General features: G+C 46.9%; 1 protein-coding gene and 1 non-coding gene across 2 annotated transcripts; one reads left to right on the forward strand and one right to left on the reverse strand.

The window, feature by feature from the left end:
* The first annotated feature begins 4,973 nt into the window (after positions 1–4,973).
* MAU2 (MAU2 sister chromatid cohesion factor) lies at positions 4,974–63,894 on the forward strand. Its single transcript, XM_060232694.1, has 19 exons — positions 4,974–5,480; positions 10,220–10,237; positions 10,801–10,866; positions 12,403–12,498; positions 13,662–13,756; positions 21,680–21,707; positions 23,411–23,566; positions 26,945–27,091; positions 34,000–34,090; positions 34,883–34,986; positions 36,347–36,424; positions 38,638–38,703; positions 38,896–38,979; positions 40,137–40,186; positions 44,594–44,671; positions 54,704–54,815; positions 55,779–55,869; positions 60,214–60,341; positions 60,916–63,894. The coding sequence occupies exons 1-19, from the start codon at positions 4,974–4,976 to the stop codon at positions 60,988–60,990; spliced, it is 2,070 nt and encodes a 689-aa protein (XP_060088677.1). The 3' UTR covers positions 60,991–63,894.
* TRNAP-GGG (transfer RNA proline (anticodon GGG)) lies at positions 44,030–44,101 on the reverse strand. The gene has a single exon. It is a non-coding gene; the product is annotated as a tRNA-Pro (tRNA).
* Positions 63,895–112,066: the final 48,172 nt, after the last annotated feature.

The raw sequence follows: 112,066 nt of genomic DNA on the forward strand, positions 1-112,066 counted from the left end.
CCATGGACATGATATATGACTGGATGGATTGCTTGGGGGGATCCAAGGCAAAAATCATGTGGATCCATGAGGATCCGTGGTCCAAAAGCAAGTTTTTGGTCCCTGGCGCTGCCACGAAGCCGTGGATCCATGATTTCTGTGGTGTAAGCTGTGCCCATGGACATGATACATGACTGGATGGACGGCTTGGGGGGATCCAAGGCAAAAATCATGTGGATCCATGAGGATCCGTGGTCCAAAAGCAAGTTTTTGGTCCCTGGCGCTGCCACGAAGCCGTGGATCCATGATTTCTGTGGTGTAAACTGTGCCCATGGACATGATATATGACTGGATGGACGGCTTGGGGGGATCCAAGGCAAAAATCATGTGGATCCATGAGGATCCGTGGTCCAAAAGCAAGTTTTTGGCCCCTGGCGCTGCCATGAAGCCGTGGATCCATGATTTCTGTGGTGTAAGCTGTGCCCATGGACATAATATATGACTGGATGGACGGCTTGGGTGGATCCAAGGCAAAAATCATGTGGATCCATGAGGATCCGTGGTCCAAAAGCAAGTTTTTGGTCCCTGGCGCTGTCACGAAGCCGTGGATCCATGATTTCTGTGGTGTAAGCTGTGCCCATGGACATGATATATGACTGGATGGATGGCTTGGGGGGATCCAAGGCAAAAATCATGTGGATCCATGAGGATCCGTGGTCCAAAAGCAAGTTTTTGGTCCCTGGCCCTGCCACGAAGCCGTGGATCCATGATTTCTGTGGTGTAAGCTGTGCCCATGGACATGATATATGACTGGATGGACGGCTTGGGGGGATCCAAGGCAAAAATCATGTGGATCCATGAGGATCCGTGGTCCAAAAGCAAGTTTTTGGTCCCTGGCGCTGCCACGAACACGTGGATCCACGATTTCTGTGGTGCAACATCTGCCCATGGACATGATATGTGATTGGCTGGTTATCTTGGGGTGGCCCAAAGCAAAAATCATGAGGATCCATGAGGATCCGTGGTTTGGAAACATGTTTTTTCAGTGCTGTGGCACCACAAATTCGTGGAGGCATGATTTTTCTGGTGCTGCCTATAGTCTAAGACAGGATCTACAACATAATGGTGGTTTGATTTCATTTTTCCATAAAAATCATATGAATTCATGAGGATCCGTGCTTTGGAAGCCAGTTTTTGCATTGCTGAGGCGCCACGAATTCGTGGAGGCATGGTTTTTGTGGTCCTGCCTATAGTCTAAGACAGGATCTATAGGATTAAAGTGGTTTGATTTCATTTCAATGTAAAAATCATATGAATTCATGAAGATCCGTGTAGATCCGACTTTTACCTTTTTCCGGGAAGGGTTGCATCAATCCTTAGTTCTTGTTGTGGCCCTTTCTTACATGCTCAGGAAAATGCTGATTGACACTTTGGGGTCAGTCAGCAATTGTTCTCCAAGGGATCCTGGAGGTTTTCACCATCTTCTGGGCATGGAACAGGGATCACTGGGGATGTGTGTGTAGGGTAACCGGGGAGGTATTTGTGAATTCCCTGCATTGTGCAGGAGGGGTTGGACTAGATGACCCTGGAAGTTCCTTCCAACTCTATGATTCTAAAGTTTTATTCAAGGTATAAGCTGTCATGTGCAAGCACAATTCTTCAGATACAGACTACTCTTTATAATGTGTTATGGCATTGAAAAAGGTTACTGTATTTTGAAAAGCAAAAAAGAGGACATACTTCCAGATTGACTACTTAAAACAAGTGATCCTATGACAAATTTAATTTTAACATCCTCAGCTGTGATAACTGCTACTCGCTAACATTCCAACCCTAAAAGAGGGCATTTCCAACAGTTTCTCTAAAAGGGCTCCACGGAGGACAGACAACAACAGCCAAAAAAGAGAGGGCATGTCCTCTAAAAAGAGAACATCTGGTAACCCAAGCATAAAGATGCATTTATTTACTTCATTTATACTTCTGTTTTCTCCCCAGTGAGGACCCAGAACAGCTTCCATATCTCCCTTCTCCACTTATCACGACAACCCATTGAAATAGGTTATGTGTGTTTAAGTGTTTCGGGCCCAAGGTAACCCAGCATGCTTCCACTATGGTGGAGACTCAGACCAGAGTCTCACAGGGGTGATCAAACTGTGGCTTGGGAGCCACACGTGGCACTTTCACACATCTTGTGTGGCTCTTGAAGCCACCACTGTCCCGTTGGCCAACTTGTGGAAGGCACTTGTCTCTTTAAAAAACTTCTCCAAGCCAAGCCAAGCCAGCTGGCAGCTTGGAGAATGCATTTAAAGTTACTTTCTTTCCATCTCTCACTCCCTCCTCCATGTATTTGCCTGCCTACCTTCCAGCTCTCAAACATCTGATGCTCATGTCCTGCAGCTCTCAAGCATCTGATGTTTATTCTATATGGCTCTTATGTTAATGACCCCTGATGCAGCCAATCCTCCAAGAGCTTACAAGGCTCTTTTTTGTAAGCTCTTGTGGTCAAATATCCTGCTAGAATTCCACCCCTGTTGGAGACCATCATAAGAAGGAGAACTGAGCAAGACTGAGCAAAAAAAAAAAATTAGCAACAAAGTTGGCAGGACCCCTCTTCTAGGATAACACTTTAACCACTACACTTTTCTGGTTATTAAGATGATTATTTTGCATGTCTACTACTTACAATTCCTTTTGTTAGAATTAATAATTTCTGATCTTACAGCATAAAATTATTAAATATAAAAATATAATTATAGCAATAAATCTTAATACCACATCATTATTAATCAACTATGCTTTAAGGCATACCCATTGCCCACCATATAGGGGGAAGTTTAAAAAATGAATTATTTTTATTAATAATATTTACTTTCCTTATTCTAAGTTATTCAAGTAATAATAATAATAAATTTTATTTATACCCCACCCTCCCCGCCAAGGCAGGCTCAGGGCGGCTTACAGAACATAGCATAAGCCATGTTATAACAATAAAAACAGGATAGTACAATTAAATACAATTCACAATTAACATTAAATAATCTAAAAACAGTCTAAAACAATATAATTTAGTGGTGCTACTCAGTTGTGTTAAAGATGGCATGATGCTTATGCCAGGTTCCATCTTAGAAGGCTAGTTGGAAGAGGGCGGTTTTGCACGCCCTACGGAATTGATTAAAATCCCGTAGGGCCCGCACCTCTTCCGGCAGCTGGTTCCACCATTGGGGAGCCTTTATAGTAATTGCCTATGCTATTCCTACAGGTGTGATTTGAAATAATGTGACGGGCTATTGGGACCACAGAGGCACTAGTACAAGCCCCACAGAAACCTCTCTCCATGCAAAAATTCAAAAGCAACTAGACCAATGTATATCAACACTCTACATTCAATATAAATTCAAAATTCAATATAGTGTGTTCATACAAATAGTGAGAAATCATGCAAAAACATCATCATCCATGACAAGCCACTTTCATTCCTACAGACTCTTTATGGTGAACGTCCACAATCGTCGATGATCTTAGCTGAAGTCCGATGCTCATAAAAACCGGTCCTTACATCGTTTCGAGACTTAAAGTTCTTCTTCCAGGGACCATCTGATGTCAGTGTACTGTACAGTAGGTAAGTGGTGTCAAGGTACACGTTTCAATATCCTGTATGTCTCAATTCATTTTGCCTTTTCCCTTCATTCATAATGCATTATGCTGAAATATCTCTGCTAATTTCATTCACATCTGTTCTCCGGAGAACAGATGTGAATGAAATTAGCAGAGATATTTCAGCATAATGCATTATGAATGAAGGAAAAAGGCAAAATGAATTGAGACATACAGAATATTGGAAGGTGTACCTTATAATAATAATAATAATAATAATTTTTATTTCTATCCCGCCCTCCCCGCCGGAGCGGGCTCAGGGCGGCTCACAACACAAAATAAACACTACCTTGACACCACTTACCTACTGTACAGTACACTGACAATAGACGGTCCCTGGAAGAAGAACTTTGAGTTTTGAAACGACTTAAGGACTCAATGCACAGCAGCCAAGAAGGTCTGAGCGCCTGCTCCGGCTGCAACGGCACTGAGGATGTTCTCCGCAGCTGAGAACGAAACGTCTGGAAGGAAAACTTTCTCCAGTAGAACACGGCACTTGATCCCAAAAGATTCTACAAACCCTAATGTTACCAGCCGTGAAAACCTGAAATCTTTGACGACTTAAGGACCAGTTTTTGTGAGCATCGGACTTCAGCTATGATCAACTATTGTGGACGTTGTTCACCAGAAAGAGTCAGTAGGAATGAAAGTGGCTTGTCATGGATGATGATGTTTTTGTATGATTTCTCATTATTTGTATGGACACACTATTTATATTGAATTTTGAATTTATACTGAAGATAGAATGTTGATATACAATGGTCTAGTTGCTTTTGAATTTTTGCACGGAGAGAGGTTTCTACGTGCTTGTGATTTGGAATAATGCTGTCAATGACTATTTGTAATTCAGTTTATTCAAATTAGTCATTCTAAAGGATGGCTCCGATCATATTTTCCTATTATGATGTCTCCAATCCTCCTGGGACTAAACCCATACAGACTGAGATTTGCTTCTAAGTAGACCTGCGAGGATCGCTCCCTAGGTATTCTATTTTTCTTATTCCAGAAGGGTCACCGTTTTACTTTGCAATGCCCTACGGCATCTTAACAACTACCACCTTTACTGCGGCAGAACCTTTTGGGAGCCCAGCTGGGAGGGTTTCGTCAATAGGAATCAAACGTCCTCTGTCGCGAGAAGACTACAGGTCCCGAGAAGCTTTGCGGGATGGGACGACGGCCCGCCCGCCTTCGCGCCCGGCTTTGATCCCAGGCGGCTTAACGCGTCGTCACATCCGAGACTCCATTTCCCAAGACACGTTGCGCAGACAGCAGGGATGTGCGCCTGCGCAGTGCTCCCTCTTTCTCCTTAGGCTTGCCTGAAGTAAAAAAAAAAACCTAAGATGGCGGCCGTGGGAGCTTCGGGGGGCTCGACGGGGGCGGGAAGCGGCGGCGGCGGCGCTGGGTCGGCCCCGTCCTCCTCCTCCTCCTCAGTGGCGGCAGCAGCAGCGGCTCCGTCGCAGCCGCCGCCGTCGCAGCCGGCGGGGGCGAGCGGGGCGGAGGCCAGCACGGCCGCGGCGACGACGACCACCACGACGAGCGCGACCACCAGCGCCACGGGCGGCGGCGGCGGCTCCTCGGCGTCGTCGTCGTCTTCCTCGGCGGCGTCTGGCGTGGGCGGCTCATCGTCGGGGACGTCGGAGTCGTGGTACGTGGCGCTGCTGGGCCTGGCCGAGCACTTCCGCACGTCCAGCCCGCCCAAGGTGCGCCTGTGCGTCCACTGCCTCCAGGCCGTGCTGCCCCGCAAGCCCCCCGCCCGCGTCGAGGCCCGCACCCACCTCCAGCTCGGCTCCGTCCTCTACCATCACACGCGCAACGGGGAGCAGGCCCGCGGGCACCTCGAGAAAGCGGTGCGTCGCCCGGGGAGCGGGGGGCGGGGAGGGGTTTGGGGGCGGGTGGCTCTTCGACGGGGAGCGCGGTAGGAGCCCGGGAGCACCTTTGAGACCAACTACATTTTATTCAGAATGTAAGCTTTCGTGTGCATGCGCAGTTCGCCAGACAATGGAACGGGCTACAGTGAGCAGAGGGACATATATAGCTGGTGAGCAGTGGTTCAGAATGCAAAAGGGTACAAAGTTAAAATCCCATGGTCTCTCTCGGCTTGACTTCGCGAACGAAGATTTAAGAAGGGTGCAGTAGTCCACGTCTGCTGCAGGCTCGCTGGTGGCTGACAAGACCAACGCGGGACAGGCAGATCCGGCCACAGTGGCTGCAGGGAAAAGTCTGATTTGGGGTTGGTGCTGTAGCAGTGCGATTCTTCCTCCATCTCCTTTTGTCCTCAAGACCAGCTATGTGTGCGTTCTCAAAGGACGAGACAGCCTGGTGGATGGTGTGCCTCCATGCTTTGCGATCTGAGGCTAGGTCAGACCACTGGTGATGGTTAATGCAACAGATACCAAGGGATTTCTTCAAGGAATCCTTGTACCTCTTCTTTGGTGCCCCTCTATTTCGATGGCCGTTGGAAAGTTCGCCATACAGGGCAATCTTGGGAAGGCGGTGGTTTTCCATCCTGGAGATAGAATAGTAAAATTAACAAATTAAGAATAATAATAATAAAATTTTATTTATATCCCACCCTCCCCGCCGAGGCAGGCTCAGGGCGGCTAACAACATGTCCATAAAGTAATTTATACAAGGCTTTAAAAATCAACATTAGTCTTAAAACCATTCTAATTTACAGTTAACATAAATTGGCGATAACAATAGGCATTTCTGGTGCTAAAACCTTTGCTCTGGATAGCATTAGCGTGATCTACCCAAATCAAAGATTTTCTTAATTTGTTAACTTTACTATTCTGTCATCGGATTTTTTTTTTTAACATAGGATAAATTTATTTTAAAAATTCCAGGATATACAGAACATTGTTGGATGAAGTAGTATCAAGCAGATTAGTTCCATATATAACAAAATTTTACCATGCATAGCGTATTATGATATATATAACATTGTAGGACATCTTATTTGGCATTTAAGATAACGTCCAGTTCACCAATCAAAAAATCAATCCGTAGATAAATAAATATCTTATTAAGCATAAATGAACTGATAACTGGGCTAGAATTTTTTGACTCTTAAGCTAAGAATAATGCTTGCTCCATCCCAAGCCAAACAAAAAGGAATATTTAAAAAGAGAAAGAGGGGATAGCATAAGTTGGAAAGAATTTAACTTTGTACTACGTTGCATTCTAAACCACTGCCCACCAGCTCTATGTAGCTCTGCTCACTGTATCCCATTCCTCGTCTGATGAAGTGTGCATGCACACAAAAACTTACATTCTGAATAAAATGTTGCTCTTAAAGGTGCTACTTGACTCCCTACTTTGTTCTCTTGCTTCAGACCAACATGGCTGCCCACCTGGATCTATCATTTTGGGGGGCGGGGGTTAACTTGGAAATTTGCTCCATTGAAATGTTTATTCACAACCTTTTTAGACTCGTTTTTCTCCAGCGAGAGCTGCAGGAGGATTGCATTGTGCATAGTAACGAGTAAAAACAAAGCTGGACGAAGCCTGGTAATAATCAAGGTAGTATCACTGTCGTCGTGTAGCAGCAAAAGAAAAATAATTCAGGCTACATCTAGGATCTGTACAACGCTTGGTTAGCAAGCCTCAAGTTATTTGACTGTCTTTGCAACGTCAGATGTTTCGGGTTATAATTTGACATATAAAATGGTCCTAAGGATGGCCCATTCTGTTGATTGTCCTGACTTCTGCCTTTTGTTTTGGTGAGAAAGGCAAGCTCTAAATAATGTCACAGGGCTTTTTTGTAGGCAAAGCTCAGCAGGAACTCATTAGTATATTAGGCCACATCCCCTGATGTCACCATTGTTTTGCACAGGGCTTTTTGGAAGAAAAAGCTCAGCAGGGGCTCATTTGCATATTAAGACACACCCTCTGATGCCAAGCGAGCCGAAACTGTGTTCCTGTGCATTCCTGCTAAAAAAACCCCCTGATGTTAAATATAATACTTAAAAAAAACTGGCATATTCATGAAATTTAAAAGTATGGAGAATTACCAGTATATTGAAGAACCAAAGAGGAAGAGTTGCAAATTGCTTCACCTTGTGTGATACTTACGCACACCTTTCTTAGTTTTCTATGTTTGAAAGATGTGCAGAGTGAAAATAAAAATGTGAAAAATAGAAAATATATTTTGTGGTTTTAAAAGCCAGTCTCTTTTGGAAAGAAAGAATTTAATAAGTCATACTGTGGTTACTGCTTGATTGGGAAATCAAATGAATATAAAATATTGAATTTTTGTAGCATATTGCGGGTTAATTGTCTAAAATGAGTTGTGTTTAAACAATAAATGTTTGCTTGAAAATATGGTGTAGATGTCTACAGTATACACAGGAGGAATCATTTTTAGTACTATAGATAGCCTTACATAAAAACCTCCATACTTCACATTCTGAGTGACTAAAATCTTACATTGAAGAGCATTTTGTTCATTTGAATGATATTTTTAAAAATGATCAATATGTTTTGGGGAAGAGTGTGGGGAAAGTTATGGGGTTTTTCTCCCCCATCATTTAACATCGATGAGATTGTGTAAATGGGGGAAGGGGCCCCATTTGGATTATGAGAGGGGTGTTATATACATAGAGGGCATGATTATCCAGGACAAGGAATGTTAAAGTAGAGCTCAACAAATCCTGGGCCTCAGATTGTCATAATGCTTAGAAATTTTATCATGCTGCCTAATACATTTGGTGGTTATTTTAGGTGGTTATTTTACTGCAGCGTGAATCTGTGATCCTCAGAGGAAACACATTGGCCACTGTGCATCAATATATGTTCTGTTGTATGGCACAAATGTGATGAGGTTCTTGTCATATTTGTTTATGCTGTAGAGAATCTGCACAGTACTGATAATAGGTGAATTTGTTTGTATTGAATATTCACTTCATCAGTATATGCAGTAAAGGAAACTTTTTTTAAAAAAGCAATAATGAAATAAAAGATTGCAAAGAAGTGATTGGGTTGGTGTTAGCTTTTGCCTGTGGTGACAAGTAGAGATTACCCCTCTTTTTCCTCTAGATGCTTTTGCTATAGCATTAATAAAAATAACCAAACCATGAATAGAAATTAGGATTAGATTTTGTGTTAGTGATAATTAAGAAATGTCTTTAAAATATGTAACCCTGAAAACTGACAAATTAGTTCGGTTCTTCGATTCAGTGAACTGAATTTACAGTCAAGATCTGTAATAAAGGGCCCAATAATGACTGCTGGAAAGAGGAGGGGCTGCACGGAACTACTTGGGCTACAAGGAAGAGTGGCAGGGGGTGTTGAGAAAGAGCAATGGGAAAATCTTGACATCGCAGTTTTAAAGATAATTTAAAATATGGTAGATACATAAAAAGTAAAATGTGTGGAAATGTCAAAGCTATGGAACAAACATCTTTTTGGAAAACTGTGGAAATTTGGGGAAAGGGATTAAAAACACACAAAGCTTTCCTATAGACACTAAGCTTACTTGATTGCTGCAGCAACATAAAATACAGTATTTGTCTTCGCTTACTACAAGAAAATTACAGATATATCAAGCATTATTGGGAGAACTAGAAGCTGCTGCACCTCAGCGCATGCATCTTAATTTTTGCTCTCTTGAGAGTTGAGGGGGGCATTTAAAAGAGAAAACACCAGATTTGTAGTAATTGAAATAATGAAAACCATGAACTCTTAAATCGTGTATTATAATCATACATGCTATAGCATTTTAATTATGGATCGCGTTAGACACATGTAGTAGATCTTTGAAAATATTGCGGTACAGACATGACTTGTTCTTTAATACCGTAACTTGTCTCGTGTAAAAATCTTCATATTTCTTGTGTGTGATGCCTTGTTTTAAAAAGACTTCCACACATATTGCATAAGAGTTTGTGTTAATGTTCCACAAATTCTGCAGTTATTCCATTAGAAAAATTGAGGGAAAGGTGGGGGTTCCCAAATTTCTCCCTCCCTCCAGCCATCACATCTCTGTTGATGCATTTATCCGCAGTCTAAGCCCCACACCAAAAACGGAAAAGGGAAAAGGAAGGAGAAAAGAAAAACACAGTAGTTCAGGTACCAGCCTTAGGTTGAAAAGAAAACATTCTAACAATGAAAATGGGAGTTTTATACTAATACATTTATAATTTATAGAATTTATGACAAATGTTTCATACACGGTGTGTTTGAATGGATGGGGAGAGGGAGACGTGGAGGGGGGGACTGTGTTATCTGCTTCATCCATTAGCACAAGAGGGAAATGGAGGAAGAGCCCAGGCTGTGCAGAGTAAACATATGAAAGGTTGGAGCTTCAAGAGGGTAGTAAGAGGGAGAAAGCCGCCCTGAGCCTGCCTTGGTGGGGAGGGCGGGATATAAATCAAATAAATAAATAAAGCAACTGCTAAAGGGGTCTCTGTTCTTCCTGGATTTGCTCTCCCTCTCCCTTCAGTTTTGTGTAGTAGGGGAAGTTCAAGGGGAAAAGTAACTTGGTTGTGTTTTGGAGGAGGAGCTGAAACATAGTTCCTTTGAATTTCTCTGTATGCCATTCTGTCAGTTTCAGAAATCCCTAATTTTTTCTTTATTTCCTTTACAGTGGTTGATATCCCAGCAAGTATCCTTTTCAATCTTTTGAAAATTGAAATTGTACTTGAAAAGTTGCCACAGATTGCCTGGGTTTTAAATACCACAATGCCTTGAGCAAACCAAAAGCTTTCAGGATCCCTAGTGTGCGTATCATGACTTTGTAAATTTAAGTTTAGATCTCTTACAGTATGAAGAATTATTTAAAACTTTTAGTGCCAAAGTCTGTTGGTTTGCACAAAGATGAAATTATTACATATTTATCCCATACATATATTTTCTTTCCCTTACCTACCCTACAATGACCCTGTAAAGATTAAGATTGTGGTGAATGTCAAGGCTATTTAGGCATTTGAGCCTAGGTCTCTCCAGTAATTTGTGAGACTGTTAACTATGACACGACCACCTTTCTAATTATTAGCTGAGTACCATTTTCTGGAGGACAGGTACTGGGGAGAGGTATTGTTTGCTCCTGTACTTCTCATTAGCATTTCTTTGGCCACAGGGGATTGTGCTATATTTACATGGACCAATTGGTATGATCTTGTCGGGCTCCTCTTGGTGTTCTTACATTCTTAACTAAGATACTGCCAGATCCCTCAGTTTGAGGATGTCAAGTTTGAAGCAGCCAGCCTCCTCTCCGAGCTATACTGTCAAGAGGTAAGTAGAGAAAAGAGTAGACTTTGCTCATTGCCTCTTTGAATTCAGATCTTCTGGGGGCTAGGCTAGTAGCCAGAGAGGGAATTTTTTTTTGGTTAAAGTTGTTGATTTAATTACAGTATCACAGTGCTCGGGTACAGTTTTATCTAGGACTATGACTTTTAACTATCTTATTTGTTTTTTATAAGGTACTTGTTTTCAATATTCCCTCTGATTTCCCCTAGTTTACATCCTGAGCAGAATATAACTGCTGTCATCTTAAACTGGCAATGGGCAGTGCAAGACCCTGCGTGGCTCCAGGTTGCTGCTGAGTGGGGGTTCCTATGTTAATGAGCAGTCGCTCACATGCACAGCTTAGAGAGAACATTGATTGTTTTCTATAAAAACAAACCCAAAAAAATCAGTAATTAGATTTTGTTCTGTTCATCTGGCTTTTAGTCTATCAGAATGATTTCCTAATGAAACTGAAATGCATTTATAGTCATGTGTTCCTGGGAAACAGCTAGCATTGAGGACCCTGAAGGGAGAAAGTTCAGTTCTGTTGGTGAATGTCGGGTTGAAAGCAACCGTCATATTTGTGTGCCACCTTTCTTTCAAGGGGCTTCAAGTGATGTTATTTTCCTCTGTTTAATCTTGTGAAATATGTTGGTCTCAGAGTGAATGGCCCAAGATCACTTCATGGCAGAGTGGGGAATCTGAACTTGGGTGAAGTCTTCCCAGTCCTAATCTGACAGTAGCCACTACTCTGTATTGGCTCCGAAGAACTTTGCCTGAAAGCTTAGTGGAACCTCCATGCAAAGTTAAGGTTCCCTTTGAACCCTGGATTATAAAGACAAGCTACAGGCCTCTGTGCCTTGTTTCTGAGTTTTAAGAAGTTTTGGCTATGCTCATTGGAGGCTCTATGACACTGCTGGACTCTCAGACAGTTGGTCTACCACTTTGACTAGCAGTCCTTTCCTTATTCCTAGCCCTGTTCTTTGAGTTCCTTTAAGTGGAAATACCATGGTTTGGATGTGGGATCTTCTGCACGGAAACATGCCATACCTCTGAGCTTTGGCCTTCCACTGAACACGTGAGGCTACCTTATACAGGTTCCTCCACCTCAGTATTGTCTGTGTTAGCCAGCAGTGGTTCTTAGGCAGAAAAGGGTCTTTTCCTAGAACCTGCTGCCCGGAGATCCTTTAAACCAGAGGTGTCTGGTGCTGACCCTGGGACCTTTTGCATGCAAATCAGGCACTCTACCTCTGAGCTGGGGCATGGTTTTGGTTCACCTGATTCAGTAAAATAGTTATTTTCCTCTAGGATGAAAAAAAAATTCCATAGTCATTTACAAGCAGGTGCCTTAAATTAGAAGTTTGCACACACAAAAGGACGGGGAGCTTGTAGGGCCTGGAACGTGCTCATTTTGTCCAAAATATTTATGTTACAGTTAACTGCATTTCTTTTAAAGTCTTGCTTTCCTCCTGCTGGTTTTGTGTCCTTTCTTGAATACCTCCCCGACAATGCTCAAATTGATTTTTGTCTCTGGCTTTTCAGAACTCAGTTGATGCAGCGAAGCCGTTGCTGCGTAAGGCCATCCAGATTTCACAGCAAACTCCGTACTGGCACTGCCGCCTCCTCTTCCAGCTTGCAGTAAGTTTGTTTTGAACGCTGTCTTTAAAGTGGGTTAAAATATAGCAGAATCATTTTATCGGGTGGATAGAGTCAGTTGTGGTGTTTTCACAAGGTGGAAGGAAGTATGTGGAAGGGTTCACAGTGCAATTTTGTCTAGAGCTATGCTGAAGAAGCTTGGTCAGAGGAGCAAACCCCAGCACAGGGAGGAAGACACAACAGAGCCATGAAAAGGTAGCCCTTGAGGAGTAAGGAGGCTCACTACTTGAGGTATTAGCCCACTTCCTATCTTGTTCGCTTACCTTTCGCACACACATTTGACGCTAAGTGCTTCATGACCAAAAGGGGCAATGTTTGTCTTTCCTAATTGCTTAGGGGCAGTTTTCTTTTCTGCAGGTAGCAGCCTTGGTTGGAAGTATGGGTAGATGATGGAATTCCTTGGTTTGGCTGCCATCTTGAAATGGCAGAGCTTAATGTGATATTGGTGGGATTCACCCCCTGAAAATTAGCAGCCCTCTCTCATGAAGCTGTGCTCTGTTGACAGCAACTCTTATTTACAAGGGATGGATGATGCGGCAATCTAATGCAGTGTAGCTGAAGCGACGTACAGGCTGGAGTATAGTCACTAATGAGACACATTGTATCCCTCCCTGCACTGTGAATTTTTCAGTGATTTGCAAGCAAAGGGGAGCAGTGAGCAGAATTTAAGAACCTTGTCCTAGATCTGGAAGAGCGAAGAAACCTCACCAGGTTCTTAAGACAAGGTTTTGTATGATCTCAAACATGAGAACTGGCACAGAGCCTTAATTAAATGTTGATTTGAAAGGCTCTGTTTGTTTATCTATCAATGCAGTCTTTACATAGAGCTACTCTGAATCATCTACTTAACGGGGCTTACTTTCAGGAAGGTGTTCTAAGGATTGCATTGTATTGCTGTATTGTATTCAGGAAAGTGTTCTAAGGATTGCACCAGGCCTTTTGCTGGTGGTTGTCACTTTTTAAAAAATGTGTATTGCTAACTATCCCACTGTGGCATTAAACCCTTGAACTGCCGAAGTAAAAAAATGTTAACTAGTCAGTTGTCTGCTTTGTAATGACGCAGTTAACTTGTATGTTCAGACAGTCAGCATTCTGATATGTGAGCAGACGTGTGAATATTATGTTTTCTCTTTCTCTTGGTTTAGCAACTGCACACGCTTGAAAAAGATTTAGTGTCAGCTTGTGATCTTTTGGGAGTTGGAGCAGAATATGCCCGGGTGGTTGGGTCAGAATACACAAGGTAGGTCCCTTCCCGTCTGTTCAGGATTCTCAAGGATGACATAGAGCTGTGCAACAAGGTTTGCAGAGCCATCGTATTCGTGCTGGATTGTGACATTAACCATGAAGCTTCCTAGAAGTCCATATTGTTTCAGTACTGCTTAGCATTGCTTGCTCTGACTAGCTGTTGCTCCATACAAGTCTCATGGAGAGAGGAGGGTCTTTCCTAGCACCTGATTGGAGATGTGAAGGCCTGTGGGAAACCCCCCCCCCCCCCCATCTAGGGAGAAACTACTTTTTCTGACTATTTTTTCATTGGAAGACATGAGAAATTTGGGGGAATGCTGAACAAAACCACTCCTATTGCATACTTTTTAAAAAATGAGTGAGACTTTTTTTAAAAGAAAGTTGTACCAACTCAAAATATGTATCATGAAAATATGTGAGACAAGTGGTAATATTGCTAGTTTGGATTTGTGCTTTAAACATATAAGTGAATTGGGGGACCTGCAAGCAATGCTCCCTCTAAGTTGTGGAGTCTTATGTGCAGAAATTCCACTTCATGAGCTACTGACATGAAAGTTGTGAGCTGCCACATAAATTAGTTTACTCTGGGGCCATTGTTCCTGAGCTGACAACAATGTGCGAGCCAGAAGCTAAAAAAAACCTGAGCTAGCTCACACTAACTCAGCTTAGAAGGAACACTGCCTGCGAGGTTTGCAGAAAAATCCTAAAAGTTACATAAAATGGAACAGGGTTACCCCCCAAAAAGAGAAACATTGCCTGCACTTTCTGCAAGTACTAATCATTCTGTTTTCCATTTCTGAACCAAATCAAAAGCTCTTGTGTTAACTCTGACACAGCTCCTAATGGCACCTCTGCTGGGGGTGCCCCAGCAGCAGCCTTGATGAAGGGCCCAAGGCGGGCCTTCTTCTTCATCACACTCTGGCCAGAGGTTGGAGTGCTGGAAGGAGGCTGTGGAGTGGCCTACGCACAGGTGGGGGGGGAATCTGGGTCCTCCCGCTCCCCTCCACTTCTCTAGTCTTCTCCTTGGCCTTGCCCCCAGGGCCGCTCTTCTGCTGCCTGTCACTCATGTCACCCTTGACCAGTCTCACATAACCTGAACTGAGAGTGGAGCTTTTTACAAACCTAACTCACTTCACTGTACCCTGAACTAACTGATGCCCTGACTTCTTTTTGAAAACCCTACCACCAAAACTTTTTTGTTTTTTTGGTTCCTAACCTGTCCTTCTTTGGGTTGGGGTAGTAGTAGTCTGGTAAAGTTTAGGAGACTAGGTGATCCTGCCTCTACCTGGCTACAGTTTTTAAAAGGCTACCTTGAGATGAAGGCAATCCTTGTTATGTCCTCCTCGTTAAACTTCTCCTAACTAGATCCTGGGACAAACCAGATTTCCTTGCAAACTAGAAATTAGGTGTCCCCTATAACTTGAGAGAAGCTGTGGTTTACCCTATGCAAATCTGATGCACCAGCTTTCAGTGGCTGAAAGCAAGATGTACGGCAACTCTAGTCTCTTTAAAAGGGAGCTTGATGTGCCCTAGTAGTCACGCTGCCTTTTATGAGAAACCTAAAATCTTTTTAAACCACCCCTGTCTGGCCTAGTTGAATTTTGAAAGAAGATAAAGCCATGAACTGGATTAATTTGTTTTTAAATTTCAAAAAACACAATCCCTAAAAACACCCTTATTAGTGGGGCAGCCTATTTAGTGGCCCTAGCCAAACCGAAAGCACCCTCAGACTCCAAAAATAACTCTATAAAAACATGAAAGTGACCCACCCCACACACCAACCCCCACACCAACCAGAGGTAATTAAAAAAAAAAAAACCAAAACGTGACAGAAAGAAATTAACTTTTAACCCCCCCCCCCCCCCAAAAAAAAAACCAACCCAGAACCAGGAAAAGCGACAACAGGACAGGATGCAAAACCCGCAACAACAGAGAATAGATTCAAACAGATCACTGAGAAAAGGCCAACAAACTCAACTGTTAAAAAAGTGACCTTTTCAACAATAAAATTTAGGCCAAACAGCCCTCCAAGAACCAGAAGAGAAAGGAACAACAGCAGCACAACACAGCAGCAACAAATCAAACACAGAATCCTTTCAAAACAGTAAAAAACTTGACTTTTAACAATACAGGAACTTTACCAACCCCTCCCCCTCAAAAAACCTTCACCCTACGTAACCCCAAGAAATCCAAGCCACCCAATTCAGGAAAAGTAAAAGGACACTGCACTTTTAAAAGTCCTCTCACTAAAGTAAGATATGGGCAAATTGGCAAACCCCACCCCCACCCCTAGCAGAACCCTCTAACCCTAACCCCAAATAAGCTACCCAGTACTCACCCACCCAAATCTGGATAAGTAAAGGGACTCTGAGTCTTAAAAAGTCCTTTTACTAACTAAAATAAAAACAAGAACCCCAAGACTGTCTTACCTTAGATGTCTTCTCTTCTCCAGGCAGGTCAGGCAAGGCTAAGAGAGAGCAGCAGCAGCTGAGGCCAAGGGCCAGCACAGCACAATCTCTCTCTCACACCAACACCAACACAGCAGCAATGGAATGGAGAGGTTCTCTGGCCCTACACAGAGCAGTTTCAAAAAATACCATTGCTCTGTGATTGGCAGACAACACTGTTTACTTGGATACCCAAGGAAACAAGAGAGCAATGGCTTGGCTTTGGATTGGCTGCTGGGGCTCCTCTCCCCCTCCCTTCCTGATCCTAGGGAGGTTATGGGACAAGCGGGAAAAGGCTTCCAAAGGCGGGAAAGAAGGCAAGCAGCTCTCTTGAGGCTGCAGAAGCTCCTTTCCCGCCTTTTCCATGGAGTTCCATATACTTCCAAATATCGATTCGGAAGTATATGGGGAGCCGTATACGGTTCCCGTATAATGGCTGCAGATTGGATTCGGAAGTATACGGCGCCGTATACTTCCAAATCAGGGGTGATTCGGTGGTTTCTTCGGTTCGGCTGAACCGAATGCACATCGCTATTCAGTAGCTCTGCTGTGCGATTGAGAGCCTGGAAAAACAAGCTTTGCCTTTCCGCCTTCCTCCCCAAGGGAGGAGGCTCAGCCAGTGGAGAAAATAGAGCAGGGATGGCCATACTGTGGCTCTTTCACACATATTGTGTGGCTTTGAAAGCTACCACCACCCTGTTGGCAAGCTTGGAGAAGGCATTTATCTATTTAAATCACTTCTCCAAGCCAGCCAATGGCTTGGGAAAGGCATTTAAATTTAAACTTTCTTTCTTTCCACCTTTCTCTCCCTCCTCAATCTATTTGTTCTCCTCCCTCCCTCCCTTCCCTCCCTGCCGTCTTGTGGCTCTCAAACTTCTGGCATTGATGTCTTGTGGCTCTCAGACATCTGATGTTTATTCCATGTGGCTCTTACACTAAGCAAGTTTGGCCACCCCTGACAGAGGTTTTGTTCAGTAGCTCCTGTGCATTTGATGTAGTGGTTAAGTGTGCAGACTTTTATCTGGGAGAACAGAGTTTGATTTCCCACTCCTCCACTTACAGCTGCTGGAATGGCCTTGGGTTAGCCATAGCTATGCCCTTGAAAGGGCAGCTGCTGTGAGAGCCCTCTCAGCCCGATCCACCTTAAAGGGTGTCTGTTGTGCGGGGAGAAGATATAGAAGATTGTAAGCCGCTCTGAGTCTTTGATTCAGAGAGAAGGGCGGGGTATAAATCTGCAGTCGTCATATTCTTCAGTTGAGCAAGCCTGGCAAAGCAAGCTGTGATGCAGAAGGAAGCAGATGACAGACAGTTGCTCAGGGGGGGCTAATAGGAACCCTCTGGGGGCCTGATTCGGCCCCTGAGCCGCATGTTTGACTCCCCTGGCTTATAGAGTTTATATTTTTCTTGGCTTTCCTTGGCATCTTCCCTGCCATCAGCCCCTGCACTTTGCACATGTTGGCTTAGTGTGACTCTCCAGGAAGTTGTTCTCCTTTGAGATCTTTCACATAAGCTTTGCACGAGAACCAAAGCTGATGGTTGTGAAAATCAAAGCTCACAGATTCTGCTCTGTTTGTGCCATTTTGAATTTTGTCTATATTAAAACTACCACCCTTCCAACTCTTTGCTTTAGTGGAGAGTTGAGTTTGGTGCTTTTTGTCGGTGCGGGAGTTAGCAGAGTGAGCTTGGTGACCTGCCCGACACAGGGCTTCAGGAAAGAAATCAGCCAGACACCTGCAACTAGTGCCAAAATAGTGTATTTACAGATACATACAATAAGTGCTCACTAGTGCAGTCCAATATCTTACTCCAACAGACAAAATGCTCCGCCTACACACCAACTCTCAGAGAGAGACCTGTGTGGTCCACACACAGTCTTCTTATAGTCCTACTAGCCAATCAAGGCTGTGCACTGTCATGCTGACTCAGCAGGTTTCTTCTCTTGGCTTCTGCCGGCTCAAACCAGCCTGCTGATAAGGTCATTGTGACCTAGCATGCCTGCTAGATCACCAGCTGTCAAAACATAGCTGTCAGACTGGGTGCAGATAGATTCATTACACCAACACACCTCCTAATCTATTGAACCCAGTACACCCAACCACTGTACATAGTTTTCATGTTCACAAGCAGACAGTAATATACATTTTCATATTTACACATTCATCATTACCATTCCAGGAACTCGTCTGGGTGATAGAAAATATCATCACTGTCCTGGTCAGCCAGCTCCTTCTGGCGTTTGGCTTCAGCCTCCCTGTTCTTTGCCTCGCACTCTGCCACCCAGGCCTTCCACTTCTTAGCCTTTTCCTTCAGCATATCTTCAAACCCAGGTGGGTCTGGTTTAACTGTCAGAGTGACATAGGGTACCTTATACCTGGCAGGAGGTTTGCCTTTTGTGGTTCTAGCAGACACCCGTGGCTCTGTGCTAGGACCGGCCTTATCTTCTTCAGGCTGATCTGTTCCCACCTCCTGGGCTGGTTGTTCCGCCCCTGTGATTTGAGGTTGCACCTCATGACTTTCACGCTCTGCCTCCTGACTTTGCATCTGAGGCTCTGTGCCAGCTTTGGGCTCACCTTTTTCTGCCCCTCGGCTTGCCAACCCCCGGTCGGGAGAATGTTCCTGCTTAATTACCCTGGGCAGGACTCCAGCATCATTATCAGTAATTGGCAGGAGTACAAACTCTCTCTTATCAGAGTGTAAGTGAGGCCAGCTGGACTGCTCGTTAAACTGGGCAGTTTGACTGAGGATTATTTTCTTTCTCTTATCGCAGAAGCGATAACACCTGGCTTCTGGCTTGTAGCTCAGAAAAGTCAGGCTCTCTGCCCGGACATCCCCCTCTCTGCTGCTCTCGGAGGGGATGCCAACCCGAGCCTGTGTCCCAAAGACTCTCAAAAATCTCAAATCTGGGTACCTGTTATACAGCAACCTATAGGGCAAATTATTTACAGGTTCACACCAAACACGATTATGAATAAACACAGCACAGTACATGGCTTCTGCCCAATAACAAATTGGCAACCTTGCATCTTCAAGCATGCTGTACATTATCGTTTGCAACACAGCTCCTGTGCGCTCTGCTAGCCCATTTTCTTTCCCATTTTCCTGGGGCGTGGCTGGGTCCACTAAACGGTGGGCAATGCCCTTGTTCTCCAGCCAACATTTCAATTCATTTGAGAAGAATTCCCCCCCTCTGTCGGTCTGAATAGCCTGGAGGTTTACACCTAATTGTCTCTCAACTGCTTTGACCCATTTTCTGAACGTCTTGTACACTTCAGATTTATGCACCATAGCAAAGACCCAAGAGTACCTTGTGTGGTCGTCGGTGGCCACTAAGCAGTACCTCCTCCCCGACAGACTTTTTGGCAATGGGCCAATCACGTCCAAATGGACGAGCTCTAGGGCACTCTCACTTTCTCTTGTGCTTTCCTTAGACACAGCACATGCCCTGCTTTTGGTCTTCTTGCAGACCTGACAATTCAAGTAACATTTACAAGGTTTCACTTTTAGACTTGGCACCAATTCCAGGGTTTTTTTCAACGCTCTAAACCCGCAGTGCCCCAGTCTCCGGTGCAGTAAATGTATACACTTATTGTGCACAGGCTCATTTGACACCTGTGCCACCTGGGCACATTCATTCTGGACCACATATATTTTGCCTTCTCTTTTTCCAGTTACAAGCACCTTTCCCCCACCTCCCAGGATTTTACAGCAGGTCCTTTCAAACCTCACCTGGTATCCCTGGTCAATTAGCGTGCTAACACTTAGCAGGTTTGACTGTAGTGTGGGTACACATAACACATTTTGCAAAGTGCAATTTAACACAGGAAACTTCACATTGCCTGCGCAAGTAGCATTGGCAATGGTCCCATTTGCTAATCTAACATGCCTGTGTTCAGGAATGTCAACATTGTTCAACAACTCCTTCTTGCAGCAGAGATGGCTCGTTGCCCCAGAGTCTAAAATCCAAGCAGACCCTGTGCTCTCTACTGCAGACGTGACCAGCCGGGCTCCTTCCTCACACGGGCTGGTGGTCCTCCACTCTCGCTGCCTCCATCCACGCCGCTTCTTCCCCCTCTCTGGGCAAGCTCGAAGCAGGTGCTCTGGCGACCCACAGCCATAGCAGCGTCGGACTGCCATTGCAGTCGGCTCCTCTTTCTCAACCTTTGGCCGTCTGCCAGCAGCAAAAGCTGGCTCTCTCTTGGCTGTCTTCCCAGACGAGCCGATAGCCGCACGCTCCTCAACCCCCGGACAGCTCACTGCCGCAATCCTCTCTTGGAAATCAAGCAGGTGGGCACAGACGTACCCCATTGTCAGGGTCGCTACGTCCACTGTCTCCAGGGAAGTTATCAGGGGAGTAAACTCAGGCGGCAACGATGACAGTAAAATGTACACTCTGTCATCTGGAGCTACAGTCTTGCCTCTGGCCTCAAGCTCAACGAAACAGTCCGTTAGCTTCTTGATGTGGTCTTTCACACACCCTCCAGCTGGCATAACAGTGCGAAACATCTTCCTAGTCAAGGCCATAAGGGAGCCAGCAGTGGTACTAACATGAACCCCACTGAGCGCGTCCCAGGCAGCCTTGGGAGTGTCCTTCCCTCGCACATATACTACCTGGTCATCTCCTATAGCCAGCACGATGTTTGCCAGTGCCTTATCGGCTAACACAGTCTCGGCAGGAGATAACGCTGCAGGGGGATTTCTCACAAACAGCCATTGCCCTTCACGCTTGAGGTAGTGTTCCATTCTCAGGCTCCACACCGCGTAGTTGGCTGAGTTGAGCTTCTCAACGGCCACTGCGAGCTGCTGCTGAGCCATGATGCCGACTCCTCCACACAGCTGGCTGCCGTCGTCCCTCTGGCTCTCAAAACGAGATAGCTGGTGCTGCTTTGTCTTTCAACCGGCGTTCCTCGCCTCCGGCTCTTTCCAAACTCTCGGCCAGCTCAACTCTCACGGTGCTCCTCCGCGCAGCGGAACCGCCCTGGGCCCATAACCCTGTCGGTGCGGGAGTTAGCAGAGTGAGTTTGGTGACCTGCCCGACACAGGGCTTCAGGAAAGAAATCAGCCAGACACCTGCAACTAGTGCCAAAATAGTGTATTTACAGATACATACAATAAGTGCTCACTAGTGCAGTCCAATATCTTACTCCAACAGACAAAATGCTCCGCCTACACACCAACTCTCAGAGAGAGACCTGTGTGGTCCACACACAGTCTTCTTATAGTCCTACTAGCCAATCAAGGCTGTGCACTGTCATGCTGACTCAGCAGGTTTCTTCTCTTGGCTTCTGCCGGCTCAAACCGGCCTGCTGATAAGGTCATTGTGACCTAGCATGCCTGCTAGATCACCAGCTGTCAAAACATAGCTGTCAGACTGGGTGCAGATAGATTCATTACACCAACACTTTTTGCTATGCAACACTGGTTGTTTTAGTTAGAATTCTGAAGCATTATTTCTTTTTTTTTTTCCCCTCTAGAGCATTGTTTCTACTCAGTAAAGGCATGGTAAGTAGAGGTTTGGGGCTTTTCTGGACAGGGGTCTGTTAATGGAATATAATTTTCCCCCTGATTAGAAGACTACGGCTCCTGCTGCTCAACTATTACTGAGCAGCAGGAGCACACAGAATGTGGTCTTCTGGCAGACTGCTGGCCATTGTTCAGTTCCCTCCTCACCGCCCCCCCCCAAGTGAAGCAGTTCACATCCTGATCAGAATATACCTGCTGTAATCTCGAAATGGGCAAAAGGCAGTGCAAGACCCTGTATAGCTCCTGAGTGAGGCTTGTTGTGTTAATGAGCTTAGAGGGAACACTGCAGCAGGCCATCCTGTTAAGACAGCAGAATGAGGAGAAGAGCATAATGTATCTGGCCAAATAATGTGCTAGGTTTGAGTCCAGTAGCACCTTGGAGACCAACAAGAATTTCAAGGTATGAGCTTTTGAGAGTCAAACCTCCCTTCATCAAATAAAGTAGGAATGGAGATACCTAAGAACATAAGAGAAGCCATGTTGGATCAGGCCAATGGCCCATCCAGTCCAACACTCTGTGTCACATAAGAGAAGCCCTGTTGGATCAGGCCAGTGGCCTCTCCAGTCCAACACCTTCCCTATGAAGAAAGGTTGAAACGCTTAGGGCTCTTTAGCTTGGAGAAACGTTGACTGCGGGGTGACATGATAGAGGTTTACAAGATAATGCATGGGATGGAGAAAGTAGAGAAAGAAGTACTTTTCTCCCTTTCTCACAATACAAGAACTCGTGGGCATTCGATGAAATTGCTGAGCAGACAGGTTAAAACGGATAAAAGGAAGTACTTCTTCACCCAAAGGGTGATTAACATGTGGAATTCACTGCCACAGGAAGTGGTGGCGTCCACAAGCATAGCCACCTTCAAGAAGGGGTTAGATAAAAATATGGAGCAGAGGTCCATCAGTGGCTATTAGCCACAGTGTGTGTGTGTGTGTGTGTGTGTGTGTGTGTGTGTGTATATATATATATATATATATATATATATATATATATATATATATATATATATATATATATATATATATATATATATATTTGGCCGCTGTGTGACACTGAATGTTGGACTGGATGGGCCATTGGCCTGATCTAACATGGCTTCTCTTATGTTTTTATGTTCTAACACTCTGTGTCACATAAGAACATAAGAGAAGCCCTGCTGGATCAGGCCAGTGGCCCCTCCCGTCCAACACTCTGTGTCACACAGTGGCCAAAAAAATAAATAAATAATACACACACACACACACACACACACACACTGATGGACCTCTGCTCCATATTTTTATCTAACCCCCTCTTGAAGCTGGCTATGCTTGTATCCGCCACCACCTACTGTGGCAGTGAATTCCACATGTTAATCACCCTTTGGGTGAAGAAGTACTTCCTTTTATCTGTTTTAACCTGACTGCTCAGCAATTTCATCGAATGCCCACGAGTTCTTGTATTGTGAGAAAGGGAGAAAAGTACCTGAGTCCTTATATCCATTCCTGCTTGAATCTGTTAAAGGGAGCTTTGGCTCTACAGTGCTCCTGTACTCAAATCTAGCTGTTCTGCTGTAGACCAATCCGGCCACCCTCTGAAGCATGCTCTTCCACTTTTATGAAGTTATTGAGTGTCAAGCAAAGATGCTCCACGTCCCTGAGAATGCAAGTGAATCCTTTTAAGTTTTCTGTTCTTCCTTTTGTAGCTGCTTCTCATGGAGAGGAAACTGCAGGAGGTCCACCCGCTGCTGACTCTCTGTGGGCAGATTGTGGAGAACTGGCAGGGAAACCCCATTCAGAAGGAGTCGCTGCGGGTGTTCTTCTTGGTGCTGCAGGTGACGCACTACCTGGATGCCGGTCAGGTAAGCTGATGCGCTGAGGCTGGAGTTTTTCCTGTCTGCTGCAGTTCAGAAGATGGCCTTTGAAGCAGAGGAGGCCAGTTAACAGTTTGGAGGCTGCATCTACCCTATCCCCCCCCCCCCAGGGCAGCTTTTTGTTGCCCTGCCTTTTTAAACAAATCTGGTGAAGTTTTGCACACGAAGTAGAAGAACAGATGTTTTCAAGCTGTAAGAACTTGATTTGACATAGGCCTACTTTTTCTGTTTTGCATTTAACCGTTGTGTGTGCTTTATCATGCAGCTGGACATTGCTGGGTGGGGGGATGTCCATTTGTTTGGCAAAGTACACACTGGACTCAAAAGACACCCACCACCCCCTGGTAAAGATCCTTTCCCTGGAAATGACAGACTTTGGCATTCTCTGCTTTCAAGCAGCCTGTCTCTCTTGTGCTGCAGAACAGACTAGACCTAGTGAGGAAGGGCTGTGACTCATACCGATTTCTCACTAGCGTTGAGAAATCTGACCCAAGGCTTCCGTTTTCCACTGTGTAAGTGATCGATTTCTCACCAGTTGCTCTGCGGGCTGTATTTTGATGTGCAGTTCCCTCCAGTTCCCCTCGCGGCTTTGTGATGCTGTCTTTTAAAGATTAAGAAACTGAGGGGAACTGGAGAAAGCTGCGCATCAAAATTAGAAGATGATGATGATGATGATGATGATGATGATGATGATGATGATGATGATGATGATGATATTGGATTTATATCCCGCCCTCCACTCCGAAGAGTCTCAGAGCGGCTCACAATCTCCTTTACCTTCCTCCCCCACAACAGACACCCTGTGAGGTGGGTGGGGCTGAGAGGGCTCTCCCAGCAGCTGCCCTTTCAAGGACAACCTCTGCCAGAGCTATGGCTGACCCAAGGCCATGCTAGCAGGTGCAAGTGGAGGAGTGGGGAATCAAACCCGGTTCTCCCAGATAAGAGTCCGCACACTTAACCACTACACCAAACTGGCTCTCCGATGTGCCTGCAGAGATACTGATTGATCACCTGTGCCGGGGGGGCGGACAGTAGCCTGGGGGTGGAGCAATGCTAGTGAGAAATCAGTATCAATGGTAGAGCATCTACATGGCTTGATGAAGGTCTCACGTTCGACCCTTACTGTCTCAAAAGGATCAGGTAAATGGGGATATGAAGGACCACTACCCGAGACCCCAGAGAGTGGTTGTCTGTCTCTCAAGGATGTCAAAATTGCAGCCTGGGGGCCAAATGAGGCCCCAGAGCAACTGGCTTGTTTGCTTCCTTCTTCCTCTCTCTTGCTTCCTTCTGCATCTCACAGCATCAGGTTAGGGCTGGCAAAACCATGATGAAAGTCCTCTCTCAACTATGAAGCTGCCTGAGCCGCTCTAACCCACCTCACAAAATTATTGCGAGGAAGAAAGGAAAACACCATAGACTTTTCTCCAGGGCTAGTGCTGTGTGAAGTGTTTCGTGGTGTTGCGACGAGTGGGGTATGTTTCTTTGATAAAGGTGTATATGGAAACAGTAACATAGGCGATATTTACTGTCAGAGGCTGTTGGCTGCCCACTTCTAAAAAGCTTTCATAAACAGTGAAGCTTCTCGTCTGGCAACTTTGAAAAAAGAACTGAAGAAATGCCAATGAAAAATAAGAACTGATTGCACGCAGAATTCTTGTAGCACTGGCACTTTGATTTACCTGTGGATGCAGGCGAATGGTTTACAAGCAGTTGAAGTTGGAAACTGACATGATGAATGGAAAAATAACATTGTAACTTTTATTCTTCTCACTTTGGACTTTTGAATCTTGAGACATTTTTGTATATTGCTAAGTGATACTATTTTTGTAAAAGGTGATTTAGAGTAATTAGTTTACTTGTATAAATATATTTTATACTTATTTGTTAATTTTCCAGTTTTTTTGGCGTTTATATAATCTGTCATTCACTGTGGTACTCTAGGTCTGATTGTTTCTTCTGCATCTCAGCTTGCTTTGCAAGTCTTGCTCAGTCACACAGGAGCTGCAGAGCAAAACCTTGATTTTCTCCATTGATTGAGGCTGCTTCCGCTCCTGGTCCCCTGGGGAGGGAGGGAAAGAGCCAGAGCTTCCTTTGCCCAGTTCCCTGGATCCCATGGGAGAAATACAAAGAAAGCAGCTTTAAGACCAACAAGTGCTAATGTTTTAAGCATGTTTTATTTTAAGTTTTTTTTTAAAAAAAATCCTAAGTCGTGTTTGTCTGTGTCCTTTAAAACAGTTGTCCCCAACCTTTTTGGCCCCGGGGACTGGCCCAAGGGCTGGCCTGCCAACCACAGCCCAAGGGGTGGCGGGGGGGGGCACCCAATTCGGCTCCCCTACAGCATTTCTTCCTCCCACCTTTGGCCCCCCGTGCAGCCTTACCGCCTCCTCCCGTTTTCCTCCTCCCTCCTTCGCCCCCCCCCACGCATAGCCTCCTCCCCCATTTTTCTCCCATTTCCTCGTTCATTGCTGCTGTCAACGCAGCCACGCCACCTCCTTCCTCCGCCGTCCGTGCAGCCTTGCCGCCTCTCTGCTACCTAATCTTAAATAGAGGTGCACACATGGCCTGGCCCCAGCTCTACAAGGTCTCATTTATGTCAGATCTGACCCTCATAAATGAGTTCTACACCCCAGCATTAGATGGCACTGACTTTGATGGACCAATAATCTGGTTCGATGTAAGGCAAGCTACATGTATTCAATGGGTAGGCATTTGGACTTTGACCTGGGATTCCGAGACTCTGGGGCAGGGCGCGGGGAAAGGGGAATAATATTTGTGAGTCAGTATGGTTCCACTAAGGTATGAAGCTTGCTGGGCCAGACTGTCTTTGTCTCGTTGTTGTGGGACTGTGAACATGACAGGTTGAGGGAAATCTTGTACATTGTCCTGAGAGCCTTAGCAGAAGCAGCTGTCTGTGTGAAAAATATGTTATAAAATACTGATAATGCTTGTATCCCACTCTTCCATCAAGGAGTTCTAAGTAGTGTATATGGTGTTTTCCTTTCTTCCTCTCAATAATTTTGTGAGGTGGGTTAGAGCAGCTCACCTAGTTTCCTAGTTGAGAGAGGACTTTCATCATGGTTTTGCCAGCCCTAATCTGATGCTGCGATCACAGCTGGCTATCTAAGCAAGCTGAAATAAACACATTGAATGCAGGGACCTTTACGTTATTCATCTGATTTTGATGTGTTCCGCACATTTTTAAACCCCACGCTTGAGAGTTTGCGTTCCCCAGCGCCAGTACACACATTCAAGCACCTTTGTAGCTCTGGATTTGGTGTATACTGCCAGGTGTGGTTTTGCTTCTCACCTCTGGGCATTTTTAACCAGCTAGCAGCAATTCTTTTCTGAGGTAGTTCCTCCCCACAGGTGAAGAGCGTCAAGCCATGCCTGAAGCAACTTCAGCAGTGCATCCAGACCATTTCAACGCTCCACGATGATGAGATCCTGCCCAGCAACCCTGCAGATCTCTTCCACTGGCTGCCCAAGGAGCACATGTGTGTGCTGGTCTATTTGGTGAGCTGCCTTCCTTTGTGGTGTTTAACTTTGGGTGGGGCAGTCCCATCTCCTGACTAGCTGCTGCAGGAGTGCTGTAGAGTGTGTGTGAGGAGGTGCCCGTTTGTGTATGTTTGCTAGTAGGAGAACCTGAACATTCATTCTTTGTGGGACTGGGATAATTTTTTTCTCCCATTTCGGGATGCCAGTTTCCAAATAATGGCCTCATGGAAATGGAAACCGCCACTAGTGAACACGTCTTGTCTTTTTGCAAAGCTTGCCCATCGATATGATGGGAGGTGGAGTAGTGGTGGAGCTCCCATGCTCAGTCTCCAGTTCAAGGACCTTGACTAGCAGGTGCTGTGCGGGGCCTTTCTGGGCTTGACCCCCAAGAAAGCCACTGCTGGTCAGAGGAGACACTGCTGAGCTTGATGGACCATTCATCTGACTTGGGATAAGGCAGCTTCCTATGTCCACCTATCCCATCAAAATATAGTTTAGCAGCAGCTGTCACAGAAATCCTAACTAAATATATATCAATGGGGTCCGAACTGGTGGAGATTGACCAGGAGAGAGAGATCCTGGAGTTGTGGTAGAGAATTAACTGAAATTGTCGACTCAGTGGGACAGCAATAAAAAGGGCAAATGCTGTCTTGGGGATTATCAGGAAGGGAATCAAAAGCAAATCAGCTAGTATCATAATGCCTCTATATCAGTGTGGCCAAACTTGCTTGATGTAAGAGCTACCTAGAATAAACAGCAGATGTTTGAGAGCCACAAGACATAAATGTCAGATGTTTGTGAGCCGGAAGGAAGGAAAATAGATTGGGGAGGGAGAGGTGGAAAGAAAGCAACTTTAACTTTAAGTTTAAAACAATTTTGTTGGTAACATATGGTAATAAATCTATATCTTACATCTTTTTTTTAAAAAAGCTTATTTTATCTACCCCATATATTACTTTCTACCCACCCCTTCCCCCGTTACTTGACCCCCGCCAGTGTTATTTACTTAAAATGCAAATATTTAAAGGTATTCTTAACTATTAAAACAAAAATTTATATTCTTTTTAAAACTTAATCATTATCAAAGATTGTCCAATGTCTTTTTATTTTCCACTCTTTTTCTACATATCTTCTAAACTTTTTCCATTCCTTCTTAAAAACTTCTAAATCATAGTCTCTTAATATTCTTGTTAATTTGTCTATTTCACTCCATGTCATAACTTTTATAATCCAATCCCATTTCTCTGGTATTTTTTCTTGCTTCCACAACTGCACATACAATGTCCTAGCGGCTGAGAGCAAGTACCAGATTAAAGTTCTATCTTCTTTTGGAAATTTTTCCATTTGTAGTCCCAACAGAAAAGTCTCTGCAACTTTGTTAAATTCATATCCCAAAATCTTAGAAATCTCTTGCTGACTCTGCCAAAACATTTTAGCTCTTTCACCAGTCCACCATATATGGTAGAAAGAACCTTTATGCTTTTTACATTTCCAACATCTGTCTGGCATCTTATTATTCATCTTTGCCAATTTTTTAGGAGTTACATACCATCTATACATCATCTTAAAACAGTTTTCTTTAATACTTTGACATGTTGAAAGTTTCATCGAGTTCTTCCACAAATATTCCCAAGTTTCCATCTGTATTCCTTTATTTACATTAATTGCCCGTTTAATCATTTGCGATTTCACTACTTCATCTTCTGTAGACCATTGTAGAAGTAATTTATATACTTTTGAAATTAATTTATCATTGTCTCCAAGCAGAACTTTTTCCAATTCTGTTTGCTCTTTCCTTATTCCTTCAGTTTTAATATTCTCCACCAAGCTCTTTATTTGTTGCATTTGAAACCAATCATATTTATGATTCAACTCTTCAGCAGTTTTCAGTTCTATTTTGCCACTTTGTATTTTTAATAATTGATTATATGACAACCACTTTTCTCAGCTGTTATTTTTATTACTTCAGCTGGCACTATCCATAACGGTCGTCTCTCATCTCCATATTTCTTGTATTTAATCCATATATTTAGCAAATTATTTCTTATATAATGGTGAGAGGAAAAACCGTCCATCTTCTTTTTTCCATAATACAAATACGCGTGCCAGCCAAATTTATTTCCGTGACCTTCCAACACTAAAAGTTTTTTGTTTAACAACGTTATCCATTCTTTCATCCACACTAAACAAACTGCTTCCTGATAAAATTTTAAATTCGGCAGTTGAAACCCACCTCTTTCTTTTGCATCTGTCAAAATTTTCATTTTAATCCTTGGTTTCTTCCCAGCCTACACAAATTCTGAGATTTTCCTTCGCCATTTATCAAATTGTTTCCATCCTTCACAATAGGAATAGTTTGAAACAAATACATTATTCTTGGTAAGATATTCGTTTTGATTGCAGCCATTCTACCCAGCAATGACAAATTAAGCTTATTCCATTTTAACATGACTTCATCCATTTTACGCAATAACTTCTCATAATTATTTTTAAACAGATCAATATTCTTCATTGTTATCTCCACCCCTAGGTATTTTACATTAGAGGTGACTTCACAACCCGTTAGTCTCTGTAATTCTTGTTGCTTGTTCATCCGCATATTTTTATACAGAATTTTTGATTTTTCTCTATTAATACAAAGTCCCGCCACCTCCCCATACTCTTGTATTTTAGCTAGCAGCAAAGGTGTAACTTGTATGGGGTTTTCATTTATAAACATTATATCATCAGCAAAAGCTCTATATTTGTAAGTAAATCCTTTTATTCTTATTCCTTCTATTTCTTTTTCTTCTTGGATTTGCATCAATAATATTTCAAGTCATTATAAACAACAGTGGTGAAAGCGGACAGCCTTGTCTAGTACCTTTGCTAATTTTCATATCTTCTGTAAGATCTGTGTTTATACACAACCTTGCACTTTGTTCAGAATATGTTGATTTTATCATTCTTATAAAGTTTTCACCCAGCTCCATTTTTTCCATTACTGCAAACATAAAGTCCCAATTTAAATTATCAAATGCTTTCTCTGCATCTGCAAAAAATAATGCTACTTCTTTTTCTGGATGTCTTTCATAATATTCTATAATATTTACAACAGTTCTAATATTGTCTCTTATTTGTCTTTTGGGAAGAAACCCTGCTTGATCTTCCTTTATGAAGTTTATCAAATGTTGTTTAAGCCGTTCTGTGGAATATGCTGGTTGTTCTGTGACTTTCTGCAATTTATAGTCTGTAGGGTGTTTTGCAGAGCTGGGTACCAAGATTGGTGGATGAAAATGCCTTCTTCCTTTCTGTTAAAATTTTGTTAAATGCCTTCTTCCTTTCTGTTAAAATTTTAACAGAAAGGAAGAAGGCATTTTCATCCACCAATCTTGGTACCCAGCTCTGCAAAACACCCTACAGACTATAAATTGCAGAAAGTCACAGAACAACCAGCATATTCCACAGAACAATCAGCACAGTCAACAACCATCTTCCTTATCTTCACACCCCCTCCAACCCTCCCAGCAATTAACACAGAACAATGGTCACATTCAACAGCCAGTTTCCTTATCACTAACCTTCCAGGAAGCCCCACCAAACAATGGGCACATCCACAAACCAATTGCCCTTTCACCACACCCCCTCCAGCCTAGAAATAGCAGCTCTCCAGCAGCCCTGGCCCCGCTCAACGCACAGCAGCCAAGAAGGTCAGAGCGCCTGCTCTGGCTGCAACGCCACTGAAGATGTTCTCCGCAGCTGAGAACGAAACGTCTGGAAGAAAAACTTTCTCCAGTAGAACACGGCACTTGAGCCCGAAAGATTCTACAAACCCTAATGATGTTACCAGCCGTGAAAACCTGAAATCTTTGATCCTTTGCACTATTAGGCGCATAGAGTCCTAATAACAACGGGGGAGGAAAATGTCGAGCTGAGCTACCATTGAGAAACATCGGCGGCCATTGCTGGGAGGTCAAAATAAAAACAATGTTTTTAAAGAATTCGAGACATTAAAAATTATTGGAGTTAACTGAGAAGAGGGTAAGAGGTTAAATACTATTGGTCATATTATTTATGTGGCCCTCGGATGTTTTTAAAAGGGGGAAAATTGTAAGGAGCAGTAAAAAGTTGCGACAGCCATTTTGGAAGTTTTAAAAACTAAAAATAAATACCTTGACTGTGGGAGCTCCGAGGACAGCAAAATTGGGCTTATTATAAAGCGCAGGTCCTACTCTTTTGAATATGATAGTCGAATTGGAAATTGATGCAGTCCAAATTTTTGTTGTTTTTTAAATGTCTGAACACAAGCAGCACCGTACAAGGGCTACTTCATTGGGAAAAATGCAGGACCAATTGGAGGCAATGGAGGCCAGAATGATGAAAGGGGTGAGAGAGATGATAAATGAATCGGGGGGAAAATTATTGCAGAGATAAAAAAGATACGGAAGATCTCAGAAAGGAAACTGAGGAAACATCTAAGAAAGTGCAGGAGGTAGAAGGCAGAATGAAAGTATATGATTCCACCTTGTTGAAAATGCACAAAAAAGTGACAATCCATGACTGCAAATTGATGGAGACTCGGATACGTCTGAGAGGAGTACCTGAGAAGGAGGATGGTGTTTTAAAAGAATATATAATAAAAATAATTTTTAGAGGAAGACCCTGAAGAGTCTAAAAACATGTATGACTATATGTATAGAGTGAACTCACTTTATGCCAAGAAAAATAACTTACCAAGAGATGTTGTCGTAAGATATATGACAAAGGAAATGGTGGGAAGGATCATGAGTAAAAACTTTGAAAAGACATTGATAGTGGGAGGCAGTAGAGTGAGAATCATGAAGGAGCTGCCAAGGCAAGTGATAAATGATAGAAGAACATATAAAAAGTTGACAGAAAAATTGAGAGACAATGGAATGAGGTTCAGATGGATAATACCCGAAGGCTTGAGCTTTGAGCTCCAGGGGGAAAGAATTACGATTACAAATGCACGGGATATGTGTAGATTTTTTGAAGAAAATAAAGAATTTGCACCATGATGGATTACAAATTATTGTCTTGGAATGTAAATGGACTAAATTCACCACAAAAAAGAAGGGCAACATTTCATTGGATTAAGAAACAAAACTGTAATATAATTTGTTTGCAAGAAGTGCATATTAAACAAAAGGATTAGAAATTTTTATGGAACAAACAATTGGAGTGGAATTTTTTTCATTGGCTGAACAGAAGAAAAGGGGAGTGGTTTTTTATATTAAACAAGAATTGGAGCCAAAATTAGTATTTAAAGATAAAGATGGAAGATTTGTAGCAGTAGAGACAATATTAGATGGAGAAAGCCACTTTAACTTTAAATACATTCTCCAAGCTGCTGACTGGCTTGTCTTCGAGAAGTTATTTAAAGAGAGAATTTTTTCTTCCCAAGCTGGCCAATGGAGTGTTGGAGCTTCAAGAGCTGCACAATATACCGTATTTTTCGCACCATAAGACGCACTTCCCCCCCCCCAAAAAAAGTGGGGGGGAAAGTGTGTGCGTCTTACGGAGCGAAGGTACCATACGTACCTTCCTGGGGGGGGGGGAATCCGCTGCCTCAGTCCGGCGCTTCCCGCGCCTGCCTGCCTGGCTCCAGCTCTGACGCTACAGCAAGCGCCAGGATCGCTCCCTCCGCCCTCCGATCCCAGCGCTTGCTTTAAGCACCAGAGCTGAAGCCATGCAAACAGGCAGGGAGAAAGCACGCCGCCCGCTCCACAGCCAGTGCTTGCGAAGTGCTGGGTATGCGGAGGGGGCGGGTGCTTCCTCTCTTCCTGACTGCCTGGCTTCAGCTGCTGCTGATAGCAAGGGCTGGGATCGGAGCCTCCGATCCCAGCCCTTGCTATCAGCAGAAGCTGAAGCCAAGCACAGAGGAATCACCCCCCCCCCCGCAAACCCAGCGCTTCGCAAGCAGCAGCTGATGCCAGGACAGAGGAATCACCCCCCCCCCCCCCTGCAACTCAGCGCTTCCCGAAGTGCTGCGTTTGCGGAGGGGGGGCGGCTTTCTCTGTTCCTATCTGCGTGGCTTCAGCTGCTGCTTATAGCAGGGGCTGGGATCCCAGCCCCTGCTATAAGCAGCAGCTGAAGCCAGGACAGAGGAATCACCCCCCCCCCCCCCCGCAAACCCAGCGCTTCCCGAAGCGCTGCGTTTGCGGACGGGGGGGGGGGCTTTCTCTGTTCCTATCTGCGTGGCTTCAGCTGCTGCTTATAGCAGGGGCTGGGTTCCCAGCCCCTGCTATAAGCAGCAGCTGAAGCCAGGACAGAGGAATCACACACCCCCTCCGCAAACCCCTCCGCGTTTGTGGAGGTGGGGGGGGGGCTTCCTCTGTTCCTATCTGCGTGGCTTCAGCTGCTGCTTATACATTATTATACATTGGATAGAGAAGATAAACTATTCTCCCTTTGTCATGATACAAAAACTTGTGACCATTCGATGACATTAATGAGCAGTTGGTTTAGAACAGATAAAAGGAAGTACTGCTTCATCCAATGAGTAATCAATATGTGGAATTCACTGCCACTGGAAGTGGTGGTGGCTACAAGCAGGGGATTTGGAGCAGAGGTCCATCAGTGGCTCTTAGTCACAAGGCATAGATGGAACACACTGTCTGGGGCAGTGATGCTCTGTATTCTTGGTGCTTGGGGGGCAATAGTTGGTGGACTTCTGGAGTTCTGCCCCCACTGGTGGACTCCTGATAGCGCATGCCACTGTGTGACACACAAAGTGTTGGATTGGATGGGCCATTGGCCTGATCCAACATGGCTTCCGTTATGTTTATAACGGAGGTGTGCAAATTCTTGTCATGTGGGTGATGCTGGAAGTTGTGCCTGCATACAAGTCATGTTTCACTTGCTGTGGGGGAGGGCATAAGGCCTCTTACCACCTGACAGTGATGTGTTCTGGTATTCCCTGCCAGGTGACAGTGATGCACTCAATGCAAGCCGGCTACTTGGAGAAGGCTCAAAAGTACACTGACAAAGCGCTTATGCAGTTGGAGAAACTCAAAAGTGAGCAATGTTTTTAAAAAAAAAAATGGGGAGGGTCACTGAGTGCTGTTGGGTGTGATTGGGTACCTTTTTGTCATGGTTCTGTGCTTAAAATGCATGTTAATTTGTTCTTTTGAGGGGGAGGTTGTATAGACACCCCCTATATTACTGCTCTTCGGGAGCCATACTTCACTTTCCCAAACCCCGTAATAGCTCCCATTTAGAAGGTAACGAATCATTACTTTTCCAAAGCTTACTCTCTCTTGTGCCGTTGAAGAGTATTCCTTGGCATATGTGGATTGAAGCCAATTCTTTTTGGCTCATGTAGAGCAAGGCATTCTGTGCCTCCCTGCTAGCGGTGGGCAGTGTTCCCTCGAAGGTGGGTTAGTGTGAGCTGGCTCAGTTTTTAAGCCTCTGGCTCACACATTTGTTGTCTTAGCTCAGGAAAAATGATCCCAGAGCAAGATAATTCATGCAGTAGCTCACAACTTTCATGCCAGCAGCTCACAAAGTAGAATGTTTGCTCACAAGACTCCATAGCTTAGAGGGAATTTTGGTGGTGGGTATCTTTCAGTCTCGTTTTCCCACAGAGGACAGAGACTGGCAGGGATTTTATGTGTGTGCGTGTGTCTTGGCTTTAGCCATCCAAAGGGCCCTAGAGGGAGATGGCACCCCTCCAGAATTGCCAAGCAGTTGCTTTCCAGCACTCAAGTAGGCTCTTTACGTTGGGGGAGCCAGCTGCCCCTCTGGATGCAGGGCTGCTGTGTTTTTCATTATCCCTCCCCTCCATCCAGCTTTCTTTCTTCCTTCCAGTGCTGGACTGCAGCCCGATCTTATCATCCTTCCAAGTGATTTTGCTAGAGCATATCATCATGTGCCGGCTTGTCACAGGGCACAAAGCTACAGCATTGCAAGAGGTAAAGGCCATTGCTTGAATCTGGAGAGGGGGGGAGGTGTCATATCAGAAAGGGGAGCAGGAATCCTAAATTGAAAAATCTGGCGTGGCCCCAGCTGAATTTATTTCATTTTGAAGAGCTGTCCTGGATCATTCCGAGGTGGGTTCATCTGTTCCAGCATCTCTTCTCCCCCAGTGGCCAGCTGGATGCTCTCACAAATCCTGTAGGCAGGGACACGGAAGCTTTGGTCAGTTTGGTGTAGTGGTTAAGTGCACAAGCTCTTAGCTGGGAGAGCCAGGTTTGATTCCCCACTTCTCCACATACACCTGCTGATGTGACTTCATGTCAGCCACAAGTTCTCTCAGGGCTGTTCTGCTCAAGAGCACTTCTGGGAGAGCTCTGTCATCCCCACCTACCTCACAAGGTGTTTGATGTGGGGAAGGGAAAGGAGATTGTAAGCCTCCCTGAGACTCCTTTGGTTAGTGGAGGGTGGGGTATAAATCCAATCTTTTCTCCTTCTTGAGCCCCTCTCACTGTTCTTGCCCCCAGGCAAATTGCATCTGGAGGTAGCCTGCAACTGAGTGTGGAGGCTCCATTTAGTTGCCCCAGCTGGCAGCCCTGTAACAGGTTTCTCCTGTGAATTTTGTCTCAATTACTTTTTGAAAGCCCTCAGAGTAGTAGCCATTCTGTGACAGCACGTCGTATAAGTTAATTACAAGTTTATTTGCATAATTTTTAGCTAGAAATTACAAGGCAGCTTCTAACCACTGGCCCATACAGTTATAAATAATGAATACCGTGTAAAGTGGCGACAGACTTCCTTACAGTGGTTTACAACAAAAATTCCTGAGGCTGCCAGAAGGGAAAGGATGTGAGGGAGATCCCACCTTTGGTGACAAACTCAGAGGCCTTAGTGGAAAGAGAAGTTTCTGTTTGAGCAGCTAGATGGGAAGAGCCCCTTAAATGAGGCCTTGCAGCAGGGAGGTCAGAGCCCAAAAACAGGGGCTTCAACTAGCCATTTAAAACTTTCAACCTGCACTTTGTACAGTGCAGGGGAGCAAACAAGCCAGCTGGTAGAGCTCTTTCAGTACCATCAGATGATGCTCTCAGATCACTAGTGCTGAGAGGAACCGTATTTGCTCAGGATGGGGCTGTATCTGGAAGCCCCACGTAGGTCAGTGGCCGCTAGCTTCAGCCGATTCCTCCTGGGCCTTAAGGGTGGAGATTGAGCTCCCCTTACCTGGGCCTTGAGATTTTTATTTTCTCAGCTTGTTCAGAAGCAGACCTGTACAACTGTGGGGGGGGCAGTTTGTATTGCTGCGGGAGAGGATCCCCAGTGTGAAATAAAATGCTCTGTCCTTTCCTGTCTTTCTGCTGAAAGATCTCTCAGGTTTGCCAGCTCTGCCAGCAGTCTCCCAGGCTCTTTTCTAACCATGCGGCTCAGCTGCACACTCTTCTGGTGAGTATGACGCCCCTCGTGCATGACTCCTTCCACCTTCACATAGTCAGGCTTGGAAATCAGTGTAAAACGTTTTCAGAGGAAAAGCGAGCAGCATCTCCCACTGTCAAGTCAGAGCATGTGTTTGTGTGTGTGTGTCTTAAATTAATAGCTCTTAACATTTGGCGGTATTTCAGTATGAGGAAAACCCCACCCGTGCAATTCATAGTCTGCTGTGCAGACCCTCGCAACTCTGTAAAGGGAAGGGCTTTCTCTTGATGAGATTGAGAAGATGAAGCTCTTGTGGCCCGCCCTCGAGAAATGCTGATTTGATGCTTTGGGGTCCGTCAGCTGTTTTTCTCCAGACCAGTTTGTCAAGGGATCCTGGAGCCTTTTGCCATCTTCTGGGCATGGAGCAGGGGCCACTGGGGATTATGTGTGTGAAGGGGAGGTATTTGTGATTTTTCCTGCATTCTGCAGGGGGTTGGACTAGACGAACCTGGAGGTACCTTCCAGTTCTGTGATTCTAAGTTTTGAGGGGGTGCGTGGGAAGCAGACACCTGTGTATCAGTTGCACCCTAGTTGAAAGATGGAGTCCCCGTGAACAAAGGTAATTTATTCGTTTGCAATTCATGGCAAGTGGGGGGCACATGACTCAGCGGAGGAGCCTTTGCTTTGTGTGCAGAAGTTCCCAGGTTCTGTCACCAGCATCTCCAGGACAAGGCGATGTGAAAGACTTCTGCCTGAATCACTGGACAAGCCGCTTCCAGCCTGAATAGACAAGGCTGACTTTGATGGAGCAATGGGCTGATTTAGAATAAGGCAGCTTCATGTGTTTGAGGGTTTTTTTCGTTGCTGCTTGCCCAGAGGGGTCTCGTGCCAACTTACAATACTGACAACAACCTTATAAATTACAGGGCCTTTTTGGGTTTTTTTTTTTTGAGCAGGAAAGCACAGGAACACAGTTCCGGCTAGGTATCGGGGTGTGTGGCCTAATATGCAAATGAATTCCTGCTGGGCTTTTTCTACAAAAAAAGCCCTGATAAGTTGTAAACTGACTAACACGAGATAATCCATATAAAATATTAAGATACATGACTCAGTGCCGTACTACTATCAAACCAGCTAGAACATATGGTTAAATCTCCAAAGGTCTGCCTGCACAGTTCGGTCTCACATGGCCTGTGGAAGCTAAGCTAGTCCCGCGGGGCATGGGTCTCATCCAAGAGCATGTTCAACAAGGCAAGGGACATAATTAAGAAAGCCCTTTCCTTGGTAATGGCTAACCAAACCATCCTGCAGCTTGGCACTTGCAAGAGACCCCCGAGAGGATGACCAGCGCTTTTTTTTAATAGCAGGAACTCCTTTGCATATTAGGCCACACACCCCTAATGTAGCCAATCCTCCTGGAGCTGACAGTAGCCCTGTGCGAAGAGCCCCGTAAGCTCTTGGAGGGTTGGCTACATCGGGGTTTGGCCTAATATGCAAAGGAGTTCCTGCTACGCAAAAAAAGCCCTGCGGATGACCAAAGGAGGCACAGGGAGTTACAGTGGCAGAGGCAGTCCCGAAGAGAAGAGGGTCCCGGATCATAAAGGGTTTGAAAAGTTAACACCAGCACCTTGAACCAGATCCGCAAACGGATTGGTAGCCAGTGCAGCTGCGGCGAAACTGGGGTAATGTCAGTTGACTGTGATGTTCTGGCAGCCGCATTGTAATTTTCAAGGGTAGCTCTATATAAAGTGAGTTGCAGTAGTCCAGTTGCATAGATAAACGTGGCAAGGTCTGACCCAGACAAATAAGGCCAACGTTGCCTCAATGTGGGGAATGAGAGCAGTATCAGAAGTGGACCACTGTGAGTCCGAATATACCTGTGGGTCCCTGAAGAAATATGCTTCAGTATTGTAGAAAAACTGGGTAAATAAAAGGCCTGTTCCACTGACACCTCCCCAGACCTCAGCATTTGGTAATACATGGAATGAGCGTAGCATTCTTAACCTAACACAGCCCCCCCTCCACTTTGGGTGTGGGGACATCAAATGTGCCACTGAATTCCCCTTCCCCATGCTGTTACGGGGGTGGGGGGGGGGGTTGACCTAGCTTCTCCTGTTTACCTCAGGATGCAGCAGGCATTTTAGAGACCCACACCCTCTACCTTTTTTCTTGTTCCTTGTTTTTCTAGAAGCCAGAGTCCCAATTTTGAAGCCTGAAATGTGATTTCTATTTTTCTCTTGAAGGGGCTGTACTGCATTTCTGTCAACTGCATGGACAACGCGGAAGCGCAGTTCACCACAGCACTGCGGGTAAGGCCAGATTTCAAACTGAGATTCAGGGGGTGGCTTCGAACCTGCCTTGTTTTACATAGGGATTATTTGAGAGGGTTGTCTCTTTAAAAAGAAAAGAAAACTTCGAAGGCTTGGATGCAGTGAGGCCAGCTGTGAGTCGCAGAAGCCCTACCCTGCTTAACCTGGCCTTTCTTGTTTTCCCTGCGGCAGCTGACCACCCATCAGGAGTTGTGGGCGTTCATCGTGACAAACTTGGCCAGTGTCTACATCAGGGAAGGCAACCGGCATCAGGAGGTAGGAGCCATGGTTGCAGTTTTCGGGGTGGTTATGAGGAGTGGCTTGTCGAAGTGTACCATGTTTATCTCACGCTCAGACATTTGGGAATGCCCGTTATAATTCAGCATGCTTGCCAAGATGCAGTGTAACTTCCTGTTGTGAAGACACTTGGGGAAAAAACTTGGCTTCCCTGCTATGTTCTCTCTCCCTCCCCCTCACAGCTTTCAAGGGGCTGGTCAAACCAATATTGCTTCAGAGAGCACTTGATTTAAGCCAAAGAAAACAAGAGATGGTGCTGTATTGTTGGCAGTTTGCTTTTGTGACTCTGCTAAATTTGCTGAGTTGCCGTTCTGTGACTGCTGACTCTTTGGTTGCTGGCCTCTGATTTATCAGCTGATGGTGCTTGTTATATTTCAGATACCATACTTTGTATTACAAGCTGCCTTTAAAAGCCAATATCCAAAGGGAAAAAATAACTTTAAAGTATCTACTTGTCTAGAGTCTCCCCCCCCCAGCTACTTAGAGTAAGATGTTCAAGACTTGGTGAGTGGGAATGTTAACCACCCTAAGTCAATTTGTGGAGAGGGTGGGATATAAGTTTAAAGTAAATAAATAATTCAGGAAGCAGCGTTATTGCACAGAATTTATTATTTGACAGTGTGAACTCGGTAGCACTGTTAAGCTGAGTTGTGCCACCTACGTGTGTTTCATAATGTTGTGTGTAATTTTTCCATCTAACTTTGGTTTTGGTAGTCATGGAGATGGCAGAGAAGCTATGTAGAGCCTTGAAGCACTGGCCTATCAGGCAACTCTGTGGCCATCTAAGACTCCTCCAAGCGTTGCCCACACAGTGTTGAGCACCTTTTTCTAATGATAAGAGCCAGAAACTTCTGTTGTTTTCTGAATGAAAGCGGAGAGTATTAGGGAATGCAGGGGTTCCTATGGTACATCCATCATTGCAGCCCCCAAGAGTCAGGTCTGTGTTTAATGCTGCCTTTGTAACAGGTACTGTGTTGATACGGGCAGTTCTGCAAGAGCTTGGAAAGGCTTCAGTGCCCCCGTTCTGCATGGGTCGCCTTTGCACCATCTCCCAGGTTCCCTTTTTTCTACTTCCTAGACGGTAAAAGAGCAAACGCTTCAGCTCCCTTCTTTGTTTTCTCCTTCTCTGACTCTAGCTTTACAGTTTGTTGGAAAGGATAAATCCAGACCACAACTTCCCTGTCAGGTATGTAAGAGTTATTGCAGGCCACCAATGTCTTTGTGAGTTGGGAGTGGTTTCCTAATAAGGATCGTGCAGCATCACTGGCCTTGGGTGAGCACTCCGCAAAACCATTGCATAGATGAGCTGGCGCTGCAGGTTGGTTGCCTAAGCTGGTGAGTGGTTGCCCCTGGCAACCAGCTGAAAACAATGAGGTATGTTGGGCAGGGCCTTGGACGTTACTCTTTTTTTACTTTAAAGGCTACTGATCCATTAAGGCTGAACAAACAGTTGAGGGGGCAGCCAAGCACAATGGTTGCATAGTGATTAGCCCAGTTTTTTTCTTATTGTACTCACAGCTCTCCCCTCCCCCCGCCATTCAAAAGGGAAGTGGTGACGTTGACTAGTCCATGTCTGCTTTATTGCTGCTGATACAACACACATGCGCATTCCGGAAAAAGAGACTATTAGCATAGTTCCCTGCAGCTTCTTCCCTTGGATATGAATAGCAACAATGAGCCAGTTTCAGAGTGAGCAGGCCATAAATGGAATAAAATAAATAAAAATAGATAAATGAATGACAGGCAAGGGAGAAGAGAAGTAGGGCGAATGAAAGTGAATGGCAGACTTGAAATATCGTTAAAGCTGGTGGGATGAACAGTGGAGATGTTTCCTGTGCTCATCTGCCTTTAACCTTCACCTCAAGCTTTGAGAGCCTTCTGTGGCCAACCTCTTACCCTTACAAAGGCTGCTAATAAGCAGTTTCTTGTAGGGTAGCTTTCAGGGGGTTCAAGCCTGAACTCTGGGGGCTCTTAGGGCAGTTGCACACAAGCAACCAACCAGTCAATTTATTTAAAAATATTTATAAAGTTTATTTTAGTTTCTGATAAACAATTTATTTCAATACCAGTGTCGCTCTAAAGCCATGCAGCAAGAAAATGAAAAAGCATGCTCAACTGTCCGATACTTCCAGGGCTTTGAGTCCAGTGGAACCTTTAAGACCAACAAAGGTGATGCCACTGGACTCAAACTTGGTTCTACTGCTTCAGACCAACATGGCTACCCAAGTGGATCTACTTTCAGGGCTCGCATTAGACGGCACAAACCTTCAATTCCAAAGACGAAGGCCACAGCTCAGGCGTTGTCTACGTTGCTAGCAATTGAGGTTCAAGCAGGACATGGTTTAGGCCTCAATCAGAATCGCAGCTAGCATAACTTCTCCTAGGCCTGTAGTTTATTGCCCAGCCATCTCAGGTGAGAATGACACCCAGTCAAACACATTCTCTAGGGTGTTGGCGAATTCTTTGTATGCACAGGTCACCAACTTTGGTGGGGGGTTTCTTTTGTACCCCCAACAGCACAAAGCCAAAACCGAAAGCTGCAGTTCCCAAAACAGCCTGCAGTTATTAGAAGGCTAATACATAAGAGCCCCGTGGCACAGAGTGGTAAAGCTGCAGTACTGCAGTCAGAGCCATCTGCTCACGACCTGAGTTCAATTCCAGCAGAAGCTGGTTCAGGTAGCCAGCTCGAGGTTGACTCAGCCTTCCATCCTTCCGAGGTCGGTAAAATGAGTCCCCAGCTTGCTGGGGGGGAAGTGTAGATGACTGGGGAAGGCAATGGCAAACCACCCTGTACAAAGTCTGCCGTGAAAACGATGTCACCCCAGAATCGAAAACGACTGGTGCTTGCGCAGGGGACTACCTTTACCTTTTTAATACATACTCACTAATAAGTTTAAAGACCTCCTAGATAAACTTTTTTAGACTCCATGTTTAGAAAAGCAAACAGTTTATTAGACTCCAAGTTTTTTCTCTAGACAGAAGGCTTAAAATATAGTTAGAAAGGCAAAACAAGAGATTGCATTAGTACAGTTGCTCATACAGTTTCTTTAGACAGAAGGCTTCAAATGGATAGAAAACAAAGCAGTTAGATAAACTTTGTACATTTCAGTTTCTCCTTTAGATAGAAGGCTTAAAATATATAGGTAGAGAACAAAACAGAAAACAGTTACACATTTGGAATTCAATCAAGCATAAAGCATAAAATACAATAAACCAATAATGAAAAATATAACTCTCAACAGGGACTTCTGCTATTAGTTACATTTTCCCATTTAAAATCAAAGTCTCAAATCTTAGTAGATGCTATGCTCTAGATTCTAAATCTGAGCATTTTCTCTGTCTTTGAGATCTCAAACAGAAGATGATTTAAATCAGCAAAGGCTGTCTCTCCTCTTAGGCTGTCCAGCTGAGAAACTGCCTCTGCAGAGCAGCCCCAGAGTCTTAAGTTCCAATTAGTGTGGCATAATCTGACGCAGAGGCAGTGTAGCAACACTCTGGTCCAGATCAGCAGCATGGGCCAAAAAATTCACAGCTTATATAGACTCCAGTGACCCCATAACAGATCTACTGGGTCATTTACTGTCAACCATTCTTACAGCCAACTGTAAACAATTTCAGCTAACTCAAAACAATCATGGCTGAGATTGTCCCCAGTTCACTTCTACCTTTCACCCACTTTCTGGGTCTTGGCAAATGGCTGCTCCCTCCATCTTGTTTCCGCCTTGCTATGTAAGGATCTTTACCATATATGGAACTTCCTGCTTGAAGAGGCAGCTTGAACCTTCACTCAGTTACCCCATTGAGCTCTAATCTAACTGTAATCATGGTACTTTCCATGTCTGTGAGCCGCCCTGAGCCTGCCTCGGCGGGGAAGGCGGGATATAAATAAAAATTATTATTATTATTATTATTAATATAGATGCCCCATGGTGCTGAAAGACTGAGACCTCTAGTGGCCAAATTCCATAACTGCAGCCAATAATCATAGAGAAATATAGAAGCTTCTAAGGTGTTTGAAGAGCTTTAGTGCTCATTTCATAAGAGCGTGGCTACTTTCAGAAAGAGTTCTTGTAGCCAATTTCATAAAGAGTATGCTTAAGATCATAAAGAGGGCCAACCCAAAATAAATTCCGCCACATAGGGAAGTCAACAGAAGATTACATCATCAACCCCAGCTCTCTAACCCTCGAGCGCAAATTTTCATGGGCATTTAATCATGCCACCTCCATCTTTGGGCTTGAAGCTGATAAGAGCTGTATAGGCCAAGAAACCAATTAACCGCTGCTGCAGGATGGACTAGGACCATTAGTACATTAACCCTTGAGAGGAGGCCAGGGATGTTTTGCCTCACAGTGGCATGATCTGCTGATGACTCTAGGTATTTGTACTGGCAAGAGTGTGACAAGAGGTCTAGTCAGGGATGGAGAACTGAACCCTGAGCTTCCTGTTTCTACAAAGCAGATCTGGAAACTTGACTGAGAAGCTCTGTCCCTTTTAGGGTGTAATGATTTTTGCATCAAAATCCAGTAGCTTGAATAAACTGTGAAGGATACTAAAGTAACCTTTTTTGGTAAATAAAGAAAAGCTCAGTGGATCCCATTAACACATGAGTCTGCCTTACACCGACTACCCTCGGTCCACCAAGGTCAATACTGCTCAGACTGGCAGTGGCTCTACAGAGACTCAGGCAGTGGTCTTTCACATCAGCTCCTGTCTGGTCCTTTTAACCGGAGATGCTGGGGATTGGACCTGGGACATATGAACATATGAAGCTGCCTTATACTGAATCAGACCCTTGGTCCATCAAAGTCAGTATTGTCTTCTCAGACTGGCAGCGGCTCTCCAGGGTCTCAAGCGGAGGTTTTTCACACCTATTTGCCTGGACCCTTTTTTGGAGATGCCAGGGATTGAACCTGGGACCTTCTGCTCACCAAGCAGATCCTCTAGCACTGAACCACAGCCCCATTCATGGCTCTCCAGGGTCTCAAGCTGAGGTTATTCACACCTACTTGCCTGGACCCTTTTTAGTTGGAGATGCCAGGGATTGAACCTGGGACCTTCTGCTTCCCAAGCAGATGCTCTACCACTGAGCCACAGCTCCATTCATGGCTCTCCAGGGTCTCAAGCTGAGGTTATTCACACCTACTTGCCTGGACCCTTTTTAGTTGGAGATGCCAGGGATTGAACCTGGAACCTTCTGCTTCCCAAGCAGATGCTCTACCACTGAGCCACCGTCCCTCCCCTTTGAACCACTTTGAACTAAAAGCCTATAAAACAGAATCTGTCTGACTTTCCAGTCTCTGTAATGACTGAAAACTGAATAATAGCACTTTAAATGAGACGCCATTGGGGTTTATAATTTTTTAATGTAACTGGTTTTATTGATTTCAATGTATATGTATTTTATTCTTATGTTGTACATCACGATTCATCAAGTTAAATAAATAAATAATAGAGATAGCTGTAAATGATACTGTGTTATGCCACCAATCCGTTCTCTGCTTCACAAGGTAAGTGTGCCCCCCCCCCCATCTGCACCTCCTGCTACTCTTGATGTACCCTTACATAACCGTGTGTTTTCTTTTGCCTCCAGCTCCCATTGCTTGCGGGCTGCTGCCTTCTACATCCGAGGACTCTTCTCCTTTTTCCAGGGGAGGTACAATGAAGCCAAGTAAGTGTGTGTGTGTGCTTTTAAGGGGAGAGACAATGCCCATCGGTTGACTCAGTCATATGTTATTGGCATGTTTAACCATGGCTAGGTATAGTTCAGGATCTCCTCAAGAATGCAGTGGTATTAGTGCTATTCAAGACCACACAGGAGAGGATATGGTATAAAAATGTAATAAATAAAATGTTGCATTGGGGTTTTTTGGAAGGGAGTCATGGGAGTGAAAGGCCTCTTGGTTCTCAGCCCAGCAGGAACTGACGTTCCCTACACCCTCTTACCCTAGGATTAGGCGATCTTCATCGCCTGGGTCTTGCCGCAGGCAACGGATCCATACATGGGTCTTGCCGCAGGCAACGGATCCATACCTCGGAGTCTCCAATAGCTTGCCTAGAGCGGTTTTTTGGCACGCTTTCTGCTCGCCCTGGGGAGCAGGCATCGACTGCGCGTGCCTGGAGCGAGCGGGAGGCGCCATTCCCACTCAGTTTCTTCCTTTCCGCCACCCGGACAACACCTACCTTGCTGTGTTCCTCTCTCCTCAGCTCGTCGTCTTCTCAGCTTGTCTTCTCCTTTTTCTCTTACCTTTCTTCTATCATTTTTCATCCTTATAAAAAAAATTTTTTTAAAGCGCCCTTGTTTCTGCGCTTTCCTTTCCCTATTTTTCTCCCCTCCCTTGTCCGGAGCATATGGAAGGGAAAATTACTTTCAAAAAGTGTCGGAGGTGTGGATCTAAAATCCCTACTTCAGACGGACATTCATACTGTCTTTTCTGCTTGGGTGAAGCTCATCGGGTAGATACTTGCTCTCATTGCGCCAGCTTCGGTAAACAGGCACGAAGAAACCGAGCGGCCAGACTTCAAAGTTTCCTGCTTGAAAAATCTCTTCGGGCTATGCCCAACTCTGATTCGCCACCTCCCCCGCACCGAGCGGGAGATTTGGGTGCGTCGGCTGCTCCTCAACTTCACAAGGAGCATAAGTCCGACAAGAGACCATCCAAGCACTCCGACACCGGCCACAAGGCTTCGAAGAAGTCTTGCCACACCGATTCGTCCGCCTTGGCCCCGAAGAAATCCCACGATCTGACAAGGTCGACTCCAACGACTTCCACGAGGGCCACCACTTCGACCGCTATAGCGACATTGATGGCGTCGGTTTCCACACTCGGCTCCGATCCAACCTCTTGTTCCGCCAGAGCTTTTGGCACCTTTCGACGTCATCTCCGATATGCCTCATCTCACTCCTCACTCCCCAGCTGCAGTCGAGGTTATACCAGTTCGATCTCGCTTGCCCTTGGTCCATAGCATGGTGCCGTTCGACATCCTCGAACCCGACCCCTGTTCGGATCCGACTTTTTCTCAGGAGCATCCCCGGTCTTTGCTACAGGCTGGATCCTTTCGAGACATCGGAATTTCACTTCGGTAGATGATGGCCGCAAGAGGGCGAAGCGCCTTGGAGTCTCTCAGCCAGCCTCCCAGCAGTTCAATCGATCTAAGCCCTGGAGACCATCTTTTCAGAGGCGTCAACACTCTCCTAAGCAATCCGATTACTGGAAGAGGAAACCCCCCCAACAAAAGCAACCCTTCCAACAGAGGCCACGCTCTCACCAGACAAAGAAGTCTTCTCAGCCAGCCAAGCAGTCTCTTTGACTCCCCTCTGCATCTCACTCAACAGCTGAATCCCTGCTATCAAACACGTCTTCTCCCATTCTATCAAACCTGGAGCTCAATCACCACGGACTCTTGGGTGCTCACTATAATCCACCTAGGTTACACAATCGAGTTCGTTTTGCCACCTCACCACCACTACTTCACTGTTACTCCACCCTCCCCTCATCTCAAACAAGAGATTCTGGACTTGCTAAAAAAAAAATGCCATAGAACTTGTTCCTCCTCACCATCGGAGGACAGGTTTCTACTCACGATATTTCCTGGTGACCGAGAGGGACGGGGGCAAGCGACCCATTCTGGATCTCAGGAGACTAAACAAGCGAATAGTCTACAAGAAATTCAGAATGATCTCCGTCCAATCCATCTTTCCCCTGATTCCGCAGGATTCGTGGAAGGCATTCCTGGATCTTCAGGACGCTTATTTCCATGTGACCATCAGACCTCAGCACCACAAATGTCTTCGCTTTGCCATGGGAGAACCATCACTTCCAGTATCGATCCCTCTCTTTCGGGCTGTCCACCACCCCCAGAGTGTTTACGAAGTGCATGGCAGTAGTCGCAGCTGCTCTGCGTCTTCGCAACATTCCAGTGTTCCCGTACATAAACGACTGGTTACTCTTCGCTCCCACAGCACATCAACTGGCGAAGAATCACAAAACCACACTCTCTCTTCTCGCCTCCCTGGGCCTGTGTGTGAATGCTACCAAATCTCACCTCACCCCAACTCAGGACCTACAGTTCACAGGTGCTTGTCTCGGCACATCTCCTCATCTAGTTTTTCTTCCCAGGGATCGTGCCCACACCATCCTGTCCCTGGCCCAGGAGGTCATACGTACCCAACGCAACCTGCAGTCACCATCCAACGTCTTCTGGGCCTCATGGCCGCAACAACCTTGGTTCTTCGATTCGCAAGACTGCGCATGCAACATCTCCAGCTTTGGTTTGTTCATGCCTACCATCCACACGTACAACCACAGAATACCGTTCTCACTGTACCTCAGAGGGTTCGGCTCTCCCTTGTTTGGTGGACAGTACCAGACAATTTACTTTGCGGAATGCCCTTTGTATTTCCTCCTCCGTCTGTCATCATGACTACAGATGCCTCCAAGTGGGGATGGGGAGCACTCAGAGGACAAAACTGTCAGGGGTCTGTGGACTGCCCCCGAGAGGGCCATGCACATAAACTGCCTAGAACTCATAGCCGTTCACAGGGCTCTTCAATCGTTCCTTCCATCTGTAATCAGCCGACATGTCCAGATCACAACCGACAATATGGCCACAGTTTTCTATGTGAACAAGCAGGGCGGTACCAGATCGATCTGTGCCGCATAACCATACTTCTTTGGGAATGGTGCATCAAAAACAGCATCTACCTGACTGCCATTCATCTTCCAGGGATAGAAAATGTCTTGGCCAATTCTCTCCGCAGGATTCGCATAGATGACCACGAATGGTCCCTCAATCCACGTTACTTGCATCACATCTTTGCCTGCTTCGGGACTCCAAAAGTAGATGTTTTTGCTACGAAGGACAACTCGAAATGCCCTCTCGTTTATACCAGGAGAGGCAACGATGCTTTCCTCCACAGCTGGAGGGGTCCTCTTCATTATCTTTTTCCACCAACCCCTCTAATTACCCGATCTCTACTCAAAATTGCTCAGGACGGTACAGACTGCATACTGATAGCGCCATGGTGGCCATGGCAACTGTGGTTCACGAGACTCCTTCAAATGTCCCATCACACTTATCACCGCCTTCCCCTGGCAGACGATCTCCTCTCCCAAGATCACGGCCAGGTATGGCACCACAACCCCCAAATTCTAGGACTTACGGCTTGGAGAATTCAGCCACATCTTTACCACCGAGAGTAGCGGAAGTTATCCTGAATGCTAGAAAACCTACCAGGCGCGCTTACAGTGTAAGTGGAAGCGCTTCTGCTCCTTTGCATCCTCTAAACAACTTGATCCAGAGTCTGTACCTCTCCCTTCGATCCTGGAATACCTGCTGTCTCTATAAATGTCGGGGCTCAGCTATTCTTCTTTAAAGGTTCACCTTTCAGCCATTTCTGCTTTCCACGAGCCTATTGACGGGCAGACTTTTCTCCCATAGACTGTCCGAATCATTCCTCAAGGGCATGTTGCACCTTCACCCTCCTATCAAACCGATTGTGCCAGTTTGGAGTTTGTCGTTCTTTCACAACTTATGAAACCTCCGTTTGAACCCTTGGCCACTGTGGACCTTAGTCTTCTCTCTTGGAAGACTGCCCTGTTGGTTGCTCTCACTTCTGGCAAGCGGGCCAGTGACTTGTGTGCCTTCCGTTCTGACCCACCTTATACAGTTTTTCATAGGAACAAAGTGGTCCTGAGAGCGGATCCTGCTTTCTTACCCACGGTTGTATCGAAATTTCATCTTTCAACTTCTACTTTGTTGCCCACGTTTTTTCCTAATCCTAAAGACTCTGGACAAAGAGCTCTACACACTCTCTATGTCAGAAGAGCTTTGTCCTTTTACCTCTCTTGTACACAACCATTCCGTAAGGACCCTAACATATTTGTGGCCTACGGCAATCCTCAAAGAGGACGCAAAATTTCTACCTAGAGACTCTCTAAGTGGGTATCCATTGCAATCTGGTTGTGTTAGGAAGTTGCTAAGCAACCTTTACCTGAAGGCCTTAAGGCTCACTTGACTAGAGCAGTCTCGACCTCTTCGGCCTTTCTGGAGGGTGTCTCCTTAGAGGACATCTGTGCTGCTGCATCATGGTCCTCGCCTTCCACGTTCGTCTTGCACTATGCCTTGGATGTTCGTGCTAGACGGGACGCCTCCTTCGGCCAAGCGGTCCTCAGGTCCATCTTCCACTGAAATCACCCCAGGTGAGTGCATGCATACATTGTAAGTATGGAAATGTTTTTTTCTTGCCAGCACCCACCTTCCTTTTGACTTTCAGCTTTCTAGTCACCCATGTGTGGGACTGCACAGAGACCACGATGAAGATAAACAGGTTGCTTACCTGTAACTGATGATCTTCGAGTGGTCATCTGTGCAGTCACACACGCCCACCCAGCCTTCCCCTCTGCTGGCTTTTTCTGCCTTGGTTTTTACCTTTGTAGACTGTCAGTAGCGGCTGAAAGAAACTGAGTGGGAATGGCGCCTCCCACTCGCTCCAGGCATGCGCAGTCGATGCCTGCTCCCCAGGGTGAGCGAAAAGCGCGCCAAAAAACGCTCTAGGCGAGCTATTGGAGACTCCAAGGTATGGATCCGTTGCCTGCGGCAAGACCCATGTGTGTGACTGCACAGATGACCACTCGAAGATCATCAGTTACAGGTAAGCAACCTGTTTTTTCTTGCCTTGCAGCTTTCTGGAGAGCTTGTTCTGCTCTCTGGAGAGAGGTAAAATTTCCAAACATTTTGAAGTTTTAGAAGTGTTATTAAATAAAATACAATTTTGGGGAAAATTGAACTACACGCAGTCCTTATGTCAAATACTCCCTCTGAGTGGTGGAGTTTTGTGAGCAAATATTCTACTTCATGAGCTGCTGGCATTAAAGTTGTGAGCAAGCAATTTGGCTACTGCATAAATTAGTTTGCTCTCGGGGCATCCTTTCTGAGCTAAGACAAAAATGTGTGAACCAGGGGCTGAAAAAGTGTGACCTGGCTCACACTAACTCCGCTTAAGAGGGATTATTGCTTGCATCCCAATCATATCAAGTTTATTATGATCCGAGATCAGAAACCAAACTCCTCAAGCGACACAGACTTTATTAGCTGTTCAGATATACTGAATATAAAAATATATTTGCCAAGATAAAATTCATTCTGATCACAGTGACAATAAAATATACATATACAAGCATTTGCCAAAATAAAACCTTTTCAAATGAGCATATTCTTCTGCCTGATTGAATAGACAAAGCATCGCATTTCTCTGCCCTTGTAGAAATTTTATTACTACGGTCGGTCAGAAGCAATGAAACATTACTTCCTTATCAAGCCTTAAACATAATTTACTGCTTTAAAAACATAGAAATGTATTATTTGTCACTTGGCATATAGAACCGTGGGATTTGAAAGTTTTCTGCAACTAAGATTGTGCAATGCATGGAGTACTAAGAGCTGCATAGCGCAGCATCCTGTGCTATCTTAAAAGACATGTCTTAGTTTATGTCATCTGAGCGGTAGGGGGAAAATAAAAGTTGAAAATAGTGCCAACGTTGTAGTTACACAAAGTGGTATTTCAACGGAAACTGTCTCGCACAGTCACAGCTGTAGGAACATACTTGGTTATCAAGTTAAACTGAAAACACTGAACTCTTCAATGAAAAATTATTGTACATGTTATAACATTGTGGGCTGAATTAGTAATATTTAACAATAAATGTACACTTGAAAATGTGTTTCGTATATCTGTGCTCCCAAAAAGAATTGTTACCTAGTGCTGTAAACGTATATAAAAATCTACACAGTCTGAATGAATAAAACCTTGACCTTAAAATGCGTTTTGCTTTTCCCAAAAGGGAAAATATTCCATAGATGTTTTTCAGCACTTTCCAGAAATCTCTCATTAGGAAAAAAGTCAGTGGAGATGCACACACACACACTGATTTTCTGGGCCTTCACATAGGGATGGAGGAAGTGGGAAGCCGGACCAAGCGAGTAGCAGTCATGAGAGTTGGGGATCCCCCTCCCACTTTCTTGCATCCTATATATTGTACTTTAAGCTTCACTGACATCTGGCTCTGAAAAGCTTCTGGGAAGGAAGCAGATGCCAGACTCTTTAGCTTGGGGAAACATCGACTGCGGGGTGACATGATAGAGGTTTACAAGATAATGCATGGGATGGAGAAAGTAGAGGAAGAAGTACTTTTCTCCCTTTCTCACAATACAAGAACTCGAGGGCATTCGATGAAATTGCTGAGCAGCCAGGTTAAAACGGATAAAAGGAAGTACTTCTTCACCCAAAGGGTGATTAACATGTGGAATTCACTGCCACAGGAGGTGGTGGCGGCCACAAGCATAGCCACCTTCAAGAGGGGTTTAGATAAAACTATGGAGCACAGGTCCATCAGTGGCTATTAGCCACAGTGTGTGTGTATATATAAAATTTTTTGCCACTGTGTGACACAGAGTGTTGGACTGGATGGGCCATTGGCCTGATCCAACATGGCTTCTCTTATGTTCTTATGTGACGCAGAGTGTTGGACTGGATGGGCCACTGGCCTGATCCAACAGGGCTTCTCTTATTTTCTTATGTGACGCAGAGTGTTGGACTGGATGGGCCACTGGCCCGATCCAACAGGGCTTCTCTTATTTTCTTATGTGACGCAGAGTGTTGGACTGGATGGGCCACTGGCCTGATCCAACAGGGCTTCTCTTATGTTCTTATGTGACACAGAGTGTTGTACTGGATGGGCCACTGGCCTGATCCAACAGGGCTTCTCTTATGTTCTTATGTGACGCAGAGTGTTGGACTGGATGGGCCACTGGCCTGATCCAACAGGGCTTCTCTTATGTTCTTATGTGACTCAGAGTGTTGTACTGGATGGGCCACTGGCCTGATCCAACAGGGCTTCTCTTATGTTCTTATGTGACGCAGAGTGTTGTACTGGCTGGGCCACTGGCCTGATCCAACAGGGCTTCTCTTATGTTCTTATGTGACACAGTGTGTTGGACTGGATGGGCCACTGGCCTAATCCAACAGGGCTTCTCTTATTTTCTTATGTGACGCAGAGTGTTGGACTGGATGGGCCACTGGCCTGATCCAACATGGCTTCTCTTCTGTTCTTATGTGACACAGAGTGTTGGACTGGATGGGCCATTGGCCTGATCCAACAGGGCTTCTCTTATTTTCTTATGTGACGCAGAGTGTTGGACTGGATGGGCCACTGGCCTGATCCAACAGGGCTTCTCTTATGTTCTTATGTGACACAGAGTGTTGTACTGGATGGGCCACTGGCCTGATCCAACAGGGCTTCTCTTATGTTCTTATGTGACGCAGAGTGTTGGACTGGATGGGCCACTGGCCTGATCCAACAGGGCTTCTCTTATGTTCTTATGTGACACAGAGTGTTGTACTGGATGGGCCACTGGCCTGATCCAACAGGGCTTCTCTTATGTTCTTATGTGACGCAGAGTGTTGGACTGGATGGGCCATTGGCCTGATCCAACAGGGCTTCTCTTATTTTCTTATGTGACGCAGAGTGTTGGACTGGATGGGCCACTGGCCTGATCCAACAGGGCTTCTCTTATGTTCTTATGTGACACAGAGTGTTGTACTGGATGGGCCACTGGCCTGATCCAACAGGGCTTCTCTTATGTTCTTATGTGACGCAGAGTGTTGGACTGGATGGGCCATTGGCCTGATCCAACAGGGCTTCTCTTATTTTCTTATGTGACGCAGAGTGTTGGACTGGATGGGCCACTGGCCTGATCCAACAGGGCTTCTCTTATGTTCTTATGTGACACAGAGTGTTGTACTGGATGGGCCACTGGCCTGATCCAACAGGGCTTCTCTTATGTTCTTATGTGACGCAGAGTGTTGGACTGGATGGGCCACTGGCCTGATCCAACAGGGCTTCTCTTATGTTCTTATGTGACACAGAGTGTTGTACTGGATGGGCCACTGGCCTGATCCAACAGGGCTTCTCTTATGTTCTTATGTGACGCAGAGTGTTGGACTGGATGGGCCACTGGCCTGATCCAACAGGGCTTCTCTTATGTTCTTATGTGACACAGTGTGTTGGACTGGATGGGCCACTGGCCTGATCCAACAGGGCTTCTCTTATTTTCTTATGTGACGCAGAGTGTTGGACTGGATGGGCCACTGGCCTGATCCAACATGGCTTCTCTTCTGTTCTTATGTGACACAGAGTGTTGGACTGGATGGGCCATTGGCCTGATCCAACATGGCTTCTCTTATGTTCACAGCAGCTTTTTGTTATTGCTGGTATTCCTGCATCACTGTCCTTTTTAAAGTTAAGGCCTTTGACCACTTAGGTGCTAATCCCAAACAGAATACTGATTGGTGATGCTCAAACACCACTGTCTGCACAAGCTTGCTCTGACTTCATAATAGGTTCCAGGGTCTCCAACATGGTGCTCGTGGGCACCATTACGCCTACTGACCCCTGTCCTGGCACCGGCTGAGTGGGTGGGGCCATGCTGGGTTTTTGTCCAGCAAGACTTCTGATCGGCAACTGGAGATTTGATTGGCTGTGCAGATGTTTGCAAAGGTTGCTTTGGCAGCAACTGCTATCACGGCACCAGGATCGTCACTGTGTGACATAAAGTGAGCCGCGCTACCTGTTTTATGGTGGGCTCTGCCTCCTGTAGCAGCTCTTTAGTGGCAGCCCTTTTGTGGATGTGCCCACCATGCTGTGTCAAAATTCTAAAGGGGCCCATGGGCTCAAAAACGTTGGGGACCTCTGATATATCCTTTTCAGTTGTTAGGTCATATTGCACCCACACCCCACAGTGTGTTGTTCTACCTGATGGTACCATAAGAACAGTTTCAGCCGCATGAACCCCCAGCCCAGCCTTAATGAAACAGTTGATTAAAAACAGCGAAGGACCATTGAGTTAAACATTAACTCAGTAAAACAAAACAGGCAAATAAAGAGAAGAAAGGGGAGGAATAAAAATAGGTGTAGTTAAAAGTGATATAAGATTAAAGTCTGGTCCAAGAACAAATGGTTGTCAAATTGGGCTAAAATTTCTCTGGACCAATTGGGTTAAAATTTCTCTTTGTGATGCACAACTCTTTAGATAAATCTAGGGCTTTCTTTTGAGCAGGAACGCACAGGAACACAGTTCCAGCTGGCTTGGCAACAGGGTGTGTGGCCTATTATGCATATTCCTGCTGGACTTTTTTTGGAGAAAAAAGCCCCAGAAAAATCTAGACAGTTTCCGGCCAGGTTCTTTATTTATTTGCCTTATTTATATCCCACCTTTTCCCCCAGCAAGGACCCAAAGGGGGCATACATTGTATTCTTCTCAGTTTTATCCTCAGAACAACTCTGCGAGGTAGATTATGCTGCAAATGTGTGACTCAGCAAGTTTCCATGGCAGACGGGTTTCTAGCTCCTAGTCTGACATTCTAATCACTACATCATACTGGCTCTTGGAAGTAAAACTCTTAGAAGTAGAGAGCATGATTTCCAAAGCTGAAATAAATTATCTTTGGTATATAACTGACTGAAATGGAATCTTACTCAGACCTGTCCAGTGAGGCTTAGTCCCATAAGTGTTCTTAGGAATGCGCATAACAAATGTCAGGAGGTGCTAGAAGAGTTTCAGCATTGGTGGTGGTTACCAGTTGTATGTTTACATGCAGGACAAAAAAACAGGTTTATGAGTCGTCTTCTGTTTTTTAAATTAGGCGTTTTTTACGGGAAACCTTGAAAATGTCAAACGCAGAAGACCTGAACCGCTTAACAGCCTGCTCGCTTGTTCTCCTGGGTCACATCTTCTACGTACTGGGGAATCACCGGGTAAGCGTTGCCGTGTTATTACTGCTTTTATTTCTTCTGTATTGAAGAAGACTCGGTGGGTTGGAGGACTGGGGGCATGAACTCAGTCTTACTAAACTCCCACGAGGTGGTATTTGTACACAGGTATGGTTGACACATCTGGCATTTGCAGTCGGTCATGCCAACTTTCAGCTGGCTGACTTGAGAGAGATTATAAGCACAAACTCAAAACCTGCCTGCCAGGATATACGCGTTTCCCCTGGGAAGGTTGTGAGGAATGAAATGGAGGTTTGTTTGATCCAGAGAGGAAGCTTTGTTTGTTTTCTCTGCATGACTCCCTGGTCTGTCCTTGCCTCGTTCCCAATCAGCCTGTATATAGGGAAGTGTAATTCCGTTGTGACTCTGCATTGAGAGTGATGGCATCATACAGCGCAGAGAGAGGGAGAGCAATCGTACAACTGCCAGTTCTTGGAGGAGGCAGTTTCTTGCCATCTGTGCCTGGTTCACTGTTCTGGACTTGCTTCCATTTCAGAGACAAGCTTGTAGAAGCTCAAGTAGGCGGATTGCATCCCTTCATTGTGCTGACACAGCAGTTGTCTTGGCCATCGAAAGGGATAGCAAATGTACCTTCTGCAAGACTAAGGGCTCTCTTACCTGGGTTCGACAGGATTTTTGGGTTATAAGCTTTCAAGAGTCAAAGCTCCCTTCATCAGACAGGTAGCTTTGACTCTCGAAAGCTCGTACCCCAAAAATCTGCTCGGTCCCTAAGGTGCTACTGGACTTGAATCTAGATATTCTACTGCATACCAAGACGACTGCCCTCGGACGCTATCTCACTTGAGCAGTTTTGCACCATTCCCCCACCGCCCATTTCTGGAGGACTGGTTTTAAAACTGTGTTTTGTCTTGGGTAGATTATTCCATGCAAGGGGGCTATCATCTATAACTGCCAAGCTTGTTTTGACCAAGAGTAATTTGTCCCTAGGAGAGTAACAACATGGTGGTCCCAGCCATGCAGCTTGCCAGCAAAATCCCAGACATGTCTGTGCAGCTGTGGTCTTCAGCTCTCTTGAGGGGTAAGTTACTCAGAGTATCTCATTTGTATTTGATGGAGGAGTGACCAGCTGGGGGGGCGGTCCTGTTTGCTTTGCTTTCATTAAGAAGGGATGAGTGGCCATGGCCTGGAATAGCCCAGGCAAGCCCGATCTCGGAAGCTAAACAGGGTTGACTCCAATACTCCCTCTAAGCTGTGGAGTCTAGGGAGCAAAAATTCTAATTTACGAGCCACTGGCATTAAAAGTTGTGAGCTACTGCATAAATTTGTTTGCTCTGTGGCCATTTTTCCTGAGCTAAGGCAAAACTGTGCGAGTCAGAGGCTAAAAAAGTGAGCTAGCTCACACTAACTCATTTTAGAGGGAACACTGACTGACTCTGGCAAGTACTTGGACTGGAGACTTGCTTGGAATTTCAGCAGATTGGAGGGCAGGGGCAGGCTTTATTCAGCCACCTTTCTTGAGTATCTTCCAGGCCCCAATAGGGGTCAGTCACTAGAGGTCGGCGTGATTTCCAGGTGCAGAGACACACACAGACAGCAAAAAAAAGGAGCGAGTGGAACAGCCACTGCTACAGTCTTTGGAAGCAAGCAGGGCTCAAGTACTAGGATTGTTTGCGTGCTGCACATCTCTTTGCTTTCATGGATGGTCTTGCAGAGTTCTGAAAGAGGAGAGGTGAAAGTGTTTAGTTTAGTTGAGAGGTTCTGCAATCAGCCCCCCCTGCAACCAGCTCCCCTCTAACCCTATGAAACAGTCTATCACCTGATCCCAAAGATGCCCAAAAAAAGTGGGGGGGGGGGACAACAACTGGATGAAGTGGCATCTGAGAGAAAAGTTTTCTGTGTTACAAACCCATTGCCTTCACAGTGTAGGCAGGTGGGCTAAACTCCCAAGTCATGGAGCCCGCTTTTGGTGATTGGTTGGTTTGGCAGAGGCAAATAAAAGGCAAAAGGATGAGTCCATGCACCTCAGGGTATTGCTGCCACCAGCCCCTTAGACTAACCAGAGACCAGGCCTCTAGCCCAGGGGTGGCCAACGGTAGTTCTCCAGATGTTTTTTTTGCCTACAACTCCCATCAGCCCCAGCCAGCATGGCCAATGACTGGGCCTGATGGGAGCTGTAGGCAAAAACATCTGAAGAGCTGCCGTTGGCCACCCCTCCTCTAGCCCTTCCCAGATCTAAACAAAAAACCCTGTAAAGTTGTACACTCACAAGGTGAGTCCCCAAAACAAGTTACTTAGTAGCTGTAGCCAGGTTGAACTACCTCCTGAATTCAAGAATACGCCCAAACATAATTAAAGTGATTTATTCGAAGGATGCACCGGAACATACAACAAAGATACTGACAAAACAATCGCTCTCTAATCCAGAGGTTACTTAGCAAGGCAAAGTTCAAGATAGTTTCAGAGTCCAAAAGCAACAGGTTCCCAGCTGTTGTGGTCCACCCCAGTCAGAAGTGTCCCAAGGCAAGAATTATAAGCGGGGGGCAAAGCTGGAATGAAGGATGTTTCCCTTTATGCCTCACAGCCTGTGCTGGCATGATTTAGGCTAGTCTGTCAGATATAGGCCCAGTGTTGTAATCGAATTGACCATGTGATATAACCAATCAGGTTAAGCTTTCCAGTTAGTTTCTGACGTTCTGCAGCTGCAGGGGACCCAATTGTCATGCTCCCACAAGTCCCTGCATTAACAAGATGGAATGTGTAGGCCAGTGATGGCAGATGAGATACCCTGCACCTGTGAATGCATCTTATCCTGCCTTATATTCCCTACTGAGTTAGCTTAGCCTTGGGACTCAGAGAGAGGCCTAATCTCTTGACAGCCTGCTGGTGCTTGACCCACTGACCTGGCACAGTCGGTTCTTCAGAGTTGTCCCTCAAAAGTTGACGTATTAGCTGAGACTAGCTTCCCAGCTAGTTGTGAAGCAGGGGGCAATTTTTCTTTTAACCAGACTAGAACTTTGTAGCTGTACTGACTGTTTCTAAGGGAAGGGAGACGTCATTGCCTTCATAGGCAGAAAAGAATGAGACGTTATGTTTATTTACTTTATATATTGCTCCCCCCCTCCCCCCCCCCCGCACTTTTGGGGAATTTTCCCCTCTTCCCTCTTTTATTGTCACAAAACTCCCATGAGAGAGGTGAGGTTGAGTGTGTGACTGGGCCAAGGTCACCCAGCAAGCTTTCATAGCACAAATGGGGATTTGAACCTGGGTTTTCGAGCTCCTAGCCTGACACTTCAACCACTGCCCTGCACCAGCTTCCATTGCACAAGTGGGGATTCAAACTTGAGCTTCCCAGCTCATCATCCAACACTTTAATCACTCCTCCTTACCCGCTTTCATGCTGCCCGTAAGAGAAAGGAGAGCTGCCTTTTTCGTTTGACAGGCTGGCAGCAGCTGTACTTCCTGTTGGAGCTGCCGGTGAGGCTGAGCCTAAGAGATGCCAGTTGTCCTGTTTATAATGGGAAGAGGAGGGGCCATGAGCAGCTGCATGAAGTCCTCCCTGGCCATTTCCTCCAGCATGGGTCATCCTGACAGAGGAACTGCATTGGTGGAACAGACTGACTTCTGTCTGGTTTCTTTCACTCAGCCCTTTAGCCTAAACCCCTGACAGCAATTAAACCCATGCATACAGAATGGCCTTTTGTGTGTTCTGTGTTATCTCCCACAGCATAAGGCATCCAGCACAGTAGGATTAGGAATACAAAATTCAATGATGATGTGAGCAGCGGTCTGAACAGCAAATGACCTCAGGGAAATTGTAGTGGCTGTGCAGGAAGTGGTATTATGAACCATGCAGTAAAAGCTAGAAGTTAGCTTTGATAGACAGCAGACAGGGAACAACTTCACAATATAAAAATGGAATTTTGATTTCCATCAGCATGTTAAGGTGCACTGCCAGCTCGTAACACGACTAACTCCTCTGGATGTGGTATTTAATGCTTCCAATTGATTTGTTCCCATTAAACAAACGAAATTGTGGCCATGTGCCTTGTTACCAACCTGCTCCTGTTGAGGCATGCACTTGATATAAGCTTTACTTCATGTGAGTACTGGATTATGCATTAGGCACTGCAGGCATTCTCCCATTGCTTCTGTTTGAATTCCTGTAATTGCTTTCTAATTGGTGCCAAGCGGGCTCCTTAGTATTGGCTCCTTTTGCTTCCCAGCAATAGACTGGGGAGTGGGGAGTGGCAACATTTCTGGGACATGCCCTCAGCCTCATTCTTTCGATTCAACCCATGCTGACTTTCTTCTGGGAATATCCTTCAAAATCCTGATTTATTACCTGTGTAGCATACTCTTTACCCAGAAACAGCAGAGTTTGCACCTCACCTCACCTGTATAAACAGACATTTCAGAATGGTGAATATACTCTGCACTGAAACAAAATAATTAAAAGTTTGGTGCCCCAGCAATCTGGATTATGCAGCCTGGGTAAATTATCCAGGTTGTTAACTCCTTGGTCCTTGTGCCTGTAGGGACATGATGGCGATCCCTGGGTCCAGTAGGAACCCTGCGATCTCTTTGGTTACAGACAGTCATGGATCTGTGGATTGTATGCAGATTCAGGTTTGGTCCCCAGCATCTCATTTGAAGGCTCAAGTGATAGGGGATGTGAAAGACCTCTGCCTGAGATCCTGGAGAGCCCCCATTAGTCTGACCAGTGATAAGGCAGCTTCCGGTGCTTATAGTGTTATGTTTTACAATGATTTTATTTGAAGAAGATGATGATATTGGATTTATATCCCGCCCTCCACTCCGAAGAGTCTCCTATTTGGCAGCTAGGAGATATCCCCTTGGATATCTTGCAGGTGCAGAGGCTTTTAATATCTACATTTATATTGTGTGTGTGTGTCTTTATATCTTCATGTGTATATCTTTAAAACGGGGGTGGCCAAACTTGCTTACTGTAAGAGCCACACAGAATAAACATCAGATGTTTGAGAGCCGCAAGACATGAACATCAGATGTTTGAGAGCTGGAAGGCAGGCAGACAAATAGATGGGGAGGTGAGAGATGGAAAGAAAGAAACTTTAACTTTTAAATGCATTCTCCAAGTCACCTGCTGGCCTGACTTGGAGAAGTGATTTAAAGAGAGAAATGCCTTCTCCAAGCTGGCCAATGGGGTAGTGGGGGCTTCAAGAGCCACACAATATGTGTGAAAGAGCCACAGTTTGGCCAACCCTACTTTAAAAGTTTAGACACTTGCAAAAACAGCTAGCTGAGTCTGCTGCCTGTCTCTTCAACTGAAAGCTTGATCATCCCAGACTTAACAGTTGCATGCTGGAAAGACAGGGAGAGCTCCCTTGTATGGGCCAGTGTAACTTACCCCATGGTGTCTCTTCTGTCCTTCCTGTACCCTAAGATCTGAACAAAGCATGTGGGAATGCAATTGATGCCCACGAAGCAGCCCAGATGCACCAGAACTTCTCTCAGCAGCTGCTCCAAGACCACATTGAGGCTTGTAGCCTCCCAGAGCACAACCTCATCACGGTATGTTGACATTTGGGTCAAGTTGGGGCTCCTTTTGTTTTTGCCCTTTCCTGTGTTGCACCACAGATACTTGCCCGTTCACCACAGTGGTCTGCATATGAGTGTCTGTGAACGTACTTATGCATTCTATGTGCTTGCCTGTACCAAATGGTTGCCTATGGGTTGGGAAAGAGAATATTTGAGTTCAGTATAATTTTTTCTTAGAAATCCTGAAAATACTAAAAATAGGTATTTAAAGTTCCACCTTGCTCTTGCGTATTGATCTCTTAATTTCTGTTTTGGTGCAAGATTCCCGTGTATCTTTCAGTGATCCTTTAAGAGGTTCTCTGGATTTTCTGTTTAATTGGTCCGAATTCCGTGCCTTTTGACTATTTTTTTTTTAGTTGAAGGCCATTGAATTTCTGTGTCTGAGGACAGAGGTCTCATGTCTTAATGACACATGGGGACACTGTACTTTTAAAAAAGTTAAGGACTTTATGGTGTAGGGTGCTAAATGAGTGAAGTACAGATGCTGATTGGGAAAAATCACCAAATAGGAATTTCTTTCTGTTTTTCTCCCCCTCTCCATCGCCAGTGGACAGACGGACCACCTCCTGTACAGTTTCAGGCACAAAACGGACCCACAACCAGCCTGGCCAGTCTTTTGTGAGAGTGCGACATGTTGCCTAAAAATAAGACAACTTTCCTTAACACTGAGCTTTTTTTACACAACGGATGGGCTGCAGATCCCTCTTCTCATGGGATATCTCTAGGATTCCTCTTCTAGACCCTTGCCGGAGATGCGCTGGGAGCACATTTCAGAGACTCACCGGTGTGATGCAGGCATTTGGAGCTCTTCAGATTTCCGTGTGGGAGTGCGTCACTTGAGCTGTGTGTGTGCTTGTGTTTGCATGGAGTGTTGTGAGAGGTGGGAGGGCAGCTTTCATTGCATACCCCTTCCTGTTGCTCAGAATTAGGTTTTACATTATTCAGAAACAGACCTCCTTCCATTGGACTGGATCTTAGCATTTTTAAAAAATAATGAAACCCTCCAATTATGAAGGAAAGACCCAGCATTGGTAGAAAGAAGGGGTTTAAAAAGCCTCAAGCTTCCTCTTGGAGAATTAAAACGCATCCCCGAAAATCCCGCAGTTATTCTTTTAACCTGTGCTGCATAACCCTGATTGTGCCTGAAGATGTTAGATTGTCTTTCGATGAAGGTCCAGAGGTCGGTGGGCTGTTCAACATCAGTATTGCAGGCTGAATGCTTGCTGTTTGCCTGGTTGTGGCTGCCTCTCACGTGGGAGCTAGTGCTGTGGGCAGTTGTGCACTTTTGAAAAGACCAGCACGTAGAGGGTAGAAAGAAAGCAGCTGTTTTTGTGCAGTGCTTTAAAGAATCTTCGAACTCCATCTTTGAGGGGAGTGGCCAGAACTGAGTCCAAAGAGACTTCAGGATAATCTGAGCTCCCCCCATAACTCTCCTTTCGCTCCCCAGAAGGACGCATCTAATCCCTTCTGCCTTCTACAGTGCTTTTTGTTCAGGTTTCCTGGTCTCTGCTGTAATTGCCTCCCATAGCAACCAGTGCTACTTTTCCAGATTGACAGTTAACACTCCCGATGAACCCGGAATTTACAGATGGATGCTTACAGTAAGGGCTTCCAGGAGAAAGCGCTACTGAGTGCCGAGCTGAGCTTCCTGAAAGTCTGTGATTTTTATTAAGAACAAGTTCCTAGTCATTGTTGGGAAGATATGCAGGCAGCACTGCTTTGAAGTCTTGGAAGCCAGGTGAGTGACTGACAAAGATGGATCAAGGTGGGCTTTGGTGTCTGGTTGTGCTCCTTGCCTTCCTCATAACCAGCACAGTAAAAATGGCAGGCAGTAGCATGCAGACCAAGAAAGCAATGCTGGCACATTCCGTTTGCATTACAGAATTTGGCTTTTTGGGGGGAGTGAAACGTTGAAAAAACTTTAACACAGTAGACGTATGGTCTCGCTTTACTGTTTTTAATTAGGTTCCTAATAATGGATTAGCACTAAGACTTGATCATGTGAAAACGGTTGGCCCTTTGCTTAACCAGAAGATTGATTTGTTTCACTGTTGCTTTCCCCCCTCCCCGCTGTGAAACTGGTCCAGGAGAAACCAGCTTGCAGCGCATGGAGGGAGGATAGCCGGGGAGAAACTTGAGGGAATTGTGGGGAGGGCAGGCATGAGGATCGAGAGATGAGAATCCCTTGGCTTTCGCCCACCCCAGGATGATTGTTACACAGATCATGATTACATAGAGCTTTGATTGTTACATAGATCACGTCCTTTCACAAATATAGGAATAATGCAGTAGCTCCCAAGTATACCCCAGTCAGAAGCAATTGACACTTGTTGGATCATGTCAGTGCTGGCAGGAATTTCTTACTCTCGGAAGAGAGACAAAACCGTAAGAACAGTTCATAGGATAAGTTGTCTTTGGACAGTCCTTGACTAGTGGTCCAGTCCTAACACTGACAGATGTATGCGCAAAAGTATGGCTGTTACAAAGCCCGTGGAAGCATAAAGGTCCTCCCTGTCACTATGCAGTGGACTGGATGTAGGGGTGCTCTCTTCTTTGTCACCTCGGACGGTGGTCTTCCAGGCCCCCCACAGCTTAATGTGCCTGACAGGAAGAGATGTGATGTCAGTGTCCCAGCTTGAGAAGAGTGGCAGCTGAAATTACTATGACCTCACCAGTCTTCAGGCTTGGACCAAGAGAGCTGGGGACAGGAAATACAAGGAGGCGTAAAAGGAACAAACCATGGAGGAGTTTTGTCCACCAAGCGATCTCCTCTCGCTGTTCTTCGGCTGCTCTGTGTGCATGGAAAGAGAAGGAACGAGAAGCGGTGCCTTTGCTCATGTTAGCAGCAAGGCCTTCCAAAAGGCAGACTCAAAAAGTCTCATCTGTACAGGTACGCAATCTGACAGATAGGGCTCTGGGAACCAACCTATGGGTTGAAGAATATTGCGCTGAGGCAGACGGTTGTCTTTCTCTTGTGAAAAGAGAGGTTGGAAGGTGCCCAGACTTTCAATGGTCCAAAGATCCTGGCTTGGCCTGCTTCACTGGTACTGCACGGCCTTTAATTGTTTTCCTTGCAAATGAAACTGGGAAACAGTTGCCACTCTTCATTACCTTGGTTAGAGAAATGGGATAGAATCTTGTGTGCTGGATCAAGCTGCCTGGTGGTTCATAGGCCATCCGTGCCACAATGAATCTCTTGTTGCGTTCCCATCTGAAGTTCTCTTTCTTGGCTGCTCTGCACCCCTCCCTCTCTTCGAAAGCCTCATTTCTGTGTGGGTGGGTGAGTGTACGGTGGAGATTTTTTGCACTGTTTGAATGTGGCATCTGCCTGTTTGGCCAAGACCACTTGCTTCAACAGTTCCTTCGGTTGTGAGATTCTCCTGTTATGAAACAGCTTTTTATTAATGTACTTTTAAAAAACATTGTGTACTTCAGTAAATTTGTACAGTTTGTCTTTTAGCCTTTTCAAGAAGCATTTAGTCTTTTCCTATAGATACTGTGCAAACATAAAGAAGTTGCATAGGGATTGTTTATTTGTCTTTATTTTAGGATCCAAAGCACTTTTCAGGTAGTCAAAAGGAGAAAGACCACAACTTGTGGGCCGGATGAATATTTTGTGGTCTATGATTATGCCACTGATCCAAGGGAGTGCAGAAAAGGTGCAAAATGTGGCAGTGGTCACAGCACTCAGTTTCCCAAGAATCTGTTCTGTTGTGTTATTTTAAAAGCAGGTTGCTAGCCCTATGGTGGCGAAGATTAAATGGAAAGTTTTGCAAGTGTTGCTGGCAAAAATGTAAGATCCAAAGAGATGCCTGAGGAATGTTTTCAGCACCTAAGTTGTTAGGGCTACATAATTTCTTGATTCTTCCTTTAAATAGAATTTTCAACAGAAATAATGAACATTTCCTTAATTTATGTAGACAGCAAATTTTGGTTCCTGGGTGGAAAATATAGACTGTAGAGAATTTTTATTTCCCTCATGAAGCAACAGACACACACACACACACACACACACCTGCTGCCTTGATTTTCCCATACCTCCCTTTCCTCAGATCATCTGGAATGCCATACTGTAGGTACAAGAAGATGCATACTTGGAGGGAAATACACCAGAGAAGTAGAGGATCTAGTGGCAGAAAGGTTTGTTCAGGGAGGTGATGAAACCAGCTGAATCCAGGTAGAATGAACTACCCCAGGTGGAATCTTCTCACCCCCTCCCCCCCCCCCCCGAAGCAAAACCAGCTGAAGGCTGAATGGCACATGAAAGACCATCCTAGAAAGGCGTGTACATACTGTCATTAAATTCAGGTCTCTTCCCTAAGCTGCCCAAGGAGGATTTTCAGAATAGAGAGCTGGATTGAGGCGTTCCATAATTGTGCAAATACATTATGTGAGAACATGGTATGGTGGCAACCAAGGATGAGGTCAGGTTCACGGGAGAGCTCCCTTGAGTGTAGCAGCTGCCACCTGAATATGACATTTTTGGGGACAAAGGTGGCCTAGTCTGTCTAATTCAAATGCAGTGATGTGCACATTGGACAGCATAGTCCTCTTGACTGCCACAGATGGTTTGGTGCCTTCCTGATCATTGTGTGCGGCCGCAGCCTATGCAGTCTTGCGAGAGAGATCTCATGTGAGGTTGGAAGTGCCCTGTGTGAATATGGGGAATGTCTCAATAATCTCTTCCTGTAGTGTCGACTCGTTTTCCATTAAGCTTTGATCATGTGGCTGTTGGAACAATTTATATTGAATGCTTGCTTTGAATGGATTTGCTTTACATTTTGGAGAAAAGAAGTACGTCACTTTTAGAATGCAAAAAGCTGGCTGTGCAATTAGCTTTCTGGAGTCCCTGCCTGCTTGGAAACTTCCACTTGCTTTATAGAAACAAAAGCACATTCCTATGGCCTTGAATCTTCCAGAACTCTTGAGAACTGAGATATACTTTGTATTTGGGAGACATCTTTACAGGCTAGTTTCAATGTGAGAATTTCTCACCCTCCGAGAAGCCTGAGATCTTGTCACGTTTATATATTCTAGGTGAGCCTCTTGAACTAGAGGAAGTGATACCCAAGTGTTTTAAGAGACAGTATCTCAGATGTCAATAATTGTACATATTTGGGTCCTTTGGCTCCTAGTTAAGCTGCAAGTAAGACAGTGCTATCATTTGCTGGGAGTAAAAGAATGATTGGTGAAGGCAATGGCAAATCTCCCTGTAAAAAGTCTGCCATGAAAACATTGTGAAAGCAACATCACCCCAGAATTGGAAACGGCTGGTGCTTGCATCTTTACGGCAGTGGTCACCCTCCAACCGGTTCAGGGTTGCCAGATCCAGGATGGGAAACTCCTGGAGATTTGGGGGGGGAGCCAGGGGAGGACAAGGATCTTGGGGAACACAGTGCTATAAAGTACACCCCCCAAAAGGTTCCATTTTCTCCAGAAGAACTGATCTCTGTAGTCTGGAGTTGAGCTGTATTTCTGGGGGATCCCCAGGTCCACTTTGGAACCTGCCATCCAATGCTGGCAGAATGGGTGAGAAGGTTTGTACAGACCTACGTGGGGGGGGGGGGGGAGGACGGAATGCAGAGGCTTCTAGACAAGTACTCAAAACAGAAACAAAAAAAGGCAGTTGCAGAACATAAGAGAAGCCATGTTGGATCAGCCCAATGGCCCATCCAGTCCAACACTCTGTGTCACACAGTGGCCAAAAATTTATATATATACACACATATATATATACACACACACTGTGGCTAATAGCCACTGATGAACCTCTGCTCCATATTTTTATCTAACCCCCCTCTTGAAGCTGGCTATGCTTGTAGCTGCCAGCACCTCCTGTGGCAGTGAATTCCACATGTTAATCACCCTTTCGGTGAAGAAGTACCTCCTTTTAGAACAACTGGAGCCGGATAATTATAGCATTGACGAGACCGCATCATTACATCAGCCTTGCCATCAAAGCTACAGGCCTTTCGAGTCCGCAAGTTCTGTCCAGCGGCCCCTCTGAGAAAGGGAGGGAATGTCCAGGAGTGCCTTCGGATTGGCCGGTCGGGTTGATTGACAACTGGCGTTTAGCGCACGAGGAAAGTGGCAACTTTCCACTTCCTCCTGCCCGTGGGGACGTCATCACCGGAAGCGGAAATCTAGCTAGTCGAGTTGCCGGCTGCTCCACAGAGCCCTCTATCACTTCCTGTGTTCAAGCCGCAAACGCTTTCCCGCCAATTGAAAGAACGCAGGGTCACACCATAGAGATACGACGCTCTAGGGTCTTTCCTACAACGCCCTTTTGCATTACTCCCACAGGAAACCCCTCGACGGGTCAGACGCCGCCGTAGCCTTTTCCAACGTCAAATCTCGACCGGAAGTTTTCGGCTCTCGCGAGGCACGGAATACTGAGGCGGGATGAGGCAGTAAAGAGTGAGCGCGCATGCGCCAAGAGCGCTTTATAAACGTCCCCCCTCTCTCTCTCTCCCGAGCTACTCCCCTTTTCGTCGGTTCGCTCTTCCACCCTCGAAGTGCGCATGCGCGGAGAGCGAGCCGGGAAAAGGGGGAGGATTGGTAGCGGCGGTTGAAGGAGGAAAGGCCCCGCCTACTGTCGCGCGCTCGCCCGCCTCTGGCCCCGCCCGCTCCCCTGCCCCCCATCTTCCTCCTCCTCCTCCTGTCAGTGACCACCTGAGGGAGCGCCTCCCCTCCCCTCCCCCGTCAGCCTGGCCAAGCCACAAGCAGGCGCCGGCCCCGGGCAGCAGCAGGAGGAGGAGGAAGACGGAGCCGCGCTGAGGGGAGGTGAGCGGTGGGCCGGGCCCTCGGGCTTCTGTCGCGTCATCTCGGGCGGAGGGGTCACGTGAGTGGGAGGGGGGTGGGGGGGGTCGTCTCTGAGGCCCAGGCCTCACCGCTGTTCCTCCTCCCTGCCCCGCCGGCCAACTCTGAGGCAGGTAGAGAAGTTGCGCGCGCACTCTCCCTCTCCTTGCCTGGCTTGAGTTTGGGAAGTTGGGGCAGGGGAGAGTGGGGGGAGCCAGGCAGGCGCGCCAGCCCTGCCCCAAATGCAAGGCCGGAAAGGGAGGGGACGCCAGGGAACGTCACTGAGGGATTGGGGAGTTCAGGGTCGCCAGATCCGGGTTGGGAAAACCCTAGAGATTTGGAAACGGAGCCTAGGGAAGGGAGGGACCCCAGCAGGGCGCAGTGCCGCGGAGTCCACTCTCCAAATCATCCATTTCCTCCAGGGGAACTGATTGTCGGTAGTCTGGAAATAAGCTGTAATCCTGGGGGTCCCCCAAGTCCCACGTGGAGGCTGGCATCTCTACATGGTGGGAGGGGCAGCCTGTTAAACACGGCCTTGGTTTTCATTATGCTGCCCTTCTTTGTGTGTCGTTTGGTGTTTCTTCATTTTATCCTCCTAACAACCTGGTGAGGTAGGCTAGATTCAAAGAATGTTACCGGCTTCAGGATGTTTAAGGAGCTCGAGGCAGAATAGTGAGGTGTTGCTGTGGTCTAATACTTCAGCTGCTGCGCCACACTGCTTCTGTGAAACGGATGCTGCCGCCGGATGGGATGTAGCGATGAGTTTGTAGTCAGAAAATGGAGGGCGGGGAGAGGCTGCTAGCAGGATGTTGTGGAGATGCGCTGACTTAGGGGCCCCACAGGAAGAGCACCTCAGGGTGGATGGGATCACTGGGCCTGGCTAGAGGCCTGCTGGGGATGGGGAAATGTTTGTCTGACAAAATGTGAGGGGTGCTCTTAGCATGTGAAGTGCATTGGCAGAGGAAGCTTCAGCCAAGAGCATTGGCACGGGCAATGCCAGGAAATAGGGAGGCAACTTGAGAACACAAGAATCAGCTGGTGGATGGAGAGCAGCTTTGTCACTGTGTAATGAGGAGGCCCCTGTGGAAGTGGACTCCAGAGTGAAGCGAGCGGCCAGGCTTGGGTTGCTTCTGCTCCCATAGGGAGGGGTTACTATAACAAATTTAGCAGGAGAGAGGCACACCTGAACATGAAGGGCAGCTGTTGTGAGGTAAGGCTGGTGTTCTTGCTGTCTACTTGGAAGGGAAGCCAGCCTGCCCAGATGCATTGTGAGAGGAAGCTGTTAGGGGGATACAGGCAGCTGACTGGTAAAAGTGGATGCTACTGACTAAGGGCCTTTAAGAGCATTTGCCTGTGTTTTTACTGGACAGTGCGCAGCATTCATAATAACAAAGAGGCTGCTGGTGTGTGTTTTGGGGGCACTTTGTGAATCCAGAGGGAAATCTCTGCGTGCGCCAAGGAGTATCATATTGGCAGGGCACTTACGGCTTGAGGGGAAACTGCAAGGCAGAAATGGTAGAGGTCACTGGAGAGCATGATGTAAGAATGTGGTAGCTCTGGACAGAGTTACATGTACATCCACAAGCATGTATATGATAGCTAGAGGGCTAGTGTAGGATGAATCGGCCAAAAGGGCTTTAGGGGAGTGAGGTTGACCCAGAGGCCTTTTTCAGAGAGGTGGATGCTGAAAGCATGTGAATACATGGGCTCTTGGAAGGATGCTTTGTGAATGTGCTACAAGGGTTGTTCAGGAGGCAAGTAACCTTAGGAGCACAAGCTGTTGACCATTCATTGGTAGGTGTGACTGTGCTACACAGTAAGCATATCTGCATAGCAAGATGTTCTTGGTAGATATTCCATAGTTGCTATGTGGGCCTACAAAGGAACTAATGTAAAAAGAATAATGTGTTCCCAAAGTGCTGTACTATACAGGAAATAAAATTCTTTTTTTCCTAACCATAGTAGAAATTCTAGCCTTTTGCATCTGTTTCAGCGAGCCTAATGCCATTTGAGGAGCACAGTTGGAATGCAAAGCAAACTGCACAACATTAACACAACACAAAATTAAAGTTTTATGCTGAATTTCCCTTCTCTTCCCCACCTCCCATGAGGGTCCTTTTAGCTGTTGCTTGTATTACTTTTTGGAATGATGCAATATGGCTGTTGCATGTGTGAGAGCAAGTGATGAACAAAGTCTGCAGATGATGATGCAAAGTGCAGGAGGGAACTCTGCCTAGGGACAGGTATTTGAAAGTTGTAGTTCTAAATCCAGCAGGGCCCTTCATAAGTCTCTGCAGTGTGTTGAGTTTCTACAGCAGCAAACCTGTAGAGTTTCCTCAGCAGACAAGTCTTTGTAGAAGACAGACAACATGATAAATTTGATTTCTTTTTTGTATTTATTTCACTTATTTAACCCCAGTGGGAACTCAAAGCAGCTTTCGTTATTCTCCATTTCTCCACTTTATCCTTAAAACAGCCCCATGAGGTAGGTTAGGCTGAGAGTGTGACTGGCTCAAGGTCACCTAGCAAGCTTTCATGATAGAATGGGGATTTGAACCTAGGTCCTTCAGATCCTAGTCTTCACCACTGTCCACACTGAAAAACGGGACAGTCTCTTCTGCTCACCTTAGCCAGGTTTGTTTGCCTGCTTGGGTTTTTTTATTGGATTACAAAGAACGGGGCAGCAGGGCTGTACCCAGTGTGTTAGTGTAGTGGTTTAGAGTGTTAAGCTAGGTTCTGGTCCATCCTACCACAGAAGCTTGATGGAATACCATGGGCCAGTAACATAGACTAAACCTAACCTACCTCACAGGGTTGTTGTGAGAATAAAAAGAGGAGAAGCTGCTTTGGTTCACCAACATGGAGAAAGGTGGAGAGAAAAGGAAGTGAAAAAACAGGTATATACCATACTTATACTTGACTTACAGGTATAACTAATGAGCACATTCTGCCCCTTACTACATAATTTTGCCAGAGGAGATTCTTTGATACTACATCTGACATTTTGCAGCCTTGTGTGTGTGTTGTGCTGTCAAGTCACTTCCAACTAATGGCAACCCTACGAGTTAATGACCTCCAAGCTTCTTACTATTAACAGCCCTGCTCAGGGCTTGTAGACTGAGGGCCGTGGCTTCCTCAGTGGAGTCAGCTGCAACCCTGGGCACCTTAAAACCCAAGCATCTGCAAGTCGCTAACAAAAATGAGGAGCAGGGGAAGAAAACATATCCACAAACTCATTTGCCCCTTAAAAGATAGCAAAGTCATTGGTAATGGACATTACAGTGTGTGGTTTTAATCTGGTCTGTTCATCTAAGAAGCTTGGGGTCTGTTTTAGTCAGTTCACAGAAATGACTAGTCCATAAAAAACTTTCTTCTTCTCCGACCCTACCTGTGGCATAAAAAGTGTGCGTGGAGCGAGGGAGGGTGAAACTTGGTTGCCTGCAGGTAATTCTTAAATGCTGGTTGTGGCAGGCAGATACACAGGCCGATCCTGTGTGTATTTACCTGGAAGTAAGTGCTGCTGAATTCAGTGGACCCACAGAAGAGCATGTGGGATTACAGCCTCTATCTCTCTTAACAGCCTGGTGACTTGGGTTAGAGACGGATACTGACTTGATTTGCCCCAGGCTAGCCAGTAGCCAGAGTCCCAAACCTCCTTCTCCTGCATCCTCATTTCAGAATGCTGTTGCTGCTGTGCAGTGCTGTCTGGGAAATGGGAAAACAAATTCTGGTTCCTGTCCTTGTGGCAGCCACCTGCCCCCTCAAAAACTGATTTATGTTCTCATCATAGCTGGAGGAAGTAAGAAATGCCTTTCCTCTTGGATGCCATGACAAGACTCTTATAAAGGAAGGAGGGATGCCCTACCTTGAAATTATTAAGCCCGTCTTTGTGCATGCTTACTCAGGAGAGCACTAAAGCCAAGCAAGAAAAATCAAGATGGGTAGCCGTATTAATCTGTCTGTAGCAGTAGAAAAGAGCTGGAGTCCAGGAGCGCTTTTAAGACTAACAAAATTTGTGACAGGGGAGGAGCTTTTGTGAGCTCACTTCTCACTTTGATCTGAAGAAGTGAGCAGCGACTCACAAAAGCTCATCCCCTACCAGAAATGTTGTCAGTTTTTAAGGTGCTGCTGGCTCTTACTCTTTTCTAAAACCAAGTAGTTTGATTCACGCGTCACTCCTTTATCCTCATTCTGAATGCTGTACTCTTTATGGAAAACTCCATATGCTCTCTTGGTGAGAGGTAGTGCACCTTCTCTGCAAATATACACAGTCTTCTCTACAGTGTAGCTTTAGAGTTCGTATCAAATACCTGTAGATTTAGAATCCTGCTTACTTTTAAAAGCTGCACATGAGGCAGCGCTATAACCTTTTCTGCCTTTCCATAAAGGAAAGAGATACCTTTAAAACTTAATTAGCCCACACAACTTACAAACATTTGGGTTGCGCAAGAGGAACATGAACCAGCACTCTCCCCAAGTTTTCTGGTACAAGTGTCTTACTTGCCAAGTAGTGACCAGTTCAGTGGTGATTCACATCCATGACATTTTTTGGCACTGTCTGTGAGGGAGCCTGCTGGGTGATCACAGGGAGAGGTCCGCCTCACTATCCTATCAATCAAAGAACTTCCTTTAATGGGTACAGGAGAGAGGGCCTTTTCAGTGGCAGCCTCACAGTTATGGAGCAACATCCCCAGGGAGGTGCAGCTGGCCCCTCACTTGGCTGTCTTTAGGAGGCAGCTGAAGATGGTTTGATTTAGGACTGCATTATTTTAATTTTTGCTTATGTAATTTATGTTGTAAGCCACTTTGAACTCCATAAGGAAGAAAAGTAGCCAATAAATGTTTCAAATAAGTTATATGGGAGGAGCCCGTGCTGCAGCTCCCTCTGGTAGTATTTACCATCTTTCCTCCTGGGAACTGGCGGCATAGGAAGAAACTGATCTGTGACATTACAGATGCAAACTACTGGGGATCCTGCTCTGCTTGGGACAGTGTCAAAAGGGACCATGTGTCGTCCATCTTAACTAACACGTGAAGCCGCTTTTGACCAACTCCCCAATGCTTGTTCCAAGAGATGAAAGGGCTGGCCCAGCAACAACATTTCCTTTGGACGAAAGGTATTGATGAGTTCATTTGTGGAATAAGGAGAGGCTTCAGACTTTCCAAATTCAGGATTTGAGATCTGGACGTTGAAAGTATAGATTCAACCAGCTTTGGTGCCTCATAACCTGCCTTGGGTCTTAACAAAAAAGGTGGACTAGAACTGGAGTAAATACATAGGCTACCAGACTTCCTGCAGTATCATTAATACCCAGTTTCCCACTGCTGAAAACCAAAAGTAGCTATGCCTTTTTTAGGACCCAGCAGAGTACCAAAAATAGTGCCTAGACCTCTCCATCAGGCTAGATGTTGAAAGGGAATGTGCAGGATAAAAGACTTTGTCTAAAGTCAGTAGTGGCAAAGTCCCTGGGGTCCCTTTCTGTATGTTGGAGTGCGGTTTGTTGTGTCTTTGAAAAAGAAAAATCAAGCTCTTGTGTATCTTTTCACAGGAGGTTCACCCTGGACTTTCCCCTCACTTCTGTGAACATTTTTTAGCACTCAAAGGTAACCACATGAGGCGAGGGCTTACCCAGTTACTTTCTAGAAGAAAATGTTTTTGTTTCCAAGGTGTGCCTTTCCCCATACCTCTCCTTCCTCTTTAATCAAAAGCACACCCAGGATCTGGAACTAGAGTCCAGTTCCTTGAAACATTGTCTTCTGCTGTCTCCTTCCAAAGGACATGACACTGAAAGGCTGAGGTTAGATAACCTGAAATTTTCTCTCTAGTATACACTCACCTACATTTTTTAAATGGAAGGGCAATGGATGTAAGTTCGCGTTTAAGGCATTTGACCACCTTGGAAATACAGTTGAGTATCTTGTGCTCCTCACTGACCTCACAATGTTGCCTTGGTCATCACCATCTCTGTGCCATCTTTAGTGTGGTGGCGGCAGGTGAGGATCAGCCTTCTGTTATGAAACCAATCCTTGAAAATAATTGGATATTGGGTATGCAACATGCTTTTGCTTCCAGGTTTTGGAAGCTACTGGTGGGCAGCCATGTTGGTCTGAAGCAGTAGAACAGATTATGAGTCCAGTGGCACCTTTTAAGACCAACAAAAGTTTAGTCAAGGTATGAGCTTTTATGTGCAGACACACTTCTTCAGATACTTCAGGTATCTCACGATGTGTGTGTACGCATGAAAGCTCATAATGTGAATAAGCTTTTGTTAGTGTTAAAGGTGCCACTCAATGAAAAAAAAGCAGTGCTGGATCAGACCAGCGGTCCATCTAGTCCAACATCTCATCTCACACAACGGCCAACCAGTTCCCCTGGAAGTCCAACAAAAGGGCACAGAGGCTGAAGAGGCTTTCTCCAGCTGATAACTCCTAACACTGGTATTTAGAGGTTTCTTTCCCCAGCTGATATCTCCTGACACTGGTATTTAGAGGTATACTGCCTCTGGTTTCCTTCAGTCACCTTCCCTTCCCTAAGTTGTGGCAGTAAATAGAATGCAGAGAAATGATCTCACAGCCGTAGACTACACTGTTACTTTCTATGTTTAACACTTCAGAATAACTCCAAGAGGAAGAGGTCCCTGCCTCTTGTAAGATGCTTGCAAGGACAGTAGCTGGGACAAAAGGGGAGAGGGGGCTGCTGAGGACCAGAGAAGAGATCTGGACAGAATTTGTATTTTATGTACTTCACTTATGCCCCACTTTTCTCCCCAATGCAGACCCAAAGAGGCGTATATAATTCTGTCCTCCAATTTATCCTTACAACTTTGCCAGATAGGTTAGGCCAAGAGAGAGTGACTTGCCCGAGGTCTTCCAGTAAGCTTCCACTTAATGTTAAGGTATTTCCACCCTGCTTCACAGCAAAACCAAAACCCTCATGAGGTGGTATACAGGTAACACACGTATTTAAAAGACACAACAATTTAAAAGTCTGGTAAGCAAGCCATTAGAGACCACATTAAGAATAATAAAATACAGTTTAAAAACTTCAGCAGTTAGTACTTAAGGCTTCATTTGGGTTGGGGGCTCCATAAAGTAGTTAAAGGAAAGCTTCTGACACACACACCCCATTGTGAAGAATGTATATTTCAAAGGGTGTGCGCTCCAATCCTACGCGTGTTTACCCAGAAGATGCCCTACGCACAGCAAATGCAGCCTCAAAGTTAAAATCTTCCATGTTTTGTAAACACACAGCTCGATTTTGGTCTGCATATTTTGTGTCTGTGTCTATGCCACAACAGTTAATTTGTAGCCTCCCCAAATTGAATACTCTCTTCTATTTTACTATTTTTTTAACAACAGGTACCCCAAAGTGGCAAACACAAAAAAGACTTAATTTGTTAGCTCTCTGAAGGATCAAAACAAATATTCTGAGATGTAGTGCTCACTGCTACTGTTCCTGTTTTTGTGCATTACAGCAAGCTTCTCCAAATATTTTCATTTTTCTAAATACAACCCTCTTGTTCTCCTTTCCCATGCATAATTTGTTGAATTCTGCTTTCTCATAAAACCCAAGGATTCATAGACGATGGGGGCGGGTGCCCCACTTGGGAAGGTAGCGTGGAACCCTGAGCCACGGAATAGCGTTTGTAAAATCTTGATCAGACAAGATGCCACAGGAAAAGGAGAGGAAGGGAGGGGTTGAGGGAAAAACAGGATCAGCCAATTAATTGTGTAAGATTGGATCTCTGTCAACAACTTCTTGAAGACTCCAATTATTTAAATGATCGGCTTCTCTGAAGCAACCCTTCTGAAAAAGTGGGGTGCTGGCATTTTGGTGAAGACATTTGCACTTGCTAGAGAGGCACAGCTTGTCAAGATGGCTGTCTAGATTTCAGCCAAGTAGGCAGGAGGTCAAAATCTTGCCCTTTTCCTTTGGCCAGTGCTGTTGGAAGCAGGCGAGCCTCCTGTGAGCTCTTCCTCCAATCCTCTAGGCAGCCCTTGGTGTGGTGGTGATAAATTCTTGCTTCCTTAGGAGTGAGTCACACATGTACGTGAGTGACATCCAACAACTATCATTCTAAACTCACCAGATGGTGCAGGTGGTGTCCTGCAGCCCTCTTCTCAGCCTGGAAGCTGCAAAAAAGAACTAGGAATGCTGTTTCAGTCCCAAACCCAGATCTCCAAGGGTTTCCATTCAGCTTTGGAGTTCTCCTTTAATTATTTGTGTGTGTTTGAGTGTGCTTGTGCACCTGGAAGTCATAGTGACCAGCTTCCCCTCTAAGTTGAGTCAGTGTGAGCTAGCTCAGTTTTTTAGCCTTCAGCTCGCATGTTTTTGTCTTAGCTCAGGAAGGATGGCCCCAGAGGAAATTAATTTATGCAGTAGCTCACAACTTTAATGCCAGTAGCCAGTGTTCCCTCTAAGCTGAGTTAGTGTGAACTAGCTCACAGTTTTCTGGCTCACACATTTTTGTCTTAGCTCAGGAAAAACGGCCCCAGAGCACGCTAATTTCTGCAGTAGCTTACAACTTTAATGCCAGTAGCTCATAAAGTAGAATTTTTGCTCACAAGACTCCACAGCTTAGAGGGAATATTGATAGTGACCTCTGGTGGCTTATCCCTATGACTCATCTGGGGCATGGAGGAGATTAAAAAATGTGGCTGAATAAAGCCTGCCCTTGTCTTCCTGACTGCTGGTATTCCAAGCAGGTCCCGCATCCAAGTACTTGCCAGAGTTGACCCTTCTTAGCTTCTGAGATCAGGCTTGCCTGGGCCATCCAGGTCAGGACTTTAATACTTATTGTAATTTGTTCTCTTCCTTCCCATACACATTGCTCTTCAGTGACTATTTGCCTGTTCAATGAAGGGATTCAGTGCAACTGCAATTTACTTAGATATGTATACGCTACTTACCCCCCCCCCCCCCCCAAGTGGCTTGCATCATTTTATCCTCACAACTACCTCCCTGTGAAGTAGGTTAGGCTAAAAGTGTGTGATTGGCCCAAAGCCACCCGCCAGATTTCTTCAGCAGAGCCTACCTTAGTGTTCTGCCTGTTACACCATGCTGGAAATTATACCTCCACATATGAATCGCTGAAGTGTCTGCTATCCAGATTCTTTAGAAGTATGTGGGTGTGTCTAGCCTAGGTGAATGGACTGAAGATCACTGCTAGAGGTCATCAATGTTTGGGATGACCTGCCTGCACCTGAGTTCGATCCCAGTGGAAGCTGGGTTCAGGTAGCTGGCTCAAGGTTGGTCTCAGCCTTCCATCCTTCTGAGGTCAGTAAAATGAGTACCCAGCATGCTGTGGGGGTAAAATGTAGATTTCTGGGGAAGGCAATGGCAAGCCACCCTGTAAATAGTCTGCCGTGAAAACTTCGTGATGCAACGTCACCCCAGAGTCAGAAACAACTGGTGCTTTATTTTATTTATTTTATTTATTTATGATTTATATCCCGCCCTTCCCACCAAGGTGGCTCAGGGCGGCTTACAACAGATGAGTCGAACATAAAATATTAAATTGGTATTTAAATAAACATTTAAAACATTAAACATAACGGCAGTATGTATAGCAAGAATCTTTACCTTTTTACTGGCACCTGGAAAGGCTCAAAAATGCTTTTCTCCTACTATCTTTGAGGCATCTTCAAAAGATGAGAACCTACATCTGGTAACTCTTTGAAATGTGAGAATTGACATCTGGTAACTTCACAAGAATCAGTTCCTCTCAAGTGATACGACTCTTACGCTGGGCTCCTGTCGGCTGATTTGCCAGACTGGATCACTGTTCCCATTTTACAGATGGAAAAGGAGATGAAAGAGAAGCTGGCCTGTCCTTAAAGCCACCAAGCAAAGAGATTCGGGAGACTTATCTTTAAGAAAAAACTGAGCTGAAATTCCAGTCTCCAGCTGCTGGTTCCTCTGGATTATGTTGACCTTCCAGCCCATTCCACAACTCGTTCACTACATTCCTTTTTGGGAATACTCCAGATTGCATCATCGCAGGTTTAGGGCCAGCAAAACAAGGTGCTTCCCTTCCCTGGGCTTCTCACTGTACGTAGACCCAAGTCTTTCAAGTGGCACAGGCTCATCTTTCCCTTGGAATTCAAAGTAGCATCTTCCCCCCCCCCCCCCTTCCATTTTCGGCATCTATTCAAAATGGTTATGCTTTTGGCCTGGATTGCGATTGAGCAAAGTCCCTTCCTCCGTTGAAAAGGATGTAACTTTGCTAGCAAGTATGGCTGTCCTTTCAATTTACTGCATTCTTTGTAGCTAGGTTGGCACCCCAGTAAAATATTCCCTGAAGTCAAGAAAGTCACTGCATAGACAGCAGATTTGTTTTTAATTTTTGTTGTTGTGTTGTAATTTGCTTGCTGCTTAAGCCTGCAAAGGTTGGGGTAAGCCCCACTAGCAAAACACAGTTTCCCCAAATTAAATGCTTTCTAAAACTGCAGGTATCTCCACACATTAAGAAGCTGGTTGCTTTCATCTTAGCAACACTGCGTTTTAAAACCACCGTTTACCTTATTTCTCTTTCTGTTTTAATTTTGTTGGGATTTTTTAGTTTTTTTAAAAAAATGTAACAGCTGGCAGCTGTAACAGTTCCAGGATAAAAAGCTTCTACTTCTTTCTGAATGGTTCTATCAATATAATTCATTCACGTGAACAGGAATGCAAACTAATATTGTATAACGTTATAAAAGGCCACTACATTTTAAAAGAAAAGTTCAATCTTACTGTGAAACAGTTTGGTTTTGTATTTAGCACAATTATCAAGTCCACCAATGGCTCAAATATCTTTTTTTTGTTGTTGCTTTTCAATAAAGTCAGTTCCTTTAAAAAAAACACTTGACAGTCGTTGGCCAGTCAATTGACCGGATCTTTTTTTAAGCAGTCAACTGGGCAATCTCAGGCTTGCATGCTCGTTGAGCTATTTTGGTTGCTCGTAATAAAAAGGGCATTGCCCGGTTTCTGCTTTTGGCCTACACGAGTGGCTGTCACCTAAGCCCTAGCAGAGGCACAGTGGTGGGCTCTTGTGTTCCTTGGGAAAGTCAAGCTGCCATGTTGGAAGCACTGACTGTTCTCTGTCCCTCGCAGGGGAGACCCCTTACAGCATTGATGTTCTATGGCAGGGGTGTCAATTTCATTTATGAGGGCCAGATCTGACACAAATGAGACTCTGTGGAGCTGGTCCATGTGTGTCATAAAATGTAATGCCAGGTAGCAGAGATATAAACTTTATAAAGGACACATACACAAAGATTTTTTTTAAAAACCCAAAACATTAGCACTCATTGGTCTTAAAGGTGCTTTCTTTGTGCCTGTCCTGCGATCCAGGGAATTGGGCAAAGGAAGCTCTGGCTCTTTCCTTCCTTCCCCATGGGGCCAGGAGGGGGAGGTGCCTCAGCCAATAGAAGGAAAAGAGGCCTGGCTCAGTAGCTCTGCGGTGCGATTGAGAGAGCATGGCAAAGCAAGCTCTCCCTCCCCAAGCCTCGGCTAATGGAGAAAATAGAGGTTTTGCTCTGTAGCTCCTATGAGTTTGAGCAAGCCTGGCAAAGCAAGCTGTGATGCATAAGGAAGCAAGAGAGATAGGGGAGGAAGAAGATGACAGCCAGTTGCTGGGGGGCAGGTGGGCTGATAGGAGCCCTTTGTGGGTCTGATTCAGCCTCTGGCCTTGCGTGTCTGTCACCCCTGCTGTATGGCTCTCTGCAACTTCATTAGGGGTGGGGAGAGAGCGTGGATGGACTAAGGTTCCCTGGTGCAGCCTTGTACCGTACCTCACTGGCACAAGTAGCATCACAGAAGCACAATCATGGCCCAGAAAGTAGGTCCATCCCCAGAGGGCAGGATGCCAGGAATTAAGATTTTTTAAAGCCATGCTCTGAGTTCAAGGTCCCTCGCCTTGTCTGAGAAATTCTGCTTTACATTTTTTTTTTTATCATATGCTTTAGAACTGCCTTGCTTTTTGTGAGTTCAGAGTCTGTTATCCTGAGGAAGAATGTTTGTGCAGGGGGTACATGCTGCTGTTTTGCAAGTTACTGATTGGAATCCAGATTGCAAGCCAGATTTCTCACATCACCCATTAAGCTTGCAAACAGCCGTTTGGCCTGGTCTCCTGGGGTAAATAGGGATTTCCTCCAGGCAAGGGGTGCGGTGGGGGGTGCTTTACTAAAATCAGTTCTTTTTCTTTCCATTAAGCCTCAAAATGGCTATAACAGGCAGCAGCATAAACCAAGCAAGTTTTGTTTTTTTTTTGCATGTCACTTGCAAGGTTTTTCCATGCAAAATGATCCATAGGTCACAGCATGGGGGGAGGGTAATAGAGAGAAAACAAGGCTAGTTCAGATATTGCAGAAAAACAAGGTAGAAAACAGTTTTCTCACTTCCTCCATTGGTTGTGTAGCTTGTGGGCCACTTGGTCACCACTCCAAGCCAGAATATACTTGTGCAGCCTTGGAAACATGTATTCCCAATGTGCTCTATACACCAGCTTGCCCACGCTTATCTTAGTCATTTTGTTTACCGTATTTTGATTTTTCTTCCCAGCCAAAAGAACCATTCTTGAATTGAATAACATTCAAAACAATATGGATATGTGAATAAGCGTACTTGCCATTAAGTTTCATCTAGTAGCAGCTGCCTAACATAGATAAGCTGTTTGAGATACCCAGCACCCATATTTTCTCATAAAACAAGGAGGTGTACCTTAGGATGCCTCAAGAGACCTCAAAAAGGTAAAGGTTGAAAGGACGCTTTGTCAAAGGAGAAGTCAAATCGCTGCCTGGTATCCTGACCTCACACAGAGGCAATACTTTATTCGTTACAAGCAATCAGTACCATCCATGAAAGACTTAATTTGTAGTCTGCATTTCTCACCGGTGACTTGTAGATAATGAAACTGACAAACAATGCAGTCTACAATGAAAGCAGAACAGCACCCAAAAAACTGACTCAACAAAGCTGGAAAAACTGGAAAAGAATGCAGTAAGACAATGTAATATCGACAATAGTCAGCGTATTGAAACTACCCCAGGTTTTTCACACTAAGACCACAACCTCATTTCCCTGTTATAAAAATTAGATTTTTGTCACTTTCAGCTGTGTCTCAGATTTGCAGTTTATTTACTTTTTTATAATAAAACCATTAGAAGCTTAGCTGTGCTTTGGGTTATTTGGAATACTGTGTACAATTTTGGCCACCACACCTCAAAAAGGATATTATAGCGCTGGAAACAGTCCAGAAAGGGGCAACTAGAATGATTAAAGGTTTGGAACACTTTCCCTATGAAGAAAGGTTAAAATGCTTGGGGCTCTTTAGCTTGGAGAAATGTCGACTGCGGGGTGACATGATAGAAGTTTACAAGATTATGCATGGGATGGAGAAAGCAGAGAAGTACTTTTCTCCCTTTCTCACAATACAAGAACTCGTGGGCATTCAATGAAATTGCTGAGCAGTCGGATTAGAATGGATAAAAGGAAGTACGGTACTTCTTCACCCAAAGGGTGATTAACTTGTGGAATTCACTGTCACAGGATGCGGTGGCGGCTACAAGCATAGACAGCTTCAAGAGGGGGTTGGATAAAAATATGGAGCAGAGGTCCATCAGTGGCTATTAGCCACAGTATATTATTGGAACTGTCTGGGGCAGTGATGCTCTGTATTCTTGGTGCTTTAGGGGGGGCAAAGTGGAAGGGCTTCTAGACCACTTGTGAACCTTTTGATGGCATTTGGGGTTGGGGGTTTTTGGCCACTGTGTGACACAGAGTGTTGGACTGGATGGGCCATTGGCCTGATCCAACATAGCTTCTCTTATGTTCTTATGTTATGTTCTTATGTTTCCTGGTCACACCACAGTGCGACGGAATTTTGGGAATTGGCTTTTCACAGAGATTATTTACCAGCATTTCAAACCAACTTTTTTTTTTGGGGGGGGGGGAGTTAGTAGCATGGACTTTGCATGCCAGCTGTGCCCAAACATCTGGCCTAAATCACTTTTATCTTTTTTTGAGGTTGGAAGAAATCCATTATCTCTCCTTAAACTTTGTTTAAGTCTGAAGGTTGGAACATGAAACCTGCTGGGTTAAAGTTTGAAATCCTCGTTGGCTATTCTGAATGGCACAGTGACACACACTTTTCTACGGCTGCTCCTTAAATCCAAGCCCATTCCCTGATTCCCATCTTTTCTGTCTGTCCTGTATTTTAGTCAGGATTGGGATGCTGAAATATCCCCATGCTGTGCTCTGGAATAGTTGATCTGTGTGGATGGCTCTCAGGTGGGCTAGTATATTTTCAACAAGCTTATTATGGGAAAGTGGGCCCATAGTGATATGTCAGAGGTCCCAAAGTTGGGCCAGTGGGTGCCGTAATGCCCACCAACACCTTTCTTGGCATCCACTGTTTTTAGAAAGCAGGTAAGGTCAGGTGGGACTGTGGCTTCTGCTTTCCCACTTGAAGATTTGATCAGGTATATGGATTAAAATATTGATGTTTCAGTGGCAGCTGCCATCATTACCTCTTTTCCAGGGTATTTTTTAAATACCGTCTTTTCCCCCCGCACTTGGGCTTGTGTGTAGTTGGCTCCACCTCCTGCAGCAACCAGTGAAATTGCTGAGCAGTGGGGTTGGAACAAATAAAAGGAAGTACTTCTTCATCCAAAGGGTGATTAACACATGGAATTCACTGCCATAGGAGGTGGTGGCAGCTACAAGCATGGATGGGATTTGGATAAACATCTGGAGCAGAGGTCCATCAGTGGCTATTAGCCACAGGGTATTGATGGAACTCTCTGTCTGGGGCAGTGATGCTCTGTATTCTTGGTGCTGGGGGGAGGGCAAGAGTGGGAGGGCTTCTAGTGTCCTTGCCCTACTGGTGGACCTCCTGATGGCACTTGGATTTTTTGACCACTGTGTGACAGAGTGTTGGACTGGATGGCCCATTGGCCTGATCCAACATGGCATCTCTTATGTATGGGAGAGGCTATAGCTCAGTGGCAGAGCATCCGCTTGGTATGCAGAAGATCCCAGGTTCAGTTCCCGGCATCTCCAAAAAATCCAGCAGTAGGTGATATGAAAGACCTCTGTGCCTGAGACCCTGGAGGGCCACTGCTGGTCTGAGTAGACAATACTGACTTTGATGGACCAAGGGGCCAAAGGCAGCTTCACAGGCTCATGGTTGCACCCACCACTCTACATCAGAATTCCAAATGTGCTGAGGGTCAGAAAGGTTGGAGTTCCCTGCTCTAGGTGCAGCTGTCCCTTCGCTACAGTCCTCTCAGGAGAAGCTGCTCTGTGTGGGTGTGGTTTCTACCTATGTGTAAACACTGATAATTCAAGGAAGCAGGAGATGCTATTTCTGTCCTTGCTACCCTAATCCATAACCTGAAGAGAAAATGTTTGTGTGTTCTTGACTAGCATCCCATGGGTGGACTCTGCAGCCAACCTCCTCTTTCAAAGGTTTTGTACGTTCAAGAATTGTGACTAGCAGCCTTGCATCAGCCATTACAAAGAAGAAATTAGCATAAAAATTATTGGAAATGCTGTTGGTACATCTGCAGAAAGGCCGTGGCGTATGCAGATGTATCAACAGCATTTCCCCACCTGTCCCTCTGTTAACATTGGTCACAACCAGTGACTCAAAACTTCCCAATTCCAGTCTTGTTAGTGACCAGTCCTTACTGCTCCCTGTCATAGTTTCACCCAACCCTTCCCCCAGTGAGCGCAGGGGCAGGACTCACCTCCCCCATTTTATCCTCACAACAACCCTGAGAGGCAGACTAGCTCAAGGTCATCCCATGTGCTTCCTTGCAGCTTTGAGCCTGGGTCTCCCCGGTACTTTCATCCCAAATAGGACGAACGGAGGTCCAGATGTTGGGAGATCCACACAAACTACTGCAAGCAGAACCCAAGTGATCACTGAGCTGCCACTCAAAGTTTCACCAAGGTCTAGGACAGAGAGCGGTCTCTCTCTCAGCCCCCCTATCCCCTGGAGTTTGAACTGGGGGCCATCTCCATGGGCACCCTCTGTATGCTGCTCCAGAGTTCCTTTTCCAGTGTAGCCAGCATCAGGGGCTCGAGAATCAGCTGCGCCCTGCTGTTGCGACCTGCCCACTCACAACAAACAAACTTTGCCACCGAATAAACCCTCAGGAGAGCACTGCACTCAATAGATCAAAACCTACTGGGGGTCCCCAGCCCGAGAGATGTCTGGCTGTCTTCAACCACAGCCAGGACTCCAACCTGGTGGAACACTCTGCCAAATAACATCCTTCCTCTATGGGACCTGATACAGTTCTGTAGGATCTAAGGCAGAGATAGATGTTCCACCAGGCCTTTGGTTGAGGCAGCAATGGCTGCATCTTTCTGGCACTCCCACCCCCTGCCTCCCCCGTGACACCATTCGGAAAATTTTTAACACCATCTTTTGGTTATCAAAGATTTCAGGTTTTCACGGCTGGTAACATCATTAGGGTTTGTAGAATCTTTCAGGATCAAGTGCCGTGTTCTACTGCAGAAAGTTTTCCTTCCAGACGTTTCGTTCTCAGCTGCGGAGAACATCCTCAGTGGCGTTGCAGCTGGAGCAGGCGCTCTGACCTTCTTGGCTGCTGTACATTGAGTGGGGCCAGGGCGGCCCCACTCAATGCACAGCAGCCAAGAAGGTCAGAGCGCCTGCTCCAGCTGCAACGCCACTGAGGATGTTCTCCGCAGCTGAGAACGAAACGTCTGGAAGGAAAACTTTCTCCAGTAGAACACTGCACTTGATCCCGAAAGATTCTACAAACCCTAATCATCTTTTGGTTACTGCTGTGTTTTATTGTTTTTAATGGTGTTTATATATTGTGTTGTACATTGTCCTGAGCCTGGTCTTTAATCAACTTTAATAAAGATTTGTTCAGCGCTAACAACCACTAATTAGGGTAGGTCCTCTGGCACGGAAGCTTACCAGGTGACTTTGAGCCAGTCACGCTCTCTCAGCCTAAGCTACCTTGCAGGGCTGTTGAGAGGAGAATCGTGCTAGCTACTTTTGGTCACTATCAGAGAGCAAGCTGAGGTATAAATGCATTAGCGGTTCAAACTGGGTATTTGCTAAGATGAGTCTTTACCAGGGGTGGCCAAACTTCGTTAATGTGAGAGTCGCATAAACGTCAGATGTCTGAGAGCCACAAGATATGAGCATCGGATGTTTGAGAGCAGAAGGAAGGAAAATAGGTGAGGGAGAGAGAGGTGGAAAGAAAGGAAATTTAACTTTAGAGGCATTCGCCAAGCCTCTAGGTCAGGGGTGTCAAACTCCTGGCCTCGGGGCCAAATCAGGCCCTCAGAAGGCTCCTATCAGCCCCCCAAGCAACTGGCTGTCATCTGCTTCCTTCTCCCTCTCTTGCTTCCTTCTCTGTCACAGCTTGCTTTGCAAGGCTTGCTCAATCACACGGGAGCTACAGAGCAAAGCCTCTTTTCTCCATTGGCTGAGGCTCCTCCCTTGGGGAGGAAGGGGGGGGAGGAAGAGCTTGCTTTGCTAGGCTCTCTCAATTGCACAGCAGAGCTACTGAGCCAAGCCTCTCTTCCTCCTGGTCCCCTGGGGAGGAAGGGAAAGAGCCAGAGCTTCCTTTGCCCCGTTTCCTGGATCCCATGGGAGAAATGCAAAGAAAGCACCTTTAAGACCAATGAGTGCTAATATTTTAAGCATGGTTTAATTTTTTTAAAACAATATTTAATTGTGTTTGTGTTCTTTATAAAGTTTATATCCCTGCCATCTAATCTTAAATAAGTACACCCATGGCCTGGCCCAACAAGGTCCCACTTTTATCAGATCCAGCCCTCATAACAAATGAGTTCAACATCAACACCCTGCTCTAGGTAGCTTGGCTTGAATAAGTGATTTAAAGAGACAAATGCCTTCTTCAATCCGGCTGATGGGGTGGGGGCTTTGAGAGCCACATGCGATTCTCGAGCTAGTTTGGCCACCCCTGGCCTTTACAGTGACTCTGTAATTACATGGGCAAAAGTGGAAGGATGAAATAGAGAAGGCCTGTGGGAGGTGGAAACTCTTGCCACCCCTCGAGAGCTGCTTAGCCCCCAGACCCAGGAGAACAAGTGCACTGAGAAGCCTCCTTTCTACAGCACCAATGGTCTCGATCAGAACTCACTCCCTTTGCATCCAAAGCCCAGGGGATGGAGAAAATGAGAGCGTTGACAGAGCCTCTGTTATTCATGCAAGTGACAGCTAGTAGCTTTTGCCTAGTCTTGATTAAACTGCATACCCAGGGAAGAGGCCTTTGCTAAGCCCTCTCTCTCTCTGCTCGAGGAGGGAGTCTGTCTTTGGGACGCCTCTTGCTTTTGTACCAGGGCAGAAGGGGTAAACAATATTGCTAGTCTTCTCAGGCCTTGCTCAAATGCATCCGAAAAAAAGCTTCCCCGTCTGTTTCCCTGATAGCCTAACTCAACGACAGCGAGGTAACTCTTCCCCTCTGGGCCCATCCTGCCCGCCATCTCTGCGCACCAAGCCACAAGGGAGCACAATTAACACCATGCAGCTGATGCCCTCTCCTCTGTCTCAAAACACTGTGTCACGTCACCTTAAGGGCACACCCAGAGACACGCAACAGCTTGGAATGCTGACAGCCATCTTAGTTCTTGTGGCTGAGCGGATCACAACTTTGGTCAGGTTCTTCCTTCGGTTTAAATACAGGCAGTAATGTTTGCTGATTTGTCAACGTCACTCTAAAGTTACAATGCTAGAATACATTTATTTACTTACTAGATACGCAGGCCATCTTTCTCACTGGAACTCAGAGTAGATTTGACCACGTTAATATAATTGGAATTTTTATAAGAAAAATTGGAGTTGGGAGGGGAGAGGAGAGGAGAGATGGGGGGCAGGAAAGTTGCCAATAATTTCTTTAATTTCGAAAAGCATTTTATTTTGTACATAAACATCATACACATAAGACAAGATATAACAGTAAGAGATGCATTAAAATTGTATATACTATAGAACTACTAAATTACTACGTCTAGGAGAGATCAGGTGCATATCCTAAATTTGAAAAGCGCTAATAGCTGTTTAGAATGGTAGTGACTGCAAATTGTTTAGAAAAAGAAGAGACTGTATTTATACTCCACCTTTCACTACTCAAAGGAGTCTTAGTGGCTTACAATCTCCTTTCCCTTCCCCTCCCCACAACAGACACCCCATGAGATGGGTTGGGTTGAGAGAGCTCTGACAGAAACCTCTCTTGAGAAAACAGCTCTGACAGATTTATGACTGACCCAAGGTCACACCAGCAGCTGCATGTGGAGTGGGGAATCAAACTCGGTTCTCCCATATATGAGTCTGTACACTTAACCACTATACTCAACTGGCTCTCAGCAAGTCTCAGCCAGATGGATCGAACCGTTTTAAAACCTTAAAGTGTCCTGGTGTGCCTTAACTACCTAGCTGCAGAGAAAGCTGCCTGCTGCATCTCTGAGCAATTCACTGTCCATCTCCTTCAAAGAGGTCTGCTTCTCATCCCTCATAGTCTTCCAACACTCAGGCACCGCCAATGGGGAGACCCAGCAAAAACAAACAAATGCCTGTCTTCAAAACGCCACTGCTTCTCTGTATAAGCCAGGGCCATAGCCAGGATTTTAAAGTCAGGGGGCACCCTTTCGCATCGACTGTGGGGCTTGCTGCTTCTCAGAAGCTTTCTGGGGTAGGGGCAAAAGCTGGAGGCTTTAAAAGTGGCCAAGTCAAGACAACTGACGGTAACATTTTGGGTTCAAGAAGGGGCTGCGCCGTGTGTGCAAGCAGTCTCTCCCCCACCCCACCCCAGAACTCTGCAACCAGCAGTTCCATCCATCCCCCACTCCCCAGCCCATTCCATGGGGTTTCCTCTGCCTCCCTCCTTTCTGCCCGATGCTTTTGCTGCTGCAGTGCACTGTGCCCTGCTCATGGCTCCTGCTGATGATCCTTCACTGGCTCAACCGAGGCAAAAAGAAAAAAAGCAGGCTGTGCCCCGGAGGGCCCCTTGGGAGTGGGGGGCCCTGGCTGGAAGCCAGGGGGCAGGCCCCCCCTGTGCCTACGGACCACAGTGACCTGTGCAGAAGCAGATCTGAAAGCAGATCTCTCTCACCCCTGTGCCTCTCTCAACTTTTTCAGGGGACCATTAAAGGAAGCACAAGAAGCAGCGGCTTAGTTCCTCCAATGCTGTTGCATGACAGGTCAGACCGCTGGTCCAGTTATCCCAGTGCAGTCTTTTCTATTCTTTGGGCAGGCAAGGGTCTTTCCCAAACCCAACAGCCTTCACCTACAGATACCAAGAGCTGAACCTGGGATATTCTTCAGGCGCTCTACCGCTGAGCTGTGGCTCCCTACTCGGAACTTGATATTGGTTTAGGGCAGGGGTGGACAAACTTGCTTAAACTTAAGAGCCACATAGAACAAATGTCAGATGTTTGAGAGCCGCCAGGCAGGCAGGCAAATAGACGGGAGAGAGATGGAAAGAAAGCAACTTTAACTTTGAATGTATTCTGCAAGCTGCTGACTGGCCTAACTTAGAGAAGTGATTCAAAGAGACAAATGCTTTCTCTAAGCTGGCCAATGGGACAGTGGGAGCTACGAGAACCACACAATATGTGTGAAAGAGCCACATGTGGTTCCTGAGCCACAGTCTAGCCACCCAAGTTTGGGGGGGGGGTTGTTTTTGAAGCTCTCTCCTCTGCCAGCAGCTCCTTTACCTTTTCATTTTTTTTAATATGGGAAGGGAATAAATAAGGGTTACAGCCTCGTCAGTTTTGCTGAAGCAGACCAAAGGTCTGTCAAGCCTCTTCCTTCCCAACCAAATGCTTCTGGGGAATCCACGAGACAAACATGAAGGCAGCAATCTTCCCCAATAGCCATTCTGCCCCTTTCCATAAATAATTAAACGTGTTCACCTGGATACAGACATAGACATACCGCAGACACGCACATAGCCATAGAGTTCTGAAAAGTCTCCCCACTTCCTTGGCAGGGGGCAAACAATGGTCTCCACTTTATCTTTACAACAACTTTTTGAGGGAGGCTGGAGAAGAGACAAAGGCTGTGATCACACACAATAGGGCAGAAGATAATCTTACCACTGAAATTTGGTGACTGCCTTACCTGGGAGCAGCCCCCCCCCCAAAAAAAAGGTAGTGGGGCTTATATCTGAGTAAACAAGTCACTGGTTAAAAAGAGATAGAAAAAATTGCTGATGATCAGCCACAAACTTACGCTTATGACATCCTTTCTTTGCTAGGCCCCACATATCTACTATGCCTTCAAGGCAACCTTGCTTCCATTTTATGAGTATTCGGTTATTCCTGCATAGAAGACTCGCCAGGGCAAGCCAGTCCCCCTGGACTCAAGTGTTTCACTTGGACGTCTCACCTTCCATAGAAACACATCCCTGGAAAGGGGGGGGGGGGGGGGCACACCGGTCATCTAGTCCACCCCTCCTCCCCAATCCAGCAGAAAATTCACAGCCACGCCTCCACTACCCCGCGACCTCTGCTGCATGCCCACAGGAAAGTAAAACGCCTCCAGGGCTAATCCGACCACGAACATGCTTTCCCGACTCCAAAGTGGTGAATGGAGGCAAGCGTCCGGCCCTCGGCTTCTTTACGAGCTCAGTAGTTCCTTCCCACCCAAGCGAACTCGCGAGTCCAGCTTTCAGAATAAAGGATGCGCAGGGAGCTAGAACTTGTGAACCGCAAGCGGAAGGCGCACGGCCAAACTCAGTGCCGCGTAGCCTCTCCCGTCTCCGACGGTCGCCATCCTAGCCACGTTCTTCCTCCACGGCCTGCTAGGAGCGGTGGCTTATCATAGCCCGACCCTCTCTACCCGATCGCGTGCAAACGAAAGACGCCACCCGGCCTCTCTCCCACGACGCTCAACTTTCCAAGGAAGCCGACTTTAGGGTTCGGTTGGATAAAGTGCGCGGTACCTTAGTTCAGTTCCCCCTCCAATGCCCGGGCATGTTCAGCTCTCCACCTTGCAGAACGAGCGCTCTCGGTAGGAAGCAACGCCCTGCCCGGGTAAGGCAAGCTCCGGCTCACCCTTCCTCGCGAGGCCCTGCGAAGACCGGATGTAGCCACCGCTTCCCCGGCCTACACCCCAACACGTGCAGGGACCCCCCAACACGTGCAGGGACCCTCCCCCCCCCCGCTCCGGCCCTCCCCAGCAACATCTGCCCAATCTGGCGCGCGCCCTTCTTTGCCCGCCTCTCCGCATGGCCCCGAAAAGTGGGGCTGTTTTGCGAAGCTGCATTATCTGATTTCCAAGTCTTCACCCGGCCCCGTGCTGCCTTGACCCGGCCGGCCTCGCTTCGTCTCCAGCTGCTCCCATTTTTGTGCAAAGTGGGTGGGAGGGGGGAAAGAGGGCGGGGGAGCTTTTTAAAAAAATTGCAGCCCGATTATGATTTTAGGGGAGGGTCCAGGGGAAAGGGGGCCGGCCTTGCGTGCGCATGCTCCTGCGGGCGCCTCCATGTGTGCTCGAAGCGCATTATTGGGTATCCGGGGGGCTCGGCGAGGAGGAAGGAGACTCTCGCCGGTCGCTTTAAAAGCGAGGGCTCTTCTTCTTTTCCCCCTCCTCCCCCGGTGGAAGGGGCAAGGCGGCTTCGGGAAGGGACGGCTCCACTCCTGCCCTCCTTCCTCTTAAATTCGGATCGCGCCCGCGGATTTGTAAGTGAGCCTCTTCCGAAAAGTTGTCTTTTTGGGGGGTGGGGGTGGGGATTGCAAAGAGGGACGCGCTTCTGGCCTCGGCCTCTGGGGGCTTCGGGACGGATTTCTTTCGCGGGCCTGTTTTACCAACCCCCAAATCGGATTGCGACTTAAATCTGTCCCACCCACCCCAGTTTCTAAGGAAGAGGTGGGGGGGGGGGGGGGGGAGTTGTGCCGTGTGTGTTTTTAATACCTTTTGGTGAGCTGCTTTTCTGGTCTGGTCTGGGGGGGGGCGCTTAAAAGAGGGTTCCGTAGGAAAAAATGGATTTGGAGGAGTGGGGAGGGTTTTTTTTGGGGGGGGGGGGCACCCAAGCCTGCAACTTGACTCCGAGCTTTAATGGAGGCTGCTGGAGGCGACGCCGGAGCGACGTTTGGCCGGGGACAGGGGAGGCGGGGGGGGGGGGGGAAGGCCACGCTCCTCCCTTCCCCCTTTTGCAATATTTCTTCTCCTTCCCAAGAACTTTTCTTTCTCCTCCCCGCCTTCGGTCGGCGGTCCCGGCGCCGCCGAGCATCCGACCCCCGGGGTTCGTTTCTTTTTCTTTGCTTTTTTTGCAAAGTTGTGCCCTCCCCGGCCTCGTTGGTGGCGTCGTCGCCGCCGCGCCCCCCCCCCCCCGCTTCCTTCCCCAGCCGTACGCGAGAGTTTCCTCCGCCTCTTTCCACCATCACGCTCTCCCTCCCTACCAGTTTGGGAAGAAGAGATTCAAACCGCGGAGTCAGGATGGACGCAGGGCGAAAGGGGGTGGGGGGACGCCAAAAGCAAGACAGGCGCTTGCAAGAAGGGGAGCCCACCTGTTGGATTGAACTTTTGCTTCCCCCCCCTCCCGCCCCTTTATCTTTCTTGCAAGTTACAGCGCGATGCGTTGGGCATGTCTTCGGCTTCACGCATCTTAAATAGGAGGCCCGGACTTCCTCCCTGCCGGGGGAGTAGGGTTGCCAGCAATACTCCCTCGAAGCCGTGCTGTCTTGTGAGCAAAACTTCTACCTTGTGAGTTTAAAGATGTGCGCTCCTGCATAAATTGGCTTGCTCTGGGGCCGTTTTTCCTGAGCTACGACAACGTGTGAACCGGAGGCTAGGAAACTGAGGTAGCTCACACTAACTCAGCTTAGAGGGAATACTGGTTGCCAGGTCTACCTCCCTCCCGGCCGCTGGGGAGCGGGGTAAGGTGGCCAGATCCACATTGGAGAGACCACTGGATATGTGGGAATGGAGCCTTGGGAAGGACAGAGACCTCTGTGGGAGTACAGTGTCTCAGAGTCCACCCTCCAAAGCATCCTCTTTCTCCAGGGGAACCGGAATGTCCAGATGAAGTATAATTCCCGGAGATCCCTAGGTCTCATTGGGAGGTTGGCATCCTGAGCCTAATTCATCCTGGGGCTGCCAACGACCTGGAGAAAAAAAAATATTTTGCCGTGTAGACAGAGGCTTCATGAGATGATATTTAGCAGGTGATATTCCTTGCCTCTGTGCAATGGAAAGAGTCACCCGCCCATTTCTACGCAGTATAGGACAGGATATTGCACCCCCGCTCCCCAGTTGTTGAAAACCCTGACACTGGATGTTGGAATAAAAGCCCTTCCCCCAGTCTCTTACTGCAGAATGGGTCAGCACATGTGGAGGGGGAGAGGGTATTGTTGAACCTTCCCAATCTAGCCTCAAGGGTATTATTGCTGGTTCTTCCAGGATTTCTTTGCCTTCCATTCCAGGAGGGGGCATTTCTCCCTCTGTCTTTGGCAGTGTTTCCCTTCTTCAGTTTAAATCTGTGCACTGGTACTATTTCTGTCTGTTTCTTTTAGTATGTTTTACTTATTTATATTTGGCTTACCAGCTAGGCCAGTTTGAGAAAAAGTTTGAAGCCCCCTCCCCTCCCCCCCCAAAACCCCACCATTCTGAAATTTTCCACAAACCCAGATGGCTCTTTTAAGATAAAAGGGTGTGGATATTTGCTCCCTTTCCATTTTTTGTAATGCTGGAAATTGGGGGTCACTCAATGAACTTAAGGAGAAGGCAAAGCCAAGGAGTATTTATGCTTCACGGAACACATCGTTCACTTGCAAAACTTGCTGCCCCAAAAGATGTGATGGTTGCTAGTTTATTTTTTAAAAATTACTTTAATACCTGGAGGGTTGAGTTGAACCTCTTAAGTGTCAAAGGCAGTATACCTCTCATTACCTGAGATCTGGGGGGGAGGGAAGGCTGCTCATATTAAAATGTGTTGTTCTCACTCACGGCTACTCTGCGCTTAAACTATGCGGAACTTGGACGCTCCAATGCTGTGTTTCAAGTTATTATTATTAATATCTTCATTGATAGCCCATCTTTTTCACTGAGTCTCTTCAGGGGGGATTACAGAACACTAAAACCAACTTTGTCAGGAAGCAGAAATCTCTGGTGAATAAACAATGTAATGGGAATAGGCCTGAAGAACTAGAAAGCTCATAGGTTTGGACTCCTAAAACTTTCTGGTCATCTGGCTTGGTTAGTTCTCCTCTGTTCATCTAAAACAGGCTGGCGGTTAATGTAAGAACATAAGAGAAGCCATGTTGGATCAGGCCAATGGCCCACCCAGTCCAACACTCTGTGTCACACAGTGAACAAAAAAAACAGGTGCCGTCATGGGGTCCATCAGTTGCGCCAGGACACTAGAAGTCCTCCCACTGTCCCCAGCACCCCCCCCCCTCAAAGCACCAAGGATATGGAGCATCACTGCCCCAGACAGAGAATTTCATCAATATGCTGTGGCTAATGGACACTGTATGAAAACCCCTTTTTTGGGGGGGGAGGCCAGTTCAGAGGAGCAATACTCTAGCAAAAAAAAAACCTCTTGGGGAACTCCCCCCCCCCCCCCAAAAAATCCAACACCGTCTCAGTTTTACTTATTTGTTTCAGTCAGCAGGTCTTCTGAGGCTAAAGGCTGAGATTTACAGTGAAAGTAGTACATGGAATCTGCTGGCGGGAAATAAAGTGTGTGTGAAGTAGAAAAGGTGAGCAAGTACATGGGCTTGGATCCCATGCGTCTGTAGCAGTAGTACTTTGCTTCTGCATAAGGGAGCCTTCTGTTGACACAAGAGGCAAGCGGAGTTAGCTGTCATAAGTTCACATTGCTGTATTGGGGGAGAGGGCATGAAGAAGGGCCTCGCTTGTAGGCTCTTCATTTTGGGCATTCTTCTTGGAAACAAGGGGGTGGATGAGGCGGATCCTTCTTCCAGCAGGGCTGCTTCTGTGAGGAAAGGCTACCACCTGTGACCTTGGACTGTGTATGCTTTTTCAGACTAGCCTACCTTGCAGGGGTTGTTGTAAGAGTGAAAGAGTTAGGGGGTCCTTGGAGGGCAGGGGAGGATGCAGATGCAAGGGCAGGTAGAAGGTGGGTGTCTTTACAGCCACTAGCTGTGAATCAGAACTTCCGTGTTGAGGAGCACAGTGCCACTGACAAGCTGTGGGGGTGGGTGGCCATAATTTCCAAGCCTTTCCTGTTTGCCTCCTAAAAATAAGTGTGATGGATCATTGGGTAGATCTGCTGGCCACCGTCATGAACCAGTTAGATCCTGCTGGCCAACTTATGATATTCTTGGAGTGGGCAGGGAGGGGGTGTTGCCATCTTCAGGACAGTTTCCATTCAAATACCGGATGCCCAGGTCAAAACAGGAAGTGTTGGGAGCATTTGCAAGAATTGGGAAGACCAGGAAAGCAGGTTAGACAGACTGTGGGTCTGAACCAGGAGGGCTCCAGAGTTCTTGCGTGGATCTTTGGGACAGCTCATTGAGTTGGAAGGGATCTCCAGGGTCATCTGGTCCAACCCCCTGCACGATGCAGGAACTTCACAAATACCTCTCCCCCACACATACATTCCCAGTGACCCCCGCTCCATGCTGAGTTCTTTAGTTTCATTAACTTTCTGTGCGCCTTAAACTCTAGTCGGAACCTCTAAAGTTAAAAGTTGTCCTTCATTGTAGTTATGTTGGTTTTGCTTTCATTTTCTAAATGCTGTTCCCTCCCCCCCCCCCCCCCATCCAAGAAGGAACTTCAGATGGTTCTTCTAGCTCAGGGGTGTCAAACATGCAGCCCAGGGCCAAATTAGGCCCCCAGAGGGCTCCTTTCAGGCCCCGAGCAAATGTCTGTCACCTGCTTCTTTCTTCCTCTCTCTTGCTCCCTTCTACATCACAGCTTGCTCTGCAAGGCTTGTTCAGTTGCACTACAGAACAAATCCTCTGTTTTCTCCATTGACTGAGGCTGCTCCCTTGGGGACAGAAGGGGGGGGAAGCAGAGCTTGCTTTGCCAGGCTCCCTCAATTGCACAGAAGAGCTACTGAGCCAAGTCTCTTCCTTCTTTTGACGGAGGCTCCTCCCCCCTCCTGGTCCCCGGGAAAAGGAAGGAAAGACCCAGAGTTTTATTTGCCCAGTTTCCTAGCTTGCGCAGAAGAGATAAAAAGAAGGCACCTTTAAGACCAACGGACGGTAATGTTTTAAGCATGTTCTAATTTAAGAAAAAAGATCTTTAATTGTGTTTAAGAAGAAGAAGATATTGGATTTATATCCCGCCCTCCACTCCGAAGAGTCTCAGAACGGCTCACAATCTCCTTTACCTTCCTCCCCCACAACAGACACCCTGTGAGGTGGGTGGGGCTGGAGAGGGCTCTCACAGCAGCTGCCCTTTCAAGGACAACCTCTGCCAGAGCTATGGCTGACCCAAGGCCATGCCAGCAGCTGCAAGTGGAGGAGTGGGGAATCAAACCCGGTTCTCCCAGATAAGAGTCCGCACACTTAACCACTACACCAAACTGGCTCTGTGTCCTTTATGAAGTTTATATCTCTGCTACCTAATCTTAAATAGACACACACGTGGCCCTGCCTGACATGGCCCGGCCCAACAAGGTATTATTTATGTCAGATTTGGTCCTCATAATAAAATGAGTTTGACACCCCCACCCACCCACCCCCCGTTCTAGCTAGTCTGCAAAAGTTTACTACAGGTGTCCTAAACAGGAGGGAAAAGATGCAGTAAGTTGGAAAGAAGGGCCCCTGGCTTCTTGCTGTGCAGGCCAAGGAAGGAAGAGAAGATCAGTTCTCCCCCCCCAGCCCCCCCCCCCCCACACACACACAAGTGTGGGGAGAGCCCAGCCACAGAGAAGGAGGCCCCAAAAGATGAAAGCCTGGGGGAATTCTCTGCCCCTGCAGTTTGTAGATGGCAATGCTGACCTTTCTGCCCAGCCTAGCCTGATCTCGTCCTATCAGCAGGGGCAGCCCTGGTTCGTATTTAGGTGGAAGATCACCAAGGAAGTCTAGGACTGCTGCACAGAGGCAGGCGACGGCGCATCACCTCCATTGGTCTCTTGCGTAGAAATCCCTACGGTAGAGGTGTTGAACTCATTTGTTACGAGGGCCGGATCTGACATAAATGAGACCTTGTTGGGCTGATTGGCTAAAGGTGCCGCTGGTTTGAACCCCGGTCTTGTAAGCCCTAGGGGAGAAATAGGGGCGTGTATGAAACAAAAATCCAGCTCTCTGCTTTGCATCCCTCGATTGCAGTCAGGGAGAGGAAGCCCCTCTTTTTGCATGCTGGCTTCTGGGCACAAGCAAAAGCGAAGGGTGTTGTGTTGTCGGTGTTAGTGTTGCATCAGCATTCTTGTGTGCATGGCACATTTCTTCTGTAGACAGATCCAGGTGGGCAGACATGTTGGTCTGAAGCAAAGTAGGAGTCCAGTAGCACCTTTAAGACCAACAAAAGTTTTATTCAGAATGTCAGCTTTCGTGTGCACGGATACATCTTAAGATGAGGGAATGGGGTACAACTTCTGTCTCACTCACTTAACCTTTCCCGGGCATTTTAACATCTGCATGCTGTAGAAGTTAGCCTAAATACCATGGGGACAATTGGGAAGGAACAGGGCTTTTTTTTTTGTAGCAGGAACTCTTTTGCATATTAGGCCGCAAAACCGATGTAGCCAATCCTCCTGCAGCTTACCGTATGCCCTGTAAGCTCCAGGAGGATTGGCTACATCAGGGGTGTGTGGCCTAATATGCAAAGGAGGTCCTGCTAGAATTCCTTACAGGGCTCTTTGTACAGGGCCTACTGGAAGCTCCAGGAGGATTGGCTACATCGGGGGGGGGGGGGGGGGGGGGGGCTAATATGCAAAGGAGGTCCTGCTACCCAAAAAAAGCCCTGGGGAGGAGCATGCTTGGAATGCCTCTGAGGCCACAGAGCACATGGCAGCCAGTCTCCATCTTGTCCAAGAAGGGACCGGGCTTCCTAGGCTTGCCAGCCTCCAGGTGGGACCTGGATGTCTTCCAGAATTACAGCTCATCTCCAGGAAGCAGACATTGGTTCCCCCGGAGAATATGGCCACCTTGGAGGATGGACTGTATGGCAATATACCATATTGGGGTCCCAGGCCTCATCCTCTCCAGGCTTCACCCCCAAATCTCCAGGAGTTCTTTGGTCTGATGTCTTGATGGCCAAGTTAGAAAACTGCATTCTGAAGAGTTCAACCAAGCTTCCATAAATGATGCAGGTTTCCTCCAATTTATCAAATTGGGCAATGTCAGCTATTTAGTCTTTCTTGAATTACTTGGGAGTGGGGGAGGGTTTAGACCAGTCATGGTGATTTGTGGACCATTCTCCTTTCCCACCCCAACACTTGGACACTATGAAGATTCACCTGTCTCCCCCCGCCCTCGCCTCATGTTTGGTGGCAGCTACTACAGCCTTATGGTTGAAATTACCAGGGCTTTTTTGTAGCAAGAATTTCTTTGCATATTAGGCCACAACCCCAATGTAGCCAGTCCTCCAAGAGTTTTCAGGGCTCTTAGTACAAGGCCTACTGTAAGCTCCAGGAGGATTGGCTACATCAGGGGTGTGTCGCCTAATAGGCAAAGAAATTCCTGCTACAAAAAAATCCCTGGATCTTACTTGATCAAAGATGGCATCTTGGGGGGGGTGCCATGAGTGTATCTTTACCTGCTGTGTGCCACAGCTCCCCTGGGAGATCTTTTTAATTGAAAGACATGCATACCAATCAAGTAAAGTAAATAAAATTAAAGGGAAAGGGAAGGGGGGTATTTTTTCAGGACTGCCTAAGAATATCTTCCCCAAAAGCCAAAGTGGTGGTATTTGAGGGCTCATCCTGACTAATAGATCAATTTTCAGAGCTTTTTTGTAGCAGGAACTCCTTTGCATATTAGGCCACACACCCCTGATGTAGCCAATCCTCCTGGAGCTTACAGTAGGCCGTGTAATAAGAGCCCTGGAAGCTCTTGGAGGATTGGCTATACAAGAAGGTTGTGGCCTAATATGCAAAGGAGTTCCTGCTACAAAAAAAAAAAGCCTTGGGTATACTTTGGCTGAATTGTCTCTCAGGGGAAGTGGTTTAGAGAGCTCAGAGAGAGGTTCAAGCCAGTTGGGCTAGCAAAGCAACTTGGTGTTTGGAATGGAGCAGGGCCAGAGTGCTTCAAACACCCAAGGAGTTGGGAGATTTCATAGAAGGGAGTTGTAGAAACTTGAGGAATCCCATTCCCCCCACTCTGTTTCTCAAGTGACTTTGTTCAGAGACTGCTGGGCCCTTTGGCTTTTCTCGTCTTTTGTGGCCTGTGTGCTTTGTCACACCTGTGAAGATGCTTCACAAAGATTCCACCCTCCACTTCAGCCCCTGTAGCTGCAATTCAGTGACACCATAAGCATGTCACAGACTCACTTGTGGCTTTCCTAGAAAACTGGTACTGCTGAAGATAGATTCATGGTGGAGGATAAGTCTATCAATGGTGACTAGCCATGGTGGCTGAGAGGAGCCTCAATGTTCAGAGGAACTAAGCCTCTGAATACCAGAGCCAGGAGACAACATCAGGAGAAAGCCTCAGCCTCCATACCCTGTTGTTGGCCCTTCAGAGGAATTGGCTGGCCACTGTGTGACACAGGATTCTGGACTAGATGGACCACTGGTCTGATCCAGCAGGGTTCCTGTGATGTTCTTATCAGGGAAGGCCTCTGCCTCTATGCCCTGTTGTTGCCCCTCCAGAAGAACTGGTTAGCCACTGTGTGAGACAGGATGCTGGACTAGATGGACCACTGGTCTGATCCAGCAGGGCTTATTTGATGTTCTTATGAAGGCCTTGGCCTCTGTTGTGTTGTTGAACCGCCAGAGAAATGGGTTGGCCGCTGTGGGAGACAGGATGCTGAACTAGATGGACCACTGCTCTGATCCCGCAAGGTGGTTCTTATGTTCTTCAAGGACAGCCTCTGTGCCCAGCTGTTGGATCTTTGGAGGAAGCAGTTGGCCACTGGGTGAGACAGGATGCCGGACTACATGGTCCCCAGGTCTGATCCAGCAGGGTTTTCTTCTTCTCATGCAAGGCCTTGGCCTCTGTGCCCTGTTGAACCTCCAGAGGAAGTGGTTGGCCACTGGGTGAGCAAGGATGCTGGACTACATGGACCACTGATTGGATCCAGCAGGGCTGTTCTTATGTAAGAGGCAAGCGTGGTTTTTTTGAAGCATTGACCCTGGAAAAGTAGCTTTGGCAGTGTACATCAGAATTGTCAAAGAAACCCCTTTTGTGGCTCAGCACTTTCCCTCTCCTCTCATATTCCTTGCGGCTGTGGGGATCTTCTGGGGCCCAGTCCTCAGTTGAAGCAACATCAGGGTCTTCTTGATTTTGCACGACCCCTGCATGTTGGGGCTGGTTTAGTTCACATTGCCACCCCCTGAGAACACCAGAGGGCTTGAGGCAAGCCATACTTTACCTGACAACCTCTGAACGGCAGCAACAGGGATGAGGAGACTGGCCTCCCCTGTAGGGTTATTGTCAGGATCGCATGGTAACCTTAATGCAAGCCAGGAAGGTCACCAGGTTTGTACTTCTGTGGTCTGAATTCGCTGTGGGTTATCTCAAGCCATTATTGCTGGGGGCCAGGTGGGATTCAGAGGCCACAGGGTTCCATTTTAGGTGACAGTTGAGCCTGTCCTGAAACTGAGCCCCTGTGGCATTTCTAACAGTTTAGTGCAGGGGTGGCCAAACTTAATGTAAGAGTCACACAGAATAAGTATCAGATGGCTGAGAGCCGCAAGACATGAATGTCAGGTGTTTGACAGAAAGAAGGAAGGCGAATAGATGCGGGGAGGGGGAAAGAAAGCAACTTTAACTTTAAATGCATTCTCCAAGCCAGCCAATAGGGTAGTGGGGGCTTCAAGAGCTACACAATATGTGTGAAAGAGCTGCATGTGCCTTCTGAGCCACAGTTTAGCCACCCCTGGTTTACAGCAATGACCCCTTCATGCTAAAATTAAGGAAAATAGACTGAGCATCAGAGAACCCCTTCAGGCTGGCTGGCTAATTATGCCCCCCCAATCCCTTGGCTGCCAAATTAAGAACTTCGCTCTCCCAGAAACAACACCTTTTGCAGTCCCCCCGCCCCCCCCCCCCCGGGTTGTTTTCTTTTTAGGGAAATGTTGTAAGCGCAAAAACCCCAACGTGTGTCTAACGTTTGTGCAAACTTTATATATAGATAATGATTTTTGTTCATTATGGTTATCATCAGGGGCCTATTTGCGCCATCCTGTAATGGTGCCCGCGTTGTCGGGTCCCCAAGGCAGTTGCTGGGCAACGCGAGTTCTCTGGTGACTCTCTCTCGAAATTTTAGAAGTCTGAGAGGCCGCGAGTGGTGGTGGAGCCAGGATGAATTTCTTCAGGGCTGCGTTGCTGGAGGTTTGTTTGGTGGCTCCCCCCCCACTTCTCGGCTGCGCCATTGGGTGTATAAGCCATGTTTCTCTACTATATCAAAGATTTCAGGTTTTCACGGCTGGTAACATCAGTAGCGTTTGTAGAATCTTTCGGGCTCGAGTGCCGTGTTCTACTGGAGAAAGTTTTCCTTCCAGAAAGTTTTCCTTTCTCTACTATACCCGCCCAGGGCTGGGAGCTTCATTGGCGCTTCGTTACTGATCAGATTTGTGAACTTTTTGTGGGTTTGTGGGCACCTTGAAGCCAGCAGGGCTAGATTGCCTTCCCAAGCCTAAACTGGGCATCCGGAGTGGGTGGGTGGGGGTGCGGCGATGCAAGCTGGCCCCCTTCTGTCTCTTGGCCTAACCAACATGTCAGGGTTGTTGTGAGGATCAAGGCGTGGTAAGCGACTGGATTACATCTCCAAAGGTATGTCTCTCTCTCTGGGAATCCAGGTGCAGGGGGTGAGAGGAATAATTTTAAAAAGTACATTGGGAAAGATTAATGACGGAAAGAATAAAAAACCAGTACTGTGGAGGGAGCTGCCACCAAAACAACATTAATCTGCACAGCCAATCAGATCACCAGTGACCAATCAGAAGCCCAGCTGGGTAGAAGCTCCACCCACTTTCTGGGAAAAAAAACTAGGTGGGCACCAGGAAAGGTGCCCCTGGGCACCATTTTGGGGACCCCCTCACACAGTGTTGTTCTACGATCAGGTTCCATTTCCTTCTGAACCCTGGATTAGTTGCACACGGCTTTTTTTGAGCAGGAACACAGTTCCAGCTGGCTTGGTGTTGTGGGGGGGGGGGGGGGTGATGGCCTAATACGTAAATGAGTTCCTTGTGGGCTTTTTCTGCCAAAAAGCCCTATGTGAACAATATTGATGTCAGGGGTGTGGCCTAATATGCAAATGAGTTCCAGTTTGCACGTGCTCTCTGCTGTCCTTGCCCCACCAGGGTTTCTGTGAAGTTAGAGAGGCTCTCCATTATAGAAAGGGTAGTCTAAAAATGTACAGTATAACATCAGCAAGTTTTTCTGGTGCCCACATATTAGCCTGAATAGCAAGGATACACACAATGACATAGTTTCATGTGGGCAAAGACCAGTGAACCTGGTTGCTTGAGCCTTTTTTTCCTGAATTTTACAGCTAGAATTGTATAATTGAAAGCCAGGTGCCTGTCCTGCCTCACAGGAGTGTTGTGAGAACTTGGGAAGGTGTTCTTCGAACAGCCGTGTGAGATTGGTCTAATACTGAGCGGCCTAAGGATGCTGGGCTTCCCCTTTCTAAGTCCCATGTGGTCTTTCTTTCTCTCAGGTGCTGAGTGCATGGGTCAGGCAGTTTTTCATTCCCACCTGCAACTGCCTACCTCTCCCCTCAGCTTTGAACCACAAACGTTTTACCCAAAGCTGCGGATAACTTCGGTTGCCCAGGGAAAGCTCCGTTCCCAAGAGTGGAAGGGGTACCTTAACCTCTACCTCAAAGGGCTCTTCATTGCTCTAGAAGGAGCAGTGCTCCGAGCTTGGGGACTGACCAGCAGAAAGGGCTGATAACAGAGCTGAGATGGCAGGGAAAAGGGTGAGGTTTGTGCTTCCTGTGGCCCCCTAGCCACATGTCCTGTCCCGTCTCCACTTCCTGTCCCTCTTCCTTTTGTCTTCTACTTTGAGGACTAGGAATAATAGATAAAATGTTGCCTCTGGAAAGCATCACGGATTAAGCTGGCATTCATGGGAAAATGTTGTTTTGGGGAGGGATTGGTACACTTAAACTTGTGTACCTATATCTGCATCCATGGCCTTACTATTCTGGTAGCATGTGAATGACTCTCAGGCCTCCCTCCTCCCACTAGTTTCCCCCCCAAGGAGGGGCCATGGCTCAGTGGTAGAGTATCTCCTTGGCTTGCTAAAAGTCCCAGGTTCAATCTCTGTTTCAGGAGCTCTGCCTGAGACCCTGGCCTGCCCGTCTGAGGAGACAGTACTGACTTGGATGGACCAAGGCTCTGAGTAGAAGCAGGGCCTTTTTTTTTGTAGCAGGAGCTCCTTTGTGTATTAGGCCACACCCCCTTGATGTAGCCAATCCTCCAAGAGCTTACAGGGCCTACTGTAAGCTCTTGTAGGATTGGCTACATTAGGTGGTGTGGCCTAATATGCAAAGCAGTTTCCTGCTCCCCCCCCCCCCCCCAAAAAAAGCCCTGAGTAGAAGGCAGCTTTTTGTGTAGGGCTGCGAGCTCTAGGTTGGGAAATGCCTGGAGACTTTGGAGGTGGAGTTGTGGGGGAGTGGGGAGGACCTCAGCAGGATATAATGCTAGAGCCCACCCTCCAGACCAGCCGTTTCTTCCAGGGGAACTGACTTGTCATCTGGAGATAATAGCAGGAAATCTCAAAGTGCCACCTAGAGGACGACAACCTTAGGATCATAGAGTTGGAAGGGACTTCTGGGGTCAGCTAGTCCAACCTCCTACACAAAGGAAGTTCACAAACGCTGAGCTCACAAACCCCCCACACTCTGAGTGACCTCTGCTCCATGCTTAGATGATGGCAAAAAACCTCCAGGATCCCTGACCAAGCTGGCCGGGGGTGGGGTGGGGGGAATTGTTTACTGACCCCGAAGTGGCAATCAGCTTTGCATGTAAGAAAGGGCCACAAGATCTAAGCACTGATGCAATCCTATTTCCTATATAACGTATTTAAGCGTGTTCCTTCTTCTTAGTGGTCTTAATAGCACCCACGTACCCAGTTGTTCTTCTTCATCAGTCCATCTTGTTGTTTCCATGCAGCTCTGTCTTGACTTCAAACATTTCCTTCCTCGTACCCCCTTTTTAAAAAAAAAATGGTGCATGGTTACGTTCCCATCAGTTTTTCCTCTTCTGACGGATTTTTCTCTTCTGCCGAGCGAAGCTGGCTTCTTCCTGTGGTTAGCTGTTCTGTCCTGGCTGGGGTGGGGTCAGCTCAGAGTGTGCGAGATCTTTTCTTTGAAGTTGAAGGACAGCGTTTTTGTCTAGCAGCGGTGGCGGTGATGGGGGGGTAGGAGGGAGAGACTTGATTCTGATATGGGTGTGGCTTTGCTATATTCAGGCTTGGCTTGGAGCCAGCATAGCATAGCCGTGACCACTTGAAGGCCTCCTGTTGTGCAGCCCACCCCCAACCCCAGGGAGTGGGGAGAATTCCTTGGCAATTTTAGATCTCACATGGATGACCCTTTTGGGGTGAGATGCAGGCTTGTTGGCTTCTAGGCCAGTGAGGTGGTGGGCAGGACCTGGGTTCCAGTCCTTGCGCAGGCCCTGAAGGTGATTGGAAGATCTTGCTCTGCCTAACCTACCTCTCAGGGTTGTTAGGAGAGTAAATAGATTTCCATCTACGACTCGGTATCTCAGCTAGGGATTGTGCGTGGATTGAGTGGCGCAGAACCTTCCATCCTGAGTGCATCCACTTCCACCTTTTTAAAGCAATTATCTCATAGGTTGGGGCATTTGGCTTGATAACACCTCTGTCCATATGCGTGGCTCTCCAGCATTGACCTGATTTATTAGCAGTGGGCTTTTTTTGTAGCAGGCACTCCTTTGCATATTAGGTCACACCCCTTGGTGTAGCCAATCCTCCAAGAGCTTACAGGGCTCTTAGCACAGGGCCTACTGTAAGCTCCAGGAGGACTGGCTACATCAGGGGGTGTGGCCTAATATGCAAAGGAGGTCCTGCTAGAATTCCTTACAGGGCTCTTTGTACAGGGCCTACTGTAAGCTCCAGGAGGACTGGCTACATCAGGGGGTGTGGCCTAATATGCAAAGGAGGTCCTGCTAGAATTCCTTACAGGGCTCTTTGTACAGGGCCTACTGTCAGCTCCAGGAGGATTGGCTACATCAGGGGGTGTGGCCTAATATGCAAAGGAGGTCCTGCTAGAATTCCTTACAGGGCTCTTTGTACAGGGCCTACTGTCAGCTCCAGGAGGATTGGCTACATCAGGGGGGTGAGGCCTAATATGCAAAGGAGGTCCTGCTAGAATTCCTTACAGGGTTCTTCGTACAGGGCCTGCTGTAAGCTCCAGGAGGATTGGCTACATCAGGGGTGTGTGGCCTAATAGGCAAAGGAGTTCCTGCTACATTAAAAAAAAAAAACCTTGGCAGTGGCCTGCCAAAGGGCAAGCGGTGTTTCTGGGCTGAAGGAGCCGAAGAGACTCTGTCCCAAAAGAGCACATTTTAAAGTCCATCCTGAAGAGCGTGGATGAGCAGACTTGCTATATTTTTAGACTGATATGCGTGGCCCGGTGGCAGATGTCAGCAGGCCACAGGAATCAGACCTACACCTAACCAGTCCTTGGTCCTGCTGACTTCGAAGGTGGAGGAAAAGCCGTTTTCTTAGTACCTGCTGCGTGGGATGCCTTCAAGTGGAGACATCCGGAGGGAAGGTGGTGTCGCACATGGTTTGCTCTCACCACCCCCCAGAAGACGGTTGTGACGGACATATCCGTAGCCAACATCTTCCTCGGGCCGTAATGCTGCTGAGCCTTTTGCCCCATGAACTCAGAATGTAGACTTTCGTAGGAAATAGTACTGTCAAAACCTGTGCAAACCTTCTAGGGATACCATTTAGGGTTCCTTTTGGTTGGTGGGGGGAGCAGGGAGGAGGCAGGCAATGAATCCCTTGAAGGAAGCGGCTTCTCAGTTGGAAAAACAACCTTGTGGTATTGGTCTGATTTTGAGATGTGCATGGTGCTGGATTCTCTCTCTCTTCCGCCCCCCCCCCCCCCCCCGCCCCTCTGGTCCCAGCACACATAAGAACATAAGAGAAGCCATATTAGATCAGGCCAATGGCCCATCCAGTCCAACACTCTGTGTCACACAGTGGCCAAAAAAAATTTATATATACACACACACTGTGGCTAATAGCCACTGATGGACCTTTGCTCCATATTTTTATCTAAACCCCTCTTGAAGGTGGCTATGCTTGTGGCCGCCACCACCTCCTGTGGCAGTGAATTCCACATGTTAATCACCCTTTTGGGTGAAGAAGTACTTCCTTTTATCCGTTTTAACCTGTCTGCTCAGCAATTTCATCGAATGCCCACGAGTTCTTGTATTGTGAGAAAGGGAGAAAAGTACTTCTTTCTCTACTTTCTCCATCCCATGCATTATCTTGCAAACCTCTGTCATGTCACCCCGCAGTCGACGTTTCTCCAAGCTAAAGAGTCCCAAGCGTTTCAACCTTTCTTCATAGGGAAAGTGCTCCAGCCCTTTAATCATTCTAGTTGCCCTTTTCTGGACTTTCTCCAATGCTATAATATCCTTTTGGAGGTGCGGCAACCAGAACTGCACACAGTGCTCCAGCTTTCTGTATTTCTTGGTGGCGGTCTGTGTCCTGTCCAGCCCCACAGACTAGGTGACTGCCTCGGGCGCCAGAATTTGGGGGGCACCAAATTGGGCACCCCATGTGACTCGGTGATGTTATCAGTGCGGGGGGGGGGGCAGAAGTTAGCATTGCCTAGGGGTCCAGACAGTCTCGGGCCAGCCCTGCTAGCAGAGGGCACAAACTGGAAATGCTTGCTCCAGAGGTCAACCGCAGACCTACAAAGAGAAGAAACCGCATGTAAGTTTGGCTACATTTTGTTGCCCCAAATCTTTTGGTGCTGGTGGCAAATCCTTTCCCAGGGATCTTCCTCTGTACAAAACAGATTTTTTTTGGTAGTGGTTGCTGGGCTTGGTAACCAAGGGCCAAGACAAGGAACTTTCTAGCCCACCAGTTTCATTCCTAAGTTTGTTGCTTGTGGCAAAATGGTGACCCTGTAGGGTAGGGGTGTCAAACATGTGGCCCAGGGGCCAAATCATGCCTCCGGAGGGCTCCTATCGGGCCCCTGAGCAGCTGGCTCTTGCCTGCTTCCTCCCCTCCCCCTTGTTTCCTTCTGCATAACAGCTAGCTTAGCCAGGCTTGCTCAGTTGCACAGGAGTTACAGAGCAAAACCTCTGTTTTCTTCATTGGTTGAGGCTCCTCCCTCTCCTGGTCCCCTGGGGAGGGAGGGAAAGAGCCAGAGTTTCCTTTGCCCAGTTCCCTGGATCCCGCAAGAGAAATACAAAGAAAGCATCTTTAAGACCAAAAAGTGCCGATGTTTTAAGCGTATTTTTTTTTAAAAAGAAATAAATCTTGAGTTGTGTGTGTTTATGTCCTTTAAAAAGTTTATATCTCTGCTACCTAATCTTAAATAGGTACACGCATGGCCGGGCCTTATAAAGTCTCATTTATGTCAGAGCTGGCCCTCATAACAGATGAGTTTGATACCCTTGGGGTTTTTAAGGCAAGAGACATTCAGAGGTGGTTTGCCATTTCCTGCCTTGCGTCATTTCCCTGCACTTCCTTGATGATCTCCCATCCCATTTCTGACCAGGGCCGTAGCTTCCAAGACCTTGTGAGGTCGGCCTAGGCTGGGCTATCCAGCTCAGGGTTTGTGGCCTAAAAGGGGGAAATCTTTTTTTTTTTAAGCAACTTTTAAGTTTACTGAAAGCAACTAGGCTGATCATGTGTGTGGCTGAGAGGAGCGGCCCATCCAGTTTTTCCTTTTTCTGGTTGCCTGGGGGGGGGGCAATTCTGGGCTCCCCGCTGGCATTCCGTCTGCTGGTACCTAGTTAGGGCTCTCCTTCCGCTTTTCAGTCTACGCAGAAAAGAAAGAGGACCAAAGTGTTTTGCTGGGCTTTGAGGAGACAGGCTGGTGTGTCCCCCTCCCCTCTTGCAGCTGAAGTGGTTCCAGGTTGTGCGCTCTACTTCGCCCAAGATCAGCAGCAGGGCACAGGAGCTCGTGTTATAGACCGGAGTGGCCAAACTTACTTAATGTAAGAGCCACAGAGAATAAATGTCAGATGTTTGAGAGCCGCAAGACATGAACGTCAGATGTTTGAGAACCACAAGGAAAATAGATGGGGGGGGGAAGGGGAGGGAAAATAGATGGGGGGAAGAGGTGGAAAGAAAGCAACTTTAAATTCATTCTCCAAGCCGATGGCTGGCTTCACTTTGTGAAATGATGTAAAGAGAGATGCTTTCTCCAGCACTCACAGAACCCAAAATCAAAGTTGGGGATGGGTGTAGGGCAGGGGTGGCCAAACTGCGGTTCAGGAGCCACATATGGCTCTGTCACACATATTGTGTGGCTCTCTAAGCTCCCACCACCCCATTGGCCATCTTTGAGAAGGCATTTAAAGTTGCTTTCTTTCCACCTCCCCTCCCCTCATCTTCCTTCCTTCCTCTGACATTCTTGCTGCTATCAAACATCTGACATTTATTCTACGTGGCTCTTACGTTAAGCAACTTTGGCCACCTCTGGTGTAGGGGATAAGCACACACACTCACTTGGATGTGCAGGAAACATGGAATTCCTATTTCCCTTTTACCGTCTTTGGCTTTGACATTCATGTGAGAAAGGCCCAGGAGTACGCTAGTGGGGGCTTTGAGAGAGACAGAATGTGTGTGAAAGAGCCACAGTTTGGCTACCCCTGACATAGACCACAAACTCTGAGAATCACAGAAATCCTTGACCGGGTGCGGGGGGGGGGGGCAATGTCTTGAAAGCCCCAACTAGGGGTGGGGAGGCTCCACAGAATGGTGCAGCTAGCAAACCAGAGGAGGGAATGGCCCTCCTTTCGGACCTCGTCAAAAAATCGTGCTGAGCATGGAGGGAGCTCTGGAAGAGGCATCCAGCTCCTGCCCAGGTGCGCCCCGCTGCCATGGCTCCTCCTCCTTCTCTGGAGCACAGAGAGCGCGAGCGAAAATGCCTTTCGGCTCCGGCCTGGCAAAGGCTTGCTCTTACTAGCACATTTCACAAAGGCATTGCAACATGTCATTAAATCCAGGCCTAGCCCTTTAAAGGAAAATCCACCTCTGCGTTCACAGCTTTCCATCGACAGGTATTGGTGGTTTCCTTCGAAGCCCAGAGTAATTCCCAAGAGAGACGTGCATCTGGTTTTCTTTCTGTTCCTCTCCTCCCAACCCCAGCAATGTAGGCTGACAGCGCTCACAGAACCCAAAATCAAAGTTGAGGATGGGTGTAGGGCAGGGGTGGCCAAACTGCGGTTCAGGAGCCACATGTGGCTCTGTCACGCATATTGTGTGGCTCTCTAAGCTCCCACCACCCCATTGGCCATTTTTGAGAAGTTAAAGTTGCTTTCTTTCCACCTCCCCTCCCCTCATCTTCCTTCCTTCCTTCCTCTGACATTCATGTCTTGCTGCTCTCAAACATCTGACATTTATTCTACGTGGCTCTTACGTTAAGCAACTTTGGCCACCTCTGGTGTAGGGGATAAGCACCCCCCCCCCCATTGGCAAGCTTGGAGAAGGAATTTCTCTCTTTAAATCACTTCGCCAAGCCAATGGCTTGGTGAATGCATTTGAAGTTAAAGTTGCTTTCTTTCAACCTCCCTCGCCCCATCTGTTTTCCTTCTGTCCTTCCTCTCTTGCGGCTCTCAAACAAGTGATGTTCATGTCTTGCGGCTCTCAAACATCTTGACGTTTATTGTATGTGGTTTTTACGTTAAGTAAGTTTGGCCACCCCTGACTTAGAGGGAGTATTGCCCCCTACCATCAGTGGGGAATGGGGAAAGGGGTTAAGGTTGCCAGATCCAGGTTGGGAAACTCCTGGAGATTTGGGGGTGGAGCCTGGGGAGGACAGGGGCCTCTGTGAGTTACAATGCCATAGAGTCCACCTTCCAAAGCATCAATTTCGTCCCCCAGGAAGTCTGGGGGATCCCCAGGTGCCACCTAGAGGTGGGGCCCCCATCCCTTGGGATCTTGGGGTGTCCCCTGACTTTGCCACCCTCTGGAATCAGCCTGATCATCAGGAAAATTGGCCGGACCAATGAGTTCTCAGCTCCACTGCTTCGTTTGTTTCTGTGCCCCGCCAGGTCTCCCTTTGTACCTCTTCTGCCAGGACTGGCGCTCGAGGCGGGTGTGGGGGGGGGGGAGTTATCTTCCCAGCCGGCTCTCTTGGTTCCTGCCTCTTTGAATACGATCCCTTCTGTCTCTGGAGTCCTAAGGTCATCCCTGCAAAGTGCTCCGGAAGCATAAGCCAGCTTAGAGGGGCACCAGCCTGCCTCTTTTATTGGTTCGTGCGGAGGAGGAAGCTTTTTCCAAGAATCTCCCTCCCTGACTTTGGGGAACGCCCCCTAGAAGGAGCTTTCGGTCTCCGGTGTGACATTTTGAATGCCTAGGTAACCCCCGATGGTTTTCTTTGGGGCGGGGGGGTGGGTGGGCAGCAGCACTCTTGTTCTTTCTCAAAGAGGAGACCTTGTTCTCCCCTCCCTCCTTTCTTGGCAATTCAGGGGATAGTTCTTGGCTGGCGTTGGAAGTTGACACTGAGTTAGAAAGGGAAGCCGCCCGGACTGCCACTCTGCCGGGAAGAGGAGGAGGAGGCTCGGAAGCAGAGGGGGAGGGGGGCTCTTGCTGTGGCTGGCCGCTTCTCCATTGTAAGCCACGCATGGGGCAGGGAGCCGGGCCAGCGTTTGGAGAGGACCCCGCCTGTGGCTGGAGGGGTTCCCGCCCGCGGAGCCCGCGAGATCCTCAGCTCTTGCCCCAGGAACAGCCTCTCTGCTTTGGGAGGGGCAGGAGCCGTAAGGCTGCTTCTTTTAAAAACTGCCGGGGAGGGGAGTGTGGAGATCCAAGCCCTGTTGTCAGAGGGAAAAGATGAATTCAGGTCTACTGAAGAGACTAGCGGGGGGGGGGGGGCGTGCGGTTGGTATGAAGGAAATGAATCTGCGACCTGGATGGGTTTTTGCAGATGGGCACGAGTCCATTTCTTGGGGTGGGGGGGAGGGAGTACTGCAACTCATTTTAAGTCTCGTCACCTGGCCGCTTCGAAAATCCTGTCTGATGCCTCTCTTGGGAAATTCCCTCCCCCCTCTAAATTCCTTCGTTCACCAGCATTCTTTCTTCAGACTGGATGTTCTTGGGATATTAAGTTGTGGGCCATGTTCAAATGTAGGGGGTGTGCCCACCCAATGGGGTGTTGTGTGCTAGTTTGGAGAGGAGCGCCTAGCAAACCGTCTGTCATGGTTGGATGAGGGTCTTATAGCTGTCATGGATGAGGGTCTTATAGCTGGCTTATCCGGTGACGGACCATCAGGCCTCCCAGTCTAATATTGTCGATTTTGATTGGCAGTAATTCTCAGAGTCTCTAGCCAAAGAGTAAGTCCTGCCCCTTAACGAACTTGCTACCTGAGATTCTTCAATTGGAGATTGAGCCTGGGGCCTTTTGTGGGCAGAGCTGGTGCTGACCGCTGTGGCTCTGTATGATTCATTGCTCTGGTTTTAACTCTTTCCATTCCAGAATGTGCAGGAGTCGCACCTCCGTGCTGGGTTTGAATAGTCAATCACTCCCAGTGCAAAGTTGGAGCAGAAGTGCCTTCTGCTGGAGGAGGATCCCTAGTGCAGCTCTGTATGAGATCCTGTTCCTAGGGGGTGGTTCACTCCAGTAGTGTAGTGTGTCCGAAGTGGTGGCTCATTAAGAAACAGACTGGGGTGGAGGTGAGAGATGATTCCTACTCTTCTACTGTAAAAGTAAATATTTTCCAAGCAGGAATAAAAGATGCCTCAAAAGCACCAGATCTTCTGGTTGCTTCTGCTTCAGTATCTCTGAAGCCTCTTTGTCCTTGGCCCCTGTAGCCTGCAATGGCTGACAGCAGCTCTCCATGAGCCGACGAAAGGGAGGGGATTGGACCAATACTCCCTCTATACTGTTGAGTCTTGTGAGCAAAAATTCTGCTTTGGGAGCTACTGGCATTGAAGTTGTGAGCTCCTGCATAAATCCGTTTGCTCTGGGAACATTTTTCCTTAGCTAAGACAAAATAAGAGCCCCGTGGCACAGAGTGGTAAAGCTGCAGTATGCAGTCTGAGCCCTCTGCTCACAACCTGAGTTCGATCCCAGCAAAAGCTGGTTCAGGTAGCCAGCTCCAGGTTGACTCAGCCTTCCATCCTTCCGAGGTCAGTAAAATGAGTAACCAGTTTGCTGGGGGGGGGGGGAAGTGTAGATGACTGGGGAAGGCAATGGCAAACCACCCTGTAAAAAGTCTGCCGTGAAAACGTTGTGAGAGCAACATCGCCCCAGAGTCGGAAATGACTGGTGCTTGCACAGGGGGACTACCTTTACCTTTAAGAAAAAAATGTGTGAGCTGGAGGCTACAAAACTGTGAGCTAGCTCACACTAACTCAGCTTAGAGGGAACACTGGATTGGATCTTGGGCCTTCTGATTTCAAGACAGCGGCTCTTGAGCCGGTGCCCCTGCTATGCACTTGTGTGTGCAGCTCAGGATCTGGGCCACTCACTAAGCACCAGCCCCTCACAGTATCGCTTGTGAACTGCCTCCTGTGCCTTCCGCAGTGAAGGAACAGGGCACTGGGTTTATGGGTAGATGGCAGACAGTGATTCCCCTGGGCTCCCAGAGCAGCAGGCAGCTGTGCGGTTGGGTCATCCTGTGTGCTAAGTTTAGAATACTGAGCGGAGCAGTGCTATCTAAATGCCGAAACGCTTTATTGACCCGTACAGCAGTCTTGCAAGGCAGGCCATGAGCAAGAAGAGCTGGGTGATTTTTGTTTTTAGTTAAGACCAACTGAGCTGTCACATGTCAGCGAAGTAGGGATGCCGGCCTCCAGGCTGAGAGCCAGTTTGGCGTAGTGGTGAAGTGCACGGACTCTTACCTGAGAGAATCGGGTTTGATTCCCCACTCCTCCACTTGCAGCTCCGAAAGTGGCCTTGGGTTAGCCATAGCTCTCACAGAGCTGTCCATAAAAGGGCAGCTTCTTAGAGAGCTCTCTCAGCCCCACCTACCTCACAAGGTGTCTATTGTGGGGGGGGGGGGGAAGGTAAAGGAGATTATTACCGCTCTGAGATTCTGAGTATAGGGTGGGATATAAATCCAACAGCGGCTCCTCCTTCCCCTCCTTCTTTTCCTCATGCAAAATTACAGCTCATTTCCAGAGATCAGTTCCCCTGGAGAAAATGGCTGCCTTGAGCCCAGGGCCTTCTGTGTGCTGCCCGCTGCATCTCTGATGATTAATTGATCTGGTTTTAACTCTTTCAATTCCAGCATGTGCAGGAGTCTGTGCTGGGTTTGAATTTATGGGTGGGCTCTACGGCATTGTACCGCACTGAGGTCCCTGCCCTACCTGGTATCACCAGGAATTTTCCAACCTGGAGCTGGCAACCCAACGCCCTTAAAAACATAAGAGAAACCATGTTGAATCAGGCCAATGGCCCATCCAGTCCAACATTCTGTGTCACACAGTGGCCAAAAAACCAGGTGCCATCAGGAGGTCCACCAGTGGGGCCAGGACACTAGAAGCCCTCCCACTGTTGCCCCTCCCCACACACACACATACAGCACCAAGAATACAGAGCATCACTGCCCCAGGCAGAGAGTTCCATCAATACGCTGTGGCTAATAACCACTGGTGGTTTATCCAATCCCCTCTTGAAGCTGTCTATGCTTGTAGCTGCCACCACCTCCTGTGGCAGTGAATT

Source organism: Heteronotia binoei, chromosome 2 (genome assembly GCF_032191835.1).
Source record: "Heteronotia binoei isolate CCM8104 ecotype False Entrance Well chromosome 2, APGP_CSIRO_Hbin_v1, whole genome shotgun sequence".
Taxonomy (NCBI): domain Eukaryota; kingdom Metazoa; phylum Chordata; class Lepidosauria; order Squamata; family Gekkonidae; genus Heteronotia; species Heteronotia binoei.

Excerpts from the sequence above, each read along its gene's own strand:
- MAU2 (XM_060232694.1), top strand. The coding sequence starts at position 4,974 with ATGGCGGCCGTGGGAGCTTCGGGGGGCTCGACGGGGGCGGGAAGCGGC. Across the intron at positions 13,757-21,679 it reads GTTGGGTCAGAATACACAAG|AGCATTGTTTCTACTCAGTA; the intron begins GTAGGTCCCTTC and ends TTTCCCCTCTAG. Across the intron at positions 27,092-33,999 it reads TGTGTGTGCTGGTCTATTTG|GTGACAGTGATGCACTCAAT; the intron begins GTGAGCTGCCTT and ends ATTCCCTGCCAG.